This window comes from Larus michahellis, chromosome 3, assembly GCF_964199755.1.
Source record: "Larus michahellis chromosome 3, bLarMic1.1, whole genome shotgun sequence".
In the NCBI taxonomy this organism is placed as follows: Eukaryota; Metazoa; Chordata; class Aves; order Charadriiformes; family Laridae; genus Larus; species Larus michahellis.
This window is the reverse complement of record NC_133898.1, coordinates 124,576,914-124,716,621: the sequence shown is the minus strand read 5'-3', so window position 1 is coordinate 124,716,621 and position 139,708 is coordinate 124,576,914. Positions and strand designations below refer to the sequence as shown.

Sequence of the window (139,708 nt, the reverse complement as noted above, 5' to 3'; positions counted from 1 at the left end):
CCAGGATAATATGTTTTAAGCACTGATCTTGATTAAGAGTTGAAACAGATTATGGAGGGAAGGGATGGATTCCCCATTCCTTGATTGTCTTTAGTTCAAACATGACTGCCTTTAAGAAAAATGGTATAGTTTTTAAGTAGTCCTGTGAGGAGCAGGAGTTGGACTTGATGGTACTTATGGTTCCACTCCAACTCAAGGTATTCTATGACACGATGATGCTATGAAAATACAGTTTAGCCATTTATGCAAATTACTGCCTGTCACATAGGAATGACTGGGTGACACACAGTGGTGGTGATACAGAAGAGGCCAAAGGCCGGTGGCCTGACTGTGGGGTTCACCTTAACCTCATGTGCTTCTGCAAACGTGATGTTGAAGGATAGATGGAGATAGCTGACTGTCTCTTGCAGGGCAACTGGCTGCAGTTTACACAAAGGGAGATGAGTCTTTTCCTTGCACTTGGGCAAGAAAAACCCCGCGTTTTTTCTGCAAGCCATATGAGCAAGTGAGAATATGGCTCTGTTGGGTAGTGGCTGGTGTGAGCTGAGAAGGTGACAGGGCACTGCCTGGGTACAGACATACTGCTCCTGTCCGAAAGCATGAAGACAGGGTGTTGTACCTGGGGGAACAAGATTCCTCGTGGCATCAAGTCCCCTCTGCTTTATATTCAGCATTTAAAATTCTAGGGGTAACTTGCAAATGCCCTGTGTGTAGGAATTTTCATATGTGGAAAACCTGTTTTTGCTAGAGGACATCAAGAAGGGAAATACGGGTTTTAAATGCTTTTTTTCTAGGAGTGGTAATGAGAAAACCTAAAGGTTTCAGAAACCGGGGATTATGATTAGGAACACAAGAGGTTTGCTGCCTTCTCCTGTAACTTGCAATTTCAGGAAAGCAAAAAAAATCTGGAAATTACTTAGGTAGGAAAAGCCTCTTAAAAACAGCAACAATAAAACTAATGATACAAATACAGCAAAGTAATTAGCTTGAAAATCCAAATGCATACAGATCAGCCCAGCTGAATGGAATACAACCTAGCATGCAACAGGAATTAGATAAAGACATTCCTGAGGCCATGCACATTATTTTAGAGAGACGGGGTGGCAGAGAATTTATCACAAAGCTTAAGAGAAGACAAGGGAACAGCATTTTTCAAAGAGTAGGCATGATCATTTCCATAGGGTAACCTTGCTTCTGCCTGTAGAAATGTAACGAACAAAAATGAAAATAAACAAGAGCAAGTACTTGGCTCCCATTTTTCGTGTTTTTTTTTTTTTTCCCAATTGTTTTCTGCCACTGAGTTTAAATAAATCATCATTGTTCGTCACCACTTCTTTTGTGCAAATGACAAGTTCTTGAAATTAACTTGTTTGTGTGAATATCCAACAACTGGCGTGTTCATATAGCCTTCAGCTCCAGTTTTACTGTTGAAGCAATTGCAAATGTGCAGTTTGTGCAAATGCGACTTTCTAGAGAAAGTCAGCTTGCTGTAAATATTTGGTTTCAGTAATTCCCATTCTCACAAAGGATCTAAGCTTTCTGTCTGAAGCTACTGGATCCCGGAAAGCAACAACTGATCAGCCTGCCTAACCTAGGACCTTCTTCCAGCTGAATCAGAGGAAACGTGGGTGTGTAAGACATGAAGAGTAGGAATTATTTGTTGCTTTCTTGATTTTATATCCAGTAACATAGGCGGTTGGACTCCAGGTGATTGTTGTAGGTGCCTTCCAAGTGAAATATTTTTTCTCTTCTCTTCTCTTCTCTTCTCTTCTCTCTCTTCTCTTCTCTTCTCTTCTCTCTCTTCTCTTCTCTTCTCTTCTCTTCTCTTCTCTTCTCTTCTCTTCTCTTCTCTTCTCTTCTCTTCTCTTCTCTTCTCTTCTCTTCTCTTCTCTTCTCTTCTCTTCTCTTCTCCTCTCTCTCTCTCTCTCCTCTCCTCTCCTCTCCTCTCCTCTCTTTCCCTTCTCCTCTCTTCTCCCTCTCTTCTCTCTTCTCTTCTCTTCTCCTCTCTTCTCTTCTCTTCTCTCTTCTCTTCTCTTCTCTTCTCCTCTTCTCTTCTCTCTCTCCTCTCCTTCTTTCTCTTCTTCTCTTCTCTTCTCTTTCTCTTCTCTTCTCTTCTCTTCTCTTCTCTTCTCTTCTCTTCTTTCTCTTCCTTCTTTCTCTTCTCTCTCTTCCTCTTCTCTTCTCTCTCTCTCTCTCTTCTCTCCTCTTCTCTCTCTCCTCTCCTCTCCTCTCCTCTCCTCTCCTCTCCTCTCCTCTCCTCTCCTCTCCTCTCCTCTCCTCTCCTCTCCTCTCCTCTCCTCTCCTCTCCTCTCCTCTCCTCTCTTCTCCTCTCTTCTCTTCTCCTCTCTCTCTCTTCTCTCTCTCTTCTCTTCTCTTCTCTTCTCTTCTCTTCTCTTCTCTTCTCTTCTCTTCTCTTCTCTTCTCTTCTCTTCTCTTCTCTTCTCTTCTCTTCTCTTCTCTTCTCTTTCTCTTCTCTTCTCTTTTCTCTTCTCTTCTCTTCTTCTCCTCTCCTCTCCTCTCCTCTCCTCTCCTCTCCTCTCCTCTCCTCTCCTCTCCTCTCCTCTCCTCCTCCCCTCCCCTTCCGGAATTTGGGGGAAGAGGTTTTCAGATCTGAGATAAAAATAGATAATATCTGGAATATGGCAATGCTGGCTTGGATGGAATGAAAATTTATGACTGAAAAAAACCCCTTTGGTTTTGCTGGAGTTTGCATAGGCAAACTAAGATTGTAAACAGAAGGTTGTAAAACCTTCCTAAATCAGCCCAATTTCTAGTGCCGGACACTGATTGCGTTGTCAGAGGAAGGTGAATGGTTTTCATCTGTAACCCTGAATTCCAGACAATATGTACTTTTCAACCTACATATTTAGCATTAAAAAGGAAGACGGCCTCTGACTAAATTATGCTTTTAGTAAGAACCTGCAAAGGCCAACTAAAAAGAAAAAGGAAAGAAAATAAAATAATTTATTCTTTCAGGTCACTGAACACACTTGGCTTTGTTTCCTTTTCCTTTGTGTTGGTAGCATTGCCTTTAGAAATTCCCAAAGGGCATGTGATTTGAAGACATGCACTCTGCCTTTTGGTTGCAAGCTAATACATGGGATACACCCAGAATGACCCAGTGATGGGATAAAAGGAAATTTTCCATCCCATTACCCTTAATCCTGACTCTTTAAAAGGTAGTACTGTTGACAATATGCCAAATGTAGCACATAATGGACCTTATGAATCACAGTCATTGTTCCTCTGGGGTAAAGGCAGAGTACAAAGGTTATTGTATATATTAACTACTTCAGTGATTCAGGTCTTAATTATGAGGAAAAAGACCTAAATGGTCACTTGGATGTGTGTCTTTTCATATATATATATGAAAGAGCTTACTGATCCTTCAAGCATTGAAGATGCTATAGACATGACAGATCCAGCTCTCTTCCTAGTAAAGACGATGAGTGTTTAGCACTGATTTCAATAAAAGCAGAGAGTAACATAGGAGGAGAACCCTACCAAGGCTGTCTCCAAAACTGATTCAGTTGAAAACAAAGAAACCGCTGCGTATGACTTGCGCATTAACCTACACTAATGCTTTATTATACAGCTCCTCAAGTTCATTGTGCCATAAAGGAGATGACTTCTCTGGTATGGCCTTTGGAGCTCTTTTCCTTACCACGTGGCCTGTATACCGATGAATCATCTGCAAGAGGTCTCAGAGCACTCTAGTCATAGAATCACAGAATCATAGAACGTGTTGGGCAGGAAGGGACCTTTAAAGGCCATCTAGTCCAACCCCCCTGCAGTCAGCAGGGACATCTTTTAACTAGACCAGATTGTTCAGAGCTTCATCAAGCCTGGCCTTGAATGTCTCCAGGGATGGTGCTTCCACCACCTCTCTGGGCAACCTGGGCCAGTGTCTCACCACCCTCAGTGTAAAGAACTTCTTCCTAATGTCTAATCTAAACCCACCCTGCTCCAGTTTAAAACCATTGCCCCTCGTCCTATCGCTACATGCCCTTGCAAACAGCCCCTCCCCAGCTTTCCTGTAGGCCCCCTTCAGGGACTGAAGAACACTTTGTGTACAGTATCAGAAGGGAGTACAGAAAAGATTTCTATATGGGGTCTGGCTGAGATGGAATTAATTTTCCCAATAGCAGCCCTCATAGTGTTGTGCTTTGTATTAGTAGCTAGAAAGGGGTTGACAACACACCAGTGTTCTGGGTACTGCTGAGCAGCTCTTGCGCAGCATCAAGGCTGTCTCACCCAGTAGGCTGGGCATGGGCAAGATCTTGTGAAGGGACATAGCCAGGACATCTGACCCAAACTGACGAAAGGGATATTCCGTATCGTATGATGTCTGCTCAGCAATACAGGCTAAAAGAAAAGAGGAGGGTGGTGGTGGGACATTAGTTATTACGATGTTTGTCTTCCGCACCAACTGCTATGCCTACTGAAGCCCTACTTCCCGGAAAGTGGCTGGCTACTGCCTGCTGATGGGAATTAGGGAAACCTTTATTTTACTTTTGCTTCCATGTGTGGCCTTTGCTTTTGCTTTATTAAACTGCCTTTTCTTAATCCACGAATTTTTTTTCCATCTTATTTTCTGCCACCCATCCTGCTGAGGAGGGGAGTGATAGAGCAGCTTGCTGGGCAACTGGCATCCAGCCAAGGTCAATCCACCACAATTTGTTATAACTTGGAATGAAATTCTATATTTTTTATCATTTAGATACTACTTGTTGGATATATCATAGTTTGTTGTTACAAATTAGCTGACCTTGATGCAATTTAATCTGGAACCTCAGAAACACAGTAGAATTTTGGTCACTTTTTCTAGATGAAGTGTTAGTCACACACATTCAATATTCAAGAAAATGATAGTGTGGGATTCTCTTCTTTGCCTTTTTTTTCATCTTTCCTAAAATACAAACCAACAGTTATGGATGCTTTTGTTTTTTATTGTGGTTTTTTTTTTTCCTTTTCTTTTAATAGCTATTAAAATTTTTCAGTAGGAAATAAAAGCAGAAATAAACTTCCCTAGTAAAGTAAAAATCTATTCCTGTTCCCCACAAAGGCTTGTTGATGTAGATATATTCTTTATATGTGTATATAAAGCCATATATGTAGCATTGTGAATAATCACAGAAGGCAAGGAAGGAAAGTGACAGATGTCTGGCACACAATGCCCAATTTTTAGAGCAGAAAAGCTCCAACTGTACTAGAGTTAAATAGTGTCAGGGTCCATTCTCTGGTGCAGAAGTCGATGGGCACAATCTGGACAGATCTATAGTATTAAAATAAAATATTAAAATAAGGTATTAAAATATAAAATCATAGGATTGTGGACTAATTTAGCTTTAAAGAAGAAGATGACCTCTGGAGGTCAGGTAATCCAAACCTCTTTTCAAATAGGGCTATCTTTAAGATCACGTGGGTTTCAGAGAGCAGTTCAATGCCCAGACAAATTTGAGCATCTCCAAGGATGGCAATTCCATGACATCTCTGAGCAACCCATTTCAACATTAGACTACCCTTATGGTGAAACTTATTTTCCTTGTATCTCACCAAAATTTCCCTGGTAGAATTTTGTGCCCGTTGTCCCTTGTCCTCTCATTGAGCACCCCTCAGAAAACTCTGGCTTTGTCTTTATTCCTTAACCCCAGCTAGACTGTGGAAGTGTGCTAGGAGATCTGCCCTGTAGCTTTTTAGTAGTCTGAGTAATCTCCACGTCAACAGCCTATTTGGGTGTGTCATATATTTCTCCAGCCCCCTGATCATCATAGTGACCCCCAACTAGAATCTCTCCAGTTTGACTATGACCTTGTTGTGCTAGGGAAGGTGGATGTAACTGGACACGACACTGCAAAATTTGGACCAAAACCACACCAAAGATTCTTCTAACAGGTTATTAGTATAGACAACCAAGTTCTGGTGGCTGGGTCTGGCCCTGGCATTAGTATGATGATATAGGACAGAGGAAATCAAAAAGGTAATGGGTATAGCAGGACTGTTATTAGAATAAAGAGTCCCTCAATGAGAAGTGTTTGGTATTGTACAGTGTGGCCATTTGTCAGAGAGCTAGTATAGCACAGCTATATCCAGCTATATCCACAGTTCTTCAGATTGTGTTCACTACAGAAAGGAAAGGAGCTCAGAGCCAGAACTGATCAAGCACCTGCACCTCTGCTCCATGAATCATAGAATCATAGAATGTTTCGAGTTGGAAGGGTCTTTAAAGATCATCTCGTTCCAACCTCCCTGCCATGGGCAGGGACACCTGCCACCAGACCAGGCTGCTCAAAGCCTCATCCAGCCTGGCCCTGAAAAGTACATTGTAAGTAAGCTTAAACATTTTTAATGAAATGTCAAGGTCTTGAGCTATTTTAAGAACCAACAGTTCAGAGAAGAACATGTTTTGAAAACTTTGTCCTGAACTGGTAGTTGAAACGCATCATAGTTTTATCCTAGAAGCCTGAGCCCATCTTATATATGTCAGAGTGCACAGCCATGTAACTCTCAAGATGCAAATGGTTCAGACAATGGACGCCGCTAGTACAGACAGAAAAAAATTAAAATAATTTTCAGAGTTTGGATCACTGCAGAATGTCAGCAAGCTTGATCCCAGGTTATAAAAGGTACGTGCAGATTTTTCATGTGAACAGAAAACTTGTGAAATTTAGCTTGGGAATGGTTTATATGAAAAGCAATAGGTAAATAATAACCAGATTGCTCTGATTTATCATCTGTGCGGCTCTGCACTTTGGACCACAAGGAAAATGTGTTAGTCAATAAAAAATCCAACAATATAGAAAGAAGGTTTGTCTTTAGAGGAAAAAGATGGAATAAAAGGAAAATTCAGCACATAAAAAATAGAAACATAGAACTGAAGGTGCTGAGTTAGATTTCTTGTTGTTCTTCTTGATGTGGAGCCGTTTTCAGGTGGAATCATGGGTAAGCATATTCCCAAGGGACAAGTAGTGTTTTCTGTCTTAAATACTTCTTTTTGTAAACACTTAACATAAAATATTGTTGGCTGATTTATCAGTCACCTTCAAACTCCACTACAGAGGATTCTTTGTGCTTAACAAATGCAAAGAGTTCTCTGCTGTTTGGGTTGCCTGTTTTAAATGTAAATATGAAGACATATGTTTGCTTTTGTTTTTGACCTTCCTTGGTAGCTTCTGCAGCTGATGAATCTAAAATGACAAGAGGCTTTCTTCCCAGCTGATATTTCTACTAAAACTTTGGCTAATTGTAAAACACGAAGGAAAACAGAGGAGCTGGCTGTAAAATTGCTGCACTCAATAACCTCAGTATTGGCCATTGACGTCAAAACAGGATGATCAATTCCTGGAACAAAGATTTAAAGGCCCACTAGAGAAGAATCTGAATTTTTAAGAGAGTAAAAAGCTATTTCTTACTACCTCAGGACTATTCTACTGTATATACCAGGAAGAGAGTGCATATCTTGATTAGAAATTCATATTTATACATAATGCAGAGGAGGAAAACATGGATTTTAGGATCGTTTGGAGATCCCAGAGGGTTTAGTCATCACAGGAAAGCTGTGCTGAGCAGTTTTTCATTTGCAACCCTTATTACCGAAGACAGCGTGGTCTGGGATACTAAACCCAAATGCTTTGTATCAATTTTATTCTGCATTTACTAATACTGACACTGATAAATGCAGAACGCAGAACACTGCATGAAGAGAGTATTCCATTTTTGAAGAACGTGCATTTCAATAAGTGTCTCAGCTGCCAGGACAGAACTGAGCGGTGGCTGCATTCCTGTAGTCAGCCCCTTGGCCTTATCTCCATCCCGGATAAATAAGGTTACGCAGGATTGTAACTACCACAAAATCCTTCCTCACTTACTATGATGCAAAGTGACTGACTTAAAAAAAACTACAAATGATTAAAATCTGACCCTGTTTTAGGATACTTTCCCCCCAAGTCAAATAAACTAGATGGGAACTGGTTCACTTGACTTAGGGACCAATTTAGGGGATTCATCGCACCTAAGTTTGCAGGGAGGACTCATCTCCATATTCAGACACCTGCCTGGGTGTCTGCGTGTGTGGAGCTACATCAGAGATTAACTTCACCCTGGAGTAGGCACATCAGTCACGGCACGGCTGCCTGAGACTTCATCCCGCTCTTTGAGAACTTCTCCTGTCCCCCACAGGTGGGAGGCTTCTGGTTACAGTCGCTATAGAGATCCCAGTAGAAATTCTCACCTTTGTTCCCAATCTCCAGACAAATAATCAAACCAAAATTGATGACCTTTTTGCACAACACCAATCTGTTTGAGGTGAAAAGGATCCTTGGAAAGGCAAGGATACGAAACAGGCAAAATAAGAAGCACTGAAGCTTAAGTAATACGAAAATGGTTTTAATAATGCTGATTTTCTAATATTATCTCACATTTTAGGGCTGCTGTCGTTATCTTGTAGGTATCAATTTGGAGAGGGTGTCAGAAAACTGATTTTCAACGTTGTTATAAACTGTGGCCCAGAAAATCTGTTACGACTGCTGCTCAGTTATGCTTTTACAGAGATGAGGGATAGCAGGCTTTCCAAAGTGGGGTTAATGGACTATTTGTGTCTGCAAAGAGCTGCCTTTTGCATGAGGGTGGTCCTGCATGTTTCAAAGATGAAGCAAACAACAGAGCACAGAGGAGGGGAAAGTGAAACAAAAACTAATATGTTATTAACCTTTCTCTGAACGGACAAAAACACAAGTGTATCAAAGACACGCGAAACATACAGGTGCTTTCTGAAAACTATATTTTAGTGTCAGGAATCACAGGAGTGACATGAGATTCTTCTATACCTGTGAAAGGGAAGAAAGAAACAGGATTTTCTGTTTCTTTAAAGATTTTTAAGAATTAACATGATCCTACCAAAAAAGACTGAATTTCTGATATGGGCTCTCGATACCAGAGCATTAGATCTGCTTATAAGAGGAGACATGATAAGACCGTGTGGAGGAATGAATGATTTAGGGGTATCAAAAGAGAAATCTACAGCACAAGGCTAACTAGATCGTCAATGAAATCAAGTAGTGGCAAATTTTACACTCTGGAATAGGATTTTGTTTTAGATGATTTATGGTCAGTGGAATTTGTGCTCTCAGCAGTATTATATGGACCACAGTGACCTTCAAAGAGGGACTGAGCGATTGCATGGATAACAAGAATAGCAAGAGAAGTTATGAAAAATAAGAACAAAAAAGGCCTTTGTTAGGGGTTTCGAATCTTGTCTTCCAGACATTTAATATGTCTTTAAATAATAAGAGATCAGAAGATATTTTACTGTGGAGATAGTTTACTGCACTTCTGTCTACTCTGCTTTTGGTGTTTTTTATTTTTGGTGGCGTTTTTTTGCCACCTGTTTCTCAGCTGGACACACCAACCCAGAACAAGCAATCTCATGCCATGGATGGAGAGCTCTGGAGCTTGCCTTTAGCCCAGGTCTAGCGCTAAAGTGCTCCAAAGAGTTCCTTTTGCTGTAGGTGAATTGCAGAGGGTGTTCAGACCCTCGGTGGGAATCAGATCTATTTTCTCATCCTTTTTGTCCCCTCCATACAGTTTCCAAAACTCTAAAAGACTTCTTATTTCTAGAATCATAGAATCACAGAGTCTTCATGGTTGGAAGGGACCTTTGAGATCATCGAGTCCAACCATACACACACACACACACAAAAAAAAAAAAACCCAACCAAACAAAAAAAACCCCCCACAACCAACCAACCTACAATCTCTGCCACTAGAGCATGCCCTGAAGTGCCACATCTAGACGTTTCTTAAACACCTCTAGGGATGGTGACTCAACCCCCTCCCTGGGCAGGCTGTGCCAGTGCCTGACCACTCTTGCAGTAAAGGAATTCTTCCCAATATCTAACCTAAACCTCCCCTGCCCCAACTTCAGACCATTTCCTCTGGTCCTGTCATTATTCACCTGGGAGAAGAGGCCAACACCCACCTCTCTCCAACCTCCTTTCAGGGAGTTGTAGAGGGCAATGAGGTCTCCCCTCAGCCTCCTCTTCTCCAAGCTAAACATGCCCAGCTCCCTCAGCCTCTCCTCATATGCCCTGGTCTCCAGACCCCTCACCAGCTTGGAAAGAAGAATAATTGCCCTCCAGATCTAATCCTAAATTGTGTATCCAGGAATAATTGTCAGCCTTTGGCTCTTGTTATAACTTAATAGCAGACGCTGCAGTACTATGTTATAGATTATTGGCATCATGAATTGCAGTGGTCAGCTCAAAACTATCGTTGTCCACTGTGTCAAATGCAACTAAGGCATTTATATGTTCTTACTTCGTGGGGCTTCACATTTTAAAATGGATATAGTATCGGATAAGCATACTAGTGATCTGACGGTAACGCAGAAATGGAGCAGGAATTGCAGGACAATTAAAAAAAGATTTTTTCGTGTTCAAATGGTTAGAAAATCTGAGCCCATATTTTTTGAGAGTTGGGGAAAAAAGGAGAGACTGAGGGTTAAAAACATCATTGTCCTTCTATGCATGTTTCTTCTCTCAGTAAGTGAAAAACCTGTCATTTATTTCCATTCACCATATCACATGCAGCTCATATGTGGCCAAGTTGGCTCTCTGAAGTGGCCAAGAAGATGTGGAAAGAAAACCACGAGATGTTAGTTCTGTATTTCTAACTGATCATGCCTGCTGAAATCAAGGTCCAGAGGCGCTTTTACTTTGGATGTTAACAGAAGAAAAATATGGGTATTTGTATTTCCTTTTTTTCATTTTGTTGAGATCCACCCTTGTAACATAACTTTTCCCTTGTCTGACAAAGAACTTCTGCTCATTAGGACTGACAGCCTCAAGACAGCAAAGTCCTAAGGGTACAATTTATTCAGCAAATCCCTTCACTACAATAGACAAGAGGATCTTGGATGCTTAAATCCAAGAGGATCTGATTATACCAGACACTTATTGCCATCTGGAACAGGTTGCCCAGGAAAGTTGCAGATGTCCCATCCCTGGAGGTGTTCAAGGCCAGGCTGGATGAGGCTTTGAGCAGCCTGGTCTGGTGGGAGGTGTCCCTGCCCATGGCAGGGGGTTGGAACTGGGTGATCTTTAAGGTCCCTTCCAACATAAACCATTCTATGATTCTACGATACTGTGATCTAGCAAGTGGAGGGCATTCACTGCATCTTGCTGGAGTTAACAAGCCTCTTCCACATGATTTAAGCTTACGTAGCATGTACGTGTTTTGGGTAGTTTTGTGAATGTTTCCCCGCGCTCATGGAAATCCAGAGCTTAGATTCATCTCGCTTCATGTGGAGCAAAAATTCAAGCACTTAAGTTAGAAACCTTGTCTCTCCAGTCTCTCTGGGTAGTCAGCGGAGACAGACAAGTGTAATCTGTCATACATCAGTGTGACAGTGATATAATCCCCTGGCACAGCCCTGCTGCTTTCAGAACCTTGGGCACGTGCATCTGAAAATGGGCAGGCAAAATTTGAAATTAATGCCAGGTTAAACGTCCAGAGAGATGACCATTTTGTCTGTTTTATACACACACGACGACAACCACTTTCAGTCCCCAGATGTTTGAATGGATCTACACAGAGCAAGGAAATGCATTGGCACTGGGCTTTGCAACTGCAGCTTGACCATTTTATTTCACATGACTGCCCCCCAAAAGAGAGAAAATACGTGCACACTTACTTGCTTTACTTGGTAAATCTTTAATTAGAAAATCAGTCTCTTCTTTATTATAAAATTTCACAGGCTGATAAATCTCGGTAGGTTACAGAGAGATTACATTTTTTTCTATGAACCTAATATAAAAGTTAAAATAAATAACAACGTTCATCAGATTATCTCTCCCCATCCATGTTACCTATTACAAAAAAGCCTACAGTCATCAACTTTTATTTAAAAATCACAGATGTATATTGCAGCCTTTTATGACTTGAAGGGATGATATTAATATTTGATGAATTATTAATCATTTTCTGTGACTCTGACTGGCAGGAGTGTAAATGCAGCAGGCATGGATCTAAACCCATACATGGAATTTTAATGTTCTGAACTCAGCAAAACAACTATCTGCGGGGCAGCACATAGTCAAATTTAATGATCATAACGCTGCCTTTTTAAAAAGAAAAATCCGAGTGTTGACTAGCATTAAAACTTTAAAATCGATTACACAGTAGAGCTTGCAATTTTACGTACAGTCTCTGTGAGAGGGTGCTGCTAGGGTGGTGCTGTTGTGTTGTGCTGTCTATGAGGTGTGGGCAGGCCTACGAACCAGGACTCTCCAGCCGAACACCGGGGGGCTTCCATTCAGCGTGGCATGAAGAGACTTTGACCACAGGTGCAAGACTGGACATTTCTACAGAACTACATTAAATGACATGACCACTGCTTAACTCAACCGCGCGCCCACATGCGAGGGCAATTGAAAGAAGCCCAAAGTGGGTTTACCGTATGTTTACAAAGCAGCCGCTTTCCCTGGAAAGAAGTGTCCAACCAATGAAATGAAATCCCATGTGAAAAATTAATCTACAATATGTACATTAACTTATGTTCCTCTTTAAAATTATGAACTGTTTATCATACATATCTAATTAATAGCACAGAGTCTAAAGTCTGGGGTTTTGTATCTATTTTGCATAGTCCATTTAATACCCGGTATTTTCTTGCTTGCATGGTTAGTGTCTAAAAGAAACAGTTAAATAAATACACACTCATTTACATAATGTCACAGTTTATTTAAAGCATTTTGAAGCTGAAATGATGAAAAGAGAACTGGGTAAATTACTTGGCAAACTGCACATAATTTATTACTACACTGAGTAAGTATATTGCACTGTCTAAAATAGTCACTGTTAAATTACCAACTTTTAGACACTGTCTAGATAATTTTCTGTGATTTTGCCCTTCCCTTCCCAAGCTACAAATAAATATACAGTTTTAATTCTGGATTCTAGTGGAAGCCCTACTGAAAATAATTAATTGTTGTCACCCCAAGGTCAGGATCAGCAATGAATATAGCAATAGCGCAGCTCTTCTTGTTAGACACCTCCTTGCTGATTCCTCTGTATGTATCCATACCTCTTCTGAGGTGCATTTGTCAACACATTCTCAGATTTCTCTCTCAGCAGGCCTGTTCCAAAGCCCACTGGTGCTCATAAAAATATTCTTGTTGCTAGGCTTCAGGCAGGTCTCATATGTGCCTCATCCTCATCTTTGTAGTTTTCCTGGTACTCCCTGGGAATAAGTTTTGCTAGATATTTGGCTGCACCCATTGGTCTGTCTCTTGGCTGTCATCCTCAAAGGAGACGTACTCCCGAGAAATCCCTTCACAGAGGACTTATTCACCTCACCTCACCTCTGCAATGTCAACATCTGCGCCTGAACTAGGCCTCCCAAGCTTCCTTCCCCGCCAACAGAGAGAGGTAGGGTGTTTTAGGGCATAATTCATTTGTTTTGTGTTTTTTTCACCTTTGTTATGATACAATGGATTGTGCCCAGGAAATGTCTCCTTCTGTCTCCTGGCCAAACAAGGATTCTACTAATGTCCTTATTTAGATCAGAAGAATCCCAGGCTCTCATCTTGGAGTCTTGGTTCATATTTATATTCTTGGGCTGGAAGTTTTAAAAGCAGTCATCATTTATTTGTCAACTCTGATCAAGGTCAGACAAAGTTTAACTGCAGAAACCAGTGAGGTTGTTTGGCACAAACATACCGAGAAGTCTGATTTTAACCTTTCTTTTCATGAAACTGCCACCTTCAAATTGCACATAGGTTCCCAACCACATGATTTGATGGAGGATGAATTTGTCTTTCCTAAGGAAATAAAGCTGGATAGGAGAGTTTCCATCAAGAGAATAAATCGAAATTAGGATCTATTTTTTTGCTAACTAATCATCATCAAAAGAATCAACACTGTGATGTGCAGGTGGTTTGGCTAAACATATGGATGCATTTCAAACTCTTCCATATGTTTCGAAATGCTGAATGTTTCATAACTAGAAGTACTGTGTACTTAAAAAAAAGACAGACAGGTCTTACATATTGGAACCTTTGATGTTAATGAGACTGAAGTTTGGGCTTCATTGTGCTGGTGTTCAATTTCAAACATGAAATTGAAGAGTTTTGAGTTCAGAAGGTGATTTCATGTAATAAATGCAACACAGTCTCCCTTCCTAATTTATATCCTGATATTCAAAAGGATCAAGGAAAGGTCAAAATAAAATAGATCAGAAAGCGTGGCATTATCTCCTCTTTGTCCTCAAAATATCATTAGTAACGGAACGGATATTGGGAAAGATTTGGACTCAAAATATAACATTGATGGAAGTGATATTACCCTGGGGATTATGCTGGGATTTGTCCTTGTATTGCTGTTCAATCTTTCTACCTCTGTATAACGGGCTGCGGTCACTTATATTTCAGTCGAGTTAAGCAGTTTTGGAAACAGGCCGCTCCTGTAGCTCATGCAAAAACCTGCTGAAGTCAAAGGAAGCATTTCCAACAGTTTCAGGAGGCCGTGGAGCAGTCCTCAGTGCAAGCAAGTGAAATACAAATCGTGTCAGGACGAGCAAAAGCAGGAGCCTGTATCCAAAAGGACTCAAGTCTTGAAAGCTATCAAGTAACTAACCCTCTCTTAAGGTTTTGCGGGACTCAAACCATTTCATGTTCATACATTCCAGTGGTGGTCATGGCATGAGAGCATGCACAGAGCCTCACAGATGGCTCTTCAGGAAGCACTAGACACAATGCCCTTACGAGAGTATAATCTGAATGACTTTACTAAAACACCGGACACTTTAATGCTCAACGGTAACTAATATCGGGAATATCGGGAAATGCTGGAGCACAGAAACAGAAAACGAGTTCTTCCTTTATGGTGTGCATTGCATTCTGTTTAAATGATGCATGAGACACCACACTTTGCGATGCATGTGCTGAGAAAGCAGAACCGTTTGCTGATTCATACTGTAAATTTTCATCCTCATGGAGCATAAACTGAACTCAGGGTTATGAGCTAGTAGAATCTATCGTTTGATTACAAACAGCTGTTTAAATATATATATACATAATATAAATAAATCATTTGTTTGCACTTGGCAATAAAACATGAGGCTGCTCATCCAATATTAATCCCTGCAGTGGAAAACAAGAATAGGGATGCAAAATTTCACTGAAACTTTTTTTGCTTGTGCTGTACAACACTATGTTCTGAAATAAAATCCCTGGTGTAGTTCTTCCCTTAAATTTTCATCCAGAGCAATCAGCAAAACTTCTGCACAGATGGGAAGACACATGGTACTCCTTGCCCAGGCTTTCAAGCAGAGAAGAAATGGTATCTTGCTCCTTTATTTTTGCTATAATTTTTTTCCACTTTTTTTTTTTTTGTTGAGCATGGTCTAATCCCACTTGTCACAAGAGAAAACCTAAGACAATTATGAAAGTAAGAGGGAGATGTGAGGGCTGAATCTCTGCTCATTTTTCTTTGCCATAATAAATCCACCGTAAATCTGTTAACTTAAATTTTAACAATTCTGGAGTGATATCACATAGGTAGCACAGAGTGGGAGATTTCATGGACAACTATTACCAGCACTGCCTCATTACTTCTTCTGCCTCACTCTGCGTGTCTTTATCCATCTGCCCTCCCCAGGGCCGTAGCTGCCTTGGTGCAGTCTTTGGGGTTTTTTGGTTTCAAAAGCCCGTAGGGCTCTGCTGCACAGCTAATGGTTCAGCACAGACCAGTTTCTAGTCCTTTGAAAATGCTGTTTTATCAACACTTGCTTTTCTTATAAATTGGGACGAAAAGTTGGATTTTGGTATTAATGTTGTTATTTACTATTTGGTGATTATTGTTGTTATGAATTTCATTCTTAAATCCTGAAAGAGGTGGATTTATAAATGTTTCATTTTGATGTGTTTGAAATGGAATGGAGCATTTTAGTATTTCAGCCTCACAATATTTTTTTTTTCAATTTGTTGAATTTAGCTTATTTCAGTTCTTGTCCTTGGGACATTAAACTATAATCCCCTGTCATGGCACACTGCCTCATCTTAGGCAATAGAGTTTCAGCATCCTGACTGGCTTGGAACTGGGCTATGTCTCCCACAATGCCAACACAAGTCCCCTGAGATCCAATGCTTCTGTGACCCCTTTCTTAAGGAGGACTTATAGATACACCACCTTGGCACCCCATGGGATGTGCTACTTGGCTGACCAAGACCTGGTGGAGAAATAGACCTTTGTACAATAACTCTTACAAGGTACTGAAAATCATTAGCAGATGGGCTGAGCTGATGTTGAGTAGTCAAGTTAATGCATGTGATTTGGGAAAGCTTACCAGCTCTCCTCATGGTTAAAAGCCTTGATGGGAGCCAAAACTCCACTGCTGCCTTGAGAACTTGACAACAGCTCAACCAAGGAGTCCCTCCTCTGGCCACTCTATTTAGTATTTGATCTTTGTTCAAACTTTACACAGAGAAGACTTCATAGGTTACACTGCTGAATGCAATGTGATGTAAGACGTACCTATAAAAAATGAAAAACTTACCTCCCAACACCTCTTTACATAAAGAATTGGCCTTGACTGTGTGCAAATACACATGCATGATGTTTTCACACTCCTGTCGCAGCAAGAGATGTTTGCACTGCCAGCAGATAGATAATTGTTTCCTTCTAGGTAGAAAAAAGTTTTCAACAGCTACGAAAGCAAACCTGCTTTGTCCAGGAAAGCCTTGTTTCAGAATTAGGCAGAGTACCTCACTTACAGCCAGGTAAAAGCGTTCACACAAATGTAATGCGATGGCCAATGTGCAAAAGCAGAGAGATGTGCACACTGAGGAGCACGTTTATATCTTTCAAAGTGGCATAATCTCTCACAGGACAAAATAATTCGGTCTACTCACTCAGCACAACCCCGCACAACTCCTTCAAGAAGCTGCTCATGCAGATTAAGAGCCTAACGATGATCTCTTATTCTGTTGCTATCTACCCTCCTACTCTGTTGCTATCTACTGTATCTTCCTTTACCTCCTCAATACTCTCTTCACTGTGTTATCTGGCATTTCACGCTTTATCTCTGCTCTAGCTACCTCAAGGCATTATGTTTCTAGGACTGTCAGTCCATCATTTTTCACAGCTACTGAGATGACATAAAAAAAAATAAATTCCTGATATGCTCTTATCCAAAGCCTCAGATCTGGCCCTTCATACAATCTAGGGATTTTTAATTCTCTTTTTTCCTATTGATCTTAGAGAAATGAATGGTATCTGGACATTATAACACAAGAACAGTACATCACGTCCTAAGTTTTCTCTCTGCCATTCCTGGTGACCCTGGGGATGTATTTATTGTGTTGTCAAGTTTCTCAGATCCCTGCGGTCTGCACAGGCCCCTCATTTTTCAAAGGTTTTAGTTTATGATGCTGATTATACCAGCGATGCCTGTTAAAACATATTCTTGATAATGGCTCTTGGTGTAGAACTAGCTTTTCTCTTCTGTCTGCTGTATCTAATTAAAAAGTAGGCTCTTGTTTGCTTTGTGCTGCTTAAACTTCATTGAGTTTCAGGACACAGTGAAAAATTTACTCTGTTTCTTGGCTTAATCAGCTAAAAGGTGTTCAGTGACCTAACATTCTTTGTTCTGCTCTTATTTATGTGGTTTTCAGCTTCTGATATCAAGGATTCAGATCCAGTTGCTTCAAAACTGCAAGACAGAAGCCAGAAGCACAAATCACATGAGGGCACCGTTTTGCACCTAATCTGAAACTCTGCAGTGAGTGAAACCAAATCCCCGGGTCCGGATTGTCTCCCGTTGTGAATGACCTAAATGGCGGTGTGGATGTGGTTTATTTCTCAGATAAGAAACTCTGTAACTTCAAGGTGTAACACAAAGATTACGGCTGCATGCAGAGTGCTCTTAAGTCATCAGTGAGATCTCTGAAACGATTCCTGATGACCTGAGATGTGCCAGGGCAGTGCAGGGCACCTGCAGAACAGAGGGGAGGAAGGCAACATGCTTCCTGAATATTAAAAAGCCCTCATTTACATGTGTCTCTTCTTTAGCTCACGCAGGAGGGGTTTTTGTAAAGAGAATTTAATTCCTTCTCAATTACGGCTGCTCCTTGCCTCCACTCCACTTACATGCAGTTTCCACAGACGTGTCCTGTCCATTTCCCAATGCATTTTCATTTTGAGCACTTAAACTGTGATATAATCGGGATTAAATTTTTGCTGGAGTTTATCTTCCAGGGTACAGACTTACTGTTTTTGAGTAGCTGGTCGTGCAAGTGGGTCATCTTGGGTAGAGCTCTATGTAACGCGACCAATTTCAGCGAGTCTCTGTCTCAATCTAAGACTGAGCCTTTCTTTCCTGTTAAGTGAAGGTAGAGACTTGAGACATCAAATGAATTCTGGCAAGATTTTAAAAATAAAGCCTCTTTAAGTTGACTTTACCTGCATCAATAGTGGAAACTATACCTTATGTTATTAATAATGAATGAATTCTTAAAAGATTAATGCATTTGTAACTGGCTGTGCTTCCCAATTCCTTCTGCAATGCGCCCTTCAAAAGCAGTGAAACTGATTTGGTCTATTTCAGTTTTATTTCTAGGCAATTTCACATTTTTGGGGTTCTCCCATTAACACTAAGATAGCCAGGGTATTCAAGCACATCTAAGGATTTTCAAGTCCTTGCTGAGATATCTCTTCAGGGGTACAAAAGCGGTGAAAGTACAAGCTCTGAAAAACTGGCCTCTTGAAGCTCTCGGTCTGGGGAGCTCCACTAATGAGGCAATCTCAAAGGTGCTGTACAGCCAGGCTTTTCAAAGACTTTACAATGATAAAAGCACATTTCTGCTAGATTTTTAAAATCTCCAAAGCAGTGAGCCTTAATGGGAGCTAAGCACCATCTTTAGGTATCTCTTGAAAAATCTGCCTCGTTTCCTGATGTTCGTAGATGTTGGCCACCTTGGGTCATTAGTGCTTCATGGAGGTTTCTTATACTTTTGGCAGTGTTTCAAGGGGGTTTCTGTTACATTGGAACTTCTACTTTGGTTCAGCCACGTCTATTTTTAGCAAGTCAACACATGAATCACATTTCCATGAACCAGCTGTCAAGGGACCGCTTGTTAGACTTTATGAGCGGGAGATCCCTTACACTTCTGCGGTCGTAAGAGAGCTGTTCCTCTGGGAATTCCTCAGAAGAATTAAAAATAGAAACTTGGCTAATTGAGAACAAAAGTGCAAATTTATGCTAAGGAGATGAGCTATTTATAATAGGATGGCCAAGATGACTGTGTAGAGGCCATTTGTGTAAAATGTCCCAAGGAAGTCTTAAAGAAAGAAGGTCACCTATGTTTGAATGCCAGGGGGTGAATGAAATGCTTGAAAAATGAGAGAATAGTAACATAAAGAAAAACACAAAAATCATATGCTACCAAGCTGCCAGTTGTTACCAATTATATTCTCTTTAAACTGAGGCTTTTCCATTATAAGGACATCAGAAAAAATTACGATGCAGTCACCCTTATTTGTATTCCATCCATATAAAAATAGATTTGGGGACAAGTTTTAATGTTACAGTGCATTATAGACAGAAATTGATACCTTTTCATTTAGAAAGTTGTCTGTCATCTCTGTGGCTGGATATGAATAGGAAATATGTGCCAGTGTAACTGCATTTTTATGATCACAGTTATAATCCTAATTTGCAGCAATAGCCAAATCATTGCTGATAGCAGGAAAAAGGATTTCAATGAAAGACTAATTATTTCGCCTGATGGATGTAGCACAGTACCTCCCAGATGCAACTCTGATCTGAACAGTCTGTAAGTATCAAACCTTGAATTTAGCTTCATTCAGAGCTCTCAGAGGTCAAGCCCTGCTCTCTGTTGACCTGAAAGCCAAGGACAATGTTGTGGCTGAGCCTAACCATTACTAATCATGTCACGTACTGTAAGAGATGCTGTTGGTGTTGCCTTTTTTACCCCCAGCCACATTTCCTAACCGGTCACATAGGATGTGACTCGGGGAAAAAGGGAAAAAGAAGGCTGAGACAGTAAAATAAAATATGCAGCTCACCTGCCAAAGCAGAGAACAGAGCCAACCTACACATCTCCATCCATCACAAGCCTGCGACATTATCCAGAGGGTGTGGGGTCTATGTGGGAAGGGGCGACTTGACTGGTTTGGGGTGTATGACCCACCGTGTAGGAGGGAAAGACAGATAGCAAGGCTGTACAAGACACCAGGAAAGCAGAGATATAAAAATAAGCAAGACTATAGCCAGGCTGGGAGCGTGGTTCTGAAAAACACCTATGGGAAGCTTGGTTTGAACCGGTGGCAAAGAGGGGACTTTCTATGAGCCAGAGGAGCTGCTCCCTCCTGCTGGGAGGCAGAGACTTTCGCATGCCTTGTAGGTGAAAGAGGAGGACACTGAAGAAATAGCCGAATCCTTTATCGATTTCTCCTGCCAGCAGAAATGACTGCAACCTCCAAAATTTGGATAATTGCCAGAAAGGGAAAGAAAAAGAGAAAAAAAAAGCTCTAAAAATAGACCTACTCCTCTCCATTTCTATTAATCTTTTTGTTGGCTGGTGTTAGACATTATATATACAGGAAAGGAGTGAGTTTTCCCCTGCTTTATGCAATTGCAGATTTACTGATACTCTGAGGGCTGTGGAGTCCTTCAGAATCATTCTGTTTTAAGATGTACTCTGAGAAAATGATTAAGACTGCAAACTTCCAGCCATTTGTTGAGAGGTACTTGCAAGCATCTTTGAAAGAAAATGCTGTGTAACTCTGAAACTCTCTATTCTAAAAATGCTAGAGCCCAGAGAGGCTTTCTAGATTTGCAGTTCTGTATTGCCACAGGTGCACATTTTACTCTGTAGTCCTAAGAAAGCACATGCTTAGCAGTATTTTTCAGGGATTTATTCAAATGTGTTTCTGCTGACCTCTGCTGACACCGTTACCTTCAAACATAAATATTTATTCCTTAAGTATCATGACTTCCAAGCTGATAAAATATGGATTTGATGGACTGACAATTCAGTGGATAAAGAACTGGCTTGACGGCTGCACCCAAAGAGTGGCTGTCAATGGGTCCATGTCCAAGTGGAGGACAGTGACAAGTGGAGTCCCTCAAGGATCAGTCTGGGACCCAGTCTTGTTTAACATCTTCATCAGCGACATGGACAGTGGCATCAAGTGCAGCCTCAGCAAGCTTGCCGATGACACCGAGCTGTGTGGGGCGGCTGACACGCTGGAGGGAAGGGATGCCATCCAGAGGGACCTTGACAGGCTGGAGAGGTGGGCCCATGCCAACCTCATGAAGTTCAACAAGACCAAGTGCGAGGTCCTCCATCTGGGTCGGGGCAATTCCAAGCACTGATATAGGCTGGGCAGTGACTGGCTTGAGAGCAGCCCTGAAGAAAAGGACTTGGGGGTCCTGGTGGACGAGAGGCTCAACATGAGCCATCGGTGTACACTAGCAGCCCAGAAAGCCAATCGTATCCTGGGCTGCATCAGGAGAAGGGTGGCCAGCAGGCTGAGGGAGGTGATTCTCCCCCTCTACTCCACTCTCGTGAGACCCCACCTGGAGTACTGCGTCCAGTTCTGGAGCCCCTACTACAAGAGAGATATGGACGTGCTGGAGCATGTCCAGAGAAGGGCCACGAGGATGATCCGAGGGCTGGAGCACCTCTCCTATGGGGACAGACTGAGAGAGTTGGGATTGTTCAGTCTGGAGAAAAGAAGACTCCAAGGAGACCTTCTAGTGGCCTACCAGTATCTTAAGGGGGCCTACAAGAAAGCTGGTGAGGGACTCTTTAGGATGTCGGGTAATGGTAGGACTAGAGGGAATGGATTAAAACTAGAGATGGGAGGATTCAGACTGGACATTAGGAAGAAAGTTCTTCACCATGAGGGTGGCGAGACACTGGCCCAGGTTGCCCAGAGAGGTGGTGGATGCCCCATCTCTGGAAGTTTTTAAGGCGAGACTGGATGGGGCTCTGAGCAACCTGATCTAGTGGGAGGTGTCCCTGCCCATGGCAGGGGGGTTGGAACTGGATGATTTTTAATATCCCTTGCAACCCTAACAATTCTATGATTCTATGATTCTATGATTCTATGACTTTGAGCTGACGCCATCATGACTTTGGCTGCCCAAAATTTCATGGCCCATTGGTACAGAAAGAACTAAACAAGCCACATAAAATTTGAGCTGGTTTGCACACGCACTTTTTTGCCAACTACTTAGAACAGACTGTGATTTGTACAGTACAGCAGAACAATGGTAAAGAGGTATGAGCCGTGCTACCTAATCTGCAGTAGAAGAAATATGAGCCTGATGTACATGATCAGGCATAAGTCATAAGTTTCAAATTTACAGTGGTAGTTACTTGATAATTATCTTTGTCATTATTTCCTGGGCAAGAAACCCCCTTAGATACAAATTTTCAAGACTGCCTGAAAATCAGGAAGAACAGGCTCCAGCATCGTATGAACTGAAAAGAAGGCACTTTACTGTGAGTTATTTCCTTAATTTTATCATCTATACCTAGAAATATTTACTCTCTAACAAGAAGCCAAGAAGAAACAGCAGCATGGTTATGATATGACTACTTCTTTGCATCGCTAAATTTCATTTTTAGCTTTATAGGTTTTTTCCTCAACCAAGAACAAAGCAAATCCCATTTGCAACTGGTCTTTATTCCTGCCTTAGAAGGAATTAAATATCCAGCTACTTACGGTTCAATAAACTCCTCAAATCCTGCGTGAACTAAATGAACAAAGCTCTTAAGCACATGCTTCTCTCACACAGACACCAGTGAGATGTGAGCCTGTGCTTGAAAGATATGAGCAAAAGTGGGAATATTTTTGCTTGTAAAGCTACATCGGGTTAGAGATACCAGTGTTAGTTGTAGAGGATCTATGTAAAAGTACTAGTTTGGTTTTGAAAATGGCATAGTTGTGTTGGTGTGATGTTACTCACATGACAGCCTTATTTCTGAGCAGGAGTGACAAGCTTCGACACAGTGCCATGCTGAAACAGCTTTGCATCCATCCTTGCAAAGCTGCCTTGTCTTCTCATCGTTGCAGAACTACTCCGTGTAGAAAGACTCCCTTCAAGGCTACAGGTTTGCACAGATTTTGAATTCCGTAAATATATTCCCTTGCACACTGTAGGATGAGTCTAAGTAAACTGTGCTTCTATTAGTCAGCAGTGTTTATTCTACTTTATGCCCTGATTTGGCTATTTACAGTTTTGTCAAACTTGTATCGCAGGCTAAGTGGTTGCAGCTAAAGTGGTAAGCAGCAATCCTATTGGCCACGCACCAAAGAGGAAGTTTCAGGACCTTAGCATCAAGTTTTGAGAATTATGAAGTTACTCCAGGGAAGCATTAGTGCTGGGAAACCCCTGAGAGCAACTGCGGGAGCTTTCACAGAGCACAGAGGAAAAGCTGCTATAAACTGTGATATAGCGCTGGTAGCAAGAAGCAACGACTGCGTTGTTAGACTGAGCTCCTCTACTCGCTCCTTCGCTCCAGGGGACGGAAGACTTTACACACTGCATCAGTGATTAAGCTCTTAAAATGCCATGGATTTGTAAATGGAGGAGCAATGATATGAAGAACATGTTGACTTGGCTCATTCCTTCCAACCTCTCAGAACTCTGGTATCCAGTTCTCCCAAATCATACAAAGCAAGAGCATCCGTAGGACAAAAGTAAAGAGCTTGCGCCATGGATCCTGAACTCAGCATTTTTGTCTTCCTCTGTCAGGAATCAGCTGGGTTTCCAATCTCTTCAGCTGAAGAGTAGAAGAGATTGCAAATGTTCTGAATGAAAATGTAGTAGGTGCCTAATATCAGCACAAACTTGCATGGTGGATAACATCCAGAATAGAGATGGCCTCCTTGTCTATCATAGCTCAAAAAGCGTTATAGGATTCCAATTTAATGTGATAAAATGTCATCAGGAACACGAAATTCTAAAGCCATCACTCAATGATTATAATTAGCCGATGGCAAACTGCTCTGAATACTAAACCAACTATAAAAGGTGAAAATTCTCTTAATTAGCAAAGATGCAGAAAAAGTGTGAGACTGACTCATGGCTGGGAAGGCGCCAATTAACCTGGCCCAGATTGAGGTGATTAGGAGGGCAGCTCCAGTTGTCTAAAGGATGTAAAAACTGCTAGTGTGGTATTAGGTCTTGTATTTTTCCATCCCTGGGCCAGTTCCTCGGTGCTACCTTCAGGCACATCATCTGTTAACATAAAATCGTTTCCTGAACTGGCTGCTGAAAAACAGACCTAAATCCAGCAAGCCCTGACGATACTCTGCAAATCTTTTCAGATATTAACTCTTTCAGTGCGTATGGTCTGTAGAGCAATTTTTCGGCCTGGATGTCAAACAGCCCTGTTCAAGCTCTTGTTCAACACTGTTGCGGGGAAGTCTAGATCAAAAAAACTGCTAAAATTACCACCCCAGGCTAATAAAAAGCAAGAAACCATTTCTTTTCATATAGTGGCATCTTGTGAACACAACACCTCACACTGGGTGTTTGATCATTGTGATGTAGTTGAAAAGCTGCTTAGCCTGGACTGATCTTACACCTAACGCATTCAGTGGCTGCTTCTCATTGACCTCAGCAAGGAAAGATCATAGAATCACAGAATCACAGAATGGTTTGGGTTGGAAGGGACCTTAAAGATCATCCAGTTCCAACCCCCCTGCCATGGGCAGGGACACCTCCCACTACACCAGGCTGCTCAAAGTCCTATCCAGCCTGGCCTTGAACCCTTCCAGGGATGGGGCATCCACAGCTTCTCTGGGCAACCTGTTCCAGTGCCTCACCACCCTCACAGTAAAGAATTTCTTCCTAATATCTAATCTATATCTGCCCTCTTCCAGTTTAAAACTGTTACATCTCATCCTATCATTACACTCCCTGATAAGGAATCCATCTATTCTGTAGGCCCCCTTTAGATCCTCCTTCAGATTCAGACTGCAGGAACACTGACTTGTCCTCTCCTGCCGATCATCGTACAAAACCAAAGTGTAGCAATGCGTGTGGGGGACACGGTTTAATTTAGTTTTAACAGCAATAGCGTAGTTACTGTTGATAATTGGGGCAACAGGGATTTCTGCACAAGCCAATCACTCAGGCACTTACTCAGCTACTCAGAAATGTTCTGTTCGCATCCCGTAGTCTAAAACTCAGATAAGTCTGTATGAGCTGCAGTCATATCTCTGTGGTGCATCTTAGGAAAGAGCGCTAAGTAGTTCTATTCCGATAAAGAAGAGGTGGAGAAATACCTATCAGCACAACTGCAGCATTCTCAAGCAAAATGTAGAGTTAGAAATCCAAAAGGGATCATGAATGAGATGGGCAGAGTAAAATTTGCTGAATTTTTTTCCCATCTCTAATGGTTCTACTTGAACCCATAATCAGCCAGGACATAGGTCAGTTCATTGCAGGTGATGAGTTCTTATAGCAGCCCCACCGACAATGTTTCTGACGCATTTTATTTGCTGTAAGAAACTGCCAAACCTTTGAGTTGCAGGACCATATACATGGTTTTGTTGTGTGATGCCACGAGCTCATAGAAACTTCAACTGCTAACAACCACTGCATCATTTCTCCCTATGTTGCGATGAAGATATCACCTGTCTTTCACATTATACACTGATTACTAAGGAGTGTGGGAGAGAAGCAACAAATCAGAACAGATCTAAGGTCCATCAATCAGCACACCTCCAAAATCCATACGGATCCAATGTTGAGAGTACAAGGGAGTTATTTGCAGGAGTAACAACAACGAAAATGGACATTTTTTTTGGCAGAACTAAAACTAAAACGTCAATCTGCATTAAGAAAAGGAATTAATTAAAAACTCATTATTTGGTGACAGTTTAACTGTAGTAGGTCCAAAATTACGTATTTGTGTTTTTTTTCATATTCAAATCCACGTTACCTTTTATTTCTCACAATAAATTGATCTTCATTTACTTTAAATTTTTCAAAAAGTTACGAATAAAAATAACTGGAACTATTATATTATTATTATTATTATTATTATTTTATTTTTTTTTTTTTTTTTTTTTTTTTTCAGACAAGAACTGGCTAAAATTCTGGAATGAGAACTGCAGTTTTCAGTACGACTTGAGAAAAGACTAGAAATAAGCTGCTACAAAAGCCTACAACACAGGTTGGAACAACTGTCTTTAGCACTGGAGGGCAGTATAAGTACCAATATAGGCTAAAATAGCAAAACCCCGGTATCCTCAAGTAAGTGGCTTTGTCTATGGGAACAGTAACTGCTGCTTCTTCAGAGTGGACGGCTACAAACAAGACATCCTGCAGCCAGCAGGTCAGACCTGCCACTGAAAGACAGAGAGACAATTTTTTTGTCATCATTTTTTCTTTATCGTTAAAATTTCCCAGACCAGACCAGAGTTGGGAGGGAGAGAAACTTTCCATGGACAGAGATCTTCTGGAAGTGAAATTTGTTTGCAAAATTCCTATTGAGCTTTTCTCTAATTTTAATACTAAATATAGTTGCAGAAGCCCTCATCATCTTATGGCTACTACCAAACTTGAATGCAGTCCCAGGCCTTTGGGGTATCTTTCTTATAGCCAGGCGTCCGCCACTGTTGTTTCTTGGAGCTCAGCAGAGTTTAAGGGCTTGATAAAATGAAACTCTAATTGGTTCGTTTGCAACATGCACAGAAAATGTTATCAAACTAAAAGAGGAAAGATTCAGACTAGATATAAGGAAGAAATTTTTTACAATGAGGGTGATGAAACACTGGCCCAGGTTGCCCAGAGAGGTGGTAGATGCCCCATCCCTGGAAACGTTAAAGGTCAGGTTGGACGGGGCTCTGAGCAACCTGACCTAGTTGAAGATGTCCCTGCTCATTGCAAGGAGGTTGGACTAAATGACCTTTAAAAGTCCCTTCCAACCCAAACTGTCCTATGATTCTGTGATTCTAAATAGCTATGATATAATCAAGGAAAAAATCTTTTATGTTTCTCCTTCAAGTGAATAACAGAAGAAGAAGAATGGAGAAAATTGTGTACTTTACACCAAATCAGTTAAATCCAATAAAAACAGAAAACGGAAGAAAAAGAAAGAAACCCTTACGGCAATGTTAGTAAGTTGGTTGGTTAAACATTTCTCATATGACAGCCTTCAAGTCAGACACAGAAACCTGAGGACAAAGTCCTCAGTAGGTAAGGGAGTGTGCTTCATTTGCACTTCATTTGAGTTATGTCAGCTGCGATTCTCGGCTGTACACGCAGGAATCATTCTGATAAGCTAATTACCTTGATCTCCAGAAGAACCTGTGTAATGGATTGACAAGAGTGCATTTGACATGGGACCAGCACCGATATGTTGCTACAGCTGAGTGACTATTGTGAAGGTTGCAGCATTTAGTAGTCCTGAATTTCTAGGCAGAAACTTGGGAGATTGCTGTAGTGTGACTGGTGGTTTGCAACATGAACTGTTCAATTTTGATGACAAATAATATTTCAACTGAAGTAATTTCATGGCTTCTTGCAATTCAGCTGAACATCCTGAGTATTATTCTACTACCATGTGTTTTTTGCACTCAATATTACCCATGTTTGGCAGTGGAGATGTTTTGCATTTCAAAGACACAATAGAGTTACCACTTGACCATGTGAGATGACAATTAGCCGTTTTCCTTTCACCAAGGAGAGTTTCCTCAGCAACAACTGGCAGAGGCAGTTTTCTAGTAATGCCTTTTTTTCAGTGCCTTTTGGGGCTACTAGCTAGAAAACTCAGCTGGGGAAATGGTGATTGATTTAGTAATGGAAAATAAGTGTCTCTCTGGAAAATAGCCAGACAAAGATGGACAGGCCTAGATCCTGGGTCAGGTGCCCTCTCCAATATGACCGGCAAGGTCATGTCCTCAGATTCTTCACCATCTCCTCCCTTTCATTGGAAAGGAAACCAGGTCCATGGGTAAGGACAGAATTTTAGTCCAGTAAGTTCCCTCTAGACAGAGTACTGAGGACAAGGACTTCAGGATACAGCCAGAGACTTCAAGCCAAGTCCCAAAGGTTACCATTTGCACTTGATGGGGGAAATGTGAATGAATGTGAAATACATGATTTAATTTGTTCTTCTAAGCTCACTATTTACTCAAGGGCCTGAGAGATGCTCATGCTGGTATCTCCATCATCAAGAGCAAGAGAAGTGATAGCACAGAGGCATGGACAGATCTTACAGCCGTTGGGTAGTGCTGAGCATGATATGGCCAGGTTCCCTCAGGCTTCCCAGAGATGGTCAGAGAAAACCATACCCTGTGCTGGAAGGGTTTGAACTCAAACTCTGCTGCTGCAGGAAGAGGGGCTGGGAGCTACCAAGGTTGTGGAGGAGAAGGGAGAAGCCTGAGTGTGAAAGCAAGAAAGAAATTGGTGAGAAAGGAGCTGTTGGCATGAGTGATCGGTGAAGAAAGGAACTGGGTTATGTCCTGTAGGGGCCATTATCTAGTCAGCTGTCTCTGGGATATTTAAACATTTGGTTGCACTTAGCATAGCCTCAGGGCAGCTGTCAATGATCTGCCAATAGTCTGTGAGGGACTGCGTGCCAGCACAGGGTTGCCAATTGCTCTGGCCTGCTCTTCCCAAGCCCTGAGATGCCCTGCACCCCTTGTGAGGAAGGAGGTGCCAGGTCCTGGGGCTGCCCAAGGTCTTAGGTCCACATTTGCTCTTAAAAGAAACCCTGTTCATTTCCTCTAAAACTAAATGTAAGGGAACAGGCACTTGACAAAGTGGTCCTGTAATACACATTAATGCTGAATATCTTTCTATTAAAGAAAGGGAAAATTCTACTATTTAAGAGTAATATATTTTATTGAAGATTTCAGTCTTTCAAAGACATAATTATTTGGTATAGAATTTCAAGCTCAGTAAAAGGCCGTTATACAAATATGGTCATGGTATAATCTTGAAAAATATTAACAGTTTTCAGCAACAAGGGAGCTTCACGAGGGAAGAAAACCAATATTAACTTATGGTGTTTATTCTTAGCATAGTAAAGTTGCCTACACCTGAGAAATTCCAGTAATTAAACAACTAATGCTAAATTCATACAAAGAAAGGTTAAGTAAATTCTGCAACTTAAAGGGAGATAGAAAAGCTGACCATTACGGGCTAAAAAAAAAGAACAAGCATTGCATTAAATTGGGGTGCAAATGGACATAAATAACAGTTGGAAAAAAATGACCTTCATCTTTTCTACAGTACTTGCTTAATTCAGTCCTTTTTGTAGTGACCTCGGCTGCTCTCAACTGCATTGTTTGGAATGCCCCAGTCACCCAGCTGCCACCCTGGAGCCCTAATGACCCATTTTACCCCCCTACCCCCGCCAAGAAACAAAGTGAACAGTCAAGCTGATTATTGCCCATCACCTGAAAAATTATTTCTCAACATTTTCACTACAGCTAAAATGAACAGCGATGCCTCAGCAGGATTAGTCTGACCCTTTTTTAGACATATAAAGGTATATAAACTAGTTATCCTGGCTGTTCCCCAGCTCTGGTGGCTGCTGTCAGGTGTGTGCAAGGGCCCTCATCCTAAAGTAGCTATCTGAGCTAGTTGAATTGCGCTACCTATTTCTCTCCTTTGACTATAGCCTGGGAGGAGAGGTCTTTGATATCTCATTTTTACATGTCCCTTTCCATCTGGTCCTGTGCTTCCGTACGGTATTGGCTGCAGACATCATAGGGGAAGACTTATGTCATGAAAAGACACAGTCGTTAGACTCTTAAAGGCTTATTGTGCCCGTGTTTCTATCGAGCTCATATTTCAGGGCAAAGTTTTTACAAAAGTATTGTTCTTATAAGGAACAGAGATCAGTTGCTCTGAAACTTTTTCAGGATGTTGAGGAAATGTCTGATTTAAGACCTTCCGTCTACTTTTCAGATTAGAATATCTGCTTATTCCAGTCCTCAGACTGGCAAAGACTTATGGGCATGTCTTATATACATCCTGATGGCTCCACTGAAGCCAATGGGATTATTCACAATGTTTACAGCTTGGTAATTGCATCTGTTTTTACAGGAGCAGGGGCTTGATTTCTTTTCCTGGTGTACATAAGTGTTCCTCACCAGATGCAGCCCAAGAGCATGTATAGTGTGATTCTCCACTTCTGCCCCGTTCACGTCACCATTCACATTTAATTTAATTTAAAGGCAGCAGATGATGCCATGGCAAGTTTTATACCAGGCACAAAGCCAGATTTTTCTTTTTTGTTATTTTTTTTAATTGGCAAAACTGGATTAAACTTCACCAAGCAATTCCTCTCTTATCCATAATAGAGACACATGCAGCACTTCTCCAGTGTATCGCTTGAAAGAAATAATGAATTACATTAAATGAAAAGTTGCATTTTTTCTTTAAAAAATGAGGTTCAACATCATAAAATACTGTACCCTCGTTCTGATTCAAATATCTTCTTGTTATTTTTCCAGGAAAAGTGCTCATCAAGGCTTTGTTCTTGCCTGAGTGTTGTATGACTGTAACAAATCACTAAAATGTCCCTGAGATGTCTCACGTCGCGGAAATTGAAGCCCTGAAAAATATATGTGCTTGGCATAGTCTTTCTACATATTGTGAAATTGGTGCTATAATTGTAGGATTTTGTATGTTATGCAAAGGGGCCTTTTCTTTTAGGGCCTCTTTTTCTGCAAAGCTCGTATTTAACTTGAAGCAGAGAGATAAGTGCATGCTTATTTAGTTCAGTGCTTAAACACATGCTTAAATTTAAAGATGTCCCAGTCCACAAGACTTAAGAATTTGATTAAACTAAACTAAGTCATTTACTTGAGTGCTTTGCCAGATTAAGATCTCCAGAAGCAAAAGACTAGTATGAATATAGGCTGCATTGGTGTCAAAAGTTATAAGTTGGCTAGTAAACCAAACAATGTCAGGGGTTACTCTCTGGCCCCGAAGGAGGCTGGCATGGTCTGTCACTGTCCATACTATTAAACTCTCCTGTGGTGTAAAAACCATAAACGAGCTGTCTGGTGGGAACGGTTCCTGGGTCATGCCTAGGAATTGCTGGGGAGAGAGCTGGTTTTCTGGACCAAAACTGTGCCAGGGACTTCCTTAGGTATTTAATAGCTTTGAAGCTTAAATATCAGCACCTATGTGATGCCATAACCTGGAATCACCTCTGAACGTAACTGCCTCAGCCGTAAGAGGTTGCACCTGAAGTTCTGTGATTCAACTGGCTTCATCACGCCCAGGACTTAGACCAGGTTTCACGGTGCTGTTGAGTAGCAGTTTGTTTTTATACGCTGAGGTAGTGAGAAGAGAACAAGTTCTTGTTCAGGCCAGGTGCTGTCACTGTTGTAGACTTTCACAGCTAGATGAGCCCTCTCTGAAGTTCTCACACAGGTACAGTAACTGCAGCTAGGCTGGCACCTTGGTCACTCTATGCTTTTCCACCTCATGGTGCAATTTTGCAACTACCTCTTCTTTTTCTGCAGAGGCAAAATCACACATCCCACAAATCCTGCATATTTAGTGTTTGGGTCTAGATGTTGGGAATGAGGGCCTATGCCTGAATAGGTACACGCTAACGCTTCTGCTCTGCCAGGTGACGCAGTGTCTCCTTTGTTGTGGGGTTGAAACCAGTGGGGTTTTCTCCAAGAGAAAGTCTGCTTCTGGCAGACAGGATATTTTTTGTAGGTCAGGAATTATCTTCGGTGTGATAAGTGTGAAAAAAGTTCATTCTTATTGATGAAAGGAAATAAGAACAAAGAAGTATCATGCCAGAATTGCAAGAGAAAGAGAAAAAAAAATGGTTAGGACCAAGATTTCTCTATTCATGGAGACTTCTACTCTCTACTCAGTTGACATTCCTATTCAAATTCCCATGTAAAAAAATTCTATCCATGACTGAATCTAAAATATTTCATGTCCTATTCTCAAGTGGCTTATTGAAAGAAAAATGATGCTTTTTGTTACAGAGGAACTCAGTGGAACATCCAGCATACAGCTGGGAAACTGAGAAGCAGTTTTACAGTAGGGGGACGCCACATGGCCTTACCCCGGGAGAAGTCCTTCTGCAGAAAAAGTTGTGCTAAACTCTTCATGATTTTATTACATAAGAGTAGACTGCGATGTGTGCTCAGGAGAACTATACAGCTGATATTGCCAAAATAGTGGTGTTGCAAGTAATGGGGAGACCATTATCAATCTGTGCTAGAAATACTGCCTGGAGTATCCAGCAGTTGGGTTGAAGTTAAGCAGGACACTGTTGAGGTACCATTAATTTTTCTCTAGTTAAGGCTGCATCAGCATTTCCAGTTGAATACTTGTTTCCAGACGCTTGTATAATTCAGCCTGGAAAATGTACTCTGAACAGAAACTTGGTACAAAATATTCCAAGCAGGGGCAATATTTTCTTTTTGAGGGCATGAGGAAATACACGTTTATTTTTGTTTCTGAGACAGAAAAGCAGTGAAAAACTAGGCATTTCTGTGATAAAAGTGTTCTGAAAAAAAGGAATGCCTACAGTAAAAAGAACTAGAGAGTAGAAGTTTATGAGATAAAAAGTGCAGAAAAATGGAAATTTAGGCTTAATTATTTTTCTGAGTTTTCTTACAGACACTTTTCTGTCTGAAGAAAGTTTTTAGCTATTTGTGTGCTGCTATAAATTAGCTAGTTCTGTACCAAAGTCTGTGCTTTGGTGCATCCAAGCATCTTCCATTTATTTCAACAGGGTTATGCTCTCAGAGTTTTCAAAAATAAATAGGAAAATTCTGAAAAGGTTGAGAGCACACACAGAAGATTAAAGTACAAAATAAGTTGAGCTGCAAAGGAAAGATAGCTTCAGGGAGTGGGAAAGAGAAACTTTATTTTCTTTAATGAGGAAGCAGGAAGAAAACGAGAATAGTGTTGTGGGCACATTGGTACGTCAGAGAGGAAATAAAGCAAGCAAGGAAAGATGAAGTTCAGAACTGCTTCATGCCTACTTGTTTTCATCAAGATTTTGATTGTCTGTCTGGCAAGAAGGCCAGATCCCTATGTTTGGCCTGAAAAGCCACAACTCTCATCAAATTTGTGACTAAGCAATGACTATTCATACCTCTGGGGGTAGGATGGGCACCTAAGTTTCACATTGGTTCCTTCACTTTTAAGCCATGAAGGAGGCAGAAAACTCAGGGAAAAGAAAGTCTTGAGGTTTAAATGGAAGATATTCCAGAAAACTTTTTCTACCTGACTGATGTGATAGAATAAGCAGTTGCACTTCTCCAGCTGCAGGCAGGTGAGTTGATGTGTGGGGCTCTGTAGTGAGAAATGGGGATCTCTCAAAGAACAGCTCTAAAAAATCCCCCAAAATCTTCTTGGTCACAGGTATGCCTGTGAGCTGCTGTGATCACCAATTCCAGATTACTCCTTGGGAAATTTTGAATGTCGGCACTCAGTGCCAGGTAGGTACCTCTCTGTATCTCCAGGAGATTGTGGTGCTGCTGCTGCTCGTATAGCCGTCAGAGAGCAAACAACAGGGGGGTGCAACTCCCGAGCTTGCAGCGTGGTATGCACCTTCCGTCTCTCATTCACAGCTTTGTCAGGTAAGGAAGCAGCTCTGCATCTCCTTCACAAGGGTGTGTGAAACCCAGGATGGGATCCTTTCCTGGCTGTACGTGGAAAACAGGTCACCAAAAGGAACAGGCTGAGATGGGGCAATCTGCACTCACTTGGTCTGTGACATTGCTTTATGCAAGACTATGGTGAAAAGAAGCATTTTAGGTGATGGATGAGCTTCTTTCCGTAATCAGATTCCTTCCCTGTTCAAATTCCTTCTTGCTCATGTAAGATGGTATGGAAGAAGAATCAAAGTCTATAATTTGATTGCACTACCCTCCGCACAACATGTTTCACTTGGTTTCCACTTCACCTTCATCTTCTGAGATAGCCTTAACATCATTTTTTATTTAGAGCCTTGTTGAGTATCTGCTGCCTCTCTGTGAAGTGTCTCTTTCCCAACACTACAGCATGTCTCTTGTTCACTAACTGCCTAACTTTGCTTCCTTTCAGTGTTTCCTAGGACAACAAATGAGAGCTTGAGGTACTCAAAAACCTAGTGTTGCAATGAAAAAGAACTTATTAAAGTTTATAATTAGAGAAAAATTAATCAAAGAGACTTAGCATGGTACTTGCATAAAGACAATAAGCCAAGCTCTTGTCATAGTGAAATATGGAATAACTCCATTGAAATAAATCTTAATTATGCTAGAGTCACTACTCAGCATGACTTAATTAAGAGTAGAGCAGAAAGACCCTTTGGGAAAAAAAAGAACACTGATTACACAACTGCTTTCCTTCCTATTTTTTCCTTCCCCCTGGTTCTTTTCCTTCCCACTGCAGAAAATTTCAAAACTAGAGTTGTTCAGGTGAACTCGAATAGATATTAGCAGGTGACAGGTTACATCCTAAATAGGATTTTTTTGAAGTAAAAGGTTGAGAATGATAACCCTGAAGACAACTTATTTAAATTATACATGCAAGGTGCCATGCATCCATACCTATCTTGGCCATAAAAAGTACGTTGCTTTGTTAAGCAATAAATTTATGAAACATCAAGTACTGGACTACAGAGATGAAGACTTAATTCTAATAAAAAAGACAGAGCAATAGATCAATTAAGGTTAAAATAGCCCGCATGGGAAAGCGTAAAGAAAAAACTACAGAAAGAAAATATACCTTCACTGTAGCCTCCCGAATGCAGCATGCAACAATGGCTATAGATTATAGACAGATATATTGTTCAACAAGCATATCAACAATGTAAGAGGTTCATTTGTCATGATTTCACTTCTTACCAGATAGAAAGCATGCAAAGCCAGGTATATCATGGCAATGAATCTGTTGACTTCAACAGAGTTATCTCAGCAATGAATTCAAACTAATATACTTTGAGGGAATGAAACCAACCCAAGTAGGAAAATGCACACAGGGTTCTTGGCAGCTTATGTAGACCATATATAAACCCACACATCGAAGGAATATGCACAATATCCCAGGGGACTTATGGTAACTAAAAAAAGGTGTATAACGAAGATCCAATACGCAGCATGTATCGGAGTGCCAGATTGCTTTGCATGGGCTATGTCCTCTCTTCACAGGTACTCATATAGCTCCAGTTGAGCTGAAGAGGTGCTGCAGAAAAGGGTAGAATTTATTGAAAAGGACTGAAAGCAAAAAAAGCTACAAAAGGAGAAGGAATTAAAAATTATGATTTCACCATCCCCAAATGATTCCAGTGTGAAATGAATTATAGAAGAAAATAATCTTTTTTTTTTTAAGCTTGAGATGAAAGTTTTCCTTGGTCCATAGAGACTGACATATCTGCAGGAGTTAATAGCTGCAATGGCCTTTTCTGGTAGATCTGGAAAACGGTTGATAAATAAAACAATCAAATGACATCCGTGGAAGGTCTGGTTTGTTTTCTGCTCCACTCCTGCATTGGCGTAGAAATAAAAAACTTCTAGTCCCAGAGTGTAGTCTATATAGCTTGTGTCTGGTATATACAAGTGCTACTGCGCATGCATGATATTGAGAGAGAAGCTGGTTTGATGTCTCATCAAACTCTATCTCATTTGTGTGAGCCTACCTTCAATATTGACATATTCTGATTTCTTAGATCACCGTTCTCTGCTAGGGGAATTCCAGTGGTAATTTTTAAACACTATGTTCTGCATAAAAGCCTCATAAGCCAAACATAAAATTTGAGCTGAGTTACTCCTGGGATTTATCCCTAAAATAGATGCTTGGGAGGCAAGTTTCTAAGGTTTTCTTCTTTCCTCTTTCACTTGGTACTTGGTCATTTTAAGTGGGGTTAATCTCACCAAATCTGGATGAGTCTGCATTGTCAATGTCTGTTTCTGAACTAAGCATGCTGAGCTTCCTTTATCATCAATGGACAGAAATATACATTTTTTAAGGTGTAATTCATTTACTCCTAATGCACAGCTGTAAAATGGGTCAGAAATGTCTGTCCCTCTCCTATGGCCGTAAAGGGAGCTCAGATATAAATATCTACATTGTCAATGTCCAAAGTTAGATGAGATGAATCCTGGCTTTGATGGCTTTTGAGAACGCTACTTTCTTCAACACAATGCATGACACAGATCCCTGGGACACATCTGGGCAGTACAAGGGAAGACCAGCAACTTCCCCTGTGATATGCAGAGCGGGTGTGAAAATGGAGACCTCCAGAAGTTATACCCAAAGGTTACCATTGTGCTGCAACAATCCCAGTTTTGTATACACAGTGGAAGAAATGTAAGAAGAGGTATGGAAAACTTGACATTCATAACCAACTGTTCTAAAAAGGAAGGATATTGCACAATGTCTTGAAGATGCAGATCAAGGTCAATAAATACTTCCCAAGTAGAGATACATCTAAGCCATAACCCAACATTCAAACACCCCATCCTTCTAAATCTTACTAAACTATTTCAATCTCAAGTTTTGCAGCTGGCCCTTGAATATCTTGGATCAAACCAGTAATCTTGATCTAGCTACACCTGAAGTTTAGATCTGGGTTCAGACTTTGGAAGCTTTGCCTATCTAGAAAGCTTATCTTTCTCTAAAACCCCTTGCACACAAAAGGTCCCTTGAACAATCAAGAGCTTTGACCACTCCTAAAACACAGAGGTCATTTTTGGCAAATGGTAATGGCAAAGTACACAAAGCATAGAGAAGAGGCGAAACTGTATTCCTTGGGAACAGAAGCAGCTAATGAATATTAGAACTGGCGTTCAAATGGCTTTTTGTGCTGCGGGTGAATTTTCTCTGGCTCTCCCTAACCAATAAACAGTAGGAAGAGGTGAGACATGTCACATAACAAAGAATCAACTTCTTGCAGAGAGCTTTTTAGTAAAACATATGTACACACCCTCATTAGCAAACTCTGCAGGTTTGAGACTGAGTTAACCAGCCACAAATAGACATGTATACACATTTTGGAAGGCAAACAGCTTCCAGACATCTTTTAAAGATACCCACAAGTAATACAAAGTAGACATAAACACTCCATATAGTGATAACTTTACATAGTGTCCTCATGGATACTATATATTCAGGAAGACATTGCTCATGTGAGTGATGCTTTACCTTATTCCAGAGAGTAGAAAGCAAGCCCTTTTAAAATACTGAAAGGGGAGATGGACATGGCAAGCTCCAGCGCAGAACTGGGCCAAGAGCAAACTGAAATGGCTAGATCTCTTTTCATCCCTTCTCTTGGGCTACTAAGCTGTATAGTTTACAAAGCAGAGAAAGTCATTCATAGTTCTTTACAGTACGATTTCTAGTGTCACATAGTAACTGCGGATTTACTGCACTCTTCTGTGAAATTTCAACTGCCATAACAAAGCTTCATGTTGCAGACGATCAACGCTCAAATATTTAGGAGTAATAATAATAAAGACATTTCGCCCTCCCCTCCCCTTCCCACAGGGGACTGATCTGTCTTTTTACAGCTGGGGGTTGATTCATCCCCGTACAAACCTTAACAAGGTCTTTTTTTTGTGTGTGTGTGGCCAGTATTTGACTGATGTTTTGCTTAAAGAAGGGGAAAATCCCACTTCCTGCAGCATATTGCAGGGACCAGCAAACATATCCCTTCGTCCATTGGACCAAATATCTAATGGTAACACTGTGCGGGTGCTCCAGAGCTGACTCAGCTGTTACACAGTCACATTATGCCTGTGATATGCAATCCATCATCACGTTTAAAGCGCCTGCTTGATTAATATTCAGCATTTAATGTCAACACTGAGAAATTAGAATTCAAAAGTGTTACACTGCAGGAACTGCAAATACTGCTGCAGTGGTAATGGCCTGGGTTAGTTTCGTGAGATCTGTTAGTTCAAGGGGAGTTTCAAAATTCAGAAATACCAAAATGTATGTATGGTATTTACTACCAGCTGTGGCCTCTTGGGATAAAGGTCACGTGTCATATTCAAAGAAACTAAATGTTAAATTTCCAAATGGCTATGATTATTTCTTCTCCTGTGTAAACAGTACCTCTGTCCTTTAGCAGTATAGCTTTGCCATCCATATTCACAGTAACACTCTAACTGTGGTGTTACAGATATGCATGGTGTACTAGAATTGGGAAGTACTTTGGCTTAGATTGTTTTAAACTTCTACTTCCCAAGTGCATAGGTTTCATCACAACCAACTTGCTCAAGAAAATAAGAAAAAAAAAACATGCCTTTTTTTTGCCTCTCTTGGTCTTGTTCCCTTTTCTCATTTGAGATGTTGTTGGTTTTTTTTATTTTTCCATGGACAATATTATCAAACAAATGTGCCTTTTTCCCTACTGTTTACTTAATGGTATCTCTTTTTTTCACCTTTGCCTCAGCCCTACATTCAACAGATTGAGCAATTCCCATTAGAGCTACAGTTTGAGATTCAGGAACACTTAACGGCCAACAGACTCTTCCCTAGTGGAGAATGAGAATTCAAAGGAAACATCTGAGATTATTTTTACTTTCATTATTTTTGTTAAAAAAAGTTTGCACCTTGATGTGTCATGAGTACCCCTTCTTGATCTTCCTTTGCCTTGTCAGACCTGGCCAGCACAAGCAGCTGAGATCTTTGCTCTATTTTCCCTGCATCTCTGTGCAACGCTTTTTTAAAAAGAGAATATGCTATTATTTTTTTCTAAGCCTTTCAGACTGCTGTAACATGATCAGGATTCTCCTGAATCTCTATGCATTCGATCTCTTCTCGTTCCTTCCTTTTGGCCCGTTTCTTTTTCTTGTGGTGCTTTTTGGAAGGTGGGAAAAAGGTTAGAAAGACGGGCAAAATAACAAAACAGTGCAGAAGTGTGCAACTGCCGGCAAGCAGCAAGCATTTGAACAGTGTGAAGGTCAAGTTTGAAGGCACAAAGAGAAGGGGGACCAACCCAATAAGAAAAGAAGAAACGTTCTGCAAAATGGCTGTCCCATGCTCTTGGAGGGAGTTCTTTATACACTGAGTTCGGGTGTGCTCAGTAGCTAGTACAAATGTATAAAGCAGGGGTGCACAGTGATCTATGGCAAAATTCAAAGTGTAGATAAGGCACAGTATAGAAATGCAATCCATGTCTACATTCCATAAGGTCATCAAGCCAAGGACACCCAGCTCTATCGAGGTGACACTGAGAATTAACCAGAAATTTCCCAGAGGATGGATAACCAGGAAAAAGGTCAGTATCAACACCAGAAGGATGCCAAAACCAGAAATCAGGACAGGCATAGTTACTGATAAACCATAGTGGTCCATGAAAACAAAGGTAGGATTGAACACAATGAACTTGATGCTCTGTATAAGAGAGAGCGGCCTCAGCTTCTCCAACAATTCTACCGCCTCCCTCTGTGTGTTTTCACTAGTCCTGGCCACCAGGTACAAACGAGAAGCAATTATGTTGTTCTCATCTCCAGCTTTGGAGAAAATGATGTCATTTTTGAAGTGCTGGAATTCTGGCTTTTTTAAAAAGGAGCTCTGGAGGATGCTGATAAAGTCACTTTTGTTCGTTGCGCTGATGTTACTCACACGAAGGTACTGGTAATACTGTTCAATCCAGGACACTGTATTGAACCCCTGGCTTAGTGTTTTTAGGTCTTCTTGTACAGTGCCATTCCAGTACTCCAGAGGTTCGTAAATGTAGAAACCTATCACTGGGCTGTAGTTGCTGAAATACTTTTGCTGTATGAGGGCATAGGAGACGCTTGGAGACTCACTGGCAAGAAGGTTGATAATGTTGGCTCCGTCATTGATCTGTAAGCACCCCATAAAGGAGAAAGAGGCATAGATGAGATACAGTATCACCACAAATGGCTTGACATAGATGTTGGTAATCCACTCATTGTAATGCTCTCGGAGGAAGTGCTGGATAAAGTGATGCTGGTACGGGTTGGTCTCGTGATGAGAAGTATGCTGATGGCCATCGTTCATCACAGTCTGGAACCACACAGGTTTCCGGTCCAGGTATTCTGCTGAAGGAATTTTACAGCAGAAGATGCTGTGATAACGGTTCTGCTCCAACTGGCCAGCGAAGACCAGGCAGGAGCCAAAGAAGGAGAAGATATAGAAGTAGTTCAACAGGATGGAGACACACATGTTCTGGCAAAAGACTTTTACAGCTTCAATGTTGGTGAAAGGGCTTGCACCCATGCCGAAGGCTATGAAATACAAGGAGCTTGTCATTGTGTAGGAGACCATGACATCTGAGTAGGCATCTGCTACTCTGTCCTTAAATGGCAGATTCTCTCTGGTTCGACGCCATCCTGAAAGAAGTTCAAACACTCCTTTGGTTCCATGACCTGAAATGAGAAAACAAAGTACATACATGTCCATATATAAACGGGGTCCCATCATCCTCCAGGTTTTCCATCCTTCAGCAGACAAAAAAATTTGTTCAGCTAAGCTTCATTATGATTTTGTTACCAGTTAAACAAGTGGAAATTTGTGAAGTGCCTGTTGAAAACTAGATACCAGAATTCATACGCGGGTCCTTAAATTAACAGCCTGATATTCTGAGACTTTCCATGCTCAGAAATGAAATTTTGAAATACCCTTTAAAAGACACTTATTGATTTTGACGGGCATTGAATTAGTTCCCAAATAGGCTGCTTATATAGGACAAAGGAGAACATTAAGTTTTGTTCAAGTCTGGGGTTCATTCTTGAAATTCTTTCTGTCATCCTACTTCATCTTTCAAGGTTTAAGGGATTCAGTCTGAAACACTTACAAATGCAAATAACACCCCTTTCTTCCAGACAGCATAAATTAAAGGCATTATTTGGGAAATAAGGAGGAGTGACCAAGAAAGGGACACCTTGGTTCTTCATGATGGACAAAGAAAAAAATATGCCATTAAGTACAAATGACCAGAATAATTTGTATGATGCTGCTCTACCTACTGAGTGAAACTGGAACTTCTCAGTGGTAGTACACAAGTTTCCACACTACATGAAAGTTGACTTGCTGGTGGTAAAGATAGAAAGTACAGTACTGGATAAATCTTTGGTTCATATTAATTGTCTAGAAAATGTCTGGGTTTTTTTCATAATTATGTCTCCCTCTTTCTCTCTTTCTCTCTCAGCTATCCAGAGCTCCTCTGGGGGAGCAGGAATTACCTTCGCTCACATGAGAGGACACTCAGAAAACAGCCAGATGTGATTATTGCAACATGGCAGGTTCTTACTTTGTATTCCATCCTGAGAAGTATTTTAGGGGTATGATTTTTTTAATAAATTAAATCTTAATACCAACTTAACTTCCATTTTACTCACCACTGTCACAGTCCAGAAAGTCTACAGACACTAAGCTTTGGGATAGAATGGTAAAGTTGAAGGTAAACTTACTGGAAAAGTTTTAACTAGTAAGAGGTATTAATTTTTTATGCATATTCATATAACATATGTTGAAAAAAAATATATATACACACACACACATATTCTTTTAATTCCCATTAAAGAATTTAAATTTGGGGGAAAATAGAAAAACTAACATTGAAAAACTAACATTAAAAAACACAGCCAAAGGCGTTTGCCTTTCAAATAAAAATTTTGGTCAAAAAATAAGAACAGATATTTGGGTTTTGATGAGAAGGTGAAAAGTTCCCTGACAAAATCCTGGACAACGTCAGGAAACACACTGCTGAGCAGAGAAAGGAGTAGAAGCAGACTGTGGATCGTGTGCCTTCACTCTCTGCAGTAGAAGAATTGCATGCAACAAAGCATGCAAAATGGTAATTTTCTTGTAACGCAACCAGAAATATGACGACAGGAGATTTTCAAATAATGAAGTGTGTGATAGTGAACAAAAAGTCCGTGGAGTTTGTTTTTTTGATTTAAATTGTTTGGATTCATACAGCAGCTTATGTCGCCCAAAGCAGACTCCTGACAGCCATTCCAGACAGGGAAAATTACACCATAAACTGTCAGGTTCTGCGAATGTTACCTGTTTTACTGCAAATCAGTGTCCCCAGTGAAAGATAAACATACGGTATTACAGAATCCTTGCAGTTAGCAAAAAGCCTGTGTGGAAATGCTGCTCTTTTATGAATCACCGTCGTGGTTCAGGAGGGACCTTGAATTCCCTGGTAAGTTTAGGGTGAGTCTGCCGAATTCTCAAGGCACAGCTGTCTTGTGCGCTGTCACTTTTGGACCATCAAGCAGGAAAAATCAGCTCCTTGGGCTGAGTAAAGCTGCAAAATCAGACGACTTCGCTGCAGTTTTATACTAGGCTTAAAGCAAGTGTGTAAGTACACTGCAGGGTGAGGGCCAGGCTGGCTGGTCACTGCTTCCAGTGCCCATGTCCTGGCATGGTTGAATTTAATGGTATAAGAGCTGCGTTTCATTCTCTTTTGGGGACAGTAAAGCACAATGATCTTCCTCAGATTTCTGTGCTCAACCCCTCCCCAGCTACCAGTCGATTCTGGATGGTTCTTTTCCAGATGTTTCTGACAAAGGTCCCTTTAATGTATGATTTTACCACTTAAAACTTGTTCATATCCCATAAAGCCATAACACCTCTCTTTATGAACCAGCTCCTGATCTCGTTCTTGCCCCTTCTCTTCCAGATTTGGGCAGCCCTCCTCTTTCTCTCTCTCTCTCTTTTTGTTTTCTTCTCTTACGAGGAAGACTGAGGGGATGAGCAGTAGCACAGGATTTCTCCTCCTATTGCTTGTGTCATTCCCCCCATCTCCCTTTCCATCAAGACTCTTCCACTGAGGGCAGAGTCATCACACTGAGCAGAGGTGCTGTCTTCTGCCTCAGTTTCCTCTCTTCTCCCTACTCTCCCAGGGACCCTGCTGTGATCTGAGACAAAGGGAATCCTTGGTCTACAGACTTCACATTGGGAACACTCATTTGGGGTCTAGCTGAGACTTTGAGAACCTCTTTCCTCCATAACTCCTCTCTCTTCTGCCTTTAACAACATGAGGGTACACACATTGGGTCTAACCAAGGATTGCTCTACCTCTACCTAGATGACCTGCCAAAGTGCAGGGATAGATTTTCAAGGAAAGGATCTTGGAAATGGGAGAAATTCTTTTCCTTTTCAACCTTTGAGATTTTTGCGTTCAGCCAAAACTCCTGCCAAAACCAGAGGCTGCATTTGCAGCATTGTGTTTGGAGGCATTGAGGGATCTCTATTCGTCTGTCTAATCCGCTTCTAAATGCACTTACACTTTTGGCCACCCCAGCCTCCTGCTACCAGGAGCTTTATAACTTCATTACTTGCTGAATGAAGGAAGGACTTGCTTTTGTTTGTTTCAAACTCTCAGCCAGTATAAATTTCTGGCTGAACAAAGTAAAATGTAAACCTGTTTGACTTTGAGCAGCATCTTTAATGAAATCTGTTCCATGAATGTGTTCTTTGTTCCTGGGATATCCCATCTGAATAGTGTCAGCATCCCTGACCCTTCTGACACCTCTCCTTGACCACATGTCCACAGCTACCTGTGTCCTCCTTTGCTGGCTCTCCAAGATGCGTGTGCTAATTTGCCAGCTGGATGTTACCAATAAAATATAAAATATCTGAGTTCTCCTTTTGACTCCTTGAGAGGAGGTACTGATCTGGGATTTTTTTCCTCTTTCTAGGCATCAGTTTTCACAAAGCTTCTAGGGTTGCAGTAGTCCCCGAGATCTCTATCCCTCATCTAGATGTGACTGAAATGGGCCCATAATTTGCAGGCTCTCGTTATACATGCAAATGTACAGAGAGAATAACTGTGGAAGGCTCTTGTTAGGAATGAGAGATAAAAATTATTGGCAAAATAAAAAAATAATACAAGATTTTGAAAATGTTTAAACAGTGTGGATCATTGTAATGTTTTCAAAATTGGAAATTTGTCAGAAGAAGTCCTTTTGCAGAAAAGGTTTAGGTTATGATGGATTGTCACTTTCCAAAGAAGCCTTGGGTGAAGCAATGTTCTACCAGCTCTATTAAAAATTTACAGTAATATCGACTTTTCTCTGTTTATCCTAAAATCTCACTTATCTGCCCACCTGCAAGGTTATGTTCACAACTGCATCTTTGCTATATTTTTATTGTTTCTAGTTTATAAATTTTGATGTATCACATTCTCAGTGATGAGTACCTTGATGCATTTAATCTTACAGTAGGTACGTAAAGACTAATAGAAAAGGTTTTCAATGTGAAACCTATAACGTATGTAAAGACTACCCGAGAGTATACATTAATGTGTATGCACTAACTTGTGTTAGTATTTAAAAGTAAAATGCCGTAAGTAAACGCTAGACTTTTTTCTAATAGAAAAAAATAGATTAGACAATTAGACAATTTCTAATAGAACAATAGAACAACAATCTTAATTATTGATAATTGACAAAATATTCATAGTTATAACATCTTTGAGGATGAAAATTGGCACTAATTCTCTTGTGATTGTTATGACACAAATGTAAAACCTCTACTTATCCTCCTTTTACAGATAACTTCAGGTCTATCACATAAATATGGGAATTGGGGAATACAGGCCAGCAATTCCTTTGCTGCCACAAGAAGAAATCTTTGCCTGACTGGTTTTCCCACATCATTACTCTGATACCAAGTTTTACAGTCAGGCTCTCTGTTGTTTTCCCCAGGTAAGAAGGTCTATTCCCCTTTCCCACCAAGCGTACAAACCCATTTTTTTTTCTGAATTGGACTGAAACCAATATTTTCCTGACTTTTCTGATGATTCAGACACCACCGTCACTCTGCAAAATTCTGTTCCTTCAGCTTCATCGCTAATGTCACTGACGATGCTGACAGTGGAGTAGAGTTCACTGAGCAGTTCTAGGAAGGTTCACAGGGTCTTTGGCTCTGGGTCAAAACTGCCAAGTTTCTCTAGTACTAACATGACATGAATGAAGTACAGCAATTTTTTATTTGCCAGACAAGCAATGGCCTATGGCTACTTAAGAAAAAAGGAGACAACAGGAATTTTAAGTCCATTAGTTGTGAGGTTGGGAGAGCAAATAAAGGAGGCTGCAGAGAATATGGAAATATATAATGCTTTTTCAGCCTCAAATTTCAAAACAAAAGTTTAATTATGAGCAGATATTTAAAATGAGTTTGAAGAGGATAGGGACAGAAACAAGAAGACTGAAATAACTGATTAAAGACTACTTGATTCAGTTAAGTTTGTTCACGCTGGAAGTGCCTGGAGAAATGAGTATATTAAAAGCTAAGCCAAAGGAATATTTGAACTATTAGCAGTCACCTTAGAGAATGAATGCAGATAGGATGGTCCAAGAAGAATGGAGAGAAAAGCATAATATCTGCCTTCAAAAAGGAGAAAGAGCTTAATGTCCACCAGCTTAGTTCCTATCTCAAAAGATAATAGAATAAGCAATCGCAAACCAATTTACCATCACAGAGTGGATAGGAAGGTGATCAGAAAAAGCTGATACGGATTTATCAAAACCAAATAATCTCAAGTTAATCTAAATTCTTGCTTTGAAAAGTAACTAGCCTAATGGAAAGAAGGAGAAGGAGACAGGCTATTTACCTCAGTAAGGCTTTTAATATCTTTCTACTGGACTTAGCAAGTTTTTTAATACTGTCATACTTAGTATTCTGACAAGGAAATTAAGGGAATATCGTCGAGGAAAACATAGGAAATATGTATTCAACTGACTAAAAGTGTGCACATATAGAGTTGTTTCCAATGACCTATCAGTTTTCACAGGGACATTTTAAGTGAGATTGCATCAAAGGTCCATCTTGAGCATCATTCTTTTTTATATTTTCTGTTAATGATATGGATGGAGGAGTTCAAACCCTCTGTAGAATAAGATTTTAAACTTGGAGAAATGGTCAGAAATCAATAAAATGAAATTTAATGAAGATAAATGCAAGGAACTTTATGTTAGGAAATCAAATGAAAGGAATGAATAATAAGGAATAACAGGTGAAGAGGAAGTAAAAATATTTTTCAGAGGACATGGGAAACTTCAAAGGGAATAAATAAAAATGTTCTGCTACAACATGTAAACAGCTGAATCAACAATAATAATGTAAAAGTTTGGAAGCAATAATTTTGCTTATTCTAGTATGATGGAGGCATAACCTGGAGCACTTTTTTTTGAAATGGGGTATGATATTTTCATAGAATCATAGAATGGTTTGGGTTGGAAAAGTTCTTTAAAGATCACCTAGTTACAGTCACCCTGCTGTGGGCAGGCACATTTAAAAAAAAAAAAAAATTGGAAAAATTAGGGTGAACAATTTGGGAAATAAAATCAGCAAACAGTAGGCTATTTGTGAAATATGAAAAGCACAGAGAAAAGCTGCATGAGTTGGCCTTTTTTCCCCTATAGACTGGAGTGCCAATGGGGACTCAATAACATTCAACGTGAAAAAAGGTATGAAGAGGAGAGCAATCAATTCTTTCTCTTTTCTACTGGCAGGAGGACAAGGAATCACTAGTTTCATTTGCAGAAAAAAAACATTTAGGTAAGATATCAGAAAAAAAAAAAAGCTTTCTTCCTCTAAGGTTCATTAAACACTGGAACACACTGTCTAAGGGGTCATAAAGTCTTCTTCACTGCAAGTCTAAAGGTTAGATTAACAAATGTTAATGGAGGTGCTAGGTACATTGTGACCTAGTGCTGTGAAGTGTGTTCTATGCAGATTCCTGAGGTCTCTTGCTTTTGTACCATCATACCTAACTTTGACTTAAGACACTTAGGACTACCTAAGTATAAAAACCAGTCTGCCTTCTGTGTGGTCTTAGACAAAGCATGCCTGCTCAGAATTTACTGCTGCTTCTGCCACAACCCATCAACTTCTTGGGGTAGGAATTTGATCTGCATTTATCGTTCAACATAATGCCCCTTGAGACCTCAGTCTGAAGTCACTAGGCACCACTGGAAGGAGGGGCTGGGTAATGCCAGCTTTTGTAAACTTTCTAGGAAGGAAGACCAGCATGAGTCTGTACTACTTTGGGTCAAGACATAAAGAAGAGGATTGACTGCTATAGGTGATAGCAGTCAATGTGGCGATATCCTTGTTGTCGATGACAGATTTCAAACCAAAACTGGAATGGATACTCTAATGGGGCTTTTAATCACAGCAAAAGAAATCACAAAGCTTTTAATGAAAAAAAAAAAAAAGAAGCCTTAGAAATTTGTGCCACAGCACAGCTTTACTCAACATTACTGCACTAAGTAACACAAGTACATTCCGTTTTCATTAACAGCCACACCTGCAATCTTGCCATGTATATACGGGATGCAACAACAGCTTTCTTTGACATCATAGTGGTGGACAGTAAATATATTTTTACATTAAAATTTTTGGCTGTGAGTCTACAGGAAATAAGTTTTCCATTACCTAGAAAAATAACCTGTAACTCCTTGAGGGGAGGAATCACAGTTCTTTTTCCGCGGGAATAGATGAACAGGGCACATGGAGATTTTTTTCTTCCTTGGCACTAGAGAGTCCAATTCACCTCCCGGAAAAACTGGGCTTGTTTTATGTCTAATCAATGATCCATCATAGCAGGGGCCATGGCCATTAGTAGCATATTGATGTGACCTATTCTTTGCCTAATTAAACATTTTAAGACAATATGGTTTATTTGAATGAAATGTAACAGCCTGTGGTATGCAGAAGGTGAGCTTATGATCTAATATTTTCTCCTGGTCTTAAAATTTATGAAACTATGAATTTATCCAGCTCTGTTGATTTGAAAATACACTCCATTTTAGATAGTTTAGGCTCACACAATCACTTTTTTATAGAGGAACTTTCCATCTCAATACAGTAAAATGTAGGATGTGTTTGTTCTTCTGCCTAGTCACTAGTATTAATATCTCCACTTACATTTTGAAAACTGAAGCCCAGAGATTAACCAAATTGATCACAATCAGCAAGGATCGTCCACATTTCACAAGCAAAGTAGTAATAGAAAGAACAATTAAACTACTTCTTTTTGAAGACTCAGCAAGTCCTTGGGATCCTTGATGCAAAAGGCAAAGACAATTTGAAGCTTGGTGATATCTTAGATATCATTAGGGTATACGAGGAAATGTGTACCTTAATCTAGATCCTCTTCCATAAAGGTAAATCTTAGGACAATGCACCTGGGCAAGAAGTGAACCTAGACCACAAGGCTGAGTAAATCCTTAATTAAGGATAAGGAGAAGGAGGAGTATATTTTTTGTAACTAAACTAACATATAGGTGGGAAAAGAGTCATTTTCATTTTATATCTCTCTACATATACCTAAAATGATTGTAATTGAATTGTTCACACAGTGAGATTGTTGACTGTATGTTCTTTGTTTAGTTTTCGCTTAGCTATTTTACTGTTTTAGTGGTAACTAGGGTAGCTAAGGGGGTCTCATGAGGCAGGTGAGGGACTAAATCACTCTCACAGTGGTTAGTGGTTTAATCTTTCTCTGGAAGATCAGTACAAGAAGTGAAATAGCACCTCGTCCCACCAGTAAGATGTCTGGGATGGTTCAGACTTTGGGGACAGAGGGTCTAACTGCAGCAGCAGCGCACCACTGACTACCTTCGTCCAAAGGGAGAAGTTTCCTTCAGTCATAGGAATTATATTACAGCATTTATACCTTCTGAATGTGACTGAGCTTACAGCAACAAATATATAAAGTGCAGCCAAAATCTGCTGATGAACTTCCTGCAGAAATTTTGTTTTCACTAAACATATGATTCTTGATCTCATTTGAGACATGGCATTTTGTGACATTAAGAAGCATCTAAACAGATAAATTAAGTCATTTCTAGGTACATTCTCCTTGTATGTGCCATGGCTGTGCCTTTCCATCTTGAAAAGTATACAGGATAGAATTGTTCTTTTAAATAACACATCCCTATCGTAATAAATTGGCTAACTTACAGAGCTGGGGTTTATAGCTGTAGTGTTTAACCAAGTGCAATGAAACCTCAGCCAGTAGAACCATGAGCCTTTAACAACAAGGACCTCAGGGAAAGCTCCAGTGCTACACAAGGGATTTTGGTATTGCTAGATTTTAGTACCTTCAACAAACACAACAAATGCACTTGAAGCTATCACAAATATCATAAATGAAGTCAGTTATGTCTATTTCTTTAAAAATATTTCTGCTAGCCTCTGGCTGCTTTGAAGGCCTGAGCATATTAGTGGCTTTCAGCTCCCAAGTTTTGGTGTATCCCCATTACAACGGGAACCCCATTAAAAAAGTAACAGTGCATCATGGGACACTTCTATTAAATACACAGACCATGACTGATGCCTTCATGTGTGCTCCAAGTGATTGCATTTATTTCTGCTCGCATGAGCACTTCTGAAAGCCTTTTAAAAGATTCTGGGAATTGCTGATGAGACCAAAACATGAAAGAATTAGTCTCCTCATGAACATTTCAGTGGAGTCTGGCAGATAGCAACCCCATGAGGGTTTGAGGCTGAAAAGCAATGAGGAGAGAAGCAAACATTTGATTCTGTCTGGTGTATGCTGTATAATGGCATTTTGGAAGAGCTCAGTATCAGCCTAACACTGCTCCCACAAAGTATTGCCAACTTCTCAACCACAGCCATAGCTCTGGTAGCTGATCTCCCAATGACTACAGCAGGAGATGTTGACTACGCGCCTATGTGCGCAACTCTCCCAATGAAATGCCTCTCTCTTTTCACCTGTTGGAAAGGGAGCTGAGACTTTTAGCCTAGGACCCTGGCACTTACACTGCTAAAATTACGTCAGTACAATCATATTTTCTGTCTCCATTCTGTTTTCTTAAATCTTTCCGTTGCAGAAGGAAGTCTATATGGAAACAAATGCTGTAGAAGAAGAAAATGATGTAATGAAGTAGCAGTCATAGCAGAGTCCCTCTGCTAATTTACCTTCCAAGATCTTAAGGGACATCATTCTGTAAATTACATTAATGCCAATGAGTTGGAAGCACAGATGAAAAGTGACGGTCCATTTGCTCTTTTGGTCTCCTTTCTTTTACGTAGTCTTTTCAGCTAATCAGCTCCACAGTCCTTGACAACCCCTTCACTCTACCCTTTCCCATCCACCTCAAAATAAATGTTGTCCCAGACAACACAAAGAAGCCCAGACATGAGCAAGCAACTACGGGAACTGGGCTAAATCACACAGTGAACATTTACTTACATTTCACATCCCTTTGGCACATCCTCAATCTTTCTTCATTTTCTGTTTCTCATTTTGCAGACTCTCCAAGGCAAACACCGCTATCCCTGTTTGCACAGAGACCAGCGTAATGGGACCTTGATGTTGATTGGAATTAAGAATAATTAATGCTAACATGATTTTGACATCTCTGATTTTGAATCTCATCCAATTTTGGATCTTTCATATCGACAAGGCCTTTCCAGAGCTTCACCATAAGCAGCCCTGGGTGGAAGCCCAGGGTTGAGCACTGGAGATGAGCCAAAAACCTGCTAGTCCAGACACAAACATGTTTCTAACTGAACCATAGTGACACAACTTTGTATTCAAGATTTTTTTTCTACAGTTCATTTTAAGGTCAAATTTTACAATTTTTCATGCCTAGAAGCTCCTCTTCTTCTTGTTAGAAGGAACTAAAATATGCATTGAAACAGAGCTGAACATGGAGAACATTTCAATGGATGTGATTAGTCATCAGGCTGTACACCTCATTATGTGAGATTTACGTTTGAGCTAACGTATACTGCTTGCAAATTGTATATAAAGTTGGAATCCTGCTTAGTTTTCTGCTGTGCTTAGCAATGAATTAAAATGCTTTTCGCTGTTTCGCATCTAAGCCTTTTAATGAACATTGTAAACAAGGACTGCACATATGGAAATTGCTATTCATTGACAGGAGTTTAAATGACATATAGAAGACAAGGGAGTGAATTTAGATCAAGCTATTAATGAATTTATTATATATACATTTATGCTAAAAGCATAGGATGGGTTTGTGACACTGATCAGAAAGCTTCGCTTATCAGCTGGATTTAATAATCTGGTAACATCCGAAAGAAAATCAGATGAATAAGGTACTCACTCAGATGCATAAGTGAGCCTCAAGAAGGGAAAAATGCTTTTATCAGGTGTGGATTCTGGCATCCAGAATAAAGTAATCTGTACTTGAATCATTATGGAAACAGCGAGTTTGGTCATTTGCTACGCTCTGGTAGAGTTATGGATTATTTAAAGAAAAGCAACAAAATGGTTAAATAGTTGGAGAAGCAAATAAAAAGTGTGAAAGAATACATGTCTGAAAAATGACTGGTGCATTTGTAATTTTGAGCAAATGAAGAGAGCGTACAGGTGTTTGAAGAGAGCGTGACAGGCTTCTGCAGTTCCCCAAGATGAAGTGTATAACATTTGCAGTGGTGAGACCCAGTGGTGAAAGGGGAAAACTTTTACTTTTCAGTGGCAGGATGCATTTGTCTGCACAATCTGAAGTTTCTGAACTGCAGGATGCCAGAGTGTAACAAGCAATAAGCAGGAAAAAGTTCACCCTTCGCTTTCCCCAGTGAAATTAGTCATCCAACCGACTGATGTCCCCTTGCTTGAACAGCTGGAAGCTCTCCTGGAGGAAGCGTTGTGGGGCTTTATTGCCCTTTGGGAGGGATACGGTCTGTCTGATCACGGATATTTCTCATATGCCCCCAAAGCCTCATGAGGCACCAGCTTTTCACACTGGCTGAAGATCCGGTCCTGTGGTTAGCTTGGTTCGTGGGGTTTGTAATACACTAAAGAGCGTGATTACTGCATCTTGGCTGAAGTGGCTCAATTTCAACTGCTACCCCAGGGCCAGGTTCTAGCTGAGAAAAGCAGGGCTAACTTATATCTCGATAGTTAATGAAGGTCAAATCCATTCCTTCTCTTACGGTTTCACTCCGGATGACACTGTGATGCAGAGCATAGCACGCCTCCTCTTTGCTCGGCTGCTGAGGTTTCCACCTAAACTCCTTATCTTGATGTAAAAACACACCTTTTCTGCAATGAAGAGAGAGCTCCAGACTGAAGGGAATGAACCCATCTGCTGACAGGGAGATATTTTTAACAGCGCTGTTAGTGCAGGATTTGCTGACATTTGTTTACTTCAGAAAAGGGATGGGAAGGCAGAGCGGGAGGCGACGTTAGCCTTTTGCTTCTGCTTGCTGGGAGGGAAGGAAACACGGGGGACTGACTCAGCAGTTTGAAAAATAGGTATTAAATCTCCCTTTCCCTTCCCCAAAAGCCCAGGTTCTGCATTGCACAAGAATGTGGAGGAAGGCTTGCCCTTGCCAAGCCCGAAATGGTGCCGGGGGAGGAGGCGTTGGGTGCACTGCAGCACCGCAGCTCTGGCGCAGGTCGTCCCGCCGGGGGACTGCTCGGGCTAGGGAGCATCCTCCCGTTCGGCTGCGAGATGCAGGCAGCTGCCAAGAGGCTGATGCAGCGATGTGGCTGCTGCCCTCCGTTGCAATCCACGAGCTCTGCTGCTCGCACAGTAACGCTGTCGGGGAGCGACAGTCCTCTCCCATATTCCCAGCTTGTCCCTATGAATTTACCCTGGGGATCACGGGTTGCAGATCCAGGATGCGTGGGTTGCGTATATACCATTTATCAAAGAGCAGTGCCAGGGAATGCTGTGGATGCAGGAATTCATTCAGCCAAGCCGCCAAATGGTTATAATGGTCCTCAGCATGCCTCTACATGGGCAAAAGTCCATCCCTGGACCTAAGAGTTTCCTCTCATTAGACAAAGAGTGAAAAGCAAAATGAACCAAAGAGAGAAAAATGACTCATCCAAATGACTGGAATAAAACCATACTCCTTATGTTTCATTATGCAGCTCTATTGAAAAATTACAACTGCAACATATTGATGCTATGCCTGCTGCTCCATGACTCTCAGCGAGGCTCATATCAAAATTGTTCAAAAACCTGTAACACTAACACAAGCGGAGGCCAGTGACAAGTGGAGTCCCTCAAGGATCAGTACTGGGACCCAGTCTTGTTTAACGTCTTCATCAGCGACATGGACAGTGGCATCAAGTGCAGCCTCAGCAAGTTCGCCGATGACACCGAGCTGTGTGGGGCGGCTGACACGCTGGAGGGAAGGGATGCCATCCAGAGGGACCTTGACAGGCTGGAGAGGTGGGCCCATGCCAACCTCATGAAGTTCAACAAGACCAAGTGCAAGGTCCTCCATCTGGGTCAGGGCACTCCCAAGCACTGATATAGGCTGGGCAGCGACTGGCTTGAGAGCAGCCCTGAATAAAAAGACTTGGGGGTCCTGGTGGACGAGAGGCTCAACATGAGCCGTCAGTGTGCACTAGCAGCCCAGAAAGCCAATTGTATCCTGGGCTGCACCAGGAGAAGGGTGGCCAGCAGGTCGAGGGAGGTGATTCTGCCCCTCTACTCCACTCTCGTGAGACCCCACCTGGAGTACTGTGTCCAGTTCTGGAGCCCCTACTACAAGAGAGATATGGACGTGCTGGAACGTGTCCAGAGAAGGGCCACGAGGATGATCCGAGGGCTGGAGCACCTCTCCTATGAGAACAGACTGAGAGAATTGGGATTGTTCAGTCTGGAGAAAAGAAGGCTCCGAGGAGACCTTCTAGTGGCCTACCAGTATCTTAAAGGGACCTAAAAGAAAGCTGGTGAGGGACTTTTTAGGATGTCGGGTAATGGTAGGACTAGAGGGAATGGATTAAAACTAGAGATGGGAGGATTCAGACTGGACGTTAGGAAGAAGTTCTTCACCATGAGGGTGGTGAGACATTGGAACAGGTTGCCTGGAGAGGTGGTGGATGCCCCATCCCTGGAATTTTTTAAGGCGAGACTGGATGGGGCTCTGAGCAACCTGATCTAGTGGGAGGTGTCCCTGCCCATGGCAGGGGCGTTGAACTAGATGGCCTTTAGAGGTCCCTTCCCACCCTAACGATTCTATGATTCTGTGATTCTGTGATTCAGGGGGTTAGGAGGACTTGCCTACAGTCATGGAGGAAAACTTCATGGAAAGGGTCATTAAAGTCAGAGACAACACATTTGGACGTGGAAGCCAACGAGCCAAGAAGCAGCTGGAGTCTGGGGGAGTGTTTTGGGAAAGTCTGACTTTATGCTTGACCTCTTGAAATCCTCATTTTTAAAGCACTTGCCATTGGCTACTATCAGAGATAGGATGCTGAGCTAGATAAACCCTTTGGCCTGAGTGAGTCTGAATGCTTTTACTGCATGTCCCCTATGTATTCATGGGGCTGACCGCATTAAAACCCATAGGCACATGAAGAATGGATTAAAGCTGTGCAACTCTTGCACTCCTTAATTCTGGTATTTAAGGTTTTGACTTTACTAAGTCTTATAGTAATACCATTTAGAAACTTGGCTTAGAATTGATACAAATACTTGCCTCATGCACTGCATGGTCTCAGGTCCTATTTGCTCTCACTGTTCGTACACAGGGCTGATTACAAATCGATTATTTTGCCATGGGTTGATATGGCAGTGCATGCATCAATTCCCACATGCACTACATACATTAATGAATGCCATGACCTCTGTGAGGCTGTTATGGGCATTACAGCAATTTTATGGCAGGGAAATTGAGGCAAAAGGAAATCTAATTTTCAAATATCACCAGGATCCCTCAGTGAGCACTTGGCACTGACCAGGCCTTACGGCTCTCATGTAACACAGGGCTTTAATTGCAATTTATATGCTTAAAGCCTGATATCAACCACTGTATGCATATGTTATACTTTGGGGATTCATACTGTGGGTGTTAGGCCAAGACATAGAAGTAGTAAACCATGCAAACTAATAGGCATTTGTTAAAATATGTTGCTTTCCTAATTTTGAAGATAGCACAGGACTTCTGCTTTTTCTGTAAGGCCTAGACTCCTTCCCTTGTTGCTTTTCAGCCTTTTCAAGAGGCAGGGCTGCCACCAACGAAGGCCTCCTTCCCTGGATGTCTCTCACTGGCCAGAGGACCCCGTGGAGAGCCGGAATGAGACCAACAAGCTCTTTCCCAGTTCTGTGGCACCTGGCCTCATCTTCAAGCTGCTTCTCATAAAACCTGCTGAAATGGTTGTAAATAAAGCACAAGATGAGCTTTCTTTTCATGGCAAAACTCCCACAGACATCTGATATGCCCAGTGTTGGCATTAAAAATATGAGTGGGCTGGTTTGTGCGGGACTTAAAAAAAGCCTTTCCCAGTTAGCAGCATTTAGCAGCTCATTAACGTATCTGCAACCTGACCTTTAGCAGTCTGTCCCAGGAGGGTATAACTAAGCTTTCACTTAATTATTATGCTGACTAAACTTACGGTAGCCTTAAAACAATATATGAGAAACATTTCTCGTTGGGGGAGTGTCCTTTTTGCTAGGAACACCAGGAGCAGGGAGCCAGCTGGCTGCCCACCCTTTTCTCAGTATTATTTTGAACATCCATAATTTCAGATGTGCATAATTTTGCACATGAATTTAGCCTGAATATGTACTTTCCTAATACCCCAAGGAGGAAGAGAGTTGGAGGACGACTGGAGAGGGAGTGCTTTCTCTGATGAATCTTTTGTTGCACATAGGTCCCTACAGAGGTCGTTGGAGATTCCTAATCTGCATCCATTCTAATGAATTAAATATTTCTAGGGTCAATTTTCCGTCTTGGAGGCCAGCTGGTGCAATCTAAGCATTGCAATGCTATTTTACTTCTTTAGCTTCCAGAATAGAATGGCCACATCCAAACCCTAATTTACACCTGGGAATTATTTGGGAAAGTGCCATGGACAGGGCAATACCATGCCAGGGAGCGTGCAAACAATTTAATACCATATAGACAGTCACAGCCCTGTCCCTGTTCTTTTTTCTAGTAAAGGCTTCGGCCAAAGGCTGATGCCATTCTGCTACTGCACACGCACAAGAATTGCATCAATGCCGAATTTCCCAGTTCTGTTGATGTACCTAACTTTCATATTTATACCTGTAAACACGGGGGGAATCTTAATCCCTTTGTGGATGTGGCAGAAAGCACAAAATGCGACTCAGTTTATCACTTTTTTATAGAGATGGCTACACCGGTCGAAAGTACTGGTGGGAGAGAGAGGGGCTGCCTTACTTTACAGAATAACTGACCTAAGAGTGTATCGCTAGTGCCAGCTTTAGGACCAACCAAACCCTCGGCTGTTCTGAGCCTGTCACTCCCACCTGACTTTACTGTGTGCATTCATTAATTTATCTGACCATTAAGAAACAGCAGAGTTTTTCACAGACGCAGGAACTGGGGAGATGACCTCTGCCTCTCTCTTCATCTGCCGTGCGGATTCAGCTATCCTTCTTCTCTAAAAAGTCTGATGAACAGGAGACCACCCCTTATAAGAAGCCCAGTTCTGTGAAAGAAAAAGGAAGAACGAGGAAACTGCTGGATCCAGCTCCTTTCAACCCTCTGATTTTAGTGCTTTTGGTGCACTTCAAAACATTGCATTGTCAGCCATTGCAATGAGCGTAAGGCAGAGATAACCTGAACCCGGACTGCAGACCGTATTTAATTGTTTGGTAGCTGTAACTGAAAGATGCAAAAAATCTGGAGAGAAGCAGCCTGTTAGTTTGTTACCAGAAGAGGGTTTTGCTTGTTAAGCTCAGAAGAAAGTAAAATTATAACCTGCACCAGAAGTAAGGTGCTGACTGTTCTCAATGAATCACTGGCCTCACGGCATGCGTCTTTTTATTACTTTTATGTCAGCAAAGCTTTGTGAGTAGCACTTCGCAATGTGCTCTCAGTACGTCGAATTTACTCAGAAAGGCAAATAACAATAAATATAAAATGAACAAACTACATACATAAATCACTGCAATTTAAATGTGGGACATAATGCAAAGTTATGTTTTGTTTTAAAAAGAGATTTTAAGATTGCTTGCCTCCTACAGGAACCTATATTTCAGTTTATTTTAGATGATTGCTTCTGAGAATGTTGCCCATTCATCCAAAATATGACATCGTAAATTGCTGTTTCCTTTCAGTTTTAAAGAACTAAAAGTGATTTCAGATATTGTCATGAGTTATCATTACAAGACTGAGCCAGAAATTTGTATAGTTTCAGTCTATATCTCTCAAGCTGATAAATGATTGTTTTAATGGTGTTTTCATTCATAAGGCTCCATCTGCACTATACAGACTTAAAAAATTGCTAAATACAAACCATAGCACTACGGCAAAAGTTAAAAATGTAACAGCAAGGAGTATTAGAATTCATTTTCTTACAACAGCATTATCTGCAGTCTGTAAGATGTGCCCTGTGTCTTCCAAAGTGTATTTTTCAAGAGAAGCAGTAAGTTACCAAAACAAATGTTTACCCATAAAAAAATTACTATATAATCTGCATTTTGGAACCTCTTTTTGGATACAATCTTATTCTTAAGTATGTAAAGTGAAATTAGTATTAAATATTTTTTCTTTTTAAATAGGAAGTTGAAAGCTTCATGTAGCCATGCTCTCACTGTGCACCGCATTCTGCTGCTCGAGAACCAGATCGCTGCATCCCTGTGCTGTTTTCTTGGGATTTGAAGCAGCAGCACCCAGGATTCCTCTAATAGAATCATAGAATCATAGAACTGCCAAGGTTGGAAGGGACCTTTCAGATCATCGAGTCCAACCATCAACCTAACTCTGACAAAAACCATCACTAAACCATATCTCTAAGCACTATGTCTGCCCGTCTTTTAAACACCTCCAGGGATGGTGCCTCAACTACTTCCCTGGGCAGCCTGTTCCAATGCTTAATAACCCTTTCAGTGTAAAAATTTTTCCTAATATCCAACCTAAACCTCCCCTGGCACAACTTGAGGCCATTTCCTCTTGTCCTGTCGCCTGTTACTTGGGAGAAGAGACCAACCGCCACCTGGCTACACCCTCCTTTCAGGTAGTTTCTGGTGTCCTGGGACTGTGCAGGGATCCCGACCCTCAGCTGAGCAAAGCAAAGCTTTCTGCACTCTAGGTTTGCAAAGAAAGCCCCAAATTCTGACACCAGACTCCCGGGAGAGCAGAAAGCAGCCACAAATATTACTTTATTTTTCGTTCTTCTCTTCCTGTGTGCCAGTCTCAGAAATTCAAAGCCAATTTCATGGTGAAATCTGCTACAAAACTTTCACCCTATTGAACCTTTTTCTGGGAGGTTCAACTGATTTGTTAACGCTTCTCATGCTTCTGGATGAATTCCAGTAAACCAGAATTATCATCTTTCTAATTAGCAACTCTTCACTGTGTTAAAAGTTATCTATGAAATGTAAGAGGTCTCCTTCTTTTAATGTATCTTTTTTCTTCCCTGAATGTTGATTAAGCAGTAAACCAAACCTCAGCTGCTATGGTTTCAGTTGGTAATGCCTCACTGAACCCTAATAAAAAGTTTATTAGTTTTATAGGGTACTATTCTCACTGATGGGGATTTACCTTATTGAGCAGAGGCTGTACATTTCCTCATTGCCTTCTTCCAGGGCAAGGCAGGAAAGCAGTTTTTCTTCTACTTACTCTGTCCCATAATGCCTGCCAACTGGCCAGCATGTCCATACCACCCAGATAGTCACACGTGCACCCATCTGCCCTAGGTGACTCACCGCATCGCAGGAGGAGAAGGGGAGGCCTATGGACTGAAGATGGGATTTGGAGCAAGAAGTTTGGGAGATATTCTGTGGATGAACAATTGAAAAAAGGTCATATTCAAGCTGTTGGAGTCAACACATTGTTAATTTTGCTGCTCTGGCCACTCCTGTTATTGCCAGTGTCATAGGAAAAGAGCTATTGCTGGAGATGACATTGCCCTGGAAGAGCTGTGATCAGCTCCAGCCTGGGTCACCATCAGAGGCTGCAGTGGTGCAGGTCATCCCCCTGACCATGGGGTGCCAGGGCTGGCTTGCTCTCCTCTCCAAGGCTCCTCATTTCTGCTCCCGTCTTTTCTTCCCTCCTGGTCTGGAGGCCAGCTGCAGGATCTGGTCAGAGCCTTAACACTATACTCTCAGACAGAATGGCCTTAAACAGAAGACAAACTTCTGAACTGTTATCTCTAAATGGTTCTTGACTCCCAATCTATGTCTAATAGTTAGGAAAAAGTGAGCTGTCCCTTACCAAAAGGATGCCAAGGACTCTGTAACTGTGCAGAGAACGGGTATCCACTGTCCTGCCCTGCCTGCACTCTGGCACTGTGATTTTACTAGTATAGACACAGTCTGAAGGTCATCCCAAGGATATTCATTCCATGTAGGCACCCTGAGCACATCTCTTTCTCTCAGTTGATCTATCTCTCTTTCCTGTGTAAATTTAGGTATTTGACTGAGGTGTCTAATTATCCTAAACTCCTTTTATAACAAGAGAGACAGAGAGAGGACAACCTAACTTGTCTATCTGGAGATCTACGGGTGCCTATCTCCTTCCATTGACTTAGAGGGAGCTTGAGAAGGCAGCTTCAGATGTAGACAGCTAAGTTATGTCAGGTGGGATGAGTCCAGCTGTGTGTAACTAAAGACCAAGATTATCTCTTAGGAACTGACTCATTTGGTAGGGATTTGTTCTGAAGCCAAGGAGGTGTCTGGCAAAGCTGGATTTCTACACCATGAAGTGGTCAGGCAGACTGTCAGGAGTTTTGACTGTTATGTGTTGAGGTTGTTTCTGGAGAGTATTCTGTGACCTTATAAAAATATATACCAATATGAATGGAAAGATATTGTGGACTTGAGTTATTCCTGTGAGGAAGTCTGCCTTCTCCATGCCAACAATAGCTAGAAGAGATGCCCTTGCATAGTAAAGAGAGCAATATCTGATTAGCAGGGAATAAAGCCATGGCGTCAGCACATCACACAAATGTTACGGTCGCAAACTGCCAAGAACCCAACCCTGTCATCAATTAATTTTCTTGCAAACCATTCTGCAGAAAACTCTTCTTTGCCTTTGGCACAGGCAGGATGATGATGGCAGATTTTATTACTTCTGGAACAGGAGAACGGGAGGTGGTGTGTCCAAGCAGACTTGCCAGCAGCCCAGATGAAGGCAGGCTGTGCTCATATATCTCCTCTCTGTCTGTTTCCTGGACTTTCAGGTATGAACTGAGTAGAACCGAAAACAAAATGCTTATTCTCACTATTGGCCCTTTTATCTTTTTTTCTTTATTCTCTTTCTTTTGGCATAGGCAATTGAGATAATTCTCAATTGCTTTTCACCAATTTTCTTGTTCAGGTGTAACTTTCTTCTTTGGTGTCTACTCACTGATAGGAGGGTGCTCAGTGACACCTGTCCATGTCCCCTGACACTTGTTGACTCCCACTGCAGTGATTCTTGCAGGGTGGCAGGAAACCCATACTCATCCTTGCTGTGCATGATTGCACTTCTATGACCCTCGTTTTTGCCTGCAAATGCAAAAAAGCTTCATGCTGGTCAGTTAGCCCTGAGCTTGCCTTAAACAGAAGATAAACTTCTAATTGAAATCACAAGTTTTTGTTCAAAGGAAGTAACAATTTTAAGTTCTTGGCCTACCAGGGTGAAGCACACAAACTGTAAAATGTAGGTATAAGAGTTACTGAAGGCAAAGGTCCTGTTTTGGCTATTGTTTCATTTTTGTTAGCTTTAGCTAGGGAATTTATTCACACAGTAAACTACCCCATAAATACTATGAAGAAGGACCTTGGAGACACGTTCTAACCTGCACAGGCACAGCTGGACTAGGATGTCTACTTGAAGATGCAGCTAATCAAAAGGAGCTATCTGCAAACCTTTTTTGTTGTGGTTATACTTAGCAATTTTTATCACTGCTCTTGAAGCATCTCATCATGTCTCAATAATCTTTCTCATCCACTTCTTATTTTCTACTAATGAAGATGAGTTACTTTAGTCTTGTTGGTAAATATTCAGCATCCACAAGAGTGTTTTAGGCTTATTTGGGAGTAGATTTGGAACAATGAGGAAGTTTGGTGGGAAAATTTTTCTATCCTTATTCTTTCATGTTCATTTCATACTGAGTTGTTGACAGTATATTTCATTCTGTTTGCAGTCTTGTATGATAAAGGTTGGTTTTGGTTTGCTATAAATTTATAGAGTGCAAATGTAACCAACTAATGTTTTTTTTGTAGAAACACATAGTTCTTCCCTCTCCTGTTCTTAGGAGTTGGCTTTGAAAGTGCCTTTTAAATGAATAAACCAAGTGAGATGAGACAAAGTGAGAGAATAGAGAACGACTGTCTTGTTCGGGGATTATGTCACTCATCTGGGACTGAATCCAGTGACATCTTGATTCAATCACTGATTCAACAAATATTGTGAAGGCAGACTGCCTAGATAGGCGCTGTCTCACCCCCAGTGCTCCTATTGCACTGGGATGTGGAGACTGTCCTGGACTGTCAACCAAGTGGGCACTGATGCTCTCGGGCAGAGAGAGGAATTAACCCCGGATCTGGAGCTAAGCAAGTGTAGGCACTTTTTCCATCAATCTACTGACAGGAAGGGGATACTTTTCATCATTTGTTAATACAGATTTATTTTCCTTTGCTTTGCTTTTTTACCCAAGGGTATTAAAAAGTGCTTTGATTCAGGCTGAATTGCTGAATTGCACACTTAGTGTAAAAGTAATTTTTTTTTCAACATTTTGCCAAGAAAAGGATGGAGAGTTAGATGCAAGATTTTCAGACTGAGACTCCCTAACTCGAACCTGAATTTTACAAATGCATGAAGAAGTTGTCATATAGAAAATCCTTGGGTGCTTAAATGTAAGTTGATAGACTTCAAAGAAACTTTGAAAAGAACTTAAAAGAAATATTTAAAGGACTGTAAAAAGAACCTAGACATTTATCTGTCAGAGAACAGCCTCAGCAAACACTAACTAAACGCAAGGCCAGGATGGATGGGGTTTTGAGGAACCTGGTCTAGTGGGAGGTGTCTCTGACCATGGTAGGGGGGCTGGAACGAGATGATCTTTAAGATCTCTTCTAACTTGAACCATTCTATGATCCTATGATTCTATGAACTTTCACATGGATTTTAGATTCTTTAATACATGGCAGTCCTACTCTGACATCTTACATGCTCAGCTTGTTCATGTTCATTTTTCAGTCTATAATTAAGTAAAACACGAAACACCCAGCCCGATGTTCCCTCAGTTCCCACCCCCAGCTGTTTTCCCTGCAAGGTTGTACATGGTATGCCCTGATATTTCTTGTTTACTCTTCAAAGACACCAAGACAAAGATAGGCACCTGAGCTTCCTCTTCAGAGAAAAAAAAATAATGATTAATTGGATCTTAAAATAGGTGGGATGGATTGTCCTCTGGGGACACCCGCCTCACGTCACCGACTATTGAGGGAGTCTAGAAACCTAATTTTCAGACTGCTAACTATAGATGAGATGACATAGATATTTTAGGCACTCATAACATTACAAAGGCAATTAAAAATCTATGTAGACATCTAAACTGACTGATAGACATCTAAGTCATTTCTTCATCTGCCTCAAAGGCATTTTTAAAAATCTCACTATGTATGCATGTGTAGACATCTTAACATATGTCAATTTTCCCTTAGACACTTTTGAAATTTCATTTATGCTCAAATTCACAGATGTCACCCTACCAATTTTCCTGAGAATTATTTTAAACTGAAAAAGCTGAGAAAGTACTGACAGTCTATAAACCAAGAAAGATGAGTGCACCAAGCATGCTTAGCATTTATGTATCTTTCTAGCTGCTGAAATCTTCACTGGAAGCCAACTTGTAATTCAGTGAAGGTTTTGTGTCATGAAATATGAGTAGGGATCCATGCTAAAAGGTCCGCCATGATAGTACTGAGGAAAATAAAAGAAAAAGGGTTGAACACTGTAGACATTTGACTTATAACATCTTTAGCAGAAAAGCATTAAGAGTGAAGCCTTAGGTTTTCAAAAATACTAGTCAATAATTTTCATATTAAATCCTAAGGACTTTGCAACATCACAAGTCATTTTACTGTAGACTTCTTTTTGCTTTAAAAGAACTTTTGCATTTAGTGTTGTTTCTGTAACTCAAGAGCCTGTTCCCTGTCTTGTTTACATCAGTGTAGTTTAATGATCACCATATTCTGAGTACCAGTGCAAGTGGGGAAGTCAGGCTGATAGCATCAATGGAGAATGTGATTAACTGAGAAATATTGACCATAATAGACACAGATGTAGAACTGTGATTCAAGAAGGGGAAATTCCCCAAGGATGTGAGCCAGCAATTTCTCATGGTAGCAATACTTCTATCAAAAATTCTGGTAAATATGCCTCAAATCACTCTTGCCAAGGTATGGCAATTACTGCAGAGTGTCAATTAACAATATGACATTTTCCTAGGAAATGTACTACACATTAAACAGAGGCATTTGCCACATGCAAGACATAAAAACCACATGAAGAGAGACTAATGACCTGGCATCCATCATTTATGGGAAAACGAAAATAAATACAAGAATCAGTAAAATAAATCACTTTGTATGTCTTTACATTAAACTTTATGCTTCTACTCCATCAGGGAAGGTTATTAGATTGTCTGGATTTGACCTGCTCTTGATAAATACATGTTAGCTGTTTCTTATCACCTTATTATCCTGCCAGTGTTTGCAGTGTGATTGTTCAACAATCTTCTTCTCTATCTTTGTGACTTTCACAGTTATGTTGTCCAGTCTATAAGTTTCTGGATCCTTCTTTTTTTGCTGCTATTTGAAGATAACTATTATGTTTGCCCTAATTCCATCCTCTGGGGCCTGCCCTCGCCTCCACAAGTTTTGAGGAAATAATTGCTAAAGTTTACAAGATTATTTCAGATGGTTTCTTGAACCTTTGGAAAACAAATTTCATCAGGCTCTGCTGGGTTGGAGACATTTATCTTACCTGACAATGTACAGTTACCCTACATCACTAGAGAATTGATTCAGATGCCTAAACGTAGGTGTCCAGGACTTGAGTATTCAAGATATCCGAACACAATTTACAGGATTCGTACTCTTAGAAAATTGAACCGAGTCCTGAAAGTGGAATTTATTTGTTGATTTAGATACCCACAAAAAGGGAAAGGACTCAGATCCAGATTCAGGTACGTAAATTTCAGAATCTGTAGTGTAAGTATGCACCTGGGAGGTGAGTATTAATGGTCTCACCGCAGTCAGTGGAAGCCCTTTCAATAGTCAGTGAAATCTATAAAAATATTCAACACATCCTGAAAGGGACAAATAAATTCGATCAACTGAAGAGCTCTCTTGACTATATTTACTTGCTAGTGATGAAATCCAGTTGTGCAAACACAGACATCCACTGACAGTTCAGATACCTTTGAGCATCTGATATACAGACAAAAGTAGGGCAGAATGACACAGGGCCTCCTAACGTCCTTTTGATTTGGCAGCTGGAGCCCAGACAGAATATGTCCCAGGGCTTCTTAAACAGCACAGGATACCTGCATTTAGGCAGCTGAATCCCAGCTTTGACCTCTCTTGATACAATTAGAACCAAGAAAGCATTATCTTGATGCGGGTGTCCCTGGATAGGCATTTCATGCCATTAAAGATGTCCTAGGCTAAACAGGCTGGTGGGTTTTTAACTGTGATTCAACAAAAGAATGAGTTCATTGAATCGTAGAATCATAGAATTGTTAGGGTTGGAAGGGACCTTAAAGATCATCTAGTTCCAACCCCCCATGTTTCCCATAGGTCTCTAAAATAATGTCCCTTAGCATGATTCAAGCAGCAGTAGACATTGTTGTTCAAGTAATTGAATCAACTTGTGTTGCATGAGATATATAAACATCTAATATTTCTAAGTAAAGTTCTTTTTTTCATTGTCAAACATCATTTTTACTGTAATGCTATTACTTATAGAGAAAACTTATCTTTTGCAATAATCCTACTATACCACTTATTTAAGATTCTGGTGATGCTAGGGAAAGCCTGGTGGTAACCATCCAGATCTTGTCTGTTGTTCCCCAAGAGCCCAAGCTGGCTTTTACTCTCCTTGGAGATTAAAATCTTGGACTGTCTTGGAAAGCCTATATTTTTCATGTTGATCTAGATATTTTGTTAGTGTTATGGTTGGTGACATTCTTATTCCACCTATTCCCACTGAAATCAAGTGTCAGTTGTCAGGACATACCCATTGTTAGACTGGACCACTCGCTCCTCCTCTACCAACATGTAATATTGTGGAACCCTAGATTTATCCTCTTGACTTAAAAGATAAGCTGTAAACTTAGCTCTATGTTGTTGTGATTGCTTCATGTCATTATATAAAGTGATCAGAAATAAACCACGTAGTCATTTTCTGTTCTTTTGGTCTGTTTTGACTTCGGTTATTTGACAGTGATCACTCTAATGCCCATTTCCCATTGATCGTATCCTATAGTCTTAGGTTACCCAGCAAATATTCCCCTTTATCAGCACCAGCTGTCATTCATTCTCACTGTATTATCACCTTCTTTTGCAGCTTCCAAATATCTTTTTATATTTTACTGAAAATGGAGACAGGATAACTTGGAGCTGGATCCAACATGCACTGAGGTATTTTTTTTGCCACTGTCTCTACTGAAGTGTGCTACAGGTTACTGAAACACAAATTCTTAAAGCTGTGCTATAAAGTAATTTTCAGGGGGTACCTCTATACCAGCACATTAAACAACGCCCTGGAATGGGCACTGCAAGACTATTTGCCGTACTCCTGATTGACAGAGAGGTCCCTGGCACAGGTTTGGTTTGGGCCAAGTAACATTCACACTGTACTGTGTCCAGTTCTGGGCTCCCTGGTTCAAGAGGGACAGGGAACTGCTGGAGAGGGTGCAGCAAAGGGCTACCAAGATGATGAAGGGACTGGAACATCTCTCTTATGAAGGGAGGGATTTGGGTCTCTTCAGTCTGGAGAAAATACGACTGAGGGGGGACCTTATCAACGCTTATCAATACTTAAAGGGTGGGTGTCAGGAGGATGGGGCCAGGCTCTTTTCAGTGGCGCCCAGGGACAGGACAAGAGGTAACGGGCACAAACTTGAGCATAGGAAGTTCCACCTGAACATGGGGAGGAACTTCTTCCCTTTGAGGGTGGGAGAGCCCTGGCACAGGCTGCCCAGAGAGGTGGTGGAGTCTCCGTCTCTGGAGACATTCCAAACCCGCCTGGATGCGTTCCTGTGCCACCTGCTCTGGGTGACCCTGCTCTGGCAGGGGGTTGGACTAGATGATCTCCAGAGGTCCCTTCCAACTACCGTCATTCTGTGATTCTGTGAAATAGTTCCCAGGCACAGTTTAGGCTGTTCTGTAAGTCAGGAAACATTCCCAATAGGAAATTTGGATATGGCTGCTCTCTTTTGAAGATTAGGAGAATTGAAACATATGGATATCATCAGATAATGCCAGCTGGCCTCTAGGATAAAAAATAATCAGTGTCACAATCTTGGTAACTGGTGTGGATACAGCCATTGCATCCAGTGGTTATTAGATGCATAAATACTTAAGAGAATGGGAATCCAAGCTACAAATTGTTACATTTTTTTTTCTTACTTGCTACGTATAGATTCTACTTAGAATCAAATAGACTCTATTTTCTTCCTTGGAATTTCATGCATTTACAAAACATTTGGAGTGGGGTTCATCTGAACACATGTAACTCAGAGCTAGCTGTTTAGACACTCTTCTTAGTCCATGAAAGAGGAATGTTTCTAGGGAACAATTGATTTTAGTCTAGGAGGGCTTCTAAATCAGGGCAGGTGAATTAGGACCCAACTGTGCATATTTTATCCCGTTGATTACAAAGGGAACCTACAATGATTTGCTCAGGGGAGCAGCTCAGGCAGCTATAGTTGGCTAAAGTTATGCAGATGAAGCCCACCCTTTATTTCTTCTGGCTTCTTTGGGTTTCTGGATTTCATTTTTGCCTTCTAATTTACTTTCTACAGAGATTTTACTGCTCAGCAAGAGTTAGTTACTTAAACCAAATAAAACAAGGTCAAGATCAGTCTCTTGTCTTTCTGGTTTTCTGTGATAATAAAAAAATGTTTTATTCTATGTAATTCCTTTTTAGCCCTCATATTAAAAAAAAAAAAAGTCCTTCAACTAGTTACCTTATTTATTTCCTGTTTGTCTAGTTTACACTTTGCATAGGAATGATGATCGATGTACATCTTATCTGTTCTCCTTCAGGATTTTCCTTCTAACTATTTACTGTATTAATTATTTTATGTTTCAGAGTCTGTCTAACAAACCTAAAGCCTTTCCTTTTCTGTAGATGAAGACCAAAGAGCTATAACATACTAATAAACTTCTCCTTGGAGTAGTAAATTCAATCATGTATTAATAAACACTCACTCTCAATTCACTCCTTGCCTTTAAGCTCTTGAATATTTCTCCCCTATTAGTCAACAGAGACTCCCAAACTGTCTCAATTCAATTGCTTGTTCAGACTGTCAGAATAAATAATTAACACAGTTCAGTAATTCTGTGCTAACTTTTTCTCCCTATAACCCATTAGTAGAGGTGCCGTATGAATAAAAAAGCCTCTGAACTTTCCTAAATCTTCTAAACTGCACAGGAACTGAGCCCTCACCTTATCCATGGGATAAGACACCCAAACATTTTTGAGGTTCTGGCTTTTTGTCATATTCAATTCTTTCCTAGATTCAGTGACATTTTCTCTCTGTCTTGAAGGGCTAGAGAAGATGTTTCTTTTATTCATGTGTTTTGCTTGCATGTTGACGGATGGGCAAACAATAAACAGCTTTGCAAGCTTAGACACGGCCCCTTGGCGGGATTTGAAAAACAAGTGAACTCTTCTGTAAAGAGGATGCAGTATTCCGCAATGGATAGAGTTGTCAGTTATCCTTTAAAATAGAGGGGGAGATGCAATTCTTATCTAATACTGGACGTCCTCTTGTTCATTTTCCCATTTTCTCACCTTCTTCTCCTCCCTTGCTGACCATGATACTCCTCCAATGTCAAGAAATGGTCTTTGTGATTGCTTCCATACAGATATCATAGTCTGGTAATGAAATTCTATGTAACTCCTGCAGAGGGTGCCAGACAGCTCCGGAGCTCCTCTCCAGTTCTCCAATGTCAGATACTCCTCTACAACTAAAGTGCCATCTAAAGTTCTCTATCTGTCAGATGAAACTTTCCAACTTGCACATCATTATCCCAACATTTATCAGATTGGCATTAACAGTCCTGGAATGTTTTCAGTCCCAGACCTGGAACCAGAGTGGTTTCAAGAATTGTTGAATTGTTGGGATTGTTTGGCCATCAGGAAGCATTCACAGAAACAAAATCCTTCTGCCCAGAAGATCCCACTTGGGGTATTAGCTTCGTCATCAGACCTACCACAACAGACTTGACATTGGAGAAGGACTTATGCGATTTCCACGTGTAAATGTAATACTTAAGAAGAGGAAAATATGTAAGACGAATATACAACAATGACTAGAGAAAACACCAAGAGCAGAAGTAAATAAAGTATATGAGAAAATACTGACTGCAGCAGTTGTCAAGTAGGAAATACAGGTAAGTGTAGTTGGTTTTTTTATCTTGTCCTCCTGTGTTTTATGCCATATGAAATAACTATGGTTCTTTTGTTTCCAAAAGACTGGAATGATCCAAAGGCTCACGGCTTTATGGGGACTACCTGAACATGTTTGGAAATTACTCTCAACAGCACTAGCAGGTACCAAGTTTCCTAAGTGTTGTTTCTTTAGCCCATCCACTTACAGGTAATGTTCCCCACTGTTACCTGCTTTTCTCTACCATTGCAGCTCAGTGAAAATTAATACATTAGGCCTGTCTTTTTCCTCAAAAGCTAAGAAAGAACTTCTTACTCCTCCTTTTTTTCCCTTGGATCTTGCCCTTCAGCTTGCATAATTAATTTTCTTACTGCGATACATTCTTCGAAAAAATAGAATAAGGACAAGCTCTCAGTGCAAGAATAAGTTCTAAGTGCAAGAATAATTTCTCAGTGCGATATGACAATTTTTTTTTTTTTTTAAAAAGTACTCTACTCCTTAAAATAAAAACAACATCCATCTTAACTAAGATGTGTGGAAGTCAAGTTTTTCAATCAACGTTCAGCAAGCATTTTCTGTGAGGTCAGCAAACATTGGCAGAGTCTTGCACACATTAAGAACAAAACGAGTAAATATAGACGGAAAAGTTTAATTCAGAAAACTTAGGCTTTGCTTGATTTGTAACTGTGGAAAAGAAGAGATCAAAGAATGTTATCTTTCTCATCAAAGAACGTTATCTTTCTCACCAAAGAATGCTATTTTTCTCCTTTCTGTCTTTCCAAAGATGAGGTGGAGATATGAAGGAACAATAATTTTTCATATCTCCTGCAACCATTTACTTTGATCTAAACCTGTAGTTCAGATTGGAGACAAATTTACAGCATCTTACAGAGGTTGTGTGCTTTAATACAAGTTCAAAGCACAAAAGGTCACAAATTTACTAGAGGGGTTGGAGTTTGAGAGAAGGAGAGGTGACAAAGGATGTCCTACCAATACCGTGGTACAGCCCGCTGTGTGTGTTACGTCACATGAAGCAGGCAAAGCTTTGCAGCCTCTCTTGTGCTTTTTCCTTTTCCCACTTTGTTGGATTGGATTGCCAACATTTATTTTTTTTTTAAGAGGAGATAAGAAATCCCCAAAGCATTTTCTTTCAGATATAACCCCAGCAAAACATATTGCAAACTTGAATAAAAACGTATTGGGCAAGGAGGTGTAAATTGGAAACTAAAGCAGGATACCACTCATATCAATTCATTTTTCTTTCTGATGAGGTTACATTCTTGCACAGGGAAGTGTCCTAAATTCAGAAAGAACTCAAATTACCATGAGATACCATTTTTAACAATGGACCATTAACTTTGAAAAGCCATTTGACAGTAAATGTATTTTACTAAAATATTGTCCAGAGACATCTGTCAGGATTACAAATGCATTACCGTAGGTCCTTTATAGCTCAAAGACTATAATATGTTATTTGAAGAGATTCAAATGCGGGGGAGGTTATCTCCTATGACATTCATCTAAACAAAAATCTAATAGCAAAAATAGCCAAGAGTATTCAGCTGCAGTGTTGTGGTAGTGACACCAGTAATGCTATCAGTTCAGAGATGTGGGAGCGTAGAGAACACGAAGAGCCTGAAGCGTGAAGAAATATCAGCCCACTCTCTTTCCTTACGCAAGATATCTAAACAGGTGTAGGTGAACACAGTAGGTATGTTTCCACAAAATTAGCTACACACCCACAGCAAATCTCATTCAGAATAAGACCGCACAGTATTTCAAGAAGACATGCTTATCAAGAACAGTTCAGAATATCAGTCAGTGAGAAAAAACAAGTTATTTTCTATCAGAAAGCTCATCTTTTGGTTAAGCTTTTCAAGGGATGTCTTAATTTTTTTACTGTTTCCAGTTTTAAGTAGCTGTAACTTTTAACCAGCTCTGGATAACTAGAAACCACCAGATATCTAACAGTGAAAATGTGTTGCTTTTTGCCTAAAAACAAGCATTTGCTGAAAAGCAGAGTCGATGGTTTTCTTGTGTTTTTGTCAAAGAGGCATTATCCAGGGAGGAAAGCGTGTGCTTTCATGTAGAAATTCTTTCTCTGAGAATGCTTTTAAGAAATTATTTTCTCATCAGCTATGCTTTAGGAAGAAAAAGTGGGGAAACATAAATGCAAATCCCCAAAACTGGCTTGCCTAAATGTCATAATGAAGCATGGGTTTATGTCACACTTCCTCAGCTACTGCCTTGCAGTATCAGAGAATCTAGAAGTGTCTGGAAATGGGGATGTCTCTACTGCAGTAATGGATCGTTCCATAACGAAGATAACGTTATGGACACCAAGGGTGGCTGGGAGCATCTTCCCTCTCTTCAGCCAAGGGGAAAAGTATCTAGTCCAAAATGATCACCTCTTTGGTCACTGGAGAAAGAAAGGAGACCTGACAGGTACCTAAGATAGGTACCACTTTCTACTAAGAAATATTAAGAAGTGATTTGATGATAATAATTTATGGCTTATTTATTTTAAAATAATATCGAAAGACTTAATCATGCCAGACACTACACAGGACATAAAGAGATTTTTTCTCTCAAGTTCCCCATCCTCTTCCCTGTAATAACTGATCTTCTTAAAGAGATTAATGTCTCAAAAAACTCTTTACGAAGACTGATGCGCGGGCAATACTGAAATTTTTAAGTATCTTTCAGTTCAGAGTCTGAGAAAAAATAAATATACATAGTGTGTGTTTCAAGAGAGAGCTTTGTAAATGCTTGGACGTGAAACAGAAGTGGCTATCTCAAAGTATTCCAAAGACCTTTGAAATCCCACCTACACGGTTCGCCATGTAGCATATACTACCTGATTTTCCTTGCCATCTTTCATGGGGCTGTTCGGACCCCCTGACTAAGGATTCAAAACATAATGGTGAAGTAACTGAAGCTCTCTGGAAAAATATAAGGAATTTAAATTCTTTTTTTGAGTAGAAAAGGAAGTCAAAATGGCCTTAAACACAGAGCCACAAGCAAAGCCTGCATAACAAACAGTGAAGTTGTTCTAAAATATCACTACCACTTCAAGTTTCCCATTCTGAGTGCCTGTGAAGTGTGACATTACCTAAGTATACTGCGCATCGTAAACTGTGAACATCGCTCTAGACTCTAAGCTCTGATTCAGGAAAGCACCCCATTCAGGAAAATACTTAAGCATGTACTTAAGTGTTTGGATTTAAATGCATGTTTAAAGCTAAGCATGAACAGAGACGGAGTTATGTCTGTGCTTAAATACTTTTCTGAATTACCATCTCAATTATACTGTCTTAAACCCAAGCACATCTGCTAAAATTTCTTAAATTACTTTGGATTCACTCCTCTATAAATGAGCTCCGTTAGTTCAGCTTCATTTTATTCAAAGCAGACCTCTAATCATCTAAGAAGTTACTCCAAGGGTGAGGCTGTCCTGATGGAAATTAGGGAAGGGGCGATTGTTTTTTTGTTGCAGCCATTAGGAAATATAAATACACTGTCACTTTTAGTAATTCCCTACAGAATTCTTCAAGCATGCCTATGGTGGAAACTGGAGGTAAAACATTCATGAGAAACATCCTAAGAGGAGAACAAAATGATTTTCAAGCACATTTAAAAAGGTTGGAGTTTGTTTAGTTTTAAAGACCCCGGCGAATAAAAACGTTTGGTATATAGGTTGGCTACTGGAAAAAATCTTCCTTTGTTTTTTAAATATATTGGATTTAGCTTGCTTATGAAATGTTTCTTATGTTCCCTGTTCTTTTTTTGAGCCCATGGGGATTTTTCAACCTCGTTAAAAAGTGCCATCTGCTAGAGACATCCGTTATAAAATTGCAACAACATAAATTTATGTGCCTGCTGTATGCGTAGGAGAAACACCACCACCTTGAAGTTTAAAGAAAGTAGCATGCCTTTACAGAGCAGCTTGCTTAAATTTTCTTTCCTCAATTATCAAAATATAGAAATAAACCAAGTTCTCACTAGTACTAAATAGAAAGAAAATAATTTTCCTCGTGATCCAGCTAAGTTTATATGATTACTCCATCCTACTTTCCAGTCCAGAAAAAGTGGACCCTCTTGACCCCTCAAAGCATCCAGTGTGGCATAAATATTAAAAAAAAAAAAAAAAAGAAAAAAAGAAAAAAAGAAAAAAAGAAAAAAGAAAAAAAAAGAAAAAAGAAAAAAGAAAAAAGAAAAAAAGGAAAAATAGGAAAAATAAAGTGCAGATATAGATATTCTCAACTGCATAAAGATTGTACCTTTAAAAATATTGCTACTTGATTATATGATAGCCAAAGGCTTTTGCTATTTTGCATTAAGGAAGACATTTTGCAGAAGCATGGCTCTTGCAGGACCGCAGGTATATTTTGTTCCATTGCATTTATACATTCTTCCATGAGAGATAAATAACACCAGATCTACCACAGGGTGTTAGAGAACGTAAGCCTACAGAGTTAACGGGAAGTATTCCTATTCATGCCAGTCAAATAGCTAATCCATAGATTTTTTTCCTTCTGGCAAAACCTGGCAACGAAGAAATAGATTAAAGTGATAAATCATGGAATATTCCCTGGTGATGGTGAATGATGCTGGATGCAATTATCACAGAAGTCTACTGCAAAGCTTAGATGAGATTTTGTTCTCATATTTTAGCCTCCCAGGCTCCAGCTTCATTGCTCACAGTTGTACACACGATTCAGGAATTCAAAAATAGAGCAAATAAAGTTTTGGAGAGACTGAAGAATAAGAGATCACCTTCAGTTTATCAGGAGCGGTGGGGGCTCTGTCTCTTTGTAAAGGAGATCATCTCTTTTCAACCTGTTTTCTCTTAGCCTGACCTGGCAGTGTCTCAAAAACGCCATTGACAAAACTCCACAGAATTGTTTTAATGGGCAGAAGAAATCGCAATGAAAATGGTTATGAAAACAACAATCTAATAACAAAAAGGAAGATAAGATCCAAATACTTGTGTAAGCAGTGATGGAGTGAGTAGTGATGGTCACTGCTGAAAAAGACCAGATCAAGCAGGTATTTTTTGTATCGCATGGTTTCAAAGAAAGGCTCATCCCGTCTAGGTCAGCAATAGCCTAAGGGATAAGGAGGGTACAATGTCTCTATAGCTTCTACATGGCATTCAGTTTTAGATGCTGCTGCCTGGCTTCATCCCACCTAATTTTATGTGATTAAGAGGTACCCACACTAGTAATTAGTTGCACCAATTAGTTGCACCTTGTAACCACTGTGAAGAGATAGTTTATGGAGATCAGAAGCACCTGCTGGAGATCCCTCTTTCCTTTTGGCTACAGAGAGTGCCTTGGGCCAGCAGGCATTTCAGATGAGTGCCTGAAGTTGGGAGAGAGCAGGAGGAGCCTCAGGGTGCATCAGAGAAAGGTGTCGAGTAGATGATATGATGCACTTCCAATAAACTAACCATGACTTAGAACGGGGTCAAATTCAGAGGCAGCACCTGGCAACTTTCTGTCTTCAAAACCCAGTCGAGGAGGAATTTTCTATATCGTGCTCTGAGGAAAATAAAAAATGAAGCAAAAGCAATGCAATAATAAATATGAGAAGAGTATGTACACCAGGGAAAGAGCAATATCTGTTCACGCTAACTTCACCCTGTTGAAATAACCTCACAATTCTTTTCCCTGTGCTGTGGTGGAGTATTGCTCTAAGAGGTGGTTTTCTGTTTGAGTAAGGACTGTGTAATCATTGCAGGAGTGAGGTGCAATGCTGTGCAAGAAGGAGTGAATGAAAAATTAACTTACAGCAGAACGACAAAATGCACTTCCCAGCACTGACTACGGTGTCACGATGGTGCTACCCACAGACACGGCTGTTGTCAGGCCCTCCGTGAAGTGCTCCCCAGCCTCCTCCATGCTTTCTACAGGCTGCAGGGGAGATGCTTGTACCAACTGGATGTACCAAGTGGGGAAACATGCAAACAGTGATGACAACGGTGGGGTTTTTTTCAACATGCGGCTTTTGATTGCCAGTGTTACAGGCTATGAGGTGGTTGAGGAGCCTGGAACGTGTATTCCTGGTTGTCTTCACCTCCATCTCACTGGAAAATGGTTCCATCTCTATGTGTTTGAGCATCATGGCCCGTTCTTAGACAAGCTTACTTTTCCCTTTGACCTAGTCCTTTTCCTCTTTATGCAAGTTCCTTCTCTATTTTGGTTTGGTTTGGGTTTTTTCCCCCCCTTGCAAGACCCAGCTTTCCTTTGGGCTGTCATTACTGGCAAACTCATGGGAACTGTACCTGCTGCCAAGGGCTTCTCCCTGCTCCTATACCCCCCTCATGAGTGTTTTTATTCCCTGCGGTCACATGCCTTCCCAACTATTCTCTGCCTCTTGCCTGTTTTCCTTCTGTCTGACACAATTCAGTGGACTTGGGGAATAACAAGGTTGCAGCCTACATTTTCAAATGTTTTCACTCACTTTGGGGTACCATCTTGAAAAAACCTCCATCTGTGCTTTTCACAAGGGCCATGAATCTAGGGCTCACACCAAATTCAGCGGAGTTAAGGTATGTAACAAAGCAAGTAGCATGAGAGTGTCTTGTCTTTCTTTCTTTTCTTGCTTTATGCAATTTGTTCCAGAAATGCAATAATTTTCCCCTGGAAGGGAAGTCACATCAGAAAATCACAATGATCTCTTTTGTTATTCTGTCCTACAAAGAATTTGACTTGAAAAGTGCCAGTGCCAGCTGCTTTTCCCCATGGAGGAAGGATCTCTTAGCGCAGGCCAACGCAATGTGGTGATAAACCCTTCAAAAAAAACACAGCCCTCAGCAAACCTGAAATAATCCTCTCCCACCTCTTGGGAGCGGAGCGTGCACTGTTACTCTGTCAGGAGACCTTCAACCCTCACCTGCCGAGGCTGTGAAATTCACTTGGTTTAAACAGCCCAGAAAGCATGTGCCTACTTTGTCAGACCTCAGATTCGGCTGCAGAAAAAATTGCAAGGCTCTCACAAATGAAACAAGACACTTTAATTCTATCCCCAGAAATACAAACATGTATTTATATACTTACTTCTATTTTAAGATCATTTTCCCATCTCACTGGATAGAGTAACTACTGCCAGGCTGAATGGGGAATTAAAAATTTTGACATCTAGTTGGACTAAGTGCGCTAAGTTTATGGCAATTAGAGAGGAATCACATTATTTTGCTCTCAAGCAGAGCTTAAGCTCAGAGATGCTTGGACTATTATTCCCAGAGGTGACTTCTACAGTGATTTTAAGATGCCAGAGGAAGATGTTCTAAAAAAAAAAAAAAAGAGGAGAGGCGAGGCGAGGCGAGGCGAGGCGAGGCGAGGCGAGGCGAGGCGAGGCGAGGCGAGGCGAGGCGAGGAGAGGAGAGGAGAGGAGAGGAGAGGAGAGGAGAGGAGAGGAGAGGAGAGAATTTAAGGGTCGAATTTCTGTTCTTTTTTTTGTTCTCATATATCTGTTTCCTGAAAGTAAGTTTCAGCAGCCCATTCCTTATAAATTCTGGAACTGACAGTTTTTCTACTTCCTGTTTTTTCTGCGTAATTTTCCAGCATTGAGGTTAGAAAACGGAGCCCACCAATACTCGGTAGTGATGCCAACCTGATTCAAATATGGACACAGCGCTGACATATGTGCTTGTGCCTGTGAGCCTGTGCTGCGTGAAGCAATGGGCTCCATCACCCAGGGCTGAAAATAATGCCCAGGGAAAAATGCCCGGGTAAAACAGCAGACCTCAATCCATTGTAAGCTCCATCGGACTGAGACCGATTTGTGCTAGCTCTACCACACATTTGCGCGCTGCTTTGAGCTGGGAATTTTAACCTAATCAAACTGGAAACTTTTATGTCATCCTCAGGAGCGTCAGAATTTAAAATAGGAAGGAGAGTATGGAAACATTGCCGCAGAATTTAGGTTCCCAGTGTTGTATTTTGTTTCCTATGTTATGATAATAGTACTTAGGTTGATACTGAAATCCCTCAGGTTACATTTTCCTTTTTGTCATGATCCAGCCCTACTTCATCGCTTTTCTGGCAAGTAGGCAATTCAGATCAAAATCTCAAAAGTGCCCACAGGCAATTATTGGACTAAGGTCAGGGAGGCATTTAGAAAACAGAGAAAGTTGGTGATTACCCTTAGAATGGAGTTGAGACTTTTATCATCTTGTTTTCTTTTTGTGTTATCAGATGACGTTTGTCCTCCCTTGCACAATGCAAGGCAAATCGAGGCTGCCAGGACATTTTTCAATGAAGCCAAGTACTTTTTAAACCCCGTATTTGGAAGTCTCTTTATCTCATGAATTATATGCCATCAGGTTTACATGGCATTCCATGAGAGGATTATCTCATGAGTATGAGAGCTACACAGATCTTGCACTATTCTCAGAGAAGTCGCAGATGGACAATGGCCTGGCACACACCAGGTTATTTAGCCCACACTCTGACAGAGTTAAAACTCAGAAAAGACACCCAGTCTTTCACATGTGAAAATATGGAGGAAGGATCTCTCCATCCAAACAGCAAATCGTGGTCAGATGTTTATGATATGGATGTTTTCACAAGCACTTGGTGCTGGAGGTGGCATTCCTCTGCTCTCATAGACACCCCTGGGTGAGATGTCTAAGCTGAGGACAATCTTCTCCTTTGCAGCAAAGGAGCAGCAGATGCCCTGTATCCTCTTGAGACCATATGAGGGATGATTGCCCTTTGTAGCTGTATCCTTCTCCCCACTGACTGTAAAAGCGAGTCTGGATGAGTAGTAGGTCAGGCATATCCTTGTTAACTGTAACAACTTTTCATGAGAATCAGAATTTCGTGGCTCTCCTTTCCTCTCGTGTTGTCCAAAATGCCTTAATTCAGCACAGCCGTTAAGTATGTGCTTGAACACATTCTTCTTCACCAGTGTTTTACTTTTGTCATATTTAACATCAATATTAAATACTTTCATAAACAGAGGTATTTCCTTGAGTTATGACTATCTTGATGCAAACACTAATTGAAGCTAATAGGATGTCTACTGGCTTCCATTGGTATTAAACTATACTTTTTGCAAGGTCGTTCAGGCAGGTATTATCTTTTAATGGCATTTATGTTTAATGTCCAACAAGCTAGGAATTTCAATGTCTTGGCAATTTGTGGTTTCATAACTGCCCCTCAACAATAGATCAAACAAATCACACTCCTCTTTCCCTCCCCGCACCGCCCCCCCCCCAGCTTTGAATGGAGTGCTGTAGAATATTGGGGTAAAAATATATCCTTTGCCTGCTCTAAATGCAATGCAATTTTAAATTTAGAAGCACATGGAAGACCACCTACTAAACAGGTGGGATTCATCTCATTAATTTTAGAGATCTGAAAGTTATGCATCTAGTCTAAACTAGTTGTTAGCGTCCATCTATAGCCAGTGGAGAGAGTCAGGTGTCTCACCATATCACTAAGTAGGTAAAATATGTAGGATTGATAACTTTCTAGGGTACCTGCTTATCACCAGCAATTATAAAAAGAATCAAGACATCTACTTAGGCTATAAGCCTAAGGTTTGAATAGCTAAGATACATAAAATGGACTTTTATGTAGGCATCTACGTCTCTCCACTGGGTCCAGAGACAGACACACTCCTTCTGCCCTGGATAATAAGGAGCTCAAGTTGCTCTTTGAGCTTCAACATCATGCTAGTTTTTAAAATTCATCTTAGACACAAAGGCAAATCATCTGAATAAATCTCCAAATGTATTAAAAAAACAGTGGATTAAAATCAAGCACAATTGCATTGATTAGACCAAAAAGCCCATGTGGTTTTATTTATCTTATTCCCAATGATGGCTTTAAAAACAGAAAACACAGACTTCACCAATTTCGTTTTATAGCAGAAACTTTTTCCTTAGCACTCTTGGTGACTCAGCACTCAAATTACCGTATTTCAATATATGACCCAGTGTAATTAGGACAATATTTTTTTTTTAGCTGGTTGTTACTTTTATGCTGTAGCTGAGTCTCCAGAACAAGTAATTTATCTCCAGTGATGAGATTCTGCCCTCTTTTCAGTATTAAATGTCTCGTATGCTGTAGCTGTTACTTGAAGCAGCCGAGGTTGGAAGACTAGAGACTGTTCTTTGGAAAGCTCTTTCCTGCCAAATCCCCTCATTTCTGCAATGGCAGATGTTTGCATTTTAAAACCTAGTTTGTTTCATGAATTTTCGTTTTTAATGGCACTTTTTCTGTGCTTGCATAGAGCATGCGGGAATTTTTCAGAAGACCCAAAGGATGGAATTAATCTCTCCTAACTTTAGCCATGTAGAGTTTTGTGTATCACCTGAATTTGTTGTCCTTGGCTCTCTCTCTTGTCAAAACAAAGAGAGGACAACATCAACAGGGATTCAAAACTATTTCCAATATGCACCTCAGGATGGGAAGAAGCACTCCCTGGACATACTGCTCTGTCTGGCCACCACAGGGTCAGCCTGGACAACTAGCTGGCTTAGACTGGACACCTTGGTTTTAAATAGCTAATGTTAGGGAAGATGCATTCTACACGTATCATCTTTACCTGACAAATCAGACCCTCTGCTGCACAGGGCTTGGGAAGGCCTCAGGGAAAACCATGTAAGTCTCTTTTTTTCTTGAGTCAGCATCTTCTGACAGATAGACGGGGTGCAGAAACATCAAGCACACACTGACAGGAGGATAGGTAGGTTGAAAAAAGGCATCCCAACACAAGGAGATAAAGGAGTGACAGACAAAGAGTGGGAAGAAACACCATGGAGCGTGAAGGTGTGATGTAAAAAGGAGGCAAAAGCAGCATTAAACCTACTACTTTCTGCCTTGATATTACTGACCCAGCCCTGGCTGGCAGTTTTCAAGGTTATATCCTGCCTCGGAGCAACGGTGCAGTGGAGCAGGCAGGGGAGAAGGTAAGAGATAGCAAGCTAGAAGCTACTGCACCCTTCTCACTGCCTCCACTCAAGGCCATGGGACAATAATTTGGGACTTCAAGCAGGTTACAGATTGGCAGCTCCAGTACGGTAGCAGGACCTTGTGAGTGGGGAAGGAAAGGTCTTGGCTTCCCCAGGTCACAAGCTTGTTTGACCTGTACCTTGATTTACAAGCTCTCAGTCCAACAGGAGAAAACCATCCAATGGTTTCATCTGCGGAGTCAGCCCAGCCAACTTCATTGCCTTATTAAAAATGGATTGATGCAAAACCTCTCCCCAGTGCTCATCCCAGCATCTATGTGGATGCAAAATATGATGCAAATTAGGTAATTAACTAGGTTTTGCTTCATTAATAGATAAATCAGAGCAATAAGAGTCTTCCTAAACACTAGCTATGCATTTCTCCAAAAATAGGACATCTAATGCAATTATTTTTATTAGATCTTTTGTATGTGATCACAGAGCATAAAAAGGAATTAGAGTTCCATGTTTATTATTTTTAAATAATCCCCCTAGCCTCTTTATTTCATTTGGCTCAAAATAGAAAGCAATGCTGCTATTGTAATTCATTAATTATCAGACTTACATTTTTATTTGTAAGTCAAAGATTCCTACTTTCAGCTTGTTCCTAGTTACTGGAGTTAAGGGTATGTTGGAAGGACAGAAAGCTAAAGCCGAAATTATATTTAAACAGAGGAGCACAGAGGACATATAATGTATTTTTGAATATTCTATTTAAAAAAAAAAAGATGACTGAACCACAGCTTTTAAGCATAGACCCTTCCGTGGAACTTATATGCCAACTGTAGGAAGACCCACTCATATTTTTTAACACACCTTTGATTTCCTACCAGCTCTGCCACTATAGTATCTCATCACTTCAAAAGTTACCAGTTATACATTCGTGGTTGTACACTTCATTACATAAAAACTGCTTGCAGAGGGTAATAGCTTTTCAATTATGCTGTAATTTTGAAGTTGTTTCTGTATAATTATATTTTAGGCTAAAACGTTTTTGTTACTACTTCTATGCTACGAACTGTGCTTATTAAGTGTGGAAGAAATAGAGAAAAAAAATCAATAACTCCATCACGTAGATGAGCTGTCAGTTATGTGAAAAATGGGCATGAAAAGTATCTCAAAGTTAACTGCAATGTAGCTATGTTATCATCTCATTATAACTAAAGTGTAATTATAGTAGCTGTTCTTGAGAATATATCACTTATGTCTTTTCTTCTGTCAGAGTAGAAATTTATTTTTATAGAAAGATATAAAAACTGTTTTAACCAACACAAAGAAGAAACTTAAGTCATTAAAACTTCATCAGAATAAATAGAATATTCAAGATGTGTGGTTGTTTCTTTTGGGGTGCTTTCCCCGCCCCCCCCCCTTTTTCTTTTAATCTCCTGATCCTCATCTTGAATCTCTTCACCCATCCAAATGAACTCATCCCTTTTACCCGTTTGTTTGTTCTAATCCAGGCTCGGTTCTTAGATCAAAAATCTGGTAGGTAATTTTCAAATTTTAGCCTTCTTACTTACTCAATATAACGTGTTTAAAGGAGAAAATCTGTCTTTAATTTATCCATATTTAAGTAGTAAGTTTGGGCTTTTTGCTTACCTAAATACATTGCAGTGCAGGAGGATGAAGCGGGATAAATCCTTATCCACAGTTCTGCAATGATGGCTGCTGTTTGCCCATCTCAGAGAGGGTGGCAGTTAGTAAGACAAAAAATGTGGGTTTGTTCATAAAAATAACTATCTCACAGCGTGGGAACAGCTGTGTAAAACTGCCTGCTGGTGTTTTCTGGAGAGGTGGTGTCTTCTTCTCTGGTGTGCAAGCACATGACACCTGAACTGTATATTAAGGAAGAATACATCAAATCAATAGCACTTTGATAACCGTAGTTAGTTACATAGTACAGTAGTACTTTGGTAACGATGGTAACGATATCTGACCCTCATCCCGCTTGTGACTCTGGGTCACGCTTACTTCTAAGATGTAAAAAAAGTTCTCTTGAAAACTGTTGCTCAGGCCTTATGTCTCACTTTTAACATATTTCATTCCTACAAACGCTCATATTTAGCTGTGAAATGCCATGTGTAAAATTTCTGGTAAGATTTTTATATGATTTTCCTACTTACTTATGTGACATTACATATTCTTTCAGTGCAAGTCTCTTCAGGACACTGCTGATCTTGTAACCCAGCCAAGGTTAATTACGCTGTGACTTCAGCTAGATACTTGAACAGAAGGATGCTGATATCAGCTAGGGATTATTAAAATTATTTGCCATTGCCGTTGCTATTTCCCTGGTGAAGCTGGCGCCTGTAGCAATTCTGCTGGCACCGTGGCTGACATTCTTGCTCATTTGTCTTTTCATTGAGCAAAGGAGTTTTCGCCTTTTCTCCTGTATCAGCCAATGTCCAGTACATCCGAGGTATGTTCAGCAAGAGTCTGACCTTCCCAATATCATTATGGCTATCCTAAAAGGACATGGTTATTCTTGCTTGCTTGTAGCTCTTTGGGTGGGCATGTCTGGGTGCAGACCAGCAGATGAGCAAGCTGCTTCCCTTCTTTAACCCCTTTCACCTTAAATGCTAATCTGCACTTGAATGGAGGTCCCAGAGTGCATAGCATAGACATATATAGCATTAGAGCAGCTGTCTCAGTCCTCTTGATAGAGTTTTGGTGGTGGCTCATGGCCAAAACGTGAAGCAAACAGTTATATCCCAGTGGTGCAATGCACCTCCACCTCTGCAGCAACACCCTCCTCAGCCAAGTAACTCCTGGCCTGATTCCCACCGAGTTCAGTTGCATCTACCACAAATAAATGCTTTGTAGTGAGATAAAATATTTCAATCACAAACATGAAATTAGAAAGTAGTTTGAGTGGCTTGTTCTCCTCTCTTGTCATGTGGCGATGGCAAGTCCTGGGCACCCTCCAAAGCAGACATTGGTCTCCTCCATGGTTAGTCCCACCCCTGTTTTATAGCAGTTGGGGGGCATGGTCCAAAGTCAGACCATGCAAGGAAGACATGAGGGCTACATTAAGTTTCTAAAGCCAGGTCTCCTCTGTAACATTGGTCAAATCTTTCTGTTTTCCCGCCTCTCAGTCTCCAGAGTGAGTTTGTCTTGCAGGGTCCTCAGGGCCTGGAATGGTTCTCACACAACAGGGACATGTTACGAGCACAGAAATAATAAAAGCAGAAGCCAACAGCACATCTGTTGCAAGCCATCCCAGACAAATTAATTTCTGAGGCAATTCCATTGACTTTGATAGACTCATCCTGTGAATTCAGCCATGACAATGAGAAGTCAGGGAGAAAAGGGCATGATTTCTGCCATTTCTACACTGATTTATCAAGAAGAGTTTTGGGAAGGGGGAAGATTGATGGAGGATGAATAAAGAAGCCCCTTCTCTGATATTTTGTCTCACTACAAAGCCAACAATAATTTTTTTTTTCTAACAGAAAAATGCAAACGCATCTTATTCAAGCATTTGGAAGTATCTGGTGCAAGGAGCTCTTCTGCTTCGTGATGCTCCCATTTCTCTGCTTATATCAGGGCTGTATCAGCAAGTCCTTCCTGACATAGGCATTGTGGGGCTCCTCAGAGCTCCCTCCAGACAATGGAGGTCATTACTGTAGGCACTCGACTGCCTGTGATTGGATAAGATGGTGGTCTGAGACACAAGTAAAACCTAGATATCGAGGTGCTGGAGCGGGTGCAGAGGAGGGCAACGAAGCTGGTGAAGGGCCTGGAGAATAAATCTGATGAGGAGCGACTGAAGGAGCTGGGACTGTTTAGTTTGAGGAAGAGGAGGCTGAGGGAAGACCTCATCACCCTCTACGACTACTTGAAAGGACACTGTAGAGAGGTTGGTGCTGGTCTCTTCTCACAGGTAATTAGCGATAGAACAAGAGGGAATGGCTTCAAGCTGCAGCAGGGTAGGTTTAGGCTGGACATTAGGAAAATTCTATGATTCTAAAAGCTGGACTCTCCCTGAAGGAGCTTGAACAGACCCCACTTAGGCAATTAGCAACACAGCTACTGCAGCCTGTGGCAGATTCTCACCTATCAAAATCCAAAAAGTAAAGTGCAGGTGAGCAGTGTAGCCTAGCTCATTTTACCAACGTGTTTTCTGAAGAGCAATGACATAATTTCAAAAGATGTAGGAAAAGGTGGCAGGATTCTGAAAGCCAAGTACCTTCTAGTTAGTCAGGTCCTTCAGTGCTCCTCAACATGGTCCTACTCCCAGCCCCGACAAGAAGCTGTGCTTTTCCAGATGCTGGGAGCTGGTGTGGGGAGCCAGTGCAAACCATCATCTGGGTGAGCAGGCAGCACGTATTGCAGGGTTGCTGGGATGGGGCTGGAAGCAAATTCCCCTTCTAGCTTTACTTGCTGCTTGGATCCTCTGCCAGTCCATGCAGATAAGCTGAGGCCTTAGTTGTCACTTGGAAGATTATTGTGTTTGACTATGAAAAGAACGGAGTTAGCAAATATGAAGAGGCAAGAAGGAGACTATGGATTATGGTTCGACAATGTCACCTCGTGTGGGGATTATCGGCGCACGCAGCATGCAGCTGGCACAGGGGGATTTACAAGGATGCTGCCTCTAAGAAGATGACGAAGTGGGGAAACACTGTTATCCTGAATTCTTTAGGAACTAAAGAAGAGGTTTGTAAAGCAACTAGAGGAAGGTCATGGTCACAAGTCATACGCTTGATGCAAACAGGAATCAAATGCTATAACTGGAAACAGAGAAAGAAGACCACAGTTTGATGCTGAAGAGCCAAGTGCATATAAGGCCGTAGGAAGAAAGGATGAAGGAAGAACATTTGATGAACTACATGGACCACAGGAAGCTTGAATTATAAGAGGCAAGAATAGAGTGGAAGAAAAATGTATGATTAGATGAATCTGTGGAAGCAGGTAAATGTTATGGCAATATCTTCAGCAGGTGGTCAGCAGCAAATAAAACTGCCATGATAGGGATAAAAAGGAAAAGGCAACATGACTGCTATATTTCCATTTCCCTTAAAAATTGCTCCCTTCTGCTAGTAATTCTAAACACCAATTGAATAAAGCAGCAGTTTCTGATTTCCAGAAAGTGCTAGTTTCCCAAATGATTTGGGTATTGCCTTAATCTGTTATGTTGGAAATTTAGTATCCAGCAGTGATCTGAGGAATTCAAGCTAACAAAAGAAAGCTATATAGGGATAGCTGTGATGAGAAAAAATATTAAATAGTCTATTTCTTCCCTGAGGTGCTGTGTATGGGCTCTATGGTGTTGTGAAACCCAGGTCATGATTATCACAGAACCAGTGAGTGTGCTAAGAAAAATGTGCTACAACTCAAATCAACAAGAGCGTGAATTTCAGCTCTTACTGAGACTTCTTCCTTCACTGCATTTTCATAAAACCAGAATACGCAGCCTTCTCATCTACCGTACCAGTGTGAAGGGAATGATGGTTGCAACCAGCTTCACTGAACTGCTGCCAGTTTGTATTGGAAAGGCATAAAAAAGGATGTAAAAGGACTGAAGAAGTGGAGAACTAATCATGATGCTGATCTTAATAGATAGAGTACAGCAATTGCTAACCACCGAAACTAGCTTTCATGTCTAGGCAAAAGGAAAGATACGTATTAGAGAGGAATACCATTAATAAGGCACCAGATAAGGGAACCAGGTGAAATTAATCTGTGTGCTGAGAGGCAACGAATGGTTTAACAGATATATGAGCATTTCACTGGCCCTCTGTTGGGACTCCACACTAGCCACAAGGCAGAAACACTGAATGGGCTTATGGAAGAGCGATGTTGTTAAGACTAATAGGTAGCTGGAAGTCACATAAAATAGAAACCAACAGAAGAGATGCTGTATGCCTTGGTTAGAGAAAATCCTTGTGATGCAATGTTTCATGCAGTCCTGCTGTTATATGGGTTCGAGCAAAATGTGATCAAAAGCCAGTGAGCCGTAGGAACAATAATAGCTTTCCAGTAATTTTCACATGCATTGCATTTGTATGCATAAAAAGATGTGTAGGCCTGGAAAAGTTTGCCAGATAAGTCACAGCTGTTCTGAAGAGCCTAAAAACTAGAAATATTCTAGAACAAATGAAGCAAACCAGTTTAGAAACCTCTGTGCATATCAGATGGGTCAGTAGAGCTTGGGGACTTACCAAAATATACTAACAAGAAAGTTTTGGGAAGTGATTTTGTATTTCTGATATGTTGGTTGTAACGTCATAGTCTTACACAATACCATTAAATAACAGTGAGTTTTATTATCGAAGTCTTGCAAAATAAAAGGTATGTAACATAGAGATATGAACATAAGATTATTCTGTAGGAATCTTTGTAGGAGTCTTGAGTAAAGACAATTATCTGAGGTTCCCTAAAGGTGGGCATAAAATAGGAATAGTGGGATAAAGCGAAGAAGGCAAAAATTTAGGATGAGCAAAAGCAAAGATGATTTGTCACACAGATGGAAGACAAAAATTTCTGTTCTTCCACAGCAGAAACTTTGTCAGTCTTAACACTAGGGAAAACTATTATGATCACGTGCCGAAACATTGTACCCTATCATTACTTCATCAAAATCACAGTTTTTGAGGTGTAGCCTGTACAATAAAAATGCAGTCTTGGTCTGAAAGTTTCTAGTCATACAGAGTCCATCAAGGCCTGAAAAATTGTCCTAGTGGTTAATTGCTTTTGGTGTAAAATAATTCCACTTTTTCTGGTATAACATGGTTTCACTGCAGCTTCCAGACACTGGATCTTGCTATGTCATGTCCACCTGCCCCATACTGCCTGCTGTTGAAAACAGCGTGAACACCGTATTCCTCCCCGTGAAGGACTCCAGGTTTACAGTCTATTTTTGAAACATAGTCTAGGAAGGGCTCAACAGTGCCATAAAGATACTGCATAAGTGATAGTCATCTGCATTCTACCAGGTAAATCCCACCCAAAATACCAATTAACACCTTCCTAAAGCCATTCACCTAACTCGTATCACCTTCCTATTCTTTCTCTAACACATTTGCAATTTCATCCTCCCATGTTAACAACAGCAGCACACTAGGAATTCATATTCGATGCATTATCTCCTGTGATCTCATTGTTTTTGCTCTCAGGGATGCAATTCCTCATCTTGCAAATATGAATATATTCTTTGTTTCTAGATGCATAATCTAGCACTTAACTGTGATGAAGCACATGTTGACAAAACGAGCCTGCCTGATGATGCGCTCGGGCTGCATTTTCATTATTTTTAACTGCCAAACCTTGCATTATCTGAGAATTTTACTACTATTGATTTCTTTTTCACTCCAAAACATGGGGAAAGGTGTTGAATAGCATGGAAGGAAGTCATTTTGGCCTCATTATTTATGTCTTCCCAGAAGGAAGAGTGTGCATTTACAAATTAATATTTCATTGTTACATTTAATATAAGCTACAGTGATTTAATGTAGTACATATACATGCATGTATCAAAATGTTGGCAGGAGAAAATCAAATTACCGTTGTCTGAATATACTACATCAGCATGGTTTATTTTCTTGTGTAAACTTGGAGATTAATTATAAAAAATCAGGTTTATCTAATAAGACCTATTTTCCATGATATCACAGAAATAATTATTGCACCATTTAAAAAGTTTAAAAATTACTGATTTTTTTCCAGATTGGTATTTTATCCAGGGTGTTAAAATATCTGTTGCTATCATATTTAGCATTAAGATTTTAGAAGATAAAGTTGTTGGAACTTTTTAACTCAAATCTTTTATCTACTAAAATGTGTTTTTTATTTCCTGCATGTTTACAAGTTAAAAAGCAAAAGAAACTCCTGGACATTTTTCTTTCTTCATTTCCTCACACCCTGATTTTTTTCTTCCCTTTTTTCTTTATTTCCCTTTTCCCAGAGGAAAAATAAAGGAGAAATGAGATTTTAGAGTGGAAAGCAAAGAACTTGAAAACTGTGAAAACTAGACAGATTTACCACTTCTTTTTTCCAGGAAATAAAATGTTTCCTACACTTTGACCAATGAAATAATTTTTGACAATTTCTTTTCAAAGGAAAAGAAGGAATGTTGTAGTTGCCTTCCAACTGCAAATATTCTATATTCTATTCTATTCTATTCTATTCTATTCTATTCTATTCTATTCTATTCTATTCTATTCTAATTCTCTGGGGTATATTTGAAATGTAAACATCAAATTCTTGGAAGGGTCACAAAATGATAGAGGAATATTTTTAATTTTTAATTCTCCTCCCCCCTAGCAGTCTAGAATGGCTAAAGTTCATGTAACTCTCAGTAACTTTGCAGTAATTCAGACACCGAAAACAAGGATCAGTTTGGATTTTCTGGTTACAGGGGTTAACCAGAGGCTACAAAATCTAACTAAGGTCTTACAGAGACTTGAGCAATTTCCTTATGATGATGCTCCGGGATGCCTTTGGCTACCTAGGAATTGGCTACCAACTTGGCTATAACAATTTAGGTTCCAGCTACATTTCTAGACAGTTCATCTATTTTTCTGTGAACTTTCTTTAGGGAATTCTGAGAGAGAAATTGATATTTCTCTGTACATTGTTGGATACTAAAACTTGTATATGACCTGGGTCCTATGGCTTTGATCAGATTTGTCTTTTCCTAAACTCTGAATTCCTCAGAAGAACTTGATATTCCTATAAGTACTTGGGTTTGGCTTTTCAAAGATTTTTTGGAGAATTTGAGTGCCAGTTGTCATTAAAAGGGAATCTAGCCCAGCCAAACCTTTACGGAGTGGCTTCATATGACAGTTGTTTAAACAGATAGGACCTCATCAGTCTTATGGAGGAGATAATTATAAAATCATGAATAATATGGGGAAGATCTCTAGAGAAGACCTGTACATTATCTCCTCCTATACAAGAACCAAGGTCATCAGTGAAACTGGTGATACAGTTATGACAATCTCAAAGAGGCAACTCTTTGCACAACATGGAATTAAACTGAATTTGTGGATGCTACAAGTTTACATGACAAAACAGCAAATCAATAAAATCCTAGAAGAAAAATCTATTGAGGGCTGCTAAATGGAGAGACATTATCTGTGGCTCCCTGAACCAGAGGGATAGTCTAGGAACTGTGCGCTTGCCCTGTCCTGCTGTTCTTTCCAAGGCATCTGTTACCAGGCATTGCCAGATATAAGGTATTCAATTAGATAGAACCTTGGCCTGACCTGACAGAGTCATTCTTTGTTTCTTTGACCTAATGACATGAGAAATCACCCTCAAGTTTAGAACAGAGGCCCAAATTGTGGAAGACCAAACTTAGCTGATATGATACTCGTTTTCCGAGCTTCAGATCTAAGACATCCTAAGATGAGAATTTAGCAGTCACAAGAAGCTGGATTCAATGACCTAAACCTTCCTTTGAATTTCACCCACTATTCAACACACCAAAATCAATAGAGGGACATTAGGCTAAAATTTATCATCCTGTAACATCATCTTTGTTTTGTCATGTAAAGTTAAACGAATCCTCTCTATGAAAAAACAAAAATCATTCTTAACAACTTCCTCTTGAATTTGTTGATAAGGGACCTCAATTATGACCTGTGTACTCCATTTGCCTCTTCAAGTTGTCAGTGGGTCAGTGACAGATTAAATAAACCGCAAGGAACATTTATGAAAAGTTAAAACAAAAAGTTGCATAAGGAACACATTGTTTGATGTGTGTTTTGCAATACCGTGTCAGGTCCTAGGGAAGCGGTATGCAAATGTGACAGGGTTGGGTAAAAGAGGTCACAAAAGACAAGCAAAGGTCTCCTGGAGCACTGACAATATTCTTACAATTTAAAAGCTGACAAAGTAGCTTTTCCAACTTGTGAACAAAACTCCTGAGTGAATGAGGTTTAACAATTTCATTGCTGTGAAAGCTGAATCATCACTGTTTTCCGCATATACGGTTTTTACATTTTCTTTTATACAATATGTAAGGAAAACGGAGTGACACTTTTGCCCAATTTTGCCCAATGTTCTATGTTTGTGTATGCTTTTGGGTTTGTTTGTCTGTCCTTGACCACCAATTGCTTTTGTACCTCCTGACCAATTTCAAAAATTGTGGCAGAGCAGAAGAGATTTCAGTCATAATAAAATTCTACACATTTTTTTGGAAATAGTCCGTAAAGAGATTCTATTACTTTCCCCTCAGGGAAAGAATAAGTATATTAGAGGTCAAAATCCATGTAAGAGAGATCTTTCGAGACTTGCTTCATTAGCTGCATTGTTCAGAGCTTGACTTCAAATAACCTAGGAAAGAGGTAGAACATCTGTATCTGTGATTAGTAAAGCCTTCTCTCCCTCAATATCCTACCAAGGTTATTCATTTAGAAGCAGGCTAACTGCATGATAAAGTTCTTACTGCTTCTTGGCTCTGATGGGAGAGACGCTGAAAGCCCGCAGAAGGGATTACGAAAGGCACTGAGCTGTACTGCTGCAGAGAGCCGAGGACTCGGGTAGTCCAGCAGCTCGCGCTCCTAAGAAGTGGTGCCTTGAAGTTGACTGGCACTGTGATGGGAGGGATATTTGCACTATTTTTTTTTGCCTAATATATTCAGCTCTTGTATATCCCCGACATCACACTTTCTGGTAATGCATTCAGTCGCGTAGTTAGCATCTCTCCTGTGGGGTCTTCTCCTCTCTCAGCTGCTCCCATGAGAAGGCTGTGCATTAGATGGGTTTTGGTTTTGCTCTTTGCACAGTTTCTTTTTGCTGTGGTATCTGCTCTAAGCACAAACAGGCTTTTTGTTCCCAGGGCTCCCAGTCTCGTTTCAGAAGGCTTACATTGCCTTTACCGAAAACTTTGTGCTAAACTGTTTTCAGTTGCTGCAGAAGGTTCCACTGCTCTGCACTCAGTATGCAGAGCACCTCTCTGTCTTCAGCTTCGGCAACTATCCTCCCCGGAGGATAATAATTTATCAACAGTAATAGTAAAAATATCAACTAAAAACTTAAAGACACATAGAAAATTTCATCTGCTTGGGTCTCACTGGGAGTGCAGCAATCTGCTGTTCGGTCCTCTTTATAAAGCAATGCAAGTGCCCCCTCTAGTAGACTATACCTGCGGTTTATTGAAGTTTGCAAAATGATATAGTACTAATTGGTTTCACGGCTATGCTAGCAAAATTGTTTTCTTCATATGCGGGATATCAGCAGCAATGGAGTTCATAACACCAGGAAAAGCTACAGCATTTAAAATTTCCGTGGCAGATTTCCATTTGAATATGGGTTGGAACGTATAGGTTGAGCAGGTCTAAGTGTCATATCAGGCTGTAAAGAAATGCTTTTCTTCCTTGGACTTCAAGAGCAGAGTATGAGCAAAAAATTGCGTACTGCTGAAACACTACAGATTACTGCAGGAAAATACAACGACAATGTGCCAAGGCACAGTTACGTATTCTCGGGGAATGTAGAATGATTTTAGAGACTGCTGAGCCACATTGTGTGGCCATTGCATTCACCAGTGACATACGGCCACGTCTGGATGAAAAACCAGCAGTTGCTTAACAGAGCGCCACCGGCACAGTGCTTTGAGCCAGGCAGAGCTCACCAGCACTGGATCTGACCTGCATGGCAGGGGGAATTTGAAGGAGACAGATAGAAATGCAATTAGCCACGCTGAAATTCAGCCATGACAGTGAGGAGAGTATACCCACTCATGCAGAACAAAAATTAAAGAGCATCTTTAGTGATCCAAAGCTGAAAAGGTCTTGGGTTTTCATCTCATTCCGATGGTGGTACCACTTGCAGCCCTGTGCCTACATCTGTTGCTGGTGCAGTTCTCACTACCCCTTTGAGCATCCCAAAACAGCATCCTCACCTTGCAGTCAGATAAGTGTGGATGAAACATCACCCACTTCACCACATCCAGCAGGACTAACACGTGGAAAGTGACAGCTACAATACCTGAGTATGCCTTTGTCTGAAGGCCAATGACATGGAAGGTACTTGTTGAATAGCGTAGGCTGCTGCTATCATTTGTTATCACTCGTGGAGCAACAAGCCTGGAGTCAGCATGGCTTTAGCGCGCTATATGTTACTGCAGGCAGTTATCCCACCACACAGGAGAAGTCACTTATGGTAAAGAAATGGAGTGAAAAAAAAGATTAGAAATGGAAAGATTAACCTGAATTATTAAAGCTTTGACTGGCTCATGGTTGTACAAAGCACATATAAATGGTACAATATCATAGAATCATAGAATCTTTATAGTTGGAAAGGACCTTTGAGATCATTGAGTCCAACCATACACACACAAAAAAACCCAAACCCCTACAATCTCTGCCACTAGAGCATGCCCTGAAGTGCCACATCTAGATGTTTCTTAAACACCTCTAGGGATGGTGACTCAACCCCCTCCCTGGGCAGGCTGTTCCAGTGCTTGACCACTCTTTCAGTAAAGGAATTCTTCCCAATATCTAATCTAAATCTCCCCTGCTGCAGCTTCAGACCATGTCCTCTGGTCCTGTCATTATTCACCTGGGAGAAGAGGCCAACCCCCACCTCTCTCCACCCTCCTTTCAGGGAGTTGTAGAGGGCAATGAGGTCTCCCCTCAGCCTCCTCTTCTCCAAGCTAAACATGCCCAGCTCCCTCAGGCTCTCCTCATATGCCCTGGTCTCCAGACCCCTCACCAGCCTGGTAGCTCTCCTCTGGACACGCTCCAGCACTTCAATGTCCCTCTTGTACAGAGTAAGTATCGAGTAAGATCTTTTTAGTTGGTTTTGTATTTGCAATAGACTCTTTAAGCTTTTAATTCTATGCAAAGTTTTTTGGCATTGCAGATGGATGTAGCAGATAAATATTGATTTAGAACATTTGGCAAATGGTCCATTGAGTTCTGTACCCTGGTCCTAACTCTTCAGGTGAAAATTATCAGACGGAAAGAGGGCAGCTATAGGAAAACTTCACAAGTGAAATTTCTTTGTGCCCATTTTTGAACTGGGCTTTTGAACACGGTCGTTAATTTTTATCCTTTTTCCTAACTGTTAAGTTTTAGTGTTGCAATGTTATTCAAAATAATGAAGATGTTTTAACTAGCTGTGTAAAAATCCAACCATTTCTGAAGCAGGCTGAACTTTGAGCCACAACCATATCTCAACAGTGAGTTCCACAGGCTATTTGCAACATGAAATGTATTCCAGGACAAAACAAATGCATTTGCTGCTTTTCATTTTTGCTTAAAAAACAGTGGAACAGCTTTGTATTTCCCTACAGAAGAACAAGGTCCCTAAGGAGAGCAGACAGTGCGCTTGACAGAGCATAGGATCATTCACTCTATGCTTCCTCAAGTAGCAGAGCCCACCTTTCCTCTCCAGCAGAAAAGAAAGGACAATGCACGACTGCATTTTCCCACCACACACTAAAGAGCATAGGACACATCCTCAGCCTGTCTCACATCTGCTCTTTCCTGCAGATCCACAGTGCTCCAGCAGAGACCAGAAGCCACCATCAATCTTCCCGTATGGATGGAGCTCACAGGGAAGTGTGAACTGCAGTAAAATACCTGGTAAGAAAAGATCTGGTAGGAAATTATATCCAAGCTCAAGCAAGCACAGCCCTACATATAAAATATCCTAAAAGTATTTACAGATACATAGGTACTGTGAAGAATTACACTCCACAGCCAAGCCAGACAGACTATGAAGTTATAAGTATAAGCTGCAGCAGCGAAAATATTAAGAAATACCTTTATAAATGTATGGCTGTTTAAGCACTGGAACAAGCTGTCGAGGCAGGTTATGGAATTGCTAGCAATGGTGCTATTCAAGGCTGGATTTGACATTGCCCTATTAGGGATGATATACGTGGAGCTAAATCATTTCTGCCATGATGCAGCTCCTTTCCAGCCCAAATGAGCCAAATGTAAATGTGATGTGCATCGATACATACTAAGTACAAGGAATGAAACTCCCGCTAAATTCCATCAACACGCAGAAAAGGTGCATCCAATAAAGAACCTTAAATAACCCAGTCGTAGGAATGAGCGTTGCCATGAAAGGGTAGAAAAATGAAAGCAAGGGGTGTTCAGATAAATGCTTGAGGCATCTGAAAAGGAAACATCCTTTACTACCTGAACAGGATTTGTGTATTGAATAAGAGTACTAAACATACATTTTTAAGTGCAAAAGAAAACCATCCCTTTTAGCCTTTAACTTTTTAGCTCAAAACATGCTTTCTCTTATGAAACCACTTTTTTCAAAGGATTGTAGAAATGCTTGCAGCAAATTAGAAGCAGCTCAAATAGCTACCAGTCTGTTAGCTGCAGATGGAGAGCTGAGGAAGCTATTTTAATAATAATAATAAAAAAGACAACTGTGTTTGGAGACTTCATTTTGGACAAATGGGTCAATCGAGTTCCCACTAGAGTCAGAAGGAGGAAGAGTTTAGCTAGCTATGCTCAGGCAACAAACCCAGCCAATGTCTTTGGCATTTGCTCTGTTGTTATGGAGGATCTGGTAGTGATGGTTTTTGCCTGGGCAATGGTCCAAGGATGAATGCTTCAACCTGAGCCGAGCCTCAGCATCACTGACCAGCAGACCTGCAGACCTACCTCCTGGGGTGGCGCAACTGCCCTACGGAATAGAATCATAGAATGTGTAGGGTTGGAAGGGACCTCTAAAGGTCATCTAGTGCAACCCCCCTGCAGTCAGCAGGGACATCTTCAACTAGATCAGGTTGCTCAGAGCCTCATCAAGCCTGGCCTTGAATGTCTCCAGGGATGAGGCCTCCACCACCTCTCTGGGCAACCTGGGCCAGTGTTTCACCACCCTCATTGTAAAGAACTTCTTCCTGTCTAATCTAAACCCACCCTGCTCTAGTTTAAAACCATTGCCCCTCATCCTATCACTACATGCCCTTGCAAACAGCCCCTCCCCAGCTTTCCTGTAGGCCCCCTTCAGGGACTGGAAAGACCCTATAAGGTCTTCATGGAGCCTTCTCTTCTCCAGGCTGAACAATCCTAACTCTCTCAGCCTGAATGATGACATTAAAGTTGATAAGAGACCTTCTGGTAAGTCTCTACAGGAAAAGAAGGGCGAGAATTCAATCTGTAAGGGATTCAAGTCAGTTTATGCATATATGCTGTACAGGCATATATGTATACATATCTTAGAGCTTATGTATATAACCTTAGGTGTCAAAGTCTACGCAGACACTCTAGCTTTTTCAGAGATGGGTAGGACCTTCCAGAGATTAACTCAGCTCATCCCAAATATGTACTAAATGATGGTCCAAATGACTTCGGAGTTGCTTGTTTCTCTCTGCTGACTGCAAAGGAAATTGAGATTCTGTCACTTCAGTTAAGGGAGGAACCTTTGGGACACCTGAAATTAGGTGCTACAAAACCTGTTGTTAGGACTGAAGCTGGCTGTGCTTCTCCCTGCATCCCTTTCTGCTGGGTGTGAGAAGGCTCAGAGGAGATATCCTCATCTCACCTATGTTTGGGCAAAAAAGGACAGCCCCGGTCCTGTTGCCTCCCCCTGACCATGCCTCTCCAGGACATAGCTGCAGGGACAGACTGCATGGTGCGAGTGTCGCAGAGTATCCCAGACAGGCTTTGGTCTTCCACTCAAAATCCAGGAAAGACTGTTCTGAGGGGTAGATTATCCTTTTGTATAGAAACGAAAAAAAACAAAACCCAAACAAAACAACCCTCTGCAACTGGGAATAAACTTGCTAGGGAGTATACCAGATTATGAGGAAATCAACCTTACAAATATGGAGAGTGTCTAAACCCATTCATACTATTATCTATGTTATCTGCCCATCCAAATAGGTAATTTTAAACACTTTTATATCTTTCCATTTTTTTTTATCCTGCTGCCATACGGGGGTTTTTTTTGTTATTCCCATTTCCCACTGTAAAAGTCAAGAACAGACATTTTCTAATTAAGGACAAGGTATTTCCAAAGTTCTTAGTGATCTTCTGAGTGGGTGGGGACATGAACTGCCGTAACATTTAAAATGACAGATTCTCTGTATTTCTAAGGCATGGAGTGGTGGGGGTTTATGTCAGTAGGTGGCTGCTCTACAGGGTCATTCTCTTGCTCCTCGTACAGGTAGGAGATGATCATATAACATGAGATTCATATGGGATTCGCTTTACTGCTGCATCAAAAGGACAAAACCGAAATCAGAGTTACTCTTGAAATATTTCTGCTTTGCTGCTGTAATCAGAAAGTCCAGCAAAGGTTAGAAATGCTGTGATACTTCATGTACAGGTAAACTAGTGATCGCATGCACTTTAGTTCTCACATTTGTCTTCTGAGGTTTAAAAAAAATAGTTTCCTCATCTGCACTAGGACTTTTTTCTGTGATTTCCGTCGACTCTACCACTAATGGTAGTACTGTGACATCTCAAATTCACTTAAAGGTGATCACCAGCCATTATTTTAACAACTGCTATCCAAAAGAAGTTAGATGGCTTCTGTCTGAAATACTAATAACTGCCTGGAGTCTTGTCTGCTTTTGACTTGCTTCCTCCTTCCATGTGAATAACTCAGGGGAAGGAATAACTGGGAATTTAAACAGCAAAGTCTGCACTGGAAGTATAATTTCTGCCATCCGTCTTGTACTCTTACACCAGGCGTGGGGTTATGGCAGGAAACAGGTAGCCTATTGCTTCCTAAAGTTTTTGTATCTCTTTACTACACCACTTCTAACAGTATTGTTATTGGTGGTAGTAGCAATAATATTGCAATGTGCCATAGGGCATCCAGTGAGCTCAGTGTTCTCTAAAGACTCAACAAGAAATAGCCATTCCCATGAAGATCTTATAGATCTCATGGTCTGGACCTACAAAGGGCAGGAAATATTTCTTACATCCACTGTGAATCCAGCCTTCTAAAAACACATACACTTTATAATAGAAAAAGCATAATTAGGCTCTAATTACATTGTAGCTACATTTTAACATAAGATTTCCACTAATCTATATAATGAGGTACTTCATGGACTGGCCAAAAAATAATTACAGTGTAAAATTATATCATTAATATACCTGCATTTAAAAATATACAGTCAGATCCTCAGCTGAGTTAAATCACTATCTCTGTGATCATATCAGTCTGGTTCCTGTGCATTAAAAAACAAATCATGGGAGCAATAATATCTCAATTATATAGTTAACCTTCTGGTTACATTAATTAGTGATGATTAGGCATGGGAAACCATAATTATGTCACATACTTAACATCCCTTTGAAATTGTGTCATGAATCCAAACACAAAAGGCAGATGTGAACATCTAACCAGGTCCATTTCTGACGACTAGAACAAATCTGAAACTCAACGATTTGACCCTCTATCTCCTATCTGAAAAGCATCCAGTGGCGATAGCTCTGCTGGTGTCAAACTTGCAGAAGAAACTGCTGTTTGTATTTGTCCCAGAAGAGAAACGCAAGGTAGAACTGTCCCATATTCTGATATCACATGGTGGTTACAAAACCTGACTTAAAAAAAAATTAAAAAAAAGAGTCAAACATCTAGGTCCAGTTCAATTCCTAAAGAAGGAAGCCCTGAAACTAAAGAAGGTCCTTTTCTCTAACTCACCACATTTAGCCACCTGAGTGGGGTACAAACAGCTAAAAATCAGCACTCCTTGCTCCTTTTTGCAGGAGGTCCTGGCAGTCAGAGCATTATTTACACAGGACCTTTCTGAAGATTTGGTCCTCACTATCTCTGAAAACACAGTGGTAGACACTGTACTGGGGAAACTGGTTTTCCTGAGGCAGCTGTCTGAGAAGACCCTGCTATAATGAAGAGGGAGTCAAAGCAAGCAGGATTTTCCACCACTGTCCTCATGCCTAACTTGAGACCGGAGTTTCTCACCTTCAAGGATAAAGAAGAGAAAAGACAACCCGAACTAACACTCTTCCCCCAGTATATCACAGACATGCTTTATCCCAGCAGAACATTCCCTCACAGCAGGACTACAGTAAACAGTTAATGTGTAGGTCATTCACTCCAAATTTAGAAAAATATTAAACATTTCACTTTTATATAGGCTTCTATCACCTACTGGAACCCACAGACGCTCTGCACTGCGGTAGGAATTATGGACCTAAACATTTGTGCAAGTCCAGGGTTATTCCTGTCGTTCAGATGGCAGCATCCTGCTACTTCCTCAGGAAAAAGGACAAGTGCAGAAGAACAACCCAGAATTTCCATTAAAATTAATCCTTTGAAAAATGAATGTCAGAAGCAAAGGTATATTTTTAACCAAACAAATATACTTTAAATGGACATTTTGCAAATGTCAGCTTGGAGTGCTCCAAAGTTAGGAGCTGCCAGAATTAATCATAGAATCATAGAATCTTCACGGTTGGAAAGGACCTTTGAGATCATGGAGTCCAACCATACACACACAAAAAGCCCCCCTACAATCTCTGTCACTAGAGCATGCCCTGAAGTGCCACATCTAGACGTTTCTTAAATACCTCTAGGGATGGTGACTCAACCCCCTCCCTGGGCAGGCTGTGCCAGTGCCTGACCACTCTTTCAGTAAAGGAATTCTTCCTAATATCTAATCTAAACCTCCTCTGCCGCAGCTTCGGACCATTTCCTCTGGTCCTGTCATTCTTCACCTGGGAGAAGAGGCCAACACCCACCTCTCTCCAACCTCCTTTCAGGGAGTTGTAGAGGGCAATGAGGTCTCCCCTCAGCCTCCTCTTCTCCAAGCTAAACATGCCCAGCTCCCTCAGCCTCTCCTCATATGCCCTGGTCTCCAGACCCCTCACCAGCCTGGTACCTCTCCTCTGGACACGCTCCAGCACTTCAATGTCCCTCTTCTACAGAGGGGCCCAGAACTGAACACATTCCCTGTGTAAGGTTGCCTGTGTATTCTGCCTTGCACTTCCAGGTACTTTGTGGCTGTTATTGTCTGGTTTTCCTTTTTATTTTTTTTTTAATCTATGTAACTTGACTTTGAAGGGCTGACTTGCAAATCTGGCATTTGCAATTCTGGGAAACCCCTCTTTGCAAATTTTTTCATCTATGTTGACTCAGTTATTATTTGATGAGTTGTTTGCTTTCTGCTGTGCTAGCAGCAAGAGACACCGGTACAACACGGGCCACAGTTAAAGCATTGACCAACAGCATCAACAGTCTTGGGGTCTTCAATGGATCTACTCTAACCATTCACGGTAAACCAGGTTCAATAGAAAGCCCTGCCCTGTGAGGACCCCGTGTCTGTGAGGCCATGGGTGTATCACAGGTAGAGCAAGGTCTCATTAGCTGGCTTTGTCATTTAAGGCACTGAAGGCACATGGCACTTTGCAGGATATAACCTTGTACCACTTTGGTAAGACGTGATTCCCATCTTTTAGTTCACCAAAGTGGAAAACTCTTGCCTAATATTTACCAGCAGCAGTTCCCAGGCATTGCAAGCTGTTCTCTAATGATATTTCCAATTCAACCTGAGATTTCTGAATGAAATGTCTGTAGAAGGGTTATGTAAATGTTTTCTTTTTCAACCTGAAGTTCACTCAATATGATATTATAGAAGCAATCCTTGCAAAGATCTTGCTTCAAGAGAGGTTGTTTTTTTCTTTTCTCTTTTGCTCTTGGCAGTGGCTGTGACAAGAATGACAGCGCAAAATGCGACAGAAAGTTATAAACATTACTTCTCCTCAGACAGAAAACAAAATCCAGATTACCGCCATCCTAGATGGGAAACTGAGCCACTCTGCTTTCAGAAACTCTCACCCTTGTCTCATCCTGGGGCTGCAGCGTGTGTATGAATTGAGTGCAATTTCAACTGATGCTCCTGGCCTGTGTGGATGCTGATGCTTTCGTGGTCAGCCCAAAGATGAGCATCACCTACAGGCACTGTTTGGGGCTCCTTGGGAGTGACAAATTTGGGATCTGACAAGCAAAGAGTATGGGCCACCCATATCTACAGCTGGCTAAAAAAGGGCCACCAGCAGAGGAAAGGTGCTTTTCATCACTTCAGTGGTTTTTTTTTTGCCTTTACTTCAAGTTGCTGCACAAGCAAGGCAGTGCCATTTGGCCCCACCCTTTGATATGCACCTCCTGACACCCAACGAGAAGTTTGCCATAATCTGGTAACGAGACAAGCATGAGCCTCCCCTTCCCCACTGTCATCCTATTCTCCATTCTGCCACACAGGTTGCTTTTTCCTAAACCCCTTGCTCAGGTCTGGATCCATCCCTGTCACAACCTACCATGTTCTCTGCTCGTCCTGCTGGTGTTCTTCCCTTGCCCCTCTCAGCACTTTCTTTCCATCAAGCCCTCTTACACTGCAGAGCTGTGCACAGTGTCCGAAGAGCTGGCACAGGGCAGACCATGCCAGGGGCCATTGTCATGATTTAACAGTGTAGATGATTGAATTAGAGGTTTTGGCACGGCTTTTTCTGTATTAATGAAACTGAACCAATCATGCAATTCCTTGGGGTCTTTTGCCTCACTCCTCCCTTTCCCTTCTGAAATCTCCACCATCCTACTCCTTCCCACCTTGTCCAGCTGCTCCAGAGATGTTGGGTGCAGGACGGATGAGGCCATGCCTGAGCCCCCTTGGTTAGTGTCACGGATGCATTATCAGGGGACAGTCAAAATACGAATCATGGGGTTGGGGGATGCATACACCTACAGGACTTTTCTTGATGGGAAGAACAAGAAGTCGTAGGTTTTTGGTGGGGTTTAGGTTTTTCAGAAAAGTATAAGACTCTTCTCCAAACTTTGGCTCTATCTTGTGGCTTTGCATAGTTAGTTACCTCTTACTGTAGCGTAGGACTAGGGCTTGTGTACTAGAAGCATGAATGGAATTTAAGACATTAACTGTAAAGATGTAGAATTCTGTCCACAGGTAAGCTTTCCTGCCATCAGAAAGCCAGCATGAAGGGTTTTGGGTCTGGGCAGCCACTGCTGAGATTTTCCATAGAATCATTGGTGGGGTTCAGACTTGTGATATGGCAAAACTCTGACAAACTTGGATGCGATTGCACTGAACGACGCTGCCTCAGAAAGCCATTTTGGGCATATTTCCCTCTCCCTGTCCGACGTACCTGCCCAGCAAACTCATTAACCACACAGACGCACTAAAATGCTTGGAACAGAAATGAGAATAGAAGCAACGAAAACAATTATTTTGCTAAAAGAGCTGGGTTTACGGTTCTAATTCGTCTGCGCCTTCCCCTACCTGGGTGGGACGCAAAGGAAATCTCTGCAGCTGATCTGGGACTTTGCAAACCGAGGAGGGATTATGCACTAGAATACTGACAGGCCCCTTCGCTTACAGCCTGGCAACGACCACAACCGTCATCTCCTCTCTGAGATAAAGTCCATCAATCTTATTCTTACACCAACCTGTTCCCCTCTGCCCCTCACACAAAGCCGGGAGAGCAGCCCTCCTCGGGAAGGATGCTAAAATCTTTCCTTCCTTGGCACCCTCCTCTTTTAACTTACTCTTTCGGCTGGCCTCCCATCAAAGTCAGGTCAACACATATCCATTTTCCGTGCTGAGCTGACTAGTTTTCAATAACAATTTCTCCTTCATTTTGTAACAGAGATCAATAAAACTGCCCCTCTCCCATATTGGCCGAGATTCCGTCAACGTCATTTGCTCTTTATTGTTGCTACGGCTTTGTTTTGTTTCCTTGTTTCTTTTTTTTTTCTCTTTCTCTTTTTTCTTTTTTCTTTTCTCTTTTTTTTTTTTTTTTTTTTTTTTTTTTTGGCAAGGCACAGATCAATTTAACAAGATGAAAACGACTTAGACTTTCACTCAAGGTAAAATCTGCACTTTATAACCCAGGATGTAATTTACAATCCTGTCATTAAGCTCTGTTAATCCTATTATTATGAAGATAAATAATTACCCATAGCGAAGAAAGGGATTCCCAACAGAGTAGAATTATATTTTCCATCAGTAATGAAAAATATCCCTGCCGCAGTGACACTGGAAATACAGATAGTGAGTACTCCCAAGAGTCCCAGGAAAGGTTTGCTACGCAGGCAGTCCTTCATGGAGCTCGAGAGGGTAGCAGTCAGGAGAATCAGCATCAGGCTCACCAAAATCTTGCCCCTGGCCAAGAGACTGGTCTGGTGGAAGTCCTTCCAGAGGCTAAAGGACGCTAGTGAGTAGAGCTGCAGATCTTGGTGATCCAGCTGCATCTTGTGCATCAGTTTACAGAATTCACTCTCCCACTTCTCCCCAATGAGGTCCTGGGTGACAGAGCCATACGTTTGGAGGTAGTAAGTGATTTGGATGGCTCTGGCTGATTTGACTCTCTGGTCCTTGCTGTTTGGTACTTCCATGACCCCTCCGAGCTGGTGGCCAATAAAACTGCTCCTTCCATCCTGGGAGGGAAAGCAAAAAAGATGAGCATGTGGTTATCCTGCGTAAGATGTGATACAGTGATACCGCTCGACTCTACCTTCCTTTCACAGATATGCCAAGAGCTCGGCTCAAAGGCCACTGCAGTCAACAGCAGTCGTGCCATTCACTCTAGTGGGCTTTGGGATGCATCCCTGGTCCCTGCCACCACTCCGCTCCTTACTCATTATAGACTCATTGGCAATTCTCTGCTGCAGTTCAGGGACTGCCCAGATACTCATTGCTGTCCCAGATGTTCAGGGACTGAAATGTAGCATGCAAGCTCCTCGCCCCGCGGGAGAGGATCGCTTTCCCACGTTTCGGCTGTGACAGTCAACAACAAATCTCCGGTTACTGAAGTATGAAATGTTTGAGATGAAGATCAATTTCTGGAAGACTTGTGATTCCCTGACATTTTGGAAGTGCTTTTAAGAAGTTGGAAACGTACAGAAAATGAGGTCTGGTTCCTCAGTACACAGATGTAAATGCAGATAGATCCAGTTCAATAGCTATTCTGGATTTATATATAATTAAAACTGGATTTTTTGAATCAGAGATAAGAATCTACCTTACGCCTTGATTTATCCAGGATTTTGATTTTTTATATTTCAAGAATATAAACGTTACTCTGGTCTTATTTAACTCAGTATATGCTAAGACATAAAAACTCCACGACAATCAGTAAAGGACACATCAGGTGCCCTCAAAATCAGCCCCCATCTATTTACAAGACCAGACTACATTTTTGTAGAGTTATCTGGTCCCTTTTAGATTTTTTTTCTTTTTTTTTTTAAGAAAGATTTTGTAAGAAATGTTCTTGCTTTTTAGCCACTGGTTATTCTAGTTCTCTAGAATAACTGTGATGCGCCCCTCTCAAGACAGGAGAAGCTTGCATGAATTTAGAAGATCAAACCAAATTGCAAACCTAGGAAGGTGACTCCATAGATTGGATAAAAATGCCCTAGCACAAGTAATCTCTTTGATCAAAAACTCTAAACCCAGGAATTAAATGTCTGTTGCACACCAAAAAAAACCCAGCCCTTTGCTTTTTTTGTTTGTAAATGGGATTAAAAGTTTCCAGATTTCTTTCCTCTTGTATTTGAGAAAAAATAAAATTATCAAGCCAGTTAATACATAAAACATCTTGCAGCAGCGAGTTCAGATGAGATAATACTCTTTGCCTAGATGTGCTGGGGGAATGAGCTGACTGCCAGCCCGAATTTGGGAGATGCTCTGCCCTACACACACACATGGAAGCAGTCATCTGCAAAAGGCCAGAAGCATTTGGGGGAAACACTTTTAACATCTATTACATCCAACATTAACCATTTCTAGAGACACTAGTGCTGCACGCAGGTCATTATCTGAAATTGCCAGACCTGCTCACCATAATGATCCCCATCCCTAGGAAAAATCAATGAAGCGAGGTACCAGGCTTTATGAAACATAGATGTCTTCCGGGACGCCTGCTCGGAGAGCAAATAAATATTGTAAATTGAGAGACAGTGCTGAAAATGTTTTATATACTCACCTTGCCGTGTCTCTGGTATGTAAAGGAGGTAATCCTCCCACTGAGAAATTTCTGCCTATGCCTGCTTTCGTGGCAGGAGCTCACACTGTGTTCAGCATTTGCCTGCCACAGCCCAGGGAACGTGACAAAGTGCTTTTCAGAAGTTCATTTTTTTCCCTATTCCCAGTTGTTATTTCCCATTGAAATAATGGCTTCTGGCGAGGCATCCTGGCACGAGCTGACACGAAAGGTGATTTGCAGTCTAATGCCAGCTTCTCAAATCACCTGAAGCCTCATTGCAAATGTCATATAAGCAGAGACAGCTAGCACAGGGGGGCAGCTGGTGCTCTTTGGGCTCCAAAAAAACCTTGTCTCTGGCATTTCGTGTTAGAATCCTATTTTGATTCATTATCCTATGTTTTTGGTTTTTTTTTTGAAGGAGGGTCCTTTTTGAAGGAGGGGTCATACCTAACACTCCCACACTCACAAAAGGTATATTTCCAAGCTGGTAATTAAGATTTGAGCAATGCGGTCCCTGCTCACATCAGATGCAACTTTGCGGTTACAAATCCCCTTTGGCACTGCTTTGAAATTTTAGGGAGAAATGTCATATTTCCTCAGTATATATATGCAGTGTTGACATTCAAATGTTTTCAGCCACTGCAGGATACTTTAGCAGCACAGCTCCAAACTCAGGCAGTGGACTGTAATTCAGATTTCATTGACCCACTATGCAATGCGCACGGCAAGGTTATGGGAAACTTTGCGATGGCCATCTGCCTTCCTCTGCGAAAGGTGCACCGAACGACAGCAACATTTCAAAAGAGGCAACAGAGCAGGCACAAATAAATCATGTTCTGCCGTATCTCCTGTGAGACAGAAGATAACGGCTATTTGTTACACTGATGTACAATAGGGCACCCAGCTCATATATCTGCAAAATAGAGAGCGAGCTTTCAGATGGAATCGAGGAAATCACAGATGCTGAATTGCTCTGAGGTCGTTTTGTCCATCCCCTTCCTTCCAAAGGCAGATTGCTTCCTATTTACCCAAGGGTTTTGCCTTTGCTGCTTTTATAGCATGCAAACATGAACCCGCCACCACGGCATTTGGGAAGATGGGGCCCTTTTCTCACACAGCTCACATGCTGGCTTTGCCAAATGTTCCAAGTGAGTCAAAGGTCCTGTAGTGCTAGGCAGGGCTGTCACACCAATGGTTACAATTCCTCAGAAAGGAAGACAGAAGAAAGATGGGAAAAATTATTGCTTTTCACCCCATTTTATAGATGGAGACTGAAGTGTGGGAAAATGAAGACCCAGCTGCCAACAGGACTTTCAGCATTTCCTAAAGGCCTCCAAGCCAGGGACCTGACTACCTCTTGGTGTCTCATGGGCACTTCAGGGGAGTTATTCACCATCCCAAGTTCTCTGTCGTCCTCCAGCACCACCTTGGTGAAAGAGAGACATGAACAGCTGAGCTCCTGGGCTAAACCTACAGTTTGGGAAAGAAAATGAGGCCACAGTGACTTGTATAAGTGAGGCCTGAAGACCAGGCAGGTTTGAACAAGATGCCTCATTCCACCCGGTTCCTCAATAGTTCCTCAAAGCACTTTCTGCTGTTAATTAGCACGTCCTTCCTGGCATATGCCTACATGATGCTATTTTTAATTTCATAATTGTTTCATGTTTCAGACTACGGATCCCTTACTCACTTTACCTACGTATGTTGCTACTCTCTGATCTTATACACAGAAAATCAAGCTCAAAAGATGGAGCAATAATAATACTTATTAGTTGCACACCATTTCACACCCATGGATCTCCAAAGGGTCTACAACCCAAGATGATAGTTGTCTTTAGCAAGGTCACTAGCATGGCTGAAGCCTGAATTTCTGATTCCCAGGCTGTGTCTATGTGCCTTTCTCTTTCTCTTCCTCTTTTTTTTAATGACTAGTGAAAACTTCCCACTGTCTGTTCTCCTAGAGGACAAAAAGGGCCATCGTCCATTCTGATGGCAGCTAATTCTCTACAGATCTGAGCATCTTTAAAAATGCCATGAAATGCAGATCACTTGCTGGGGCATGTGATATTTGATCTTAAATCAGGGCCAAGCAAAAATCTTTGCTTTGATGGATAGTATTAAATATTTTTTGTGTACTCTCTTCTCTTTTTCGAGATGCCCCAAAGCCATTTGGTAGATTTAGACTCTGAAAGGGAAGAGGATGAGAACTAAGGACTCTCAGAGGAGTCCGAGATGACAGACGTCGCAGAATCATCCATCTTTTACCCCAGGGTGATGGATTTTTCCACCTGTGTTCATGCAACCTGGTTGTGCACGTGGTTGAAAGTCTGAACTTCTTGTCCGATTTAGCAGTAAAAATCACTAATTGTGAATGGATGGATGCAGCATAAACCCCTACCCCATATTTCAGGTTAGAAACTTGTTGGTAAAGGATTAATATCCTACAAAAATGTATAAATACCATAGGAATGTTTGGCTTGCTCCAGAGCTGAGTGAAGGACCTCTCAGGTTAAACAAAACCAGCTGCTCCTACTGAGCGAAATATCTTTTGCTGGTGCTAATGTAGGCATGGATCTTCTCTGCATGCAGCCCAGAGGGATACTAGCGATACTCCCTTGCCGCTGAATTACCTGGGTCTGTTTTTGTTTCTTTAATAGTTTCAGTGTGGCTGCTGCAGCCCCAACTCCCATCCCTGGGGTTCCGTGTGGTCACTGCCCGCTGTCACACCAGCCCTGGGCAGATCAGCTTCTCCTCCTCGCTTTGAATGGCACCAGCCTCCACTGACTTCCCTCTCGTGGAAAAAATGGAGGGTTTAAGGTATTTTTCAGGTGGCATGGCTCCTGCCTTCCCAGCACCATGCTCAGAGGACACTAGGGCTGGTGAGAGGTTTAAAAATCATTTCAGATTCCTGGCAAGGAGGAGAGGAGCCCTTGTACCCTACTGCCAGATCACTCTAATTCAAGAACATTCACACAACCTTTGTCAGCAAATTTATCTCTAATTTATTTTTTCTTTAACTGCTACCTCTTATCAACTGGAGTGATGGATAATCAATCTACATTCTAGAAATGTTAGGATAAAGCATGCAATCCTGGTTAAACTCTGGTTTATCTTAAAAGCTTAAAAACATTTAACAGAGGGAAACCAGGAATGTCTGTCAAAATATATTGTGATAAACATCCTAATGAGATCAATGCAGTTGTTTCTCCCCGTGATAAGGACATGCCTACTCTATCAAAGATAGGTCATGGAGGGTGTTACACTAAAATGCACAGAGGTTAATATGAAGTCAGTTGCTTTAGTTCACCTGAAGTTTTCAAGGTAAAATAGAAAAAAAATTCCCTTTCTTCAAGACGTTATTAAAGGTTTAACTTATTTGGGTGTTCCTACCTCTCTTAGCTCGCTGTAAAACTTTGGAGGGAGTTCTTTTCTCCCCAACCAAACTGATTTCTCTGTCCCTGTCCCTAGTATAGTTACCCATGGAGACCTTACCCCAGTCGATCCCTTTTACACAGCCACCAATTACCAACAATTCCTGAAGCATCCCTTCCTAACGGTCGCAAGTAACGCTGATTTATGTCCGAGCGGCCGTTTTCCTGCCCTGAGAGCTGTGTAGGTGCTCTTGCACACCCACCAGACTGCTTGCTCTGCTTGTCCCTGTGCAGCTATTCTGTACGGCTCAGCGACGGAGACAGGGTCCAGGGCAAGTGAGCCCCGAGGGCAAGGCATTCAAGGTAAAACTGCCCCTCGGCTGGCTGGAACAGGGACACGGCAACGGCCATGTGGTCTGTTCCCTCAGCAAAAATAAAAAGTATAAAAGTGGCCATGAGAAGCTCTCCAGGAATCCTCTGGGCACCTGCTGCAATAAAGAGCAATTCAGTTATTTCCAGCTATGCGGCAATGATGAGCTTCATCTCACCAGCTAGTCAAGCAAATTTGTTTTATAGTCACTGGGCAGAGTCAGGCGAATCCAAAGGATGATCCACCCCATCCTAAGGTACAGGTAAAAAACAGTTGCTCTCTGCAGTTGCCTGTCTCTCTCCATTTACAGCAGAGGCACAAGATTACTCAATACTTGATCCTAGCTTCTATCAGGCTAAAAAGTTAGGAGATATTAACCCACCTTCAGTGAAAGATGCAAACACAAAACTCGCTGACCTGTCTGGTCATTCCTGGCCCACATCGTCCCTTTCACAGGCATGTCCTACAGCTTAACAAACATACAGACCTTGAGCCCCCTCCCGGGGAAATCAAGGATTGCTAGTGTGATCTTTCAGTGCAGATGTGTATCTAGAACATCCAAAAGGCAACGAGAACCATCGGTACCTCTTTCTGATGAGTCTGGGCTTGTGCGAGAGCCCACACCTTTACTGTTTTGAGAAGAGACAAGAACCGGAGAAAAGTGTTTCAGGACACTTATATACTCTAGGGTTAATAACAGAGAATAAAAGAAGTGTACCTAGCACAGAACTATTCCTTCCAAGTAAATCAAATCATGGAGGAATTCATAAGGGCAACAGCAAAGTGTGATTGCTAATAGAGAACTCTTCTCTGTGGAGGAACTTCTGGAGCTGGGCGTGCTGCATTTCTGAGTGGTTCTCCACACTTTGCTCCTTCAGTATCACCCTGTCAGGTTTTCATCTGTCAAGAGAGGGAAATGCCAGACGGAAGGCGGTAAAAGCCAGAGAGAAAGCAGAAAAGGCTGTCCCTCCACCTACTGCCTCCCCTGCACATCCCCAGGAATGAAAATATAAGATAAGCCCTCTCCATCCCAGACCAGCTCCATTCCACACCAAACCTTCCCTCCTAGACTGTATTTCACTTTCCCATTCTTATCAAACCTCCTGTATTCTTTGTCCTATCTTCAAGCTCTTCATCGTTCAACTGAACTCCTTCACTCCCAAGGTCAGACTCCTGTTCAGTGCCTCTCAGATCCCACTCTGGTTCTTCTGGCAAAAGAGGGGTGGATTTACTGCCCAGTTCACTTCCAGCCCAGCTTCGGCCATGGTTGTCCTAAACTGAAAATGTTCACCCAGGGACACAGTGTTGTCCTTGAAACTACTAATTAATACCCATGTTGGCTGTGATTACACACCTCCCCTGCGTGGGGAAGGCTACAGCTGGAAGATGGAGGTTTACAGACAGCACAAAGAGGACCACAAGCACTGGGAGGTAAGTTTGGGGCACAGCTGGCCTATCTGCCTTTCCCTTTTCTCCCCTTCTTCTCCCCTTCTTCTCCCTTTCTCCTCCCCTTCTTCTCCCCTTCTCCCCTTCTTCTCTCCCGTTCTCTTCTCTCCTATCAGGAGCAGGATCACAGACTCAGCAGTGAAATAACTTTGGCACTGACAGTTCAGGCAGGTGAATTGGAGGCTGCACCCCAGCCCCACGAGATGGATCCAGGGATGAAGGACACAGGATGGCTTTGATTGTCCAGTGGCCTGGGGACCGATGTGATGGAAGGAAAGGAAGCCCTGCAGTGGGTGGCTCGGCAAAACTTGCTGTTGGTGACATCAGTTCACCTTCCACAAGGAGATTTGCGTCAACAGGACCTCTCAAGTTGTAGGTAAGCTTGGGTGTGTAAATCTACCAGGTCAGATCTTAAAATACTGCTGTCCTCTTGTTTCCAGCAGGCACAGAGCCACACCTCCCTCCCCACTTTATGTTGTCCTTTGAGTTTGTGCTCTGCCCTATCCAGGATCAAAAGCCCTTGAGGCAGTCACCTTGGGCTCAGTCCTCTACTTTGCTCCCTGCCAGTGGAGCTTCTCTGGTATCACAGAGCAAAAAGTCAGACTGCATCTAGCCCCTAAACCTCCCAGGATGAAGGATGATGGTAAAAATCATCACCACAAACCATCCTTGCCATCCCATCATCCATGTCCACCCATGAACAGGTTCTTGTCCGAGATATGGCTATGAACAAACTAAGTAAGCGGGAAGCATGTTTTGTGGGGGGATTTATGTAGCAAGAAAGTGGCCAATGATGCAAAAGAAGTGGAGTTTGTTGTGACTGTAGAATAAAAAGCAGGGCTATGGAGCAGGGTGCCCTAAAGAGACTGGAGGTGTGAAAAAGGGAGGCAGGAAGGAGAAAACACAGGGTGAGGCGCAGTTCTCATTGCACCCAGACCACCCAGAAAGAGGGCAGGAGAAGGCAGGTGGGAGCACAGCTGCTTCGACATCCTCGGGCAAACAGCAGAGCTGTGTCTCCCGTGCCGTGTGCCGCTGCAGCAGCGACAGCAGATGGGCACAGCACTGCACTGCAGACCCTGCTTCAGCTCTCACCGCCTTCAAGGATTTCCACCCCAAAAGTCACCCTTTAGGCTGGGTAGCACATGTGTTATCTCTTCCTGATGGTGTCTATTTGCGCCAGGGCATCTGGTTTGCAAGCTCTGCATGGCCGTACTGCGCTGACCTAGACCTGGGTGTAGGCACCCATCCAGCATGAGAGGATTCAAACCCCATCCCCAGTGCTGGGGTCTCCCCAACGATCTGTAATAGGTCAACACAGAAACGGTGGGAAGTGATGGAAGAAGGTTGCATGGACAACTCCAGCTCTGTCTCTGGTCCGGAAAGAGGCAGGGACTTGGTTCACAGGTCAGTGGCTCCTCACTGTGCACAGGACCATGTCCTGATTACTGGAGATTTTTGAATGGGACCTTGTTCCCCCACCTGTGCTGTTTGCAGGCCAGCTCCAGATCACCGGGGGGTTGATTCACGTAACCAGAAGCTTCACATTGAGGTGTGGGAATTTCCTCAGAAACTATTTTTCTACCCCAGGACCTCCATGCTTCACATCACCAAGCAGGACAACATTCATATTTTTCATATATTCAAATCCTGCTTTATGACAGACTTTTGCAAGGAGGTGTCACATAGACACATGGAAATCTAAGTTCCTGCATTGCGTGGCACAGTTGTGGCCCTCCACCTATGCAAACTGGGACAATATCTAGGCCTCTGCCAGGTGTTAAGCCGTGAATAATAGAATGGTTTGGGTTGGAAGTGACATTGGAGATCATCCAGTTTCAAGCCCCTGCCATGGGCAGGGACACCCCCCACTAGACCAGGTTGCTCAAAGCCTCATCCAGCCTGGTAATTCCAGGGATGGGCCATCCACAGCTTCCCTGGGCAACCTGTTCCAGTGTCTCACCACCCTCACAGTAAAGAATTTCTTCTTACTATCTAATTTAAATGTATCCTCTTTCAGTTTAAAACCATTTCCCCTCATCCTATCATTACACTGCCTGATAAAGGGCCCCTCCCCATCTTTCCTGTAGGCCCCCTTTAGGTACTGGAAGACCACAGTAAGGTCCCTTGGAGGATTTTCTTCACCAGGCTGAACAAACCCCAACTCTCTCAGCCTGTCTTCATAGAAAAGGTGCTCCAGCCCTCTGAGTTTTTCGCCCTAATGCAGGTAGTGTTCATCCCAAAGGATTTTATTTGTGCCAAGAAGAAACGTACAGACCACTAAGGAGACAGCAGTGCCTCAAGAAACATGTGCAAAACACCAACATTTGGATACATATAGTTAAACACTCACACTCACATACACAGTCTTGTGCATGAAGAGCAAATTTACCATCTCTCATATTTCACAAACTCTAGGAATGTATAGAATGAATACTTTATATTAATGAATAATCCATATTAATTCTGATTTCATCCACAGCTCAAAGTCAATGTTAAAAATGTTCAAAGGAAAGGAAGAAAATTACAAAAAGAGTAAGAAGACAAGAAATGCTTTTTCAATGCATGCTGGCGGTCCATCTAGCCCAATTTCCAGTTTATGCGCATTTCTAAAGCAAGACACGCCAAGATAGAGTCTTCCATAACATGTCTGGAAGACGTGTTTGTGAGTCTCATAGTTATTGTGGATTTTCCAGCTCTTCAACAAACAAAAAAGTGAAATGAGCTGCTGGAAAGGGGGAGAAAGAATGTAACTGTCCAATTTCTAACAAAGTTCCTTCTCCCAAATGCAGGAATTGGCAACAAAAATGAAATTGGCAACAAAGAGTAAACAAGATTAATGAATTAAAGCTTTCTTGTGCCCCAGTGAAATCCAAGAGAGTTTTGCTATCTTAAGCTGGTCATTGCTTTCTCCAAATGGGACTAAACAGGACAATATTCCACCAGAATGCTTTCTGTCTCTTGTGAAGGTCTAATCTTAAAGCTTTCTTGAAGTCCATGGAGTTATAGGCTAAACAAGCACCTAATTCCTAGGGTAAAAAAAAAAAAAAAAGAGAGCAGAAAGCACTAAAAATCAATAAACCCCCCTTTTCTGTCTTCTTTCCTTATCAACAAAACCAGAAAGGCACAAAACTGTTTGCAAAACTTGACCACGCATTTCATATGCCCAAGCTGAAGGGTTTGGGGCGGAAAGAATGGGATACAATAATTATCCCTAAAAGGAGATCCTAAGAAGGGGTCACACCTTTTCACTGACAGGTTTGTAGGCCCTCTTTGTTTTGTGTGCATCCCACTGTGTACCTCTTATAATTGTTTTCCCTACACCGCTTGAAGTCCAATACGCACAAGAAATAGGAAGAAAACCTGTCAGGAAGCAAAAGGAATTGGATTTGCCTGGTTTTATTACTCCATCTAAAGGAAATGTTAAAAAATAAAGAGCAGAGAATAAAAAGTGAGAAGTAAAGCAGATCCACAGGAATTATTTAAGCTCTTACAATCTGAAGTTTCAATAATGACACAGAAAAGGGTGCTTTTTTCTTTTTAAATTATGCTTTACGGTGGCAAACATCTCTTTAATTTTCTCTTGTCTCTGCTCTTCCTGGTTTCTCTGGGGACCAGCAGCCAAAATACTGAAAAGCTGCGATAATTTTTTATCAAAGGCAAGAAGAAAAGAACTAACTGAGAATCAGAGCGAGCCAAGCGTGATGTGGCAAGATTTCGGGGGTAGCGTGGTTTTGAGGTTAACTTCCAGCTAAGCAGTTTGGAGTCTTAACTAAGCCCAGCCGTCCAACGCAAGGAGCTGCTGTGCTTTTACCCAAATCCTGTTCAGGAGCTTCCACTCTCACGGTGCTCACTAAGATATAATAAGGTACTGCACAAAGCAGTTAAGGACACTTAGCACTTCCAGCTGGAAATTCCTCCTTTTTAAGTGATAGCTAATCAGTTTTCCTTCTTTTTTTTTTTTTTTTTTTTTTTTTAATCTCAAATTTGGCATTGTGAAGCAATTTCTCTACCCTGAAGCATCCCCCACCTCCCCCCCACCACCGCTTCCCTCCAGCACACACTGGTTTTTAATGAGTTTGGCCATTTGTTAGCTGCAGAGAGCCAAAAAAATATCTAGTTTCAGATGATTTTCCTTTCTTTTTTTTTCATAATGTTGGACCAGAATCTGGAAAGGTGGAGTGGGAATGAGGCATTTAAGTAGGCCTGTATTTATGCATTAAAATATAACTGAAGCTGGGGTTCTGGATCTGCGCATGAGACAGCTGACTCCCACCCAAGGTACTTTTGAATTCAGTACATTCAAAGAAATTTTTCACCCCCGTATATGAACATCAGCAGGTAGTTTTTGTATGTGTAAATTCTGTCTCAAGATCACCTGGTGACGTGTGCCTTTTGTGAAAAAATCTTATGTTCCTGGTAGTCCATAGAGATGCTGTCATGCATGATTCTCTAACATGTTTTCTTTAATTCTTATTCCAGACAAAAAAGTAAAGCTCAGGCCATCGTCTCTACTTTGGGCTTCTCATTGCCTCCCATCACCAGTGAGCTCTCCCACTGGAAGTCTGCTGACATTATGAAGGCGAGTTTTGCTTTATTTTCTTCAGCCATGCTCTGTGGGAGAGGGTGTCTCGCGCAGTCTCAGACAGCACAGGGCACATTTGCAATGATAAACAAGTGTTAAACAACGGCGTGCAACAACTTGAAGATTTTACATCGGCCCAAAACCTTCATCTGGAGATTGCAGGAGTTGCTAACAACTGCCACGGATCGAGCTCCACGCACTAGGAGCAATTCATCTTGATGCAGCCTTTGTCCTATGGAGGCCTGGGAGGACCCACAGGAGGTAGAGTAGATGCTGAGGTCTCAGTTCAGACCATAATCACTGATCACCAGTGAGGTTCTGGCATGGCCCAGGACCCCGCAGTGCAAGGACAAGCTGCCCGTGCTCCAAAGATCTTCCCATCTGATGCTGGAGTTGCCTTAGTCGCTGTATTTCACAGTATGAGCTGGTGATGCTGCCAATGGAGAGGTCCCTTCCCTCTCCTTCCTGAGCCCGCACCTCCTCCCTGCCAAGCTCGGGAGCAGCAGTTCATGTGGCATGTGGTGAACTGGATTGGAGAACTAATCCAGGTTTATGCAAACTCAATGGGAAGGAAAAAAGAAAAGGAAAAAATAATTTAATTCCGTCCTTACTGCCAGCTGGCTCAGGGTTTCTTTAATTCCTGTGCTCAAACCCTGTAGTCCGGTGGTGGTGTCAGCTCTGCAACACCTGAATAGCTTCATCCTCAAGGTGGCTGTATTTCACGGCTGAGTATTTGTCCTTTCGTGCGAGTACACGGTAGCTATTAACTTCAAGCAGAGTTTCTGAGCTGGATGTGACTCTTCAGCCAGAACAGGACTCAAAACATGAGAAGTCAGAGTTCAGACTCTGAAGGTGCTGGGTCAGGCTGCCCAACCAAACCTGCCAGGTGAGAAAAGCCAGGACTGCCAGGCTGCCTGCTCAAGGAGACGAGAAAAACGGGACACCTCCATGGGGCAGTTTTGATCTTAAACAGGCTGAATCTCATTCTTAGGGCTTTTAGTCCTCCTAAAGCCTGCAATATCCCAAACTTTAAGTACCTTCATTAAATGCTTAAAGTTAGTTACATGTGTTCCTAGATTTATGTGTTAACGTAGTGCTATTGTTGGGAATAAGTTCAAGATAACAAGTAAAATGAATATTTATTTACTGTGTATAAACACTTCTGAAGAAATGTAGTATATTCATTGTAAATAATAATATCAACAATTACCACCTTTTCAATTTGTCTGAGACATTTCCCTGAAGACATCAAAACTTTTTTCCCCAAATAGACATTTTACAGTTACTTTAAGGTAATACATGTTTGTGGTTTGTTTTTTTAAAAAAAGACTTTTCAAAGTCCCCTGGAGCGCAAAAAGGTTTTTTAATTTATATTAGTATAACCTATTTGGAAAGGTTTTGGTTCTGGCAGAACAGGAAGGACTGGACTTTTAATTTTAAAACAAAAGTGCTGCAGATGGCGGGACCTTGTGGTATGTAGCCACCTTTGGATTTCAAACAAATAAATATCTGGGGGAAAATTCTGATAAAGTAAGCAAAAGCGTAATCAGATGGTAAAATACTTCCAGATGATAGAACTCCAGCATTTGTCTTCTGATTCCTCTGCAAAATCTCAGTCTCCCTGCTGCAATAAACTGCCAATATCTGGCAATCTATTTTGCAGGAGGATGGCATTTAATTCTGGTTCTTTCAGTGGAAGCTAATTCCTTATTCAGATTAATGTATTTTAGGTCTTTTGCAACTGTCTAATAATAATTTCCAAAAAGAGTTTTTCAAAACCCTGTCAGAGATTCGGTGTGAGACAAAGCTGCAATGGGCTCGAGGAGAAGTCTTGGTTTTCCCCATGAAATTGTTCTGGAAAGTTTTTTCTCATGTCAGTGCAAATGCAGATTATGCCCTAGATCATTCAGAAACACTTCACCTGACATAAGTCTTTGCTATAAAGATGTTAAAATTTAGCATATTCCCATGCTTATGAAAATTTCATGGATTTTTTTTTTTTTTTGTGATGCAAAATGAAAATATGGTGGGATTCAGCTCACCTAATTTTAACCAGGTAAAAGGTAAATGCATAATCTGAACGTTCTTTCTCTGGTCCATGATGTCTCTGAAGGGTGAATTCATTCCTGCCTAAAGTCGTTGTTTAGAAAAGTGAAATGCGTTGCTTCTGGAGGTTCACCCTTCTCTCCTCTGATTGCACGCTGGGCTAAGTTTAGATTAGATGCCAAATAAAAAAGGGCTCAAATTAGAAGAAATATATCCCATCTTTGGGATGGGTTTTCCCATCGTGACTCTCTGTATGAGCATCGACAAAGTGCTACATCGTGGACCCTCAGTGGCAGGGCAGGGTCACAGCCTGACTCCTCAGACCAGACCAGGTACCATCCCCTGCCTCATGTTGGGGACAGTTGTCAAGAAGAGGAGAAGAAACAGCCTGACTCCACAATCCATTTCACGAACATCACCAACCTGTTCCTAGAGACTTGGACTGCAATCACACTCAAGCTGGACAAAAAACAGTAGAAATGATCCAGCTGAATATTTTTTAACTGTCCTGCTCAACTGCATTTTAAGGCTGTCTGCTGCAAGAATTTTCCTCTGGCTCAATCAGAATGTAATTAATGAATGACAAAATTCAACAGGGACAAAATGGAGTCAATTTGGGATGTTAGGGGTATGAGGCTATTCAAATTTGAAATGCTGGGGAACAAGCAGATGATGCACAATGTGGCAAAACAACTTCAAGGTTAGACCATTCAAAATCCACACAGTCAGCACAAAACTCCAGAAGACGACTGATTTCATTCTAGAAAGATAACAAAAGGACCAAGGCAAAGCAACAATCTATCAAGGCTTCACTGATTATTTAACACATCATCTACAGCCTCCAAAGCACCATTCAAACTCAACATATGGAGCTGTCTTTGTCCTGCAGAACTTGATCTGCAAGATGGTGAAGGATGAAGGACAACACCGCATAGTGAAATGTCCATACTTGCAAAGCAGTGTCAGAGTCAGAAGTAAAACCAAGTGCCTTTTCCGTAGCGGTTGCAAAATCCCAACTTCAACACCAACTTTGTCTTTGACCTTGGTCCTATCATTTTAGCACTGCATCTTCAGTTTGACATTTGGAAAACTCAGCTCACAGGAATCTGTTTCAAGGGAGGAGCCTCGATTGCCCTTTAGGGACCAGAATGCAACCAAAACCCTTCAGAAAATAGTTTCATTTTCTATGTGGGTTTCTAACTGCTCCGGTTCTGTCTGTGTAAATTCTCTGACTCAGCTGCTGCTGACATCTCCTCCTTGTTTCATATTATCTGTGAATTTCATTCCTGTGCAATTCAATTCCACTTCCCGATAATTAATAGAGATATTAGATGAGACCAGACCTAACGCAAATTCTCCAGATACCCTGCAAGATACCTTCCATAAACTTGTTACATTATCATTTATCATGATCCTTGGTTTACCATCTTTCAGGCAGTTTCCAACCCACATGACTGATTTCCCATCCAAGCCAATCTGAATTAATTTTTCTATTAGGATTTCCTCATAATCCAGGGAATGGGCTAGACTGACCTTATAAACCTTTAACGCCTTTAACCTCTTGATGTTACACGGAAGAGGCATGATATTGCTCGTAAAAGTTCAACAGCTCTTTGAATTTCTCCAGCTGCACCACAGCACTCCTTTATGACAGGAAAATCAATGTAAGGGAAAGGAAGATCTGAGTTGCAGCAGAATATGGATTCTTGAATAGGTGGTCCTGCACCAAAATTACCATCCGACACCCCAAACTGGTCCTTCACAAAGCACCATCTGAACTGTCCCTTCTGTCCACTGTATCCTCAGTGAAGAGGTAGTAGGAAAGACCCAGTTCAAACTGGTCCTATCATTTCAGGATGCACTTGACATTTTTGAGTTTCATTCTGGGCTATTCTCCATCCTGGTTACCTTTTATTTAGCTACTGTAAAGGAAGTGAAAAAATGTCCTATTCTGCTTTTATTTTTCCTTGTCATTTTTGCTATATCAAAGAGTAATTGGGTTTTTCACCAAAAAAAAAGTATCAGAATCATTCCTAAAGGAGTGTTGTTCAGATCTGTTATGTAGTGACAAATAACCTGCTTTAACTTTCCTTTTGAGGTGAATATTCTGATTAAAAGACCACCGAACCACATGCGACTACAGTATTTGGTGTTTATATAACACATTTTTTTTTCCCTTCAAGGATGTTCTGCTCTTTCCCCCACTTCCAAAATCTTTTAGTAGAGGCAAGAGGGTGGCAAAAGTTGAAAGGATACAAGCTTTTTTCTTTTAGGAGAAAAAACCACCCTCTTTTATTTAAAATTAAATTCTTCTCAAAAGTGAAACTTCATTAAATATTTTACGAGAGCAGGGGAGCTCTTGAGCTTGTCAAGCTTGTGAAATTTATTTTTGGGTATACACCTAAAGCCTAATACTTGTGCTAATCTTGAAGCCTGGGGAAAGAAAGGACTGGAGAGACTTTTGTAAATATTCAGAAATGTTCATGTTTCCTTGCTGATGTCTCAACTTTCTATGCAATTTACGACGATAAATCTGCTGTGCATCAACTGGGTGACCACCAGTGTTTTTTATGCGCAGATAGAAAGTCCATTATGGACAGGAAAATTAATGTTAGTTGACAAAGAAACAGCAGTGGTAGAGCATTTATTACCACACTTTCCGGCCACTCCTGAAGAGAAGTGCGTTTGTCAGCTGGATCCAAAAGTCTATGTGGTGCAATCTCTGTTGGAGAATGTTTTATACTTATCTGTGAATAAAACCTCCCTCAGTAGGACAGGAGTCAAGAACTTCAGCAAACTGAAGTGTGGATTTTAAGGAGAAAAATGCACATGAACATTTCCACATTGCGTCTGTTCAGCACTGAGTTTGTTAATATATTTAGTTGACAAATCAAAATCTGCTCTAAGAAACCATCCTGGAAAACGTTTAGGAAAAGGGTGATTTATATTTAAGTCACAGGCCTCATCAAACAAGGGACTGTGTTGCATAATGAAGTACCGCTAACGGCATCTTTCTTCTTAACGAACTGCAAATTGTTTTACAAACTAAACCTGCTCCCAAAACTGGAAGTGAAGATCCCTTGGCCCATTAATATAGTGCCTCATTCTCCTGTGAAAAATGGCATTAAAAAAGCCAAGGCACCCTGTCTGGGGACACATTCATGTCCACGGGGACTGGGCTGTGTCCGCAGCCACACGGGGATGCTGCCAGGCAGAGCTGGTGGGGAGACTTCGTTTCCCTGTGATTTTCAAAAGGGAGCGACCTCTCCTCCCCCAAAGTTCGAACATGGGAAAACGTTTCCTTTTAAAGTAACTTCTATTTTTAATCCTTTATTTTCTAATCTACAGTACAATGTGAAGCAAAATGTTTTGGAAATAATTTTGAAAGAATTCTTTGAAGGAACCATTTCAACTCGAAAAAATAGAAGCATTTTGTTGGGGATACGTCAAAATGAAACTATGGGAACCTGCCCTTCTTTTTTCTTCCTCCAAGACAAAACTAAGGACAAGACATAGCTTCACCGACACTTCTGATTTCAAGACTACTGTAACTTCTGATAGAGGAAGATTCAGCTGAAACCCGCCCTACGTGTAGCCCAGGTAATGCGTGACTTAGCACAGGTGTATGAGTGATTTAGCACAGAGGCGGCAAAACGCTCCATATCCACTTCTCAATCATAGCACCCTTGGCGAAGCTGTTGACACACGTGCAAAAATCCACCGTGCACATGGTAAGAATAACACCTCCCCACCAGACTGACAACACTTGTGTAAGGCTGGTGGAAACAATCATGCAAGGTGTAAGAAAAGCAAGACCCTGCCTTACACAAGGGCAACTTCTCTGTCTTGCTTAGGTACCTCGCTTGGGCACTAGCTTTAGGTGCCCACAGAACTGGTCCTAGGGGTGATGTTTATATTATATATATAATATATATAAAATATAAATAAATATACATATATTAGATATATACTATAAATATATGTATATGTATTGCAAGAAGATACACAGGAGGTGTTTAGGCTTCCCTGTGGAGGTATTTACTGGCACATCCCAGGTCTCCCACCAACGGCACAAGGAAATTAGTTGTGGCAGACTGGCCCATTAGGAGCCTGACCTTTAATCCCAAATTGCGTACCCTAAGTAGGTGGGCTGCATGTCACTTAAAGTCTCTGCGATGTGTCATTGCCTTCAAAACCATAGGAGAGGTCGGCAAGACTGCCCTTTGCCTTCTCATACGCCCTCAGAGCAGAGGAGCAGGCTTTAGGGCTTGTGCAATTGGTGTTTTTGAGGAAGAATTACTCTGGGAGACACCGAAACATTTGCCATTGTACATATTGAGGAAACGTTATACTCCTGTGGTGCCAACTTTTTCCGTCTTAGTTATAGATCATTGCCAGACCAAAAATCTTTCTGCAATATTAGCCAGGCAGTGGCATGCCGTTCTCACAACCTGTGGTCCCCCCAGCAGCTCCCTGGCTGTGGTGCCAGTTTGCTAGCAAGACTGGACTGGGGGAGGGCACTTTTGGTGCCAGAATGCAGAACTAGGGAGAAAAGCTGGTCTGTCCGGCTCACGGCTGTGGGAGGACTGTCTGATGTCTTGCAGAGCCGCTGCTGGGCATGCAGAACTGGCATGGGGCAGGAATTAACCCAACAACGTGGGAGATGGGTTAAGGAGAAAAAAAAAAAAAAACCTGCAGAAAAATCTCTTTGCCCAACCAGAGCTGCCCACCAACAAAGTATTCCCAGTTTTCCCTTGAGCCACTTCCACTGTAATTCTTTTTAGCTGGAAAACCTCCTGCTGCCACCCACCGGATCGCACTTATTAGTGTCGTCAAGGATCTCCAAGCACTTCACCCAATGCTCCTGCTCCCAATCGGCCTAAACAGTGTAAAAATGAAGCTAATTCACACCCAGTGAATCCAGGGCTAGGACAATGGCGTGTGCCACTGCATGCGATCATCTCTGCAATGCTCAGGAGCTCTCACACTGCTCTCTCCCTTTCCAGGATCCTTCACAGCCCAGGAACTTCCTTTATTCTCTATTTTTCACATGGTCACCTTGCACCTTGGGAGGTAGGACAACAGAGAACAGGACTAATACAGTGAGCAACAGAGGTATAAAAGACTTTATATCTTGACCTTTCTGCCTCCCGTGGTCTTCCCCTCTCTTTTCCATCTCACGCAGGACCTGCTTTCCCACGTTGTTGAAGACTTTGTTCCATCTGTGTTTAAAGCTGCTTTTCAGCTCAAGTCCCAGCCACGCAGAGCATGTCTCACCATTTGCACTAGGAGTGTGTAATGGATGTGGGGTCTGCACAGATTAAAGGCTTTCTGTGGAAATGCCAGATCATAATTTTAATAACTCAATTCACTCCTCTTGGAAAACCAGTCAGCAGGTTTTTTCACCACGGCTTTTGTAATAATAATAACCGTGCAGAGCTCTGCATAGGGCTCTTTTATCTCTTAATGGCTGAAAAAGTTTAATACAGGTTTTGTTCTTAGATTACTATTTTCAAAATGTCTAGCGCAACCTTACCTACACCGTTGTTTACCAAGACAGGTATGTAATACGTTTACCCACATACATATAAAGGACATTAAATAATGTAAGAACTTTTTTTGACATATTTATTAATATAATTTTCTCCTTACAAAGTTCGTCCCTCTTCTACCCTAGGACATATATTTAATCCATTAAGGTTAGTTTAAGGACCTCCTCTCCGTTAAAACCTCTTTCTCTGGCTGGGAAGATGACACACCTTCTTCACTAAAGCTCATCAATTGTATTCTCTCGCCTTGTTAGCATGGCAACATCTGAATTTGGTTTAATTCTTGTTGCAGATAGCAAGAATACTCATCGGTTGTAAATTCAGAGGGAGACGTTCAGAGCCCTCCAACGGCTCACACAGCCAGTACAGTAAGGGGCTCGAATGACATTTTGGAAAGACATAGGGATGGCTGAGATTAGAAGATGTTACATCAGTTTAGAAACACTGCCAAGAGTTAACTGAATATTTAGTAAAGGAAATAATTTTTTTTTTCCTGTACACAGAGGAGTAGCTATTGTAGGAAGATGGCAAAGTGCGACTGGACTTTCTACCTTTGGCAAGTGGTTGACATCCATCCCAGATCCGCAGCGATGAGCAGTCATTACTAACTGAAGGGGCTTGCAATTGCCTCTTCGTTTTCCCTCTACCCAAACAATCTTCCAATTGCTTCTTTGTTATTATTCACATCACGGCAAGGTCTCCAGAAGGCCTGGCACTGCATAAAAGGCCATGTCTCCCAGCAAGTGCTGACAAAACCGAAGAGTGGAATAGCTGTGAGGGAAAAGCATGAAGCAGCTGACCAAGGTCATCTGAAAGGTCAGTGGAGAATATTTACTTGGCAGCCTTTGACATGGCCACGGCTCTCAGCTGCTTGATGGGAAGGAATTAGCCTCACACCCAAAGAACCTAGTGTCTACAGCGCTAGTGGGGTGAAGATGAAATTTACCCCAGAGACTGATAAAGTTAAGTTCATATCTGAAGAACAGCAACACAAAAAGAGCACCCTAAACCCCATCCTTGCATCTTTTTTCTGTCTTTCTGCTGTTTATGTTGGGACAGCTTGTCCTGGTACAGGTTAACCTGGTTTCCTGTCCCCGGTGCAGTCAGGCCTCACAGTTTGTCCTTCTTTTGGGCAAGAGGGTTGTCTTAACACCTGGTCTAGCAGAGCTAAGAAAGAGACTGTTCCTTATGTACTAAGCAGAGGAAGGAGTGGAGAATTTTCCTAAAAATGCGAGGAAACGCTTAATTTCTTGCCCACGCGGGGCAGGCAGGCTGTCTGATCAATGTCCTCAAGAGCTGATGGCTTCACGGACATCTCCCAGTAAGGGCACAGCTAACCCAATGCAGACACCAGCTCCGCCAGCCCCTCCAGGCGAGGTGGGTGAGGAACCCTTCCTAGTCCTGCTGGACAGTACGGAAACACAGCTGGAAGAACAAGACAGTCTTTTTTTTTCTTTTTTTTTTTTTTCCCAAATAAGTTTTCCCAACCTGTGAGGCAGAAGAGGCTACTTGCCTTCAAACATTATCAGCTTGTCTTCACGCTGCTGAGCAGCTACTCCGAGCTCAGCCTGCCCAATCCTCTCTTGATCCGAGAGGCTGAGATGAAAGCTATCTGCAGCCTCCAGCCTTCCTCTTCTGATACTCTCCCTGCTCATGTTTTTTTATTTAGCTTCGACTTAGCAAATCTTGCCAGCGCCAGAGCACTTCACAGGATGCTGAGCCACAGGCTTTGGATTGGGACAGGTGGTATCATAAACAGGTACAGAGCCACACAGCCTCCGAGGAAGCATCTGGTCCTTGGAGTGAGAGTAATCTTATACTTGAACCAACTTTGCTGAAGGAATAAACAGTCTGTGGATATTATCGATACTCAGGTGCCTACTCTGCTGTAAGTGGGCTCTGGTTGTATATCCTTCTCGTCCCATGGAGGTGGTCACTGCCTCGGGGTCATGTAAGGAGGAATTAGACTTAGAACAGTGGAAAAGACTCATGAATGCAACCGGAGCAAGGCTTATTTAAAAGTACAGCTGTCAGCGTAAGAAAAAATTGAGAATCTGGCCAGTAGCAAGTCTGCAGTTACAGGTTTCAAGATGCTGACTGAATGCAAGTAACTTTTCTTGTTATAAGCAATAAAGGATTCAACATCCAGCTGATGCGCTTATCACAAATGAGGTAATAGAGATGTCTGCTTTATTGGCTGCTCTTTAGCCTAGTGTTCATAAATGACTGATACTTAATTAATTGAAGGCAGTATTACAAAAACCAATCTGCTTACAAAGGCTCCTTTTAACCAGCAGTTGTCATATTCATTCTGATCTCAGAGAGATAACTTCTAAGTTATTATGTTTTCTCAGACAAACTAGCAAATAAACATGAAAAGAAACAGTAAAGCTGAAATACCTGAAAAAATGCATTCATGATTTTTTTTTTTTTTTTTAGTCCAGACTGTGTTCAGAAATCACTCTCATTCTTGGTAGTGATTTTTTTTTCTGCCCTGAGGGCAGGGGCACACCATATCCAAGCAGATACACGCACTGTTATCCCCAGAATCAAGCAGATGTAACAACCAGAAATGGACCCTTTCCCATGCTAACTCCCAAGCCATGCCCCGGCACCATCCCGGAAGTCTTAATTGACAAAAACGATGCCAGGTTTTGTTAAAACTTGCGACTTAACACTTTGATACCTGAGGGTCAGTGCTCAGTGTAGACTTGCCCGGTCTATGTGGTTAGGGCACAATCCAGACACCAAGCGCAGGAACATTGTTTTTTTTGTCCTGTGCTGGGGAAAGCATGAGCAACCCTGCTCCAAGACGTATCTCAAAAGTCTTCATCAAGACTTCGTACATCCAGCTTTGTTTTCCTGCTCCGCCACGGTCTATCTGCATGACCTTGGGCAAGTCACTCTTCTGGCTGGGCTGCAGACTGCAGCGTAGCGTAGAAATAGCTGTGAACGGGTGAGAGACTGTCCCCAAAGCAACGGGAGCTGGCATTTCTTACAGCCTGGTTCACCTGGCCTTTCAGAAGGGTAAACAAACGTATAATGACCCCTGTGTTGCCAGAGTGGATTTTAAACCCATCTCAGGCATTTGAAACCACACTGCAGGCTGCACTCTGGATGTAAGTGCCATCTCCGCTCCTCCTCTGGCGAGCGGAGAGACCAAGACTTCCCGACTTACAGAGGGGCAGTGAAGATAAGGGTATTCAAGTCTACAAGCTCTTCCAAAACTACCGCAAGTAATGATTAAACAATCATTACCCTTCACAGCCAGATTTTCTTAGGAAAAGCCAAGCAGTTCCTTCAGATTTTGCAGCCCAATAGCAGCTGTTTCAAAACCGGCGCAGTTTGCTGAAACCTGCTCATACGGCTCCCATGAAGTTCCCATGAAAGGCCTGGCAAGGGCTCACCCCCCTCCCACCTTCAACCAGCCTCACCTGAGAGAATCGAGCCCATTTGGGCTCCAGCAGGGGACAAGAAGAGGGACAAAGCGAGAGCAGCTCACAAGACTTGAGGGAAAGAAAAAACTACAAGGTGTTTTTGCAGCTCCCAGATGGAGCGGGAGAGCGGCTGAAACAGCTCAACATCGTCATTGTGGTTCCCAAATCAGTTGAGGTTGACACTTGACCCACGTCAGCTGCAGACTAAACACATCTGGGACACCTTTGTGGTTTGCAAACCCACTGCGTTGTTCTTAGAAGAACTTTATCCAGTCTGAGGCCATTATTAAAAGAACAAGACAGAGAAAAACCTACCAGCATTAATGAAGCAACCTGTCCTTTGAGAAAGTGAGGCACCTCGAAGATCCTGGTGGGTCTTTACCATGCAGGAAAGTCTAGCAGAGAAAACTCCCAAGGACACGGACCGGTAAGTGTGACGAACACTGGTCCGCATTGAACAAAGTGGGGCAGGGCAGGGGGGGTTGGAACGAGATGATCTTTAAGGTCCCTTCCAACCCGAACCATTCTGTGATTCTGTGAAGGGCAGCCAGATTTCACCCTCTTGTTCACATTCCCATGAGGTCCAGCCACAACTGCTCCTTCATGTCACAACTTAAGTAAAAAGAAGTAAAAGACCTCATAGCTACAGCCACAGGGGTTGTTCCCTTTGCTGAACATCCAGAGCCTGATCTACCCTAGTGGGTGCAGCATCCGAGACATTTCTGGCTAAACACATCTAGACACCCCAAAACAAGCGACCCAGGCGTGGGTTTCTACAGTCTTTGCTCAGAGGTGCAGAGAGGGGGAGGTAAATAGCCTGGGACCCTAGATTAAATCATTATTTTGGCCATGACTTGAAGGAGAGCAAGAGAAGCTTGCCCACAACTTCCCAACCCTGAAGCTTGGTAGATGGGATAACAGGGATGACAGAGAGGGGGCACACCTAGTGAATTAATCTATACAAAGAAGTAATTTATTCCCAGCAACTGGAGCCAAAGAGACCAGAGGAGGTGAGTCTCTGAGAACACACCATAGCTGAAGGCCAGTCCAGGTTCAGGGCTGACCGTAGCCCCACAACAGAGTCCTCACGGTACCAGAGAAACTGTGGCAAAGCATGTTTCTCTTTCCCAGTAACATCAGGGACTCTCCCTATCCGCAGAAATGGATTGTAATCGTTAGCTTTTCTCTAAAGTGCAGTCACAGATTTTGGCATCTTTACCTCCCTTCACTGAGAAGTGGGTGGAAAGCTGCCTGCTCCGTCCAACTTTAAACCCAGGTATTTAAGGGCATTTACTTCTTCATCCGGAAGATGTTGCACAACAGCAACAGATACACAACATCCCCCCAAGGGATTGGAGGTGCCGGGCTGGTATTCGGCAGTGCTCAGAGTCAGACATCTATGCTTTGGGAAAACCTTTCTCTGTGTGAATTATCTACCGGTCATTTATTCCAATAAATCTCTAATCCAGACTAGGTTATTTTTTTCCTTTGCTTTTACTTTTAAAAAAGGAGGAGCTGTAGGCATTGTCCTGGTAAAAATACATATTGGAAGTGACCCCATCCCAGTTTTGCCAAGCTCAGTTAAGGTTTCTCTACACAAGAAAATTAATCTGGATTAAGAGAGTAAAATGATGGTTTCTGTATAAAACTGGTTTATAATGATGTTAGTCTGGATTATCAGTGTTCTCCACTGAGCTAGCTTAATCTTGACTATAAAAATAAGGAAGATGGAAAGAAAGCACTTTAATTCTGCAACAGCAGGATTGTCTTGGCAACGAACTAAAAGATAAAATTTGTTCAGGGATATTTAATGCAGAATAACTCGTGTTTCTGAGCACTCCTTGCACTCAGGACTTTCCAGCAGCAGCAAGGACACCTTTTCTTTTCCACACACTCAACTCAAAACAGCCACAACTCTGTACAACGCTATGACTGTAACATCTAGAGCAACGGGACCAAACCCCAGCGGTCCCATCCGGCCCTTTTACTGAAACAAAAAGACCAATAAAATCAATCTACGTCTCTGCTTCATTTTTTGGGGCAGGGACCGGCTTTACTTTTTCTCTGGTAAATGAGCAGTAAGAATTAAATGATAACTTCAAGATCTGGCCGGTACTTGCAAGAGCACTACCTCCCCCACGCCTGAGGATCTATTTGAAAAAAAGGGGACAGGTAACCCCAAAGAGCCTCTCTGGTTTGCAAGAAGGACCATATCCTCTTCCTTACGGCCTGAGCCGCGAGTAACTTCTGTGCTAAGGAGTTTGTTACACTCCATGAAATAAATCCTGCCTCTGGTGCAATGCCTGGGGGAGCATGCAGATATACTGTAATTCGCAGAAACTTCTTTCAGCAGCCACCTGCAAACTTTGCGCCTTATTTGTTCAGAGCCGGTTAGTCCTGGTGAACTGGATGAACTCTCCAGATGAGAGGGAAAGCAGACGGGTACTTGGGTGCCAGGGAAATATTCCTGAGATCATTTGTGCCAAATTGTTTATCCTTTGAATTGGAAGGACTGAAACTTCTTTCACCTTTTACCTTGTTTCGCCTTTGCTGGAAGCCTCTAGCTGATGGGATCCGTCCCAAAACTCTAGTGGCAGAGTTAATTATTTTCACACCGAGAGAAAAAAATTCCACCTCCCTTCCCCTTCTTTGCATGCAGGTAAAGAAAAAAAAAGCCAGGACACCTGAAATCGCTTCTGGCCCAAACCTCCTGCTGCTCCTACAGCACTCGCAGAGGCAGGGAGATACAGGAGCCCACAGTGCATTTGAGGAAAGCCTTTTCTGGCCATATTAAAGACAAATTATCCCACCACGGCAGCGGGGCTGGAAAAGGTGATGGTGAAACCCCAGCTCTCGCCCCCCCACCTCCCACCCCCGACCTCCTGTCCCTTTTCCCCGATGAATTAACCCTTCAAGGCATTGCAAGGTCTCCCGGTCCCGAGGTTGTTCTCCGCTCCCTGCTTCTCCTGGTGCGTTAGCGTCCAGTCCCCCCACCCTCCCTCCTCGTACAGAACAATAGCAAGGCACCGCTTTCAGCTGCTTCCCGAGGAAAGCCCAGATCACACACATTTAGCTATAGAGAGATAAGATATGATCATATTTCTCTTTGCTGTTTAGGACAAGAAATGAAGTGCTGCCTCTTTAATTGGCAAAAGCATGCAGTAAGAGCATACCTTTAATTTAGTGTTGGGATAGCTCACTTGCACCCTGGCTGTTGTCTTATTGGAGAGGGCAGCCTGCCTCAGATCCTCTAGCACTGAAATAATATCATCCAGCACGCATTTCTTATCCTGATTTCTCAACACACACAGATGGGAAAAAGTATAATTATAGCCTTTGTAGTTCACCTTCATTTCCAGCACGGCTCGGTGGATCTGCAGGATCACATCAGCCTGATGCAAAATATTGCCTCCGGGTTTGGAGAGGAGAATCACCCTGCCATACCTCCCCGGGGTGTGCAAGTCCGAATACAGCTGGCTTTTGGATTGATCGAGGGAGAAAAGGCTGCTGGCTAAGCTCCTCTCGATCTTGGCCAGGCTGTGGCTGGGGGCTACCAGGCTCTCCAGGTCAGTGTCAGGCTGGAAGCGGTTGAGCAGGCTGAAGCCGAAGATGATGGTCAGGACTGCGGGCACAGTGAGGAAAAACACCGGATGCCTGCTCACGAATAAGCCCAGCTTGTAGAAAAACGACTGGAGCCCTCTGTGTATCACCTGCCGCAGCATCCTCCACCAGATCCAGCCTGCAGATGCTCCTGGCCGTCTTAGAAAGCACATGTGACATGTGTAGCTCCTTACCCCTTCCTGTCAGTTTCCCTTTCTCTCTCCCTCTCTCTCTACTACTCCTTTAAAAGACTGCAGCAAGTTGCAGCAAGACAGCCAAATATTGATCAATGGGGTGTGTGTGTGCGTGTGTGTGTGTGTGTGTGTCGGGGGTGGAAGGGACTGAGCAAAGGAGGGAGGAGGAGGGCGGGGGGGGGGTCGTTTCTTCTATTTTTTTTTCCTCTTTTTCTCTTTTTTTTTTTTTTTTTTCCTTCCCTCTCTCCTCCCTCCCCACCCCAGCCAACTAGCATCTCCCCCCTCCCTTCCTTCGCCCGGGTGCCCCCCTTTTCTCCGGCGAGGCTCGGGCGTTGCACCGGGAGCGCTGCCGGCTCTGCAGTGCCCGCTCCGCGCCCGCCGCCGCTCCGCGCAGCCCCGCGCAGCCCCGCGGGCGGGCACCGCTTCTCCGGGGCGGTGCAGCGAGCGCCGGCAGCGGAACCCCCCCGCACCCCTCCCTCCCCTCCTCTCTCTCAGCGCTGCAAAGCACCGCTGCTCGCTTCGCTCCCTCCATCCCCTCCACACGCACACGCGGAATTTGCCGGGGCGGGAGGATGATGCTGCATTTTAACGTCCCCCCGACCCCACCGTGTCCCTCCATCACCGCCCCCCCCGCCCCCACACACGCTCCCACCCTGGTCTCCCCCGCTGCCGGAGGAGGGAGGGCTTTGCCCGGAGACTTTGCGAAGCTCTTTCCCCCACCAGCAGCATCAGCCGCCGGGCTCCGCTCTCCGGCCCCCCAACACCCCCCGGTCCCACGGTGCTGCATCCCCCCCTCCCCGTCCCCGGCCGCACCCTGCCCTGCCCCGGCCGCGCTGTGGCTCTTGAGGGGACACACACACACACACACACACGCACACACACACTACTCCAGGCAAAACCCCCAGCCCAAATTGCCACCTCGCCCCTTTCCCCCATTTGCAGCCCGAGGTCGCCCAGGCGGAGCTGCCCTGAGCTCCTACGAGGTGGGGACAGTGATTCGGGAAGGGTGTGGGGGTAAGGAGAGGAAAGGAGGGGTGAGATGCTCCCTTCTGCCCCACAGCATGCCACCTCTCCCCCTCGGCCAGCAGCCGGGACCCAAAAGAGGTAGGACAAGGCTACTGACACCTTCCAGCTGGAAAAAAAAAAAAAAAAAAAAAAAAAAGAGGTTTTTCCAAGCAAAGACACCAGCGGACCATTACATAAGAGGAGAAAAATTCTGCAGCTCCCGGACCAAAGGAGAGCGGCAGAGAAATGCATCTGTTTGCAGCAGGAGAGATGCCCACCGAGTCTCCAGGCAGCAAGGTCTGCTCCTCCAGGAGCTTCTGCCAGGACTCCTTGGGACAGCAGATCCAGCCCTAGCAGACCTGACAGCCCCTTGCAGGCAAGGCAGGAGAAAAGACAGGCTTTCTACTCGACTCAGAAGTTCAAGTCACAGAAAAGTAATTAAAACCAAAACCCCCCAAATGCAGATCTCTGCTCAGTGCCTCCCCTTCTGCCAAATTCCTGCTGTATTTTAGCTAGTTTTGTCAAGCAGAAATTGATTTATTTTGGGATGGTACCAAGAAGGTTGTGCAGAGCCTGAGAGAGCAAGGTTCTTCCATAATAAACCCTTGCTGAAACAGAAGGAGGGAGAGTGGAAACTGGGGAGCTCGCGACTGTCAGTTAGCAGACTCTGCCCAACGTGGCTATGCTCATCTTGAAGTAATTATCAGTGTTTTGGAGAAAAACAGCACATTCAGCGATCCCTTTCGTGCTGACACCTCTCCACTCACACTTCTGTGGGGATGAACAGGACATACAAAGAAGCCCATCTTTGAGGGCTTTGGAGGGCTTGTGTTATTTCACAGAGACAATGATTCAGATTGGGAGCCCGAGGTCCTGCAGAAGTGCAGAAACATGAACTTCTTCCAAGCGATGCAACAGAGAGGCTGGAAGCATTGCATTGGAAACCTACCTGACTGAAGTCAGTGGCTAAGATTCACAATTGCCTTGGTAAAACCAGCTTAATTTTTAGATACTTGACTGGGTGCTGCGAGCACATCATGTCTTTCAAATTCAAGCTGTTTTTATTCAGTGGCCTAGATACTGCTGATCTGGAGGCACTTGCAAATGTGGGATGGAGTTCTTACAGGCAACACGAAGGAAAGGTCGAGGGTGGGTAATTCTGTAGAACAGACCCTACCAGCTTCCTATCTGCTCATCCTAAAACATTGCTCATGATGGAAATCTGCCTCAACAACAAATCCAGGAAATGCTAAGCTCCATTGGTACAAATTACAGCTCTTTGTCTATTTTATGATGCACTTACGCTGACGGTTGAGTGCTCCCAGTGAATAAAGTCTAAATGCAAAGGCTTTATTGAGCCTTTGTACTTACACACACAAGCGAGACCTTGAGTAGGAAGTCAGAACCTGGTTCCTTATTTCTACACATGCAGGCTTATAATAGCCTTTGGGTCCTTGGTGGCTTGGCTTTGTGGCTTCATATTGTGTTGGTGTCTGGTCTGGTAGAGAGAAAGCTGCAATCACTTCTCCTGGTTGCCATGGCCTTGCCCAGTAAGCCCATCACAGAGCTGATCACTGCTCAGGAGGTTGGCCAGATCTTCCTGTTGACCACAGGAAGAGTTCAGGAACACAGCACAAGCAGTCTGGACCACCCTCGGAGGAGAAGGTCCCTCTAGTGCCTAAATAAGATATGGCAAAGGATCTTTTTTTTTGTCAGCAGCTTCTCTAGGTCTTGGACAACTTGTGTCTGCCAGGATGCTGCAGTGGAGCGTTCAGACACGGCGCTGCTGAAGCACAGACCGTGTGGAGGGAGGGCACAGGAATACGTGCGGTGAAAGGTGTGACCGAGCACACGCTGGTTCCTTCCTGAGCAGGAAGATAAAGCAATATTGCCAAAGGGCACTGTCAGTTGGTCTTTCCTGTCCCTTGGAATACGCAATAACAAAATCTGGGATTAGTGCCCCCATAGGTATCACAGATGATAAAGCGACCGGTGCATTATGTTGGTCATCTCAAATGGCAAAATCCATGAAGGACCTAAAAAACCAGTTTGAAGTATGTCTCAGAAACAAGCAGGGCGTCAGCACCTTTTCTCAGCACAGTGCGGGGATATGCTGGTATTTCTATCCTCCCCAGTGTCACCCAATGAATCCTCTTTAAAGGGGAATAACCGACATGTCAAGGATATTAGCTGGGGGGAACTGAAAGATGGTTCACAGAGTCTGGAGCCCAGAGAAATAACAAACCACTGAGAGATTCTAAAGCACTCAGAAATATTCAAAACAAGATTCAGCTTGGAAAAAATGCAACTGTATCTGGGGAAAATAATCGAGTTCCCTACAAAGCAAGGCAAACTTGATTTTTGGAAAAAATATTCCATAGCAGAAAGTCAAAGCAATACGAATTTACTAATTTACTTGCAGAGAAATCCTAAAGCAGGGAGGGAGCAGTCCCCCTGTGTAACCCTGATGTGGCTGCGCTGGGGGACGGTGTTCAGCTCGGAGGGTTATTGAGACACAGTAAGCCTGTCCACAGTTTAAATAAGAATTATCAGCACGCTCAAGGGGTTGGCATGGGTGCACTGATTAGGTACGGAAGAAGACAGAGTCGGGTGCCCGAGAGCCAGATTGCCATACGTTGATTCACAAGCAAGTAAAGCTGCAAACAGTCCTATCGACATAGTGATTTTGAGTGGTTCTGGTTAAATAGCTGGGTGGATATAATAAAAATTAATGGTACAAAAAGACATTAAATAGTGAAAAAAATTCAGAATAGCCACATAGGCTGTGTATATAAGAGTAAATAAAACAGAACACGCAGTTCAGGTTCATACACTTATTTTCTTCCTCAAACTGGGAAAGAAAAACTCTAATATGATAGTGAATTCAGTTTTAGAAATGTGGATTTTAAGAGAAAAATCCTTTCTCAGCAATTCTCGGTTAAGTTCTGAACTTCCTCAAACTGCAGGGCCAGCACTACACAGGAGCCAGGCGGGGAGGGCAGGGGTGGAAAGGGGGAGGCAGAGGGGTCTGTGCATAGTACCGGGGGATGAGGGCACCGGAGAAAGGATGGAAGAGCCTTCAGGGGAAAAAAAAAAAGAAACAAAAAAAATTCTACGGTTACTGCGGATGAATTTGCTGTTTTGTTTTTGTGCTACGTGCTGGCTTTGAAAAGAGTTGAGAAAAGCCTGCCAGCTGCAGAAATGGGGGGGTATGAAACACTGAGGTGCCTCGTGCCTTGGAGGACCAGAAACCTTCACCTGCAGACTTTGAGGATTTTAAACAGAAACAGCAGAGAGTGATGAAAAGCGTGGACAAGCTGCTAGAAAAGACACAGGAGGCTGTAGTGGTCATAACAAAAGGAGAAGATACTAAACAACCTTTGAAACTCTTTTATGGGAGGAAGCAAGTATCAGATCCTTTATGTATTGATATATTTTCAATTTTTCTGCTATTATTATAAAATTTTTAACCCCAATTAGGTGCTATTTCCTTAAGGAGCTACAGGGCAGATGGTGAAGTGGCTAAAACGCTACTCACGTAAGTAAAGATTACCAAGTCAAGGTTTTCAAAGGGTTAATTTGTGTTGAATAACATCGGTCAATACTTTCACATATGGAAAAAAGGTTTTGAAAAATAGTGGGCATAAAAGCACAGTTTTATTCTACATTTATGGGATTGTTTTGGGTTTTTTCCCCTACACCAAACAAGTTCTTTCAGTTTTGAAAAAGCAAAAACTGTCAATTCAGAGATCAAGCTTTGGGGAATAGGTTTAGAATACATTTTTTCCGATTAGTTCTCCAAATATTCTTAAATTTCAGTTTTTCTCCAAGAATTGGAAGCTTTCTTGGAAAATTCTTAGAAAGAAATAATCCGGTTTTGTGCCTGTTTAGGCTTTTTATTTTTTTTGGTTGCAAAACTACACTTGCCATTTTCTAGGCAACTATAGCTAATTCCCACTGTTACCTGATAAAAGCCTCCGGGGTTAGCAAGGAGCTGCGAGATCTGTGACAAGTAAGAGCGTCAGTAAGATGGAAGGTTTAGATTAGATATGAGGAAGAATTCCTTTACTGAAAGAGTGGTCAGTCACTGGAACAGCCTGCCCAGGGAGGGGGTTGAGTCACCATCCCTAGAGGTGTTTAAGAAACGTCTAGATGTGGTACTTCAGGGCATGCTCTAGTGGCAGAGATTGTAGGTTGTTTGGTTGGACTCAATGATCTCAAAGGTCCTTTCCAACCATGAAGATTCTGTGATTCTATGATTCTATGATCATAAAATGCATAATGTTAGGGTATTATACTGCTTGAGAGGACTGAAAAATTAAAATACTGAAAGAAGACAGCTTGCAAAGATAGCTGGGAGCAGCGGGCAGTTAAGTAATATGTTCTGTGTGGGCAGGGAGGTTAAGTTGTGGTTTTGTTTTCTTTTGTGAGAGAGAAAATATCAATTCAGTTGGAGAAAATGGAAATGACTGAGAAAGCTAGCTCAGATGAGTGAAAAAAATCAAACAAATACGCTCCCACATGTGTTTCTCCTTATAGCTTCTGCAGAAATTAAACCCCGTCTTTCCAGCTCTTGTTACTGTGCTTCCTACTGTCATAAAAGGCTAACAATGAATATTCATTTCTTCCATCACCATATGTCTTTATTTTCATGTCCCTGCCTATTTGGAAAAGTACTTTGAAAACAAAGGTGTTTGCTACAACCCATCCCTAGGTGGAGATCTGTGGAACTGTAAATTATACCTGTTACCTGTGTCCTCCTGAAGGGCTTTATGTAGAGACCACGTCCATCCTGTGGGTTTTCAAGCTGACCGGTGAAGCTACTGCAATGTATTTTTAATGCTGCATATCCAAGGGAAGCTGGAAAAGACAATTCTAAGCACAGGAATCCCAGTAAAATGATAGTGTTAATCCTCGGTCTGACAACATCTTGGATACCTGCCTTGCATTATTGCACCTCCCCATTGAGAGTGGAGGGTAGTGTTGTTATTTAGCCCAAATTAGAGGGTGGTGCCATATGGCAGTGTTATTTTCTATTTGCAAAGGTGGGTTCAAAAGGGAAAGGCAACTCTATAGGTCTTGTAGAAGACACCACCTTCATGAAACATCCTCCTAAGAGGCTTCCTGCTTCTCCTTTATTGCAGGCTACCTCTGCTAATTACGTCAGCCTTAGCCTGCCTTTTTGGAGGTGGCCTGAGATGGCCTTTGCTGTGAGTCCTGTGAGGACAGGGCTGAATGCAGTAAGAGAAGCTGCTACAGAAACTGATTGGAAGGAGCAAAGCGCAGTCAACTCCAGGACTTTATTTCTTTAGACTGACAGAAAATCAAGAGATATGCAATAGATCTCACCTAGTGGTGGTGTTGGCTGTTTAAGGACATGAAGGGCATGGTGGTTTCAACCAGAGGTAAAAAGGAGCATGGAAACTAATTAATTTATAACCTAGGAAAAGACTCTCAAGATAAAGTACTTTATTATTTCTAAAAGCTGCATTGCCTGAAGATATTTATAACAGGGAACCAGAGAACACGTTTCCTGAAGAGCAAACCTATGTGGTCACGAGTCCATGCGAAATGTCTCGGTCCAGTTTCTTTCTTTCTGCCTTTTGAAGAGTAATGCAGAATTAAAAAAAAAAGAAAAAAACCCACACAAAAAACCCAACAACCAAAAACCAAACCACGATCAGTGGGACAGTGGCTGCAAGAGTGTGAAGCATTTGAGTGCTTGAAGACAACAAGAAGAGATTTTTCCAGTATATCAACAGAAAAAGGAAAACTAGGGAAAATATAGGTCCACTGATGAATGAGACGGGTGCCCTAGTGGTGGAAGACACAGAGAAGGCAGAGTTACTGAATGCCTTCTTTTCTTCGGTCTTCACTGATAAAGCCGTCCCTCACGCATCCCATACCCTGGAGGCAAGGGGGAAGGTCTGGAGAGAGGAAGATTTTCCTCTAGTTGAGGAGGACCGGGTCAGAGACCACTTGGCCAAGCTGGACATTCATAAATCCATGGGCCCTGACGGGATGCACCTGCGAGTGCTGAGAGAGCTGGCAGATGTTATCGCTAGACCACTCTCCATCGTCTTTGAAAAGTCATGGGGAACAGGAGAGGTGCCTGAGGACTGGAGGAAGGCTAACATCACTCCAATCTTCAAAAAAGGCAAGAAGGAGGACCCAGGGAACTACAGGCCGGTTAGTCTCACCTCTGTCCCTGGGAAGGTAATAGAGCGACTCATTCTGGATGTCGTCTCCAAACACATAGAGGAACAGGAAGTTATTGGAAGTGGTCAGCATGGATTTACCAAGGGCAAATCATGCCTGACCAATCTGATAGCTTTCTATGATGTTATAATGGGTTGGCTGGATGAGGGGAGAGCCGTAGATGTCATCTACCTTGACCTTAGCAAGGCTTTTGACACTGTCTCCCATAACATCCTCATTAGGAAGCTGAGGAAGTATGGGCTAGACGAGGTGACAGTGAGGTGGATCGAGAGCTGGCTGAGTGACAGAACTCAGAGGGTTGTGATCAGCGGCACAGAGTCCACTTGGAGGCCTGTAACGAGTGGTGTCCCTCAGGGGTCAATACTTGGACCAATTTTGTTCAATATATTCATTAATGACCTAGATGAGGGGACAGAGTGTATCCTCAGCAAGTTTGCTGATGATACCAAGCTGGGAGGGGTGGCCGACACTCCAGAGGGCCGTGCTGCCATCCAGCATGACCTGGACAGGCTGGAGAGCTGGGCAGAGAAGAACCTAATGAGGTTCAACAAAAGCAAGTGTAGGGTCCTGCACCTGGGAAGGAAGAATGCCAAACACCAGTATAGGTTAGGGGCGGACATGCTGGGAAGCAGCTCTGAGGAGAAGGACCTGGGGGTCCTGGTAGACAGCAAATTATCCATGAGCCAGCAGTGTGCCCTTGTCGCCAAGAAGGCCAATGGCATCCTGGGCTGCATAGGGAAGACTGTGGCCAGTAGGTCGAGGGAGGTCATTCTCCCCCTCTACTCTGCACTGGTGAGGCCACAACTGGAGTACTGTGTCCAGTTTTGGGCTCCCCAGTTCAAGAGGGACAGGGAACTACTGGAGCGGGTCCAGCACAGGGCAACCAAGATGATTATGGGACTGGAGCACCTCCCTTATGAGGAAAGGCTGAAAGAGCTGGGACTCTTTAGCCTGGAGAAGAGAAGGTTGAGGGGGGGACCTGATTAATGTTTACAAGTATCTAAAGGGTGGGTTGAAGGAGGACGGAGCCAGGCTCTTTTCAATGGTTCCCAGCGACAGGACAAGGGGCGATGGGCACAAGTTGGAACATAGGAAGTTCCGTTCAAATACACGGAAAAACTTCTTTACAGTGAGGGTGACAGAGCACTGGAACAGGCTGCCCAGGGAGGTTGTGGAGTCCCCTTCTCTGGAGATTTTCAAGACCCGCCTGGATGCAGCCCTGAGGGATGTGCTTTAGGCAATCCTGCTCTAGCAGAGGAGTTGGACTAGATGATCTCTAGAGGTCCCTTCCAACTCTGAAGATTCCGTGATTCCGTGATTCCGTGAGTGCTGCCTGAAGGAGTCTGGTCCTGGTCCTGTTCCTGCTCCTGCCACAGAGTTCCTATGGGATGCTACTCAAACGGCTTAGATCCAGCAGGGCTGTAAGTCTCCTATTAACTTGGGATCACCAGGTCTATTTTGGCAAACCACTGAACGTTCCCAGCCACAGTTGTGATGGGTGTCGAGCTGTGGATATGACTATCCTAGTAAACGGAGCAGTGCCAGGGCCCATTTTCCAGCCCTGGGGCCAGCTGGCACAGCCTGGCTGTGTCTATAGCACTGAAGTATCTCAGTCTCCGGAATAGGGTAGCTGCGCCCAAACCGACAGCTCAGAACGGTCCCCGGCTGGTGCTGGATCCTGACCCACACTCAGGAATGCTTTGGGAAAGTGCTGGTTGTTTTGGGCCAAAATCATTCTAAAAATTTAAGAATATAGATGATTGCATTCCAATGCTTGGGAATGTTCCCTGGCACCGTTCAATCTACTGACAGAGGTAATTATAGGATGCAATTTGCCTAATCAGATGTAGATGCCTACATCTGAAACTGCTGTCTGGGTCCACCCCAGACAATGTATAGTCAATGAAGAGAAACACTTGGGCATAATTTCTCTCATCATATGAGATCTACTGATCATTAAATGGATGTCTAATAATGGTCACATGGATGTCACCATAAAACCTGTATTAGATAACACTAAGAGTAGCCCGGAAAGACTAGGTCACTACATTATGAACAATGTACACCGATACAGACAACCCAAAGTAACTATACTCCAAATATAGGCATTGTAGACAGTGCTAGAAGCAAAACTGGAAAGAATTCAGTGGGAGAAAAAAGATTCAGCCTTAAACTCGTAAACAATCCCTGAACCACCTTTTCCTGTATTTTATTAAACTTCTCTCTTCCTCGGGTTTTGTCTTCTGGCTGCTTTCACAAGATGTGACTAAGTCTGTGTATATCTGAATATATGGGGGCCTGATTCTGTTTGCAGGTCCCCTGGCAGCAGTGTAAGAGCAATCGTAACAATTTACATTTATACACTTCCTTCCACCTGATAGCCTCAGAGTGCTTTACAAATACTGATTGATTATGTTTCGTGTTACTCCTGTGGGACGGCTATAAAATAGAAAAATAGAAGAGTGGATTATGAATGACTGGAACTGAGAGATAGGCAAAGACAAAAGAAAAGCTTACCATTAGAAAAAGGAAGGACCATTACTTCTCCATAAAACCAGGAACTCAGTGATTTTTTGTCCGCATTTACACCAGCTGGAAACTGAATTTTCATGCCCCAAATTCCTGGCAAAGTATGGATTTAATGTAGGACGTATCTTGGCCTTAATGAAAACTCTGGATGCTCTTAACTTGTGACACCGTATAAGCACTCTATGGAGCAAAGGTGATTCTCACGTGTAGTATCAGGTTTTTGTTGCACTAGACTAATTTAATCGACTTGATAGCAAGACAGGATGCTTAGCCAATACCAGTGAGTGAACAAGACAGATTCCCCTATCAGTAGAGACAATATAGATTTATATAGGTCAAGTGGCTTCACAGGGAGTATGATCCAGTTCATCTGACTCAGTGTCAAGTTCATCCCAAAAGAAGAGCTGAAATTTCCTACGTGGTCGGTGGGGATAGGCAGGGTGCTCTGGAGGCCTCCAAGGAGAGATCCTGCCTGCCTAAATTTAATCACTTAAATTAGATAAAATAGATTTTCCTTTTGAGGCCTTAAAGGCATCTGTCACCCCTACTTGCCTGGGAACTTCGGTACTTACTGTAAGACTGCTCCAACAGGAACCAAAAATACAGGGGTTGCTTAGAGAGTCAACCCAGGCCACCTGGATCCCTCCTAAGGAACAGACGTATTAGAAAAATCACATGCAAACATTGGGGTGGCAATGAAAGGAAAAAAGCGTGTCCTTCACCGAAGACTCACCTCCCTGCCCTATTTATAAGCTTGGTCTCTGCGGAGGCTGCGCTCCCTTTCCTGACACACCGCTGCTCATGTTGAGTGATTCACGTGCTCAGCCCTGAGAATCCTCCCCGCTCCTCCTCGCCGCTGGCTACATAACCTTGTCTGGGATCAACTCGCTGAGTGATGTGTATTGCTGTGCACTGTTGCTCCATTCTCTGCATTATTTAGCATGCTGACAGCAAATATTACCAACGGTGATTGCAAACTGCCTTCCAGAAATATGGGATAGGAACAGACCTAGCAACAGTCTATACAGAACCCTACTAAGAGCATCATCCCTCCATCATCATTTCCCATTGACAAACCCCTTTGTAGGTTTGTGAATTAGCCTGTTCTTAATTTCCTTAACACATGCTTTGTTGATATTATATGGAACTAATTTTTTAATCAAAATGTTATGCAGCAAAAAGTCAAACACTGTACAGAAGTCTAAATAGATTACATTTTTGTTGTTACCTTAATTAGCCAGCCTTGGAAAATCATCAAATATTTAAATTGCATTTGTTTTATCAGACAAGTTTTCTGTACAATTTTGGTGACTAGTATTAATTAATTATATTCCCTATTACTTATTTATTCTTCATTAATTCTGTATTAATTTTGCCTTTTTTTCCTGTATCAGGAAAAAGGTTGTATCACCGTAAGGCCTGTGTCACTGAAAGGCCTGTATCACTGGCTTTCCTAGGAGATCTCATTCATCATTTGTTATTATTGACAGACATCAGCAGGTTTCACACACTTTGGAACATCTTCTGGATCCTTTTCTTTTGGAAAATGCTTTTCTAGAAACTCTTGGGGCATGAAAGTTGCCTCAGCCTGCAATTTTTCCTGTGTTTTGATTCATAGCCTCTCAAGTTTTTTGCGATTGTGTTGAGTAGCTGTGTCAAAAGCATTGGTGTTGTTTCAGACGACTTTTATGGGAGATGAGGAATACAGACGAAAGGAGAGAGGCAGCAACTGCAGAAAAAACACTCCAGTCCCGCATGAGCCTGGTAGTTTTGAAATATGAGAATGAAAACAGAGAGCTAGAATAGGGAAAAGACCGATAGGCAATTATGACCTGATGTGAACTGCATATGGAAAATTGAATGGTCACTTCAGGTCAGGCACACATTGTTATATTTCATCATCAGGTTGCCCAGAGAGGTGGTGGAGGCCCCATCCCTGGAGACATTCAAGGCCAGGCTTGACGAGGCTCTGAGCCACCTGATCTAGTTGAAGATGTCCCTGCTGACT

The 139,708-nt window shown here is 42.0% G+C and overlaps 1 protein-coding gene across 2 annotated transcripts; it reads right to left on the bottom strand.

Annotated features, from left to right (window-relative positions):
* Window positions 1-36,898: 36,898 nt before the first annotated feature.
* PTCHD4 (patched domain containing 4) lies at window positions 36,899-128,376 on the bottom strand. 2 transcript variants are annotated; one of them, XM_074582010.1, is made up of 3 exons: window positions 127,501-128,376; window positions 101,325-101,805; window positions 36,899-40,365 (listed from the first exon to the last, which is right to left on the bottom strand). In XM_074582010.1, exons 1-3 carry the CDS (start codon window positions 127,924-127,926, stop codon window positions 38,732-38,734), a joined length of 2,541 nt encoding a protein of 846 aa, XP_074438111.1. In that variant the 5' UTR covers window positions 127,927-128,376; the 3' UTR covers window positions 36,899-38,731. The 2 variants fall into 2 exon arrangements, with proteins under 2 accessions (XP_074438111.1, XP_074438110.1); XM_074582009.1 differs by having other exon boundaries at window positions 127,327-128,071.
* Window positions 128,377-139,708: the final 11,332 nt, after the last annotated feature.

Coding starts and splice junctions, on each gene's coding strand:
- PTCHD4 (XM_074582009.1), bottom strand. CDS start 127,926: ATGTGCTTTCTAAGACGGCCAGGAGCATCTGCAGGCTGGATCTGGTGG. Junction 101,806..127,326: donor ATCCCAACACTAAATTAAAG/GTATGCTCTTAC, acceptor TTTCCCTCCCAG/GATGGAAGGAGCAGTTTTAT. Junction 40,366..101,324: donor AATCCCTTTCTTCGCTATGG/GTAATTATTTAT, acceptor TTCTCATTTCAG/GTCATGGAACCAAAGGAGTG.